This window comes from Mustelus asterias, chromosome 20 (assembly GCF_964213995.1).
Source record: "Mustelus asterias chromosome 20, sMusAst1.hap1.1, whole genome shotgun sequence".
NCBI classification, from domain to species: domain Eukaryota; kingdom Metazoa; phylum Chordata; class Chondrichthyes; order Carcharhiniformes; family Triakidae; genus Mustelus; species Mustelus asterias.
Genome location: NC_135820.1, coordinates 42,597,498 through 42,741,676, shown reverse-complemented (window position 1 = coordinate 42,741,676; position 144,179 = coordinate 42,597,498). Strand labels below are relative to the sequence as shown.

Below are 144,179 nucleotides of genomic sequence, written 5' to 3'. Positions count from 1 at the left end.
CTCTCTCCCACCTTCTTCCGTCGGGAACAAGATACAAAAGTCTGAGGTCACATTCCACCGACTCAAGAACAGCTTCTTCCCTGCTGCCATCAGACATTTGAATGGACCTACCTTGCATTAAGTTGATCTTTCTCTACACCCTAGCTATGACTGTAACACTACATTCTGCACTCTCTTGTTTCCTTCTCTATGAGCGGTATGCTTTGTCTGCATAGCGAGTAAGAAACAATACTTTTCACTGTATACTAATATATATGACAATAATAAATTAAGTAAGAAGTTTAACAACACCAGGTTAAAGTCCAACAGATTTATTTGGTAAACGCTGGCATCTCCACATCAATAATAAATTAAATCAGCTATGTCCACTTGTTCGAGACTGCCCCACTGGTGAAAACATTTCATCATCTACCCTGTTAAGACACGTCAGGATCTTATATGAGATTGAAGAGGGCAGTTCAGGTGTCCTTCTGTGCCATCTTTATTGAGAGGCTGTGGTTTGCAACAACTCCTTGGAATGGGCTTCACAGTCTGGGCTTCCAGGCTGATGGGGAGGCGTAGCAACGCTGGCATTCTAAGAGAGAGACCCAAGGGTTCCTGCTCCTCAATTCTTATGCCACTCTTTAGGATTGATTCAGCCATGTTATTCTCCCATAGCAAATCCATCTATCCATATGTGAATAATGGGCATAAAAACAGAAAATGCTGGATAAGCTCAAGAGGTCTGGCAGCATCTGTGGAGAGAAACAGTTAACAGTTTCGGATCTAAATGAGCCTTTTAACAGACCAATAGGCATTTCAGGCGAAGCACTGAAGAGGGATTCACAGAGAGAGTGACTGACTGCTGTGAAATTTCACCCCAGCAAGGAAAGAATGGAGTGGGTAGAAAATAACTATGGGGAAAAAATGATTAAAGTGATACATGTACAATTAATCAATCCCGTAAACGTTAACACCTCTGGAATACCTTATAGCGGATATGACCAATAAAGTTTCCAGATGTGTCAAAATCAATTCATGCATTGTTGTGTATAGTCGTCAGGAATGTCAGTTGATCTGTAAATTTCTTTGATTAAATTATCTGTAATTGCAGGAAATGAAAGTGAATTAGCTCTGCCTTGCCTCCATCAGGAATCATTTTTCTCTCTGTGGTGTTAATCAAACGATGCATGTTTATCTTTCGGAGATTGTCATCCGTGTCTGTAAGCAGTAATTTGTAGTTTGTCAGCTCCTGGTTTCGCAATCAGTATTTAACATTAGCAGTCGAGATGAAGGAAAGGAAACTCTTGACAAACAACTACATGGGGGCACTTTTAAAGATTCAGAATAAACAAAGCCATCAAAATAGATCATGCAGCTATTTATCTCATTTTTTTCGTACGCAGTTGCAAATTGTGATTACCGAACAGAAATGGCAACATTTCAAACGCTACGAAGTGATTTGGGTCAACCAGGAAATGTGATAGGTGCTGATATAAATGCATGTCCTTTTTCGTTTCACCATCATTAGACAGCTGCTGACAGTCTTCTCCATGGCTACAGCAGGTACAGGTTAATCCAAATAAATTCAGGTCAAGATTCATGACTCCGTTAAACAGGCTTGCTTGATGCATCAAACTGTTCCCGAAAGGTACTATATATTGAAATGTTGGGAAATTCAGATGAGACATTCTGCATTAATAACTCAGATACTATGATGAGAATCTTTTCAGATTTGTAGATCTCTGACAAAGATATCAGCATTTCTATTCATGTCGAGGTGATAAGCTGCTTCAATCCATCTACAGAACTTGTTCAGAGAAACTGCCGAGATAATTACATTGCTGTTGAGTGAAGGTTCAAAAGGTCATTGCACGATAATGTCCCAGAGATGTACGGTAGAGCAAGGCACTTATTAATCAGCACACTGTTGTTTAGCTACTTTTCCACATTTGATGGACCTTTTATATATAAAAGTGAATGTTGAAGAAAACTGCCACTTAACGAGATGGTTGGTGGCCATAGATAAAAGACGGAGATCAGAATAGAAATGTCAATGAATACTTTTATTGTGCTTGGTTATTGGTGCAGGTTCTTTCATTGCTATTGTCTTATTCCGACAATGCACATTGGGTGCTTTTTCTTCTTCTGAAATGTGGATTGCCTCTATGTTATATACAACAGTGACTTATTTGGTTGTAAAACAATTGACATCCTGGTTGTGAAAGATGTTATATAAATGTGACGCTCTTTGTTTCACAAGAACATGGAGCAGTCAGTGTGTGACGTCTACTGGACTGGTAAGGCTATTGTCAGAGAACTTCTTGTTGAACCAACAATGACACACTCCTATATTCCTCACAATGTCATAACATATGGCGGTTTCTGACAACATTCAGGTTAGACAGATCCTAAACTGGCCAATAGACCATAAGGAACGCCATTTAAAATTTCCCAGGCAAAGATACCCAACTGCAAATGCAAAGTGAAACACAGTTTGAACTGGAAATTTCAAAAGGAATTCCATTTTGTACCTGAATATAAATTGCATTGTAATTTAATACTTGTTCGCAAGCATGAACATATGCTCTGTAACTTCATGGCTCCTCAGTGTTGGATTTGGGTGTGACCCCAAAGATGGGCTGGGGAATCTCTCTCAGAAGTTCCTGCATAAGGATTTACCGAGCTGGGCTAGGACTCATCCGACAAAACGATTTAAATCACTGGTTCTGCCAGTTTTACACCGATAGTTACTCTGAAAGAGTGAGATGAAATAGAATCACTTCTAACTTCAGCATAACTATTTTAAACACCCAGACCAAGACCCACATGGGACACCCTCCAGACTCAGGGCCCCCCACTCCCTGACTATTCACCACCCAGGGTATTCACAACCCCCCGTGACCCCCCCTTCCCACCATCCCACCCAGGCCCTACCCCATATCCCTACATATTTACCCACTAATCCCTCTAACCTACGCATCTCAGGACACTAAGGGGCAATTTTAACATGGCCAATCAACCTAACCCGCACATCTTGGACTGTGGGAGGAAACCGGAGCACCCGGAGGAAACCCACGCAGACACGGGGAGAACGTGCAAACTCCACACGGACAGTGACCCAAGCCAGGAATCGAACCCAGGTCCCTGGAGCTGTGAAGTAGCAGTGTTAACCACTGTGCTACTGTGCCACCCAGGTAGTTATAGAGGCGGGTACAATTTTGTCTTTTAAAAAGCATTTAGACAGTCACATGGGTAAGATGGGTATAGAGAGAGATATGGGCCAAATGCGGGCAATTGGGACCAAATAATTAAAAAAAAGGACGACATGGTCATGTTGGGCTGAAGGGCCTGTTTCCATGCTGTAAACCTCTATGACTCTAAATCAACCCACCCACCGATCCCCCAACCCCTGGCCCGACCCTCCCCCCCCCCCCCCAATCTGACATGGTCCCCCCCCCCCCACAATCTGACACAACCACCTACATCCCCGTTCCCCTTAATCCAATCTGACCCCCACCCATCTGTACCATCAAGCCCCTTTCCCCCCACTTGATCAACCCCCCCCAACCTGACCCACACCCACCCCCCCTGCCCACCCCCAACCAGCCAAATCCCATCCAGTAAACTGGATACTTACCATCTCCCTGGCCTGGGCCCTTTAAACCAACCTACTTTGCGGCAGCCAGTGCAGTAACAAAGGGAGCCTTGGCCTCCCTGAGATTGGCCTCCCTGAGACCCTGGCTGTCTTGTCTGGAGACAATACACATCTTTTTAGCCTGTCTTGATGCTCTCTCCACTCACATTGTTTTGTTTCTTAAAGACGTGATTAGTTGTAAGTATTCGCATTCCAACCATTATTCATGTAAATTGAGTCTGTGTCTTTATAAGCTCTGTTTGTGAACAGAATTCCCACTCACCTGAAGAAGGGGCTTGGAGCTCCGAAAGCTTGTGTGGCTTTTGCTACCAAATAAACCTGTTGGACTTTAACCTGGTGTTGTTAAACTTCTCCCTGAGATTGCCAGGCTGTGCTGTGGCCTGAGGGGATTTTTTCACTGCAGGTTCCAAGCACCTCCACTCGACAGAGGTTTGAATGAAGTGTTACACAGCGGGTCAATGCATTCTAAGCTCTTGTAATTCCAGTGGACCATCATTTTATACCACTGGGTGGAGGTTATGGCCAGTATTACCTTTACGCCAATTTCATATTAAATTACCTGAAGTACGTTTCTCTTGGGGGGGGGAATGGGGGGGGGGGATGGGGTGGGGGGGGGGTGATGGGGGGGGGGATGGGGTGGGGGGGGATGGGGTGGGGGGGTGATGGGGAGGGGATGGGGTGGGGGAGGGATGGGGTGGGGGGGATGGGGGGGGATGGGGGGGGGGCGGGCTTGGCTCCATTCACATTCCCCACCCTCCTGAAGTGCTTGATTTTCTTTTTAAAAAAAATTCATTTGTGGGACATGGGCATCATTGGCTGACCAGTATTTATTGCCGATCTCAAGTTGCCCTTGAAACTGAGTGGCTCGCTCGGCCATTTCAGAGGGCAGCTGAGAGTCAACCACATTGCTGTGGCTCTGGAATCACATGTAGGCCAGACAAGGTAAGGATGGCAGATTTCCTTCCCCAAAGGACATCCGTGAACCAGATGGGTTTTTCTGACAATCGACAATGGTTTCACGGTCATCAGTAGATTCTTAATTCCAGATATCTTTTATTGAATTTAAATTTCACCACCTGCTCGTGGCGGGATTTGAACCCAAGTCCCCAGAACATTAGCTGAGTTTCCAATTGATTTCCAACTCATTAAGGGTCCCACAGTTTGGTCACTATCAGCTTAAAAAAAACAATTGAAGAGAAAAAAAAACAAAGGAAAAGTAAGAATCTGTTTTAAAAAAAGAGTTTTGAAAACATTCTTAGAACAAATTACCGCCTGCAGAAATAAGACTTCACAGTTTCAGTTGGGTCAGAGTGGTTGAGTTGCATTGCAGGAACATTAACGTTGTCTTTCTGTGATGAGCTTAGCTGGAAATTTATACATAAATGAAACAATTATTTGAAATTTGCACGAAGCTGGAGGGCAAGTTGCTGTCCTTGCGAGGCTAACCGGGAACGGAGTAAATCATTGAAAAAGTTGTGGCTTAGCACTGCTGCCTCACAGTGCCAGGGACCCGGGTTCAATTCCCGGCTTGGGTCACTGTCTGTGTGGAGTTTGCACATTCTCACCGTGTCTGTGTGGGTTTCTTCCGGGTGCTTGGAAGATAGTGCTGGTTAGGTGCATTGACCATGATAAATTCTCCTTCAATGTATCCGAACAGGTGCTGGAGTGCAGTGACTAGGGGATTTTCACAGTAACTTCAATGCAGTGTTAATGTAAGCCTACTTGTGATACTAATAAATAAACTTTAAAAAGCTATTAATTCCTGACATCACAGCTCTGACTCCTTGCGAATTTCAGGATGATTTATACAATAATGGTGGGCGCCATATATTCAATGTTATTTTGCCAGCAAAGTTTGGTGCATCACTTCTGAACTCTTCACTATTGGCTTGTAATTATCCTCCTGATAATGAGCTATTGGAACAGAACAAGTTGACAAACCAGCAATTTAATCACATTGTGCTGCAAACTTGAGAAATGGACAGATGTTAAGATAAAATGACATCTGGCATTGTGAGTGAAGGAAAGATAACTGCAATCATGTTAGTGACCTAGAGGGAATTTTGGAATTAAGCGTCACATTTCCTCCAAATGTTAATGGTCATGAAAAATGAATGCAGAATTAAACTGGTAATGGAAGTGCTAATAGGCGTTGCTTCAATTCCCACCATCTCAGTTTTGCCCAGTTTAAAATTGATGCAAGGAGGCATGGGAAAAATGCACTTTGTTAAGTTGTCGAAAATGTTACCATTTTACATGAAAGATAACATTAAAAAACGTGTCCTGAAATTTCACTTTCTTTATTGAACCGAGAATCGTCCTTGGCTCCTCATGGCGAACGATCATCCTTCAACCAACCCCGCTGAAAGGGATTATGGGCCTGATTTGAACCCAAAACATTCCACTTGCACAAAACTAAAATTGGGCCTTGGGGGCAGGATTTTCCCCAAGGGCTTCTGAACCCTAAGGTTAGACTCAAACGTGGGTCAGAAGTCCGAATTGGATAGTGGGTGGACTTTTGATGCTGGAGGACCAACCAGAGGCCTTTCAGCTTGAAAGCAGCATTAGAATGTCATGGGGGTGTCACCAAAATCCCTCTGTATTTCTGGAAAAATATTTCTAATAACCTTTCAACTGACTGGAAATTCAGTACTTTTAAAAATGAGGCAGCAAACTGCTTTCAAGTGCTACCGAAATGGCACAAAGATGACAAACATAATTTAGATGTTGCATTGGTTCTAACATTGACTCAGGTTTTCGATTGTGTCTGCACTGAAGGGTTGCCAGTGGCTTATGTTGATTCATTTCAACCTGTACAGGAGCCTTGAGGTCGCAACACATGTGGTAGTTCAGAAGAAATTGTGCTACTTTGTTTTATGGGTGCCTTGCCATTCTAGTGTGCCACAAGCAGCTGGAGCAGAAGGCAATAGCTCTGGACTACCTCCACCCCCCCAAAACCTTGCCCCCCCCCCCACCAAAGGTGCACTCTATCTTTGATCCATTTTGATGGGCTTGTTCTTTATTCTTCAATTTTATTTTTTGACAGGTGTTCAAGGGAGGAGATAACCCACTCAAATCCACTCAGAAAAATTCTAAGTATCGAATTCATGTAAAAACTGGAGTAAATCCCGCTGTTTTTTTTTCAGCAGGATTTTCTGAATGAATCTTCCACACTCTGTGTGTCACAGAGTGCCTTAGTGTGAATCATGCTGAAATTGTGTGGGCAAGGCCTACTCCCGTTGGTTAGGCCAGCAGTATAGCACTGAGCGGGCCACTGCGGGCACCAATCTGTCAGCGCCGAGATCAGCGCATGTGCAGCAGCGCTGCACTACTGGCCTCCCGATGACTGGCCTGTTCGATTGCTGGCGAGCCCCTCAACCCTGCATCGCTACCCTCCGACCCCCCCCACAACCCTGTTTGCTGCCCCACTCGAACCCCCCCAGCAGTCCCGATCTCGTCCTACCGGCAGCCCCGACCACCATCCCTCCCCCCTCCCCGCAGTCCCAACCCTCCCCCACCCCACAGTCCTGAACGCCTGACAGGCTGAGCCCCCCTCTCCCCACCCCGATGTCCAGCCCCAAACACTGGCCTCCCTCCCTCTGTCACTGCTGAGTGCAGAGTGGTAGCGAAACCCCCACCCCCACCAATCTCCCCCCCCCTCAAAGCCCTGCCCCCAGTTGGCCCCACCACCTTAAGACCCATCCCCTGGGCACTGCCCGATACCCGGTGGGCAGTGCCAAGGTGCCTCCTTGGGCATTGCTACTTTGCTCCTTGTGCAGTGCCAGAGGGTCAGGCTGGCACTGCCAAGCAGACAATGCTCAGGGGGAACCCACCTCACCCCCGACCTCCTGGGGGGACCTCGATGGCTTCCCTTCATTCCAACGGGTTTGGGGCGCCAGCTCGCAGTTAGTGGAGAGCTGTTGTAAACCCCACTGGAGTGAAATAACCCTGGCCGGGTTTGGGGGGTGGGGGGGCTGGAGAGAGACGCTAGTGGGCCTGGAGATTTCAGCCCCAGGCCCACTACTAGGATGTAAATCATAATTTAAATAAATTATACAGCTCCACGCCGAATTCTAGAGCAGAGCTGACGATGCCAGAAATCCGGCGCCCTCAGACTCATGGAGGCCGTGGCACCCAGCGGGAAGCCCACTATACGTCCTCCACTTGAGTCTCCCGGCCCATTGCTAAAGCAGCGCAGTGGGCTTGGAGAATCACCCCCTCAAAGGTTTGAGTAACAGCTAGTGAAGTGGAGTATTATGTACAGTTTTGGAAACTTTACCTAAGGAAGGGCATTCTTGACATAGGGGGAGTGCAACCAAAGCGAACCAGACTAATTCCTGGGATGGTGGGATTGTCCTACATGCAGAGCTTGAGGAGACTGGGTTTGTATTTTCTAGAGTTTAGAAGAATGAGCAATGATCCCTTTGAAACCTACAAAATTCTTACATGGCTTGACAGTGGGTGCAGACACAGACATACATCAACATCAAAATAACGGGTTTGCCATTTAGGACTGAGATGAAGAGGAACTTCTTCACTCAGAAGGTGATGAATCTTTGGAATTATCTACTTCAGAGGGCTGTGGAGGTATGGTCATTAAATACTTTCCAGACAGAGATTGTTAGATTTTTAGATATTAAAGACATCAAGTAATATGAGGATGGTGTGGGGAAATAGTATTGAGATAGAAGATCAGTGATGATCTAGTTGAATGGTGGAGCAGGCTCGAAGGGCAGAATGGCTTAATCTTGCTCTATTTCCTAAGAGGCATCTTAGTAGAGCCAATACCTCAGCCACACTGTTAAAATTTATCATAATTACGCAGCTCTTCCTTAAGGTTCTTCCCTGCCTGATCAATAAAAAAATAAATCTTTGTCTGAAGAGCTTCCATCTCACCGAGGAGGCTTCAGGCCAATCCACATCCAACACTGCTCCGAAAACTCTAGTCACATTTTGACAGCTATGCAAAATGCAACCACAGTAGCTGGGACAATCCACAACAATCTAAATAAAACAACCCACAAAAAAATCAATTTGCCCTATCTCCCATTGTTAATAGATTGCCAGGAGCCAGATCTGCATCCTTGCCAACAATGAATCAGTTCTTCCTTGGACCATGCCCTGTGGGCAGCGACTGCATCTGCCCCAAGACTGGAATTTCCTGCCTGAGGTCAGTGGGCCTTTCAATAGTCTGTCACATTTCTGTCCCACCCGTGATGAACCCTGCAACGTGTGGGACCAGAAAATCTACTCCCTCTGCATCTACCAAGTTTTATTAAAATTTGTCCATTAGTTTTTGAGATACATTGTTTATAGATAAGCAGACAAACAATCATTACCGCCATCTACCTTCAGTGGCAGAGTTTATACCATTTTTACTGTTATGCCTCTCTCAGTAATCCCTTAGTTAAAACCCCGGTCACTTTTTTTCAAAGCTCTCCCAGCCATCCTAGTTCTCTCACGTGCCAGGACACTCTCCCACCATAGCTAAGGGAAGAGAGGACTCTCTGCCAATATTCCCATTCTGCAATGATTCTTTGCTCATTTCACATCATGTCTAGCTCCTCCCAAATGTGCCCACTCCCCAAATCGCTCCACAGTTCACGCCCTTAACGATACTCTTTCAATGCCCTCTCAACAACACATGACCTCACCATATACACTTTCATCTTGCTGCGTGTTCTAGGCTTAAAATAAAAACAAGAAATGGAACAGGTACATGAACAATTATATTAAGAAGGACCACTGAAAGTTTAAAGTTTATTTATTACTGTCACAAGTAGTCATACATTAACACAGCAATTAAGTTACTGTGAAAATCCCCTTGTCGCCACACTCTGGCGCCTGTTTGGGTACATTGAGGGAGAATTTAGCATGGCCAATGCACCTAACCAGCCTTTCCTCTCACAGTCTTTCGGACTGTGAGAGGAAAACGGAGCACCTGGAGGAAACCCACACAGACACAGGGAGAACTCGCAGACTCTGCACAGTGACCAAAGCCGGGAAGCGAACCCCGGTCCCTGGCGTTGTGAGGCAGCAGTGCCAATCACTGGAAGAAATTTGTACAGAAGTATAAATATTACCAGAAATATTTGCAAAGATATCGCTCGCATTTGCATAATACATTTCAGTATTAATACAGTTTCATTTATTCAAGCGCCATGAATCGATAGCCCCGTTAATATATTCTATATCAAATGCATAAAGTAGTATATTGTCCGACTCGACATGAATAATGCCACAGATCAGTTAAGCGTGTGTAAAGTTAATCGACGGCAATATTTCAAGGGGGTGAATGTATTACTTCCCCCTTATTAAAAGCTAATTGTTGCTGACAACCAGAACGTGACTCAGCCCAATTTCGGGGGCTGGTCTTGACCTAACACAAATGGTCACCTGCTGGCAGCTTTGAGATTCCATTGCTATTTGTGGAAATGTATTCACTAATTTCTCGGTGAGAGTATTCTTAGAAATGGGTGCCAGATGGTTGCTGGCACCCTAGGAACTGTGTCTCAGAATGGATTGGCACTTCAGGAAGAGCAGGGAACAAAATGGGAGAGAGAAGCAGCTGCACAGCGATGTATGTTTCTAATGCACAAGAGCTACTTCTATTTTATCTTTATGTCAGTCATTAGCATGTCTTACAATCCTTATGAAAAATATTTTATTCAAACTTAAATACTGCTCTTGTTCCACATAAAATACTCATTGAATCGCAGCTAATAGTTTATTGGATTATTGGATAATTGGATTTTCTTTTCATTTTCTGTAAACAAAACATGGCAGTTTTACATGAATGTTTGATCTATAAATCTATATAAACGATTATTGCCAAAATATCTGTTTCAATAGTGAATTTAACAAAAAAGATTAAATGGCAAATTTGACCAGAGGAAAATTCATGTTGGCCATCCTTTTGATGGGAGTTAGTTTATATTTATATTAAAATATTTCAGTTAAAAAAGCTAAATATAGTGACAAGGGGGGAGGAAAAAGAAATGAGGAAGAGGAAAAAATACAGGTAAGAGGATTAAACATGATTTTTGAAATCATGAAAAATTGAAAAATATTAATATTGTTCCTTGCTCTGAACCACAAGATCAGAACTGTTAAATAAAGGAAACTTGAAGCAAATCATAACTTTAAAGAGCTTGCACTAACAACTTATATCTCTATAGAACCTTTAATATAATATGTGCCAAGGCATGTCACAAGAATATTTAAAAACAAAGTATGAGACTGAGCCACATAAGGGCAGCACAGTGGCACACTGGTTAGCATTGCTGCCTCACAGTGTCAGGGACCAGGGTTCGATTCCAACTTCATGTCACTGTCTGTGTCGAGTTTGCACGTTCTCCCCATGTCTGTGTGGGTTTCCTCTGGGTGCTCCAGTTTCCTCCCACGCTCCAAAGATGTGTGGACTTGGATGATTAGCCTTGCTAAATTGCCCCTTAATGTCAGGGGGGCTAGCAGGATAGATACATGGGGTTAAGGGGATAGGGTCTGGGTGGGATTGTTGATGGTGCAGACCTGATGGGCCGAATGGCCTCCTTCTGCACTGTAGGGATTCTATGATTCTATGATAAGGAGACATTAGACCATCTGGCCAAAAGCCTGGTCAAAGAGGTAGGTTATAGGAGTGTATGAAAGAATGAAGGCAAGGTGGAGATGCAGAGTGGAAGTTAATGGTCAGTAGTTTAGTGGGAATAGGGAAGAAGGAGCAGGAGGTAGTTCCTTCATGGCAAGATGAGATTGAAGAGGGCACAAGGGGAGATAACCTGGAGAAAGATATGAGTTCAAGGCTCGGATTAGGGATGGGGGCAGGGGGTTGGTGGGGATAGTGGATTTTGAGAAAGATTGACCCAATGGCGAGTGGAAGGGAGGTATGCGGTTGAAGCAACTGATCAGGTGCCCTTAATCTTAGTGCCTAATACAATGTTTCAAGGAGTTCCCACCCTGTAATGATTTGTGAATTCCAATTCTTTTTTCCAAAAGTTTTTAAATCAAACTGGAGATTGAATTCAAAGTTTTATTTATTTGAGACAACTTCCCCATTTAAAGCAGATGCTCCTTTTCTATTAATGGTGCTTCAATTTTAACCTCACTGTTAGACCTATCATTAACACCATCTGTGGCTGCTTTTGTTCACATTTAGAACAATGATTATTTGTCAAGAACATATCTCTTTTCTCTTGATGTAAAAGATAAGTCGGACTAAATGATTTAAACCTAGTTGGTGGATGATTGTCAATCATAGAATCTCTACAGTGCAGAAGGAGGCCATTCGGCCCATCAAGTCTGCACCGACCACAATCCCGCCCAGGCCCTATTCCCATAACCCCACATATTTACTCTGCTAATCCCTCTGACACAAGAGTCAATTTAGCACGGCCAATCAACCTAACCCATGGGAGGAAACTGGAGCACCCGGAGGAAACCCATGCAGACATGGGGAGAATGTGCAAACTCCACTTAGATAGTCACCCGAAGCTGGAATTGAATCCGGGTCCCTGGCGCTGTGAGGCAGCAGTGCTAACCACTGTGATCCCATGCCACCCATATCATTGGGAACTCCTAATTAGCTGCGTTAACCCGATCAGAGCATTTTTAAAGCATTAATTGTGCTATTGTTTATTGGAATGTGCAAGTCTGAAAACAATAGCGTGTTTAATGCTTTAACAGCAAGAACTGAAAAGGGAAGGAAGCAGTTGGGGAGGAGAGCCGGACAATGGTTGCAGATGGGCTGAATTTGAGGAGACTGACAGACTGGAATGTGATCACGGAGAATACAAACTTCCTGAGGTTGTTAAAATCCTGCACAAATGCAAATACATTCTTTTGTAAAATATTTTCGGACATTAAAAAGTTGGCAGCACTATATTTACAATAGTGGCATATGGTTAATAGTTTGTTCAGTACACTGTGTTTTCCCCTTCAATTATGAAAAATATATGGATAACTAACTGCTGTATGCCACTAATTTTTATCGTCATAAAAATAATTTAAAATTCTGGCTCCCCTAGCTATACCATCTGTGCATGTTTAATAAGGCAGTGTCGTATTTTCACATTCATTTTTTTAAAAAGCACAAAGTGAATCATGCAGAAAGTGGCACCAACAGGTAAGGAAACAAGAGACCATTAAATGGTCAACTGTCTGACTTCTCCGCCCCATGGAGATGTGCCTATCCTCCTTTAGCCACCTTCTCAAAACATTCCTGACATTGGGAAGTCGAGCATGTGCCTTACACTACTAACAGAAGCAGATTTTCCACAGTGTTTGAAATTGCTGCAAACCAATACTCTTTAGGTGGCTTAAAATATATAAATCAGTGCCTTTGTTAATTATACCAGGAATTGTTTTATGAATATAGAAAGTGGTTGTTAACTATATCCCCAGTAATAACTTCTAGTCTTATATGCCCCAAAGTATAGGGGCTGGGCAATCAGACAGAGAACCAGTAGGTAACCCCTGTCAGTTCCATGGGGAGACAGAAGGAATCAACTGTCCATCGGGCACTTAATTGGCCACCATTGGGCCTTCCCCATAATTAAGGCCCCCCGACGGCAGAGGTCCAGTCCGCTGAGAGCAGCCAGCCAGTCACAGGCTGGCGACCTTTCATGCTGCCAGCACAGGTGGGAGCGGTGGCTGCTGGTGGCACTGCACCTGTCCAAGACCCAGGATCGCATAGACAACCCCAGGCCTCAGATGAATGAAGGTGTGATTGGGGTTGTGGGGTGAGGGTCGCAGGAGAAGGAGTCAGAGGCAAGAGGGAAGGCCTAGCTGTCAGCAGCCGTTCCCCTGCCTGAGGCCAGATCCCTCAATCATGCACAGAGTCCATGATAGTGAGTGATTCCCCACCGCCCCTCTCTGGGTGGCCACTGGCAAACCGGACAAGTTTTTTTGCTGGCAGCCTTCTGAGGGTAGGGGAAAGTCATGTGGTGCCTGTTACATCTCTGAACCATCACTAAATTGTGGTGGGCTCAGGGATTATGTGTGGACTGGTTGATTCATGAGCCTAATTGACATGCTGCTTCCGGCAGTTGGGAATCCCATCTCAGTCTCTTCCATTCTCCGACTTCATTATGGGAGGCTTTACCCACTGCTGGGAGACTGACGCGGGGCCTCTGCTGTGATTAAGTGAGCCTGGCCACAATAGTTTCCCCCATGATGAGCTGCAGCAAATCCAGCCCAATGATTTTCTCTTACACTATATCATCATTAATAGTTACTAAATGAGCCAATGCTCTCCACTGTTCACAGAGGAGAACAAAAATCATTATAATTATATCCTTTGTCTTCTAGGAAGTGTTCATTCTGCACAGTTAGAACTGAGAAATTATATTTGCGATTTATGTCATTTCCACTGTTCAGTGAATGTGGGTGTGCAAAATGGTACACAAGTAAATTATGCTGTTCAGTGCGGTATTGGGAATAATGCGCTGTATTGATTGCTTCCTTCTCCTAGCTGATGGATTTCAGGAAGCATATTTATCATGAACTGCAGCAGTTTTTACTGTATTGGAAATTTGTATTTTCACATTTGAGACTGCGAACACTGGGGACCATCCTATTTTCAAAGCTTCTGATTTTCATCAATAGATTGCCCTAAAATAAGATCATCTGAAAACACAATAATTACTACATGTATACTGATGACACCAGGTTTCACTTTACTACCAGCTTGACACTTCCGCTGTCTCTAAATTATCTGACTGCTTGTCTGAGGTCCAGTAGCAAATGAGCAAAAACTTTCTCCAATTAAATAGAGGGAAATCAGAAGCCATTGTATGTGGTCTCCACTATGAACTCCACTGCCCCACCAATAATTCCATTCCTCTCCTTAGCAACTGCCTCAGGCTGAATCAGACTGTTCACAATCTCAGGCTCAAATTTGACCTCAAGTTGAGCTTTCATTTTCACGTACGCCCAGTCAATAATGTCGCCCATTTCCATCTCCATAACACTACTCAGCTCTGCCCTTGTCTCAGCTCTTCTGCCACTGAAACTCTAATCTATTCCTTTGTTACCTCAAGACTTGACTACTCGAATGCACTTCTGACTGTCCTCCAACATTCTACCCTCTATAAACATGTGATCAGTCAAACTGCCACCTGTGTCCTAAATCACACCAAATCCCTTTCCAGGGCTGAACTATGCAGTTAACTGAATTTGAGAAGGTCCACTTAAATTGCTCAGCACTTTGGTCAGTCCACAGTTTAAGTACTGTGCTCTGTACTAGTCACTAATACATAAGCTCTGGATCAAGGCAGTTAAGAGATAACTCACAGTGCTTAGTGCTGGAGGATTACAAACTTGGATTTTCCATGCTTAAAATGGTGACAACAGAACTGTAGTGAGGTACAGTGTACTGTTAGGGCACCAGATTAGAAACCCCAAGGTGGGCGAGTAGAGTTTATAGGGGAGACCCAAGACAATGGCTTCAGAGTTCCCTATATTTAATTGGAGAAAACTTTTGCTCATTCTTTACTGGACATCATGGGCAGCACGGTAGCACAGTGGTTAGCACTGCTGCTTCACAGCTCCAGGGACCTGGGTTCGATTCCTAGCTTGGGTCACTGTCTGTGTGGAGTTTGCACATTCTCCTCGTGTCTGCGTGCGTTTCCTCTGGGTGCTCCGGTTTCCTCCCACAGTCCAAAGATGTGCGGGTTAGGTTGATTGGCCAAGCTAAAAATTGCCCTTAGTGTCTTGGGATGCGTAGGTTAGAGGGATTAGTGGGTAAAATATGTAGGGATATGGGGGTAGGGCCTGGGTGGGATTGTGGTCGGTGCAGACTCGATGGGCCGAATGGCCTCTTTCTGTGCTGTAGGGATTCTAAGATCAGACAAGTAGTCAGACTAGACCCCAACAATTTTCTATTTTGACATTAAAGTGAAGATAGGATATTTCACTCCAGGCATCATACTACTGACAAACAAGGGAGCTTTTTATCAAAACAAACCTTATTTAACAACATAGTTTAACTATAACAAATGAATTAGCTTAACTTTTAACAATTGAACAATACTTAAACAGGGCAAAGTGCAATTCATAACTGCTCATCTATCATGATTAGTTCCAATCAAGCAATGCTTCTCTTATAGACTTAAACCCCTCTTTAAAATTAGTTAGCAAGATGCAGGCGCACTTGCTTGTGACTTAGGTTAACAGTCTTGGAGCTTTCAGAAAATCTCTGGAGAGATCGAAACAGAGAGACACTTCTTTCTTCTACCAGCTCCAGACAGCAACTCCTCTGTACTTTAAAATGAAATTGAAACTGTTCTTTCCTGCAACCTTAGCTCCTCCCATTAACAACATGACTCTACATAACTAATCTGAAATCCCAGGAGAATTTAAATAAACAAAAGGTCCATTAACTCTACAAAGTAACACATTCCTAACTAAAATCAGTTATTATCCTACTTTCTTAACATTTGAGCTGCATGTTTTCCCAACAAATTGACTCTTGTAACAAAACACTGCCTCTTAAAGCAGTCTACAGAAACATAAAATATATCAAAATAGCACAGTATCATCACAGTACAAACTAACAAAGTTTAGAAAAAAACTCTCGGATAGTGTTTCAAACTGAACTTTAGTGACAGGATAGGGGATATGGGCTCAAATTAATAAAGGACAAATATCAAGGAAATCTTTTGCACTCAAGATCAATCAAGGCATGGAACGACGTTTCAGGTAGGATAGAGTAAGCAAAAACCTTAAATGATGTTAAAATGTTGGATACAGTATGGGGAAACTCTAGCATCCTTATGGAAGAATGAAAGAACATGCTTTTTCGATCTGAATCCATCTCCTGAAATAAGGAAATCATTCAGTTTGCAGTAAATTCTACATTCATGCTGCAGAATTGTAGGAAGGCTATAGGCCTAGTTGGTAGAGAGTGTTTTACAGGCTTCTGCTAAAGATTGCAGACAAAATAAATATATCCTCCTTTAAGAAGCTGCATAAGTTTTATTTTGTATCATTTTGTCCACTTGCTGGTGTGATTTTCTAACTGTAAAGGAGAGATTACCCTTTCCTGACTTAACAATCTCAATAAATAAAATAAATCATACAAGCCATTGGCTTGGGAACCATCAATTGGAAGCTACTTCTTGTTGCGCTCCTTGGAGAAGGATAATATTCTTGTTTAAATTCTTCCATACTTTTTGTAGCTGCGCATTCTCAACAGTAAAGAAATCACGGAATCACAGAATTCCTACGGTGCAGAAAGAGGCTATTTGGCCCATCGTGTGTGCACCAACTCCAAATGAGCATTATGACTTAGTTCCATTCCCCTGCCTTTTCCCCATGCCCCTGCATATTGTTTCTATTCAAGCAATCATCTAATGCCCTTTTGAATGCCTTGATTGAACCTGCCTCCACCACATTTCCAGGCAGTTCATTCCAGATCTGAACCCTCATTGTGTGAAGACGTTCATCTTCTCACATCACATTTGCATCTTTTGCAAATCACCTTAAATCAGTACTCTTTCATTCTTGATTCTTTTACAAGAAGGAACAGTTTCTCCTTATCTACTCTGCCCAACCCTCTCATGATTTTGAATATCTTTACCAAATTTTCTCCTAGCCTTCTGTCTAAGGAAAACAATCCTTGCCTTTTCAATCTATCCTTGAAGCTGAAGTTTCTCAACCCTGGAACCATTCTTGTAAACCTCTGCTGCATTTTCTCCAATGTGTCCACACCCTTCCTTTGTGTGTGGTCCAGAACTGTACTCAAATACTCCAGCTGGGTCTAGTGTCTTGTGTATTGTATAAATCTAATGTCTTGTATAAGTTCAGCACAACCACCTTGCTCTTATACTCTATGTCCGTATTAATAAAACCCAGAATACTCTATGCCTTATTAACTGCTCTCTCCACCTGTCCTGCCACCTTCATGGATCTATATACATGTAAACCAAAGTCCCTTTTTAGAATTTTACCACTTATTTTGTATTGTCTCTCCATGTGCTTCCTACCAAAATGTATCGTCCCACACTTCTGCAGATTGAAGTTTATCTTCCATCTATCTGCCCATTCCACCAACTTATCTATGTCCTTTTGAAGTTCTGCACTGTTCTCTTCATGGTTTACAAAACTCCCAAGCTTTATATTATTCACAAACTTTGAAACTGCCCCCTGTACACCAAGATCTAGATCATTAATACAAATCTGGAAAAGCAAGAGTCCCAATACTGACCTCTGGGGAGCACTACGACAAAACTTCTTCCAGCCGGAAAAATATCCATTGACTGTTACTCCCTGCTTCCTATTATTCAGCCAATTTTGTAGCCATGTTGCTCCTGTCCTTTTATTCTATGAACTATAGCTTTGCTCACTAGACCGTTGTGTGGCACTGTATTGAATGCCTTCTGAACATCAATGTACACCATCAACAGCATTACCCTCATCGACGCTTTCTGTTACCTCCTCAAAAAACTCCAGCAAGTTGGTTAAACACGATTTCCCCTTTAGAAATCAACCCACGTTTTTTCATGTGATTACTAATTCTATCCCAAATAATTGTTTCTAGAAGCTTGCCCATTGCTGGTATTAAATTGACCAGCCTGTAATTGCTGGGGCTGTCCTTATAACCATTTTTTTAAACAAGGGCATAACATTTTCAAATCTCCAGCAGTCCCGGGGCACCTCCCCTGAGTCTAGAGCAGACCGGCAGATTATGGCCAGTGCCCTCAATAGTATATTATAATCAGTTAGCAATTAACAAAGGATGGTGGCCTCTTTAAATAAAAGAGGTACATTTAAAATCAAGCTCCAGAATACACAAATGCCACAGCATCAATATTTTTACTTCAGTTATATAGGGTGTTGGTGAAGCCACACCGAGAGTATTGTGTACAGTTTTGGTTCCCTCATTTTAGGAAGGATGCCCTTGCTATAGAGGGAGTGCAGCGAAGGTTTACCAGGTTGATTCCTGGGATGGCAGGACTCATATGAGGAGAGACTAAGGTCAGTTAAGGATTGTATTCATTGGCGTTTACAAGAGTGAGGGGGGATCTCATAGAGTCATAGAGGTTTACAGCATGGAAACAGGCCCTTCAGCCCAACTTGTCCATGCCGCCCTTATTTTTTTTAAAAGCCCCTAAGCTAATCACAATTGCCCGCATTTGGCCCATATCCCTCTATACCCATCGTACCCAAATAACTATCTAAATGCTTTTCAAAAGATAAAATTGTACCCGCCTCTACTACTACCTCTGGCAGCTTGTTCCAGACACTCACCACCCTCTGTGTTAAAAAATTGCCCCTCTGGACACTTTTGTATCTCTCTCCTCTCACCTTAAACCCATGCCCTCTAGTTTTAGACTCCCCTACCTTTGGGAAAAGATATTGACTATCTACCTTGTCTATGCCCCTCATTATTTTATAGACCTCTATAAGGTCACCCCTCAGCCTCCAACGCTCCAGAGAAAACTTATTAAAAAAAACTCATAGAAACTTATCAAATTCTAAAACGTTTTAGACAGGTTAGATTCAGGAAGAATGTTCCTGATGGTGGGGAAATCCAGAACTACGGGTCACACTTTGAGGATAAGGGATAAACCTTTTAGAACTGTGGTGAGGAGGAACTTCTTCATCCAGAGAGTGGTGAAAGCGTGGAATTCACTACCACAGAAAATAGATGAGGTCAAAATGTTGTGCGATTTCAAGAAGAAATTAGATACAGCCCTTTAAAGGGATCAAGGTATATGAGGGGACGAGGGGATCGGGATATTGAATCGGATGATCAACCATGATCAAACTGAATGGTGTAGCAGGCTCGAAAGGCCGGATGGCCTACTCCTGCTTCTAGTTTCTACGTTTCTAAGTTCTCCAAAAAGCACGGATAACGTTGCAGCAAAGAAATAAATATTGTGTGACGGTGCCACATAATGCTGTTATCACATAGCAAATGAACTGGGTTGAGTCCTCGGGGGAGCGAATGATGCCGCCAGCGGATTCCATCAAAATAATTTTTTTAAAAGGAGTAGCGGCAGTTATATTTGAAACACCTCAACAGGGAATTTCCCCAAAGATGGGAAAGCTGCATCCGGGGAAGATTGTAAATCTGAAAAACTGTCCTTCATTCACAGCTGTCATGACACTGAAAGATATAAATCGTTTTGTCCTGGGTTATCAAAAATTGGTTTGAAAATTAATCCAGGAGGAAGTACCTCCAGGGGATTTGAAAAAAATGTTACACCATAGCTATATTTTAGCTGTAACACAAGTCCTGGATATAGAAGGACTGCATGTTGCGGGTAACCAGAAACAGCTAAAAGATGATTTTCTCTTTTTTCTAAATTAACCTGAAAAGAATTTAGTTTGACTTCAATGTCAAAAAATTGCAAGGTGCACTCCCAGCACAGTCTCAAAAAGAGAATTGTTTCTTTATCGATGTCACAAATAGGCTTATATGAAGAATGCCCTTATTTGTTTCTCGTCCATTCTCACCCAGAAAGCTCAAGAGTGTGATTGGCGTGAGATTGACTGCACTTCAATCTCATTGGTGAAATTGCCATCTGACCCTCCTGAATGCACCCACGTCTCTGGCGTGACATCACTACCGCTCCTATAAAGTGTGGTTCTAGCGCAGCATTTGGGAGGATGAACAAGGATGTGAGTATCGTTGTGCACCAACCTCCAGTGTGCAAGAGGGTTGGTCAGCCACTGCCATGGTGCGGAGTGGGATGGGGGGCCCCGATGGGTGCTGGGGCTTATGGGGGCACAGGCTGGGTTGGGGGTCTTCAGGTCAGGGGTCGCTGCTGGGTTGTGGCCGTATGGCAAGCATTCTCCCTACCTGCTAACGGATCCCCGAAGGGTTCCAGAGATCGAGGTCAAATCCTACTAATATTGCACCTTCCACCCTGCCACCTCTCGGTTGGAATGGCTCCAAGGTTTAGAGCGGACATTCCATCCCAGGCCCCACAAGCACCTTGTAGCTGTTGCCCCAATTCAGGAAGCTTGGCAGATGTTAACATAGCTCCTCACTCTGCATGGACTCTGCGGTGCTCGCTACACTGGGCACCCATCGCATAGAAGTTAGGAGGGCTATCCGACTGACCTGGACGCCATGTCTGGAAGCCAGTTTGCATCAAACGTCCGGGTGGGTACATGCATGTTTATTCTGCAAGGGTTCCTTATTGAGGACCATTCCACAGCCATCCTTATACTCTAGCTGAGCACCAGAACGCTGAGCCCAGTCTGTCTCTTATTGCCACCAATGGCCTGTGGTATCAGGGGACCATATCTGGGAGGGAGAACTGGCCATCCGGGGGAACAGCTTTGCGCTGCACACCAGTGAGCACGCAACTGCACTGGGGGTGCAGAAGGCATCATGCCGCATCATGTGAAGCGAGGGCACAGCCATGTGGGACGCCATTGGCGGCCATGAAGGGGCATGGGCAGCATCTGTGGCCGCTGAGGCAATGATGTGTTACTGGTCAGCAGCCAATCGAGGTGGAGCATGGCCCCGGTTGCCAGCGTTCAGACGCATGGGGACATGGGGTGCTGGTAGGGATTGAGGGGCCCAGGATGGATAACCTTATGAAATGCTCTCACTCTGTCCTTCCCCCAGCCCCCAACAGAGCAAGAATGAATCTTGGATGTGAACCAGTCGAGCGATCATTGTTGCTGCCTTGAAAGTCGACTGATATTGCCGCCTGTGGCACAGCCAACCAGGCCAGAGACCACACCAGGACAACAGGGAGCTGCTGGTCTGGGTCAGGACCCAGCCACACATCAGCCCAAGGGGGAGCAAAGGAGGAGGGCAGAAGATGGTGGGAGTGGAGGAGACTCTAGCTGTTCAGGACACGCATGTCCTTACATGAGCTGCTGGACGCCATGTGCTGCCGACGGCTCTGCCTCAGTAAGGAGACAGGTCGGCACTTGTGCCACTTCCTCGCAGACCTGGCACCCCGTGGAGGATGAGGACACCTGCTCCCACTAGCAGTTAACTGCTGTGCCACTGTGTAATTCCAGGGCTTGAATGGGAACTTGCGTATATCTTGCAGTCATTGGCCCACAGGTATATCTGGGAAGTGACGAATGTCCTGCAGGCCCATGCAAGGCTGTACATCCATTTTAACTCAAGCCAGGCCCAACAAGATGCCCAGGCTGAAGGCTTCGCAGATATCACCAGGATGTCACAGGTTCAGGGTGCTATGGATGGCACGCATATTGCCCTGTGGGCCCCATGAACGTGCAGATCGTGTGCCACCATCTCGCCAACATCCTGGAGGCATGTGCACGCTTACCAGGGAACGTGCGCGATAGCGATATCTTGGGGCAATTGGACATCGCTTTGCACTTTGGAACTCTCTGCCTCAGAAGATGGCAGAGACGGGGGTTATTGAATATTTTTAAGATGGGGGTAGATAGATTCTTTTTAGGCAAATGATTCAAAGTTTATCTGGATGGGAATGTGGAATTCAAACCACAAACAGATCAGCCGTGATCTTGTTGATGGTGGAGCAGGCCTGATGAGGCGGGTGGGGTGGGGGGGGGGGGGGGGGGGGGGGGGGGAGAGGGGAGGGTGCAATGGCCGACTTCCACTCCTTTATTATATGTTTGTAAAAACTATTGACAAAGACAAAGAAAGAATCTGCTTTTACATGACCCAATTAAATAGTTGTCACATGGTCACTGTTATAAGTAACACACTGGCCGTTTTGTGCACAGGAAGGTCTGACAAACAATGAAACAAATAACCAGCTAATCTTTTAGGCTATTGCTGAATGTTGACTATTGGCCAAGTCACTGGAAGAACTTCCCTGCTCTTCTTTAAATAGTGCCTATTAAAAGGAGTGGAAGTAGGCTATTCGCCCCCTCCCCTCCGATCCTGCTCCACCAGCTCCACCGTTCAACAAGATCACGGCTGATCTCTTTGTGCTTTGAATTCCACATTCCCATCCACATAAACTTTGAATCCCTTGCCTAAAAAGAATCTATCTACCTCCATCTTAAAAATATTCAGGGACTCCGCCTCCACCACCTTCTGAGGCAAGGAGTTCCAAAGGCCAAAGGGATGTCCAATTGCCTCAGGATGTAGCTGTCGGGCACGCTCCCCAGTAGGCGTGCGCGATGGTGCCATAAGTTATTTTATGTACCCCTGAGTGGGCAGATGGGATCTTGCTTTTTAATGTCCCATCTGAAAGATGGCAGCTCCAGAAGTGCAGCACTGCCCAAGTACCTCACTGATGAAACGGCCTCGATTACATACTCAAGTCTGTGGAGTGTGATTTAATCCTATGATTTTCTCAATGCACATTGTCCATTTGGGAAAGTTGCTGGAGGTCTGTCGGCATCCTTGAACCAGTTTGCAGTCAAGGAGGAGAGAAAACTGGAATTTCAAAAAACTTTCATAGTTCCATTGTTATAAATTAAATTTAATATCAATAACTTTTTTTTAGGTATAAAAACATGAGCGTTACATAATATGCAAAAGTCCAAGTGTTGTTTGTCATCCAAATTGTTTAAAATGTGGGCCAGTTTCCAACTTGGTCCACATTCCTACATTGTGAAATTCTATTCCTCGTGTGTATATGATTGAATGATAGGTACATGGAGGGCAGATTGGAAGTCAGTGCTGTAAATATATAAGATCCACAGTAAACATCTTTCAGGAAACTTCAAAGAAATGTGTGAAAAATATAATTAAAAAAATAAAATTACCAGTGCTCCAACCCCCGACCTGTGAGTGATAAAATGTGAAAGAGATGTTGCTGTAAAATGGAATAGGCATTGCCTGGCAGTGGATTTTGTGAAGGGATGGTGATTTAGTGATGGTCTGGGAGTTGGTGTGGGAGTGGAGGTGGAGGGAAAGTAAGAGGGAATGATAAATAGTTAAAGGAGGAGAAGATTGAAGATTTTGGGAGGAAGATTACTTGAGGTTGAGCACGAATAGTGAAAGGGTAGGGAGGTACAGTGATTATTTCAGAAGATTGGTTTGGGGAATGTGAAGGGGTATGTGGTGGACCATAATAGACAGAATGGGTTGAAGGGGTGGGAAGTAAACATTTGGAGAAGGGGGTACGTAAAGAGCAATAATGTAAATATAGACGAGGAGATTTGGAAGAAGAAATACATAGGATGGGCTGGAGAGACAGGAGGATTTGACTTGGATGCAGAAAGCCTTAGACAAGTACCAAAAATGCAAGGTCAACCAGGCCAATAAAAGGGGGTCTGTCCAACAAGAGAGATTCTAATTACCATTCCCCCACCATCAGCTTTCTGTGGATCGGGGTGTCACTATTGAACAGAACTCACTGGAACAGCTATAGAAATCCTGTGGTTATGGGAGACTGGCTATTGTGTGGTGAATGTCTCACCTTCTATCTCCACAGGCTGAATTTCTGCTTCAGGGATGAGAAGCAAGAGCTGTGACTTTTTCCAGATCCTAAACACACTCCCAGAGGTAAAGGGCTATTCTATGGGATTTTGTTGGAACGTGTCCCTTAATTGGCATAGAGACGGGTTGCCTGTCCAATGAGCGACAGCAGGCTGGCGATTGAAGCCGGTGTGTCAATCAGAAGCTTTCCAGGTTGAGAGGAGTAGCAACTTGCGGTAAAATAACAGAGGGTCCTTCAACATGAAAGCACCCTGACACCAGCTTTTCATAAAAAAACATAAGGAATAAACAGCAAAAAAGCACCATGTTGTGGAAGAGGTTGGCGTTGAGAGCGGGGATATGGGGTGGTGGGGGTTGTGGTGTGGAAAATTCAGCCCCACAAAGGCTCAGCATCATCTACAATGCACAAATCGGGAATGTGATGGAATACTCTCAATTTGCCTGGATTAATGCATCTCCAACATCGCTCGAGGTGCTCAATATCAACCATGACAAAGCAGCCTGCTGGATCATTACACCATAAATATTTAGTCCCTCTACCACCAATGTACAATGGCAGCAGTGTATAGCATACTGTGTACAAGATGCAGTGTATACTATCTATAAGCTGCACTGCAGCACCTTGCCAAAGCTTTGTCAGCAGCCTATTCCAAAACTGTGACCACTACCACCTCGGAGGACAAGGACATCAGGTTGATGGGAATGCCACCACCTGCGAGTTCCCCACCAAGTCACATATCGCTTTCACTTGGAAATATATCATTATCCTTTCATCGTGATTGAGACAAAATCTGGAAGTTTCCTGCCTGTGAGAGTACCGTCACTACACAGAATGAAGCTGTTCAAGAAGATGCCCAGTAAGAAGTCTCACAACACCAGATTAAAGTGCAACAGGTTTATTGGGAATCACGAGCTTTCGGAGCGATGCCCCTTCATCAGGTGAATGGAGGCAGGTTCATAAACACGGCATGTATAGACAGACACAATTGCAAGATAATTACAGATTGGAATGTGAAGAATGGTTGGAATGCGAGTCTTTACAGGTAGTCAAGTCTTTAAAGATATGAACAGTTTGCAATGGAGAGAAGGAAAATCGCAGGTTAAAGAGGTGTGAATTGTCTCAAGCCAGGACAGTCAGTAGGATTTTGCAAACCCAGGCAGTATGGTGGGGGTTACAAGTAGTGTGACATGAACCAAAGATCCTGGTTGAGGCCGTCCTCATGTGTGCGGAACTTGGCTATCAATTTCTGTTCGACGATTCTGCGTTGTCCTGTCTTGAAGGCCGCCTTGGAGGACGCTTCCCCGAAGATCGGAGGCTGAATGCCCTTGACTGCTGAAGTGCTCCCTGACAGAAAGGGAACACTCCTGCCTTCTCGAGGGGCAATTAAGAGTGAATAAAAATGCTGGCCTTGACAGCAATCCCAATAATACATAGAGTTTAAATAAGGCATGGGGTAATCAAAGTGCTTAGGGATATAGTGAGTGAAAATAAACCCAGAAGCACTGGAGCTGAACAGCAATCAATGAGAAAGGGTAAGAGATGCAAAGGAATAGGTTTGGGGGAGTGGACTGATGGGGCTGAAACAGCCAGAAGGGAATGAGGAAGATTAGAGTGTGAGCAACAAGGAAAGGGAGAGCAAACTTTAATCATTGAGAATGGGTTTCATCCAAGCGAATTAAATAACAGGCTCTGGTGGGTAGACAATGAGTAACCAAGGTCTCAGAAAATCTTATCAATTAATTTAATAAAATGAGCCTTTATAGGTTGGGAGGAATGCCCAGAATAAAACAAATTAAAAATGTAATTGGAGCTGAGCAAGCCAGGCTGGCAACAGTCCCCAGAGGATGCTGGGCAAACGGATTTATTTAATGAATTGCCAAGTGGCATTTCTTGAGGTTGCATTTTTTAAAATATTTAAGTTACCAGCTGGTGCAGTGTTTAAATGGACCAAACCAATTGATTCTGATCACATTTATTTATGTAATGAATTGGCAGCTGGCCTACAGCTTGTGAAACCCAATTCCATCCCACCAAAGGTATTTAAATCAGAGAGGGCCAGGAGGTGAGCGAGACTGGGAAAGCCAGAGAAAACGATTAAATTAGTATGTCTGGGAAGGCTGTTGTGAGGCATTAAAATCACAGTGGGGCTTAGAGCATTGAGCAAAGGGGAAGAGTTCTTTTCATTTTCGATGTAAACCTGCTGCTCTTCCACAAGGATTGGTGAAATAATAACGTGGGTTCTTTAGTTAAAGATAAGACTATATACCGGTCGATTCACTGGGAGTCTGGTGATTGTCCCTTTAAAGATTTATCTGCTGAGTAAGAGCCACATGACCTGGGGAACCCAATCGGGGAGCAGGGTGGGGGAATCGCCCCCCGGTGAACTCAGAGCCGTGATTCTCCCATCGCGACCTGCAACTTTTCTGGCGGGTCGGGCTGGGAGATGTGCATGTCGGCCATTTTGCGGGTTCCCTGACAGCTTTTACGACCCACGCGCATCTCCCAGCTGGAGTAAAATGATGCCGCCGGGAACCCGCTGAAAACCGGCAGGCCGCTGATTAGCATGAGTTTACATACCTTTGCATGCCATTATCGGGATCCACACGGCAATCTCCGCCCATGTCTGCGTCTCCCACCTCTTTGGCATGATGTAACTTTGGCGTGAATCAGACTAGGTATTTAAAAGTCGCAACCTGCGGTGCCGGCCTTGAGGAGGTAAGTGCCGCTAGCGGAGCACCGGGGATGTTGCAGGGAGGTCCTGGAGATGCCTGGTGGCCTTCCTCCTGCTGCCTTCAGGTGTTGGCCCATGGACTAGTGATATCTGGGGGGGAGGGGGAGCAGGGGGGTGTCGTGGGGGTGTCGGGGGGCTTCTATTTCCTCACAGCTCTCTGGGTGAAGTTCCGTCAGGAAGTCCCACTCCCCCCCGACCCCCCAGGCAGCGCTGTCACACAGTGTTGGAAGCAGCCTCGAGGGCTCTCGCTCCCCCCCCCCCCCCCCCCCCCCCGCCGCCTCCTGGGCAGCGCTGTAGCACACTGTGGGAAGCAGCCTAGAGGGCTCCCACTCACCCTCTCCTCCACAGCACTTTGCAGTGGCATTGTCTTGCCACGGGGTGTGATTTTATGTAATGAATTGGCAGCTGGCCTACAGCTTGTGAAACCCAATTCCATCCCACCAAAGGTATTTAAATCAGAGAGGGCCAGGAGGTGAGCAAGACTGGGAAAGCCAGAGAAAACGATTAAATTAGTATGTCTGGGAAGGCTGTTGTGAGGCATTAAAATCACAGTGGTGCTGAGAGCATTGAGCAAAGGGGAAGAGTAAAAGGTGTTCTGTTCTTTTCATTTTCGGGGACTTGACTGAGTGCTGGTGCTCCGGGGTGGGGGAGGAGTGCACCATGTGCTGACTGAGGCCTAACCAGACGAAGCAGCTGCTGCTCCAGGCCGGGGTGCAGAGGTTCAGACATGGACTGCATGGAATCTGCTGTCACTGGGCACACATCTGGTGCTGATTTGCAGTCTGTCTCTGCCCTGTGACACGGACCAGCAACACATGCCTGTAACGGATGCTGCAGTTGCACACATCGCAATGGCTCAAGGGTGCGCATTGCCCATGGCTGCACACTGACCTGCATAATCTGTGCCCGCATTTGTCATGATGGAAATCTCACACAACCCTAATTGGGCCACGCATGGCACCATGGATTGTGTGGGGTTGCCAGCTCCCATAAGTGGGGATTCTGGCCCAAGCGAGGGATTGGGGTGGTGCTGGGTTCTCATCCAATGAGAATAATCCATCATTCTACGCTATTTCCAAACCCCACTGTGCAGATGGATCTCAGTTTGCTCGATCTGGAGCTGGCCATGATGGTGGCAGCAGGGGCGGAGGAGGAAGAGGAGGAGGTGACGGCTCAGGAGGTGGCGGGCGTAGGGAGACCACGGCAAGAGCAGCCACCATCAGACCCTCAGGAAGGAGGGCAGGGGGCTACCGCTGAGGGCCAGGAGGTGGGTGAGCAGGCTCCTGAGAGGGTGCACAGAAGGTGGAGGGTGCCGAGGGCAAGGAGGTACAGGCCCCACAATTCCTTTGAGGCCCTCTCGGAGGAGACATGCCATCGCCGGCTGCGCCTGTCCAAGATCATGGTGGGACACATTTGTGAGGTGTTCTCACATCTGGCACCTCAGGAGAGGGGTAGCCACCCGCTCCCTATGGATGTGAAGGTGATGGCAGCCCTCAATTTCTATGCCTCTGGATCATTCCAGGCTCCCAGTGGCGATCTAGTTGAGATCTCCCAGGCCTCCGCGCACAGATGTGTGCAGCAGGTCACAGATGCCCTGTATGCCTGGGCAGGGCAGTTCGTTAATTTTGATGTGGGCCGTGCACAGCAGGAGGCCTGGGCTCTTGGCTTTGCTTCCATCGCTGGGATTCTGAATGTGCAGGGCACAGTGGATGGCACGCACATCGCCTTGCAGGCCCCACATGCAGGACCGCAGCAACTTTTGAACCATAAGGTCCCTGAACGTCCAAATTGTTTGCGACCATCAAATACATAAGAACATAAGAAATAGGAGCAGGAGTAGGCCATCTAGCCCCTCGAGCCTGCCCCGCCATTCAATAAGATCATGGCTGATCTGACGTGGATCAGTACCACTTACCCGCCTGATCCCCATAACCCTTAATTCCCTTACCGCTCAGGAATCCATCCATCCGCGCTTTAAACATATTCAGCGAGGTAGCCTCCACCACCTCAGTGGGCAGAGAATTCCAGAGATTCACCACCCTCTGGGAGAAGAAGTTCCTCCTCAACTCTGTCTTAAACCGACCCCCCTTTATTTTGAGGCTGTGTCCTCTAGTTTTAACTTCCTTACTAAGTGGAAAGAATCTCTCTGCCTCCACCCTATCCAGCCCCCGCATTATCTTATAAGTCTCCATAAGATCCCCCCTCATCCTTCTAAACTCCAACGAGTACAAACCCAATCTCCTCAGCCTCTCCTCATAATCCAAACCCCTCATCTCCGGTATCAACCTGGTGAACCTTCTCTGCACTCCCTCCAATGCCAATATATCCTTCCTCATATAAGGGGACCAATACTGCACACAGTATTCCAGCTGCGGCCTCACCAATGCCCTGTACAGGTGCATCAAGACATCCCTGCTTTTATATTCTATCCCCCTCGCGATATAGGCCAACATCCCATTTGCCTTCTTGATCACCTGTTGTACCTGCAGACTGGGCTTTTGCGTCTCATGCACAAGGACCCCCAGGTCCCTTTGCACGGTAGCATGTTTTAATTTGTTTCCATTGAGATAGTAATCCCATTTGTTATTATTTCCTCCAAAGTGTATAACCTCGCATTTCTCAACGTTATACTCCATTTGCCATATCCTCGCCCACTCACTCAGCCTGTCCAAATCTCTCTGCAGATCTTCTCCGTCCTCCACACGATTCACTTTTCCACTTATCTTTGTGTCGTCTGCAAACTTTGTTACCCTACACTCCGTCCCCTCCTCCAGATCATCTATATAAATGGTAAACAGTTGCGGCCCGAGTACCGATCCCTGCGGCACGCCACTAGTTACCTTCCTCCAACCGGAAAAACACCCATTTATTCCGACTCTTTGCTTCCTGTCGGATAGCCAGTCCCCAATCCACTTTAACACACTACCCCCAACTCCGTGTGCCCTAATCTTCTTCAGCAGCCTTTTATGGGGCACCTTATCAAACGCCTTTTGGAAATCCAAAAACACCACATCCACCGGTTCTCCTCCATCAACCGCCCTAGTCACATCTTCATAAAAATCCAACATGTTCGTCAAGCACGACTTTCCCCTCATGAATCCATGCTGCGTCTGATTGATCGAACCATTTCTATCCAGATGCCCTGCTATCTCCTCCTTAATAATGGATTCCAGCATTTTCCCTACTACAGACGTTAAGCTGACCGGCCTATAGTTACCCGCCTTTTGTCTCCTTCCTTTTTTAAACAGCGGCGTAACATTAGCCGTTTTCCAATCAACCGGCACTACCCCAGAATGCAACGAGTTTTGATAAATAATCACTAACGCATTCACTATTACCTCTGACATTTCTTTCAATACCCTGGGATGCATTCCATCCGGACCCGGGGACTTGTCCACCTTCAGTCCCATTAGTCTACCCAGCACTGCCTCTCTGGTAACATTAATCGTATTAAGTATTTCTCCTGCTGCCAACCCTCTATCGTTAATATTTGGCAAACTATTTGTGTCCTCCACCGTGAAGACCGACACAAAAAACTTATTTAAAGACTCAGCCATATCCTCATTTCCCACTATTAACTCCCCCCTCTCGTCCTCCAAGGGTCCAACATTCACTCTAGCCACTCTATTCCTTTTTATATATTTATAAAAACTTTTACTATCATTTTTTATATTAATTGCTAGCCTAGCTTCATAGTCTATCCTTCCTTTCTTTATCGCTTTCTTAGTCTCTCTTTGTTGTTTCTTAAATTTTTCCCAATCACTTGTTTCTCCACTATTTTTGGCCACTCTGTACGCAGCTGTTTTTATTTTAATACTCTCCTTTATTTCCTTCGTTATCCACGGCTGGTTCTCCCTTTTCTTACAATCCTTGTTTTTTGCTGGAATATATTTTTGCTGAGAACTGAAAAGGATCTCCTTAAAAATCCTCCACTGTTCCTCAGCTATCCTACCTGCCAGCCTGCTCTCCCAGTCTACCTTAGCCAATTCATCCCTCATCCTATCATATTTCCCTCTGTTCAAACAGAGGACACTGGTTTGAGACCAAACTTTCTCCTCTTCCATCTGAATCCAAATGAAGATCATGCAGGTCGATGCACGCCACCCAGAGAGCGTCCATGACAGCTTTGTGATCCGGCAGTCGGACATCCCTGGACTCTTTGAAGACTAGCCCAGGCTCCCGGGATGGCTACTGGCTGACAAGGGCAACCTGCTAAGGTCAAGGCTGATGATGCCTGTACGGAGGCCTGAGACCGAGGCGGAGACCCGCTACAATGAGGCCCATGCAGTCACCCGGTCCGACGTTGAGAAGTGCATCGGCCTGCTGAAAATGCGGTTCCGCTGCTTGGACCGCTCTGGGGGAGCCCTTGGGTATGATCCTGTGCATGCCTCACGCATCATCATCATTTGCTGCACTCTTCACAACATCGCCCAGCAGTAGGGAGACCAGCTGGAGCAGGAGGAGAAGCGGCAAGGGGGCAAGGTGGGCATGCCACCATATGAAGATCCGGAGGAAAGATGGCGGGCGGCGATGTCAGGTGTCCGGCAGGGAAGGGCAGCAAGGGATGCCTTGATTGCAGCCCGCTTCACCAGCTGGTGCTGTGCAGTGAGGGGGGTGCAACCACCACACATCCACCACACCCAGGAGCAAGTGCTGCCACTATTCCCCCTCCAAATTGACCTGGCCCCATCAAACCACCACATCAACCTTCCCCTGCTCCTGTCATCCCACCACCCTATTCCCCAGAAACATCCGACCCTATAAATGTGCCTGGGCTGGCAATGGTTGCAAGTTTTGGTTGAAGGCTGGAGGATGATGACGATTCGCTGTTGTGCTCACTGGGATCCTGCCCCTGGTGCAACTCAAGTCTGACTCCTACCTGTACTCCGAATGCACGCTGCCACCTTGGCCCATGCAGCTGTAAGGGTGGGGGACACATGGTTTTTGCCCAGGAAGGGGGAGGGTTGGTACTTGCACCAAGGGTCTTGTGGATGTTGGGGAAGGTAGGCAGGCACTCTGAAACATGTGGCTGAATCTGAAAGGCTCAACAGACAGCACCTCTATGTTTGGGAATCGGGAACACTGAGCTGTGGCGGGGGGGGGGGTGGGGGGCGGTGCGGCGGGGGGTGCGGGGGTGGGGGAGGAACAGAATCAGAGACACATTAGTTACAGCGTAATGTGCGATTACATAAATGATTACCAAACCCTGACTAATGCTGACCTTCACCGTGCCCTCTAGTGAACTACAACTTTCTAACTTTATGCTGTCCACTGTTTCTTCTCGGGGCTACCCTAGGATACACATCAGAGGTGAAGGTGTCCAGCTGTGATGCACACCCCGTTGCCTGTGATGCCCTTGGCGGAAGTTCCCTGGGTGGCCAGGACCTGAAGGGCCCCAGCTGACTTGCGGATGGCACTGATTCATCTAGCTGGCCCTGAGATGCCCCGGTCTGAGGAAGGGGGGATCAGAAAGTCTCTGGACGTCCGGGATCACCTGGGTGGAAGGCCCCGGCATGGGCTCAAGTCCTTCCTCCTCCCCTGGAGTGCCCAGAGGCCCAGGGGACACCCCATGTGACGCCAGGGTAGCTGGACTGAGCCCCAGAAGCTCCGGCGTCACCTGGCTCTGCCAGTCTTGGAGGCCTAGATGTGTCTGCCCCATGATGTGTGATCCCTCAGACCTGGCCCTCTGAGACTGGGCCAAGCTCTGGAGCCCCTCTGCTACAGCATTCTGTGAGCAAGCCAAGCTCTGGAGTCCCTCAGCAGTAGCCCTCTAAGCCTGGGCTAAGTTGTCGAGGCTCACAGCCACGGCCTGCTGTGTCTCCAGAATGCCAGCGAGAGCCTGAGCCATGGTCAGCAGTGTCTCCCACATGCCCCTGACACCCATGGCCATTGAACACTGTGCCTCCTGGATGCCGGAAACACACTCACCCATGGCCCGTAGTGTCTCCAGGATGGCCTGGATCCTGTCACCTATGAGGACAGACCCCTGAGCCAGACTTTCCACTGCGGTCGCCACCCTTGCAGTGTTGGCCTGGGCCTCACGCTGTATCGGCACCACCTCCTGCAACAGCACTCTGTTTGACTCCCCTAAACAGCCTTGCAGTCGCAGCATGGTTGTTGACAGCCCATCCATAACTCCTCGGGTTTCCTGATGCATCTCCACCAGCCTTGTGAGGAACAAACCCAGAGGCTTAGCAGCTGGCTTGGGGACAGCTGAATCCTGGCCTCCGGCAGACCTCCGTGTGGCCGAGCCCTCGGGTGTGCCCGCCTCCACCCGATGTACATCAGTGTCTGTGATGTGCTCACCAGTTCGTGACCCAGAAGCCTCAACACTAAAGGTACCCACCATGGTGATCGACTCTGCATTGGTGGGTTATGTGGTACGTGCGGGTGACACTTTAGTGGTGCTGTTCCCGGAAGATTCCTCAGTGCCTCCCTCCGAGGTGCCATCCAGGGGGTCGTGGGCAGTTTGCTCCAGAGCAGTGGGGACGGCGGCAACACATGAAGGGCCGGGCTCCTCTGGGTCCAGAGCTGTAAAAAAGAACACACATTAGGGGGAGGGAGGCAAAACATTCCATGCAGTATTGCACTTACTTAGAGGAGGACTTAGGTTGAGGGTGCGCTTCTGCTCACTTGCATGCTGTACACTGACCTGGCTGTCAGTCACCATTCGGGATGGCCCATCACCCCCTGCCAGCTCCACGGCACGCTCCTCCATGCTACTCAGGTCAGGCACACCACCACCAGTCTGTGTCGTTTCCCTGGCGTTGTGGATTTGCTTTCCCTGTGGGAACATAAGGTGGATAGCAAGCATTAAGATATTGCAGTGAATGGTGCGCAATGTGTGCCTGTGTCTCGGGCGTTGTGCTGGCAGTTTCGGGGAAAGCGGTCACCACTGAAGGGTGCTCGTTGAGGGGTGAGGGGAAGGGGTCAGATTCTGTTCCTGGGGGAAGGGTAACTTATTGCATGCCCTTCAGGTGTCTAAGCAGGGTTGGAGATCCGTGCCAAGCATGTGCGGGGTTCCAAGTGGGATGCTCACTCACCCTTGCTGCTCGCAGACGGTTGTACATTTTTTGCGGCACTGCCGGCCAAGAGCGTGGTGTCAGTCTCCTGGCATTCGCCACTCTGCCACCTCCTCCCACAATGCCATGGCGGATGCACCCCTTAGGTTAGCGCCCTGGCCGGGGAACAGACAATCACTCCTCTTCTCCACAGTATCCAGCAGGTGCTCCTGGTCGGCCTCCGAAAATCTGGGAGCAGGTTTCCGTGCAGCCATCTTTGTGGCGTGACTGTCTGTGTGTCCATTCCTGCAGCTTATAAACAGCTCTGGCTTATCAGGGGAGTGCAGGTGCAGTGAGTGCGGCCAGTCAAGGGCCCATTGGCAACAAATACTTGTGAGAGATTTTGAAGGCTGCATTCAGTTGAGTGTTATGTATCCCTCAGGGTGCTGATTGCCTGCCATTCAATAGGCTGCTGTGTCCGGGGTGGGTGCAATACTCAAAGCTCCCATTCAAGAGAGGGAATGATCACAAGCTGGGGTTATGCGTGTCAGCACAATTCTAGTTCTCTGCAGGGCATTAGTGAGGACTGTATGTTCAAGGGATGGAGGGATTGGGTACCCGCATTTATCCAGATCCATGGGGGGCATGAGGTGAGTGGGCAGCCATATCTGTGTGGGGGGAGATGGAGGGGGCCAGCGATGAGGCCAGTGATGTGGGTGGGGGGGTTATGTGGGGGCCAGCGATATTTGTTGGGGGGGGGGTTAGGGGGGCCAGCGATGAGGCCATCGATGTCTGTGGGGGGGTTGTGGGGGCCAGCGATGAGGCCAGCGATGTCTGTGGGGGTTTGAGGGCAGTGATCTGGATGCTGGGAGATCTTTTCAGCGATCTCCCAGTGATGTGCACATGCGCGGGTTCCCACTCATCCCGCCGATTTCAGGCTCTTTGGCGCAAATAGGCTCTGTCCCCTGAGCATTTAATGATATTCATGACTGGGACTTCTGCAGTGCACAGAGTGCGGAGATTCGGGTGAGAAGCTGAACTAAGAAAACAGTTGGGATCTAGAACAGTTTTCCCGCCAATTTAGCACTTTTGGGAGAATCACGGCCCAGGTTTCTGTTCTCAAACCTTCTCAGGAGCTGGCTACAGCCTTGAGGCTAAAAGCCTCTACAATCACCTTTATCTGTAAATAAATGTGTTGTTGTGTTTCCCTGACATGGTGAACAATAATTATTCCATGAATGTTGGAATTTTCCCTTCCAGAGACTGGGCAGGATTTTCAAGCTGTGCTCGTTCCAAGGCTGGACCTTTGCATGGTTCCCCCCCTCCCACCCCGCCCCGCTGCCCCCCTCCCCCCCGCTGCCCCCCTCCCCCCCCGCTGCCCCCCTCCCCCCCGCTCCCCCCCCCGCTGCCCCCCTCCCCCCCCGCTGCCCCCCTCCCCCCCTCCCCCCCCTCCCCCCAACTTCCCTCCTCCCCCCCCGCTCCCCCCTCGCTCTTCCCCCCCCGCTCCGCCTCCCCCCCCCCCCCCCCGCTCCCCTCCCATACCCCGCCCCACCCCCACCCCCCCCAACGTCTGCTACGACCCACAGTCTGCTATGATTCCTGTGGGACAGGAAATTCCACCCAATAAGTACGGTGACAGATAAGTTTCACAATATGTTTTCCATTGGGCAACATGGCTGGAACTGATGCCTGATGTCATGCTCAGAAGCTCATTAATTATGCATCAGCGAGTAGCTCTCCCAGTCATATGGCAGGATGGACAATGATTCGTCTGCCCTACTGTTACCTCATGGGGTCAAAGATCCAGGCGCCATATATGTAATTGCCACCCGATCTCACACGTTACCCTCAGCATGCCATCTGTGTGCAGGAAACCTTCTGAAAAGGTTCCACCAAAGAAGAAAGCTGTTCCCAGTTTCAGCAATGATTCCCTTAAGACCCTCATCCATGGAACCCACCAGCACTGAGATGTCCTTTACCTGAGGGTTGGCTCTCAGGGGCCCACCAGCCTCACCTTACCATCTTGGAGGTGGTTACAAGAGAGCTCAGCTCGTCAGGCACCCGCCCAAGAAATGCCATCCAGAGCAGGAAGAGGACAAATTATCTCATCTGCTCCACTAGGGTAAGTCAATCTTCAGCTTGCTTCAATCTCACATTCCCATAATGGCATCAGGCACTCAAAGGGTTACACTGCTCAGTGGGGACTGTTGGAGATCAGGAAGTGGCTGAGTCCGAGTCTGATGATGATCCTGTGGAAGCAGATATCTCTAACATGCCGGAGGTATAACGACAGGTGACAAAAAATCAGATAGGATTGCGAGAGGCAGTCAACAGTCTAGAGGGAAGAATGGAGGAGTCTGTCCAAGTCCTGACTGATGTCATGCCTGCAACATGCCCAGCTGACCTCAGTCCCCTCTGTCTGTGATCCCCACCATATGGCTGTACAGGCCGAGGAAGGTGCACTTGCCCCAGAGCAGGACAACCAACGTAGGCTGGGACCCTTCAGGTCTCAGCGCTCTAGAGAGACCCACCAATGTCATCACAGATAACTGTTTAAAATGTTAATACTTATTAGTCCCACTCCTTCATTAACAATGAAATGAAGTTGCTGTGAAAATCCCCTCGACACCACACTCCGGTGCCTGTTCAGGTACACTGAGGGAGAATTTAGCATGGCCAATGCACCTAACCAGCACGTCTGTTGGACTGTGGGATGAAACTGGAGTGCCCGGAGGAAACCCACACAGACACGGGGAGAACGTGCAGACTCCGCACAGACAGTGACCCAAGCCGGGAATCGAACCTGGGTTCCTGTGAGGCAGCAGTGTGGGGTCCACTGGACATAGCAGTTAGCAGGCTGCGTCCACCATTGCTGTGGATATCGGGGATGCACCAAGACATAACAGTAAGGTTAGAAAGGTTAAGAAACTTTGACATCAATTCTGGGTCATGAGCATTTAATCACTGTCTATATCATGCACCTTTGCAAATGCATTCGCTGTCCATGAGAATGGTCTTGTCATTTGAAAGCATTGTGTATATACATCTATATGTCCTCTTATTTGCGAGGGTGAGCCTTGCTCCCACTTAGTGCTTACCTCACTCTGCCTTATCCCAATGGGGCACTCAGGACTTGCCCCTCACTGGAATGTGACTCTGAAGTGGGTGCCGTGCATAGTCCTGTAGTATGGCCTGCAAAACTCCAGAAACGTCTTTATCTTTCATCCTGACTAGCCCCAGGACTGCCTTTCATCTCTCATTCCAATGACTTGGCCCAGACCAAGACTATGTCCGTCTTTCAATAAGCTCTCCAGTTCTGTGCTGTGTTTACAAAGGATTTAATGACATAAAATACAAAGAGATAGCAAACTGTACGTCAAGATGTAAGTGTTAACAAAGAAAATGTAAAAATCACTAAAGGGACACAAATGATGATTGCTGACCCAAAAAGTATTGAGATGACGCAGTATTTCTTTTCCAAACATCAACATAGCAAATATATGGGCTAATTTATATTCATGAATAAAGAATTTAACTAATACTATAGAACTTCACTACTGCTACTGAAATATAATGGGATTGGATATACCTAAATAAGATTATTTTGGATCATAGATTCCATAGAATTCCTACAGTGCAAAAAGAGACCATTTGGCCCATCGAGTCAGCACCGATCACAATCCCACCCCGGTCATAACCTCACTTATTTGCCCTGCTAACCCCCTGAGACTAAGTGGGGCGGGGGGGGGGGGGGGGGGAGCAATTTAGCTTGGCCAATCAACCTAACACGCACAATATTGGAATGTGGGAGGAAACCAGGAGGAAAAGTATGAATTCTTTTTTAAAGAACACAACACCAGGTTAAAGTCCAACAGGTTTATTTGGTAGCAAATACCATAAGCTTTTGGAGCGCTGCTCCTTCGTCAGATGGAGTGGAAATGTGCTCTCAAACAGTGCACAGAGAAGTCAAGTTACAGAATACTAATTAGAATGCGAATCCCTACAACCAGCCAGGTCTTAAAGGTACAGACAATGTGGGTGGAGGGAGCATTAAACACAGGTTAAAGAGATGCGTATTGTCTCCAGACAGAACAGTTAGTGAGATTCTGCAAGTCCAGGGGGCAAGCTGTGGGGGTTACTGATAATGTGACATAAATCCAACATCCTGGTTTAGGCCGTCCTCATGTGTGCGGAACTTGGCTATCAGTTTCTGCTCAGCGACTGCGCTGTCGTGTGTCGTGAAGGCCGCTTTGGAGAACGCTTACCTGAAGATCCAAGGCTGAATGCCCGTGACTGCTGAAGTGCTCCCCCACAGGAAGAGAACAGTCTTGCCTGGTGATTGTCGAGCGGTGTTCATTCATCCGTTGTCGTAGCGTCTGCATGGTTTCCCCAATGTACCATGCCTCGTGACATCCTTTCCTGCAGCGTATCAGGTAGACAATGTTGGCCGAGTTGCAAGAGTAGGTACCGTGTACCTGGTAGATGGTGTTCTCACATGCGATGATGGCATCCGTATCAATGATCCGGCACGTCTTGCAGAGGTTGCTGTGGCAGGGTTGTGTGGTGTCGTGGTCACTGTTCTCCTGAAGGCTGGGTAGTTTGCTGTGGACAATGGTCTGTTTGAGGTTGTGTGGTTGTTTGAAGGCAAGAAGTGGGGGTGTGGGGATGTCCTTGGCGAGATATTCGTCTTCATCAGTGACATGTTGAAGGCTCCGGAGGAGATGCCGTAGCTTCTCCGCTCCGGGGAAGTACTGGACGATGAAGGGTACTCTGTCCACCATGTCCCGTGTTTGTCTTCTGAGGAGGTCGGTGCGGTTTTTCGCTGTGGCGCGTCGGAACTGTTGATCGATGAGTCGAGCGCCATATCCTGTTCTTATGAGGGCATCTTTCAGCGTCTGGAGGTGTCTGTTGCGATCCTCCTTATCCGAGCAGATCCTGTGTATTCGGAGGGCTTGTCCGTAGGGGATGGCTTCTTTAACGTGTTTAGGGTGGAAGCTGGAGAAGTGGAGCATCATGAAGTTATCCGTGGGCTTGCGGTACAGTGAGGTGCTGAGGTGACCGTCCTTAATGGAAATGCGTGTGTCCAAGAATGCAACCGATTCTGGAGAGTAGTCTATGGTGAGTCTGATGGTGGGATGGAACTTGTTGATGTCATCATAGAGTTGTTTCAGTGATTGTTCACCATGAGTCCAAGGGAAGAAAATATCATCGATGTATCTAGTGTATAGCATCGGTTGAAGGTCTTGTGCGGTGAAGAAGTCTTGTTCGAACCTGTGCATGAAGATGTTGGCATATTGAGGTTTAAATGCAGCTCAGATTAACAGGATGAACGATTCCTCTATCTGCTACCTCTCAGGCTCCTATCAATTTGGACAGTTTCAATCCAGTTCTGACTGGGCTTGTCTCTACAGTACAAAACTGACCCTAATTCAGTGCTAACTGGTAATCTCATTCGGGGAGGTCAGTGGATAAACACCTCACACTGGTGTGGTAAGAAGCAGTTCTTTGAAACTGGGCAGACTAAAAGAAGCATTACTCGATACCTGCTTGTTCTGTAGCTGACCTAGGAATGCTTGCTGCTGACAAAATCCATCTCCAGGTACTAACACTCTTCATTTTGATAAACACATAGTGAAGTAGATACTTGAAGAAAATGAAATTTTTAAATAAACAGTTGTTAAACAAAAGTCTTTTTGATTGAAGTTGTAGAGTAAAAGTAAGTTTAAGTTTATTTATTAGTGTCACAAGTAGGCTTACATTAAAACTGGAATGAAGTTACTGTGAAAATCCTCCAGTTGCACCTGTTCGGGTACACTGAGGGAGAATTTGGCATGAACAATGCACCTAACAAGCACGTCTTTCGGACTGTGGGAGGAAACCGGAGCACCTGGAGGAAACCCATGCAGACACAGGGAGAACGTGCAGACTTCGCACAGACAGTGACCCAAGCTGGAAATCAAACCCAGGTCCCTGATGCTGTGGGGGTAATAGTAACCACTGTGCCGCAGTGCTGCTCCTATGAAGGGACTGCTGGTTATGTTGCAATTCATTAGGCAAATAAATATTACCAAGAATGTCAGAGTTCATTTTCTTTTGAATGAATGGGAACATGAAATAGCTCCATTTTCCAAAACGTTCAAATATTTCTGATGGAAAAATCATCAGCTTGAAAGTTAGCAAACTATTGCTAGCTGAAAGTAATATAACCCATTTGTAGAACACAAAGATATAAACAGAACACAGCTCATCATCTAGAATAATTGAAATAAAATAAACGAGATTTATTAAGACTGTAATGTTCTTGAAAAATCAAACAAAGAGGCTGAATGTAAATGATCCTTCACTCCAATAGAATGGAATTTTTGTGTCTGAGTCAGAAGGCTGGAAGGTCAAACTGAGGAAGTGCTTTGTTGTCGGAAGAGCTTTCAGATGAAATGTTCTAGTTACCTATTCTGATGAGGGTAAAAGATACAAAAATATGATAATGGCAGGCAGTGAAAAAGCAGTTGGCCCACCTTAAACCTATAGGACATGAATTTCCTTGGGCCTCTGTTGGGTCCATTCATTCGTTTGAAGAGACAAAAGGACAGCACTGGTGTGAGTTTTAAAATGGTTTTCTTTTATTGAAAATAACTTTAAAAATTAAACATGACAGAAGCAAAAACGTGAACTTGGAGACTGGATTCTCAGCCAAGGTCCTTGAACTACACTGAACTGAACTCAAACTGAACTGAACTTGAAAACAAAACTGAACTGAAACTGAACGCTAACACACTAAATTCAAAAATATATTTCAACACTTATCTCGCTATTGGAAGTGTTTTTTGTATGCTGGCTCCAACGCTTATCTCGTTATTGGAGATGTTTTTTGCAGGCTGTCTCTGTCTAGAAAAACAATCCTTGCAGCTGCTGTTATGCTGTTGTTTTCCTGCATTGTGTACCCTTCAGGAATGCAGTCAATTTTTAGCTAACCCATCATGCCTTCTGATTCTATCTGTCGTTAAGCCAGCTACAATTGTTCAGCTTAGCAGAGTTAGTTAGGAAGTTCAGGATCCAGTTGCAGAGGGAGGTGATGGGCCTCGCCACCTCACTCTGCAACTGGATCCTGAACTTCGTAACTCACAGACCACAATCAGTAAGGATAGGCAACAACACCTCCTCCACGATCATCCTCAACACCGGTGCCCCACAAGGCTGTGTTCTCAGTCCCCTACTATACTCCTTATACACCTATGATTGTGTGGCCAAATTCCCCTCCAATTTGATTTTCAAGTTTGCTGATGACACCACCGTAATGGGTCGGATCTCAAACAATGACGAGACGGAGTACAGGAAAGAGATAGAGAATCTGGTGAGCTGGTGCGGTAACAATAATCTATCCCTCAATGTCAACAAAACGAAGGAGATTGTCATTGACTTCAGGAAGCGTAAAGGAGAACATGCCCCTGTCTACATATATGGGGATGAAGTAGAAAGCGTTGAGAGCTTCAAGTTTTTAGGTGCCCAGATCACCAACAACATGTCCTGGTCCCCCCATGCTGACACTATAGTTAAGAAAGCCCACCTACTTTCTCAGAAGACTAAGGAAATTTGGCACATCAGCTATGACTCTCACCAACTTTCACAGTTGCACCATAGAAAGCATTCTTTCTGGTTGTATCATAGCTTGGTATGGCTCCTGCTTTGCCCAAGACTGCAAGGAACTGCAAAAAGCCGTGAGTGTAGCCCAATCCATCACGCAAAACAGCCTCCCATCCATTGACTCTGTCGATACTTGCCATTGCCTCAGCAAAGCAGCCAGCTTAATTAAGGACCCCATGCACCCCGGACATTCTCTCTTCCACCTTCTTCCTTCGGAAAAAAGATACAAAAGTCTGAGGTCACGTACCAACCAATTCAAGAACAGCTTCTTCCCTGCTGCTGTCAGACTTTTGAATGGACTTCCCATGCATTAAGTTGATCTTTCTCTACACCCTAGCTATGACTGTAACACTACATTCTGCACTCACTCGTTTCCTTCTCTATGAACGGTATTTTTGTCTGTATAGTGCGCAAGAAACAATACTTTTCACTGTATGTTAATACATGTGACAATAATAAATCAAATCAAATCAAATCAAGTCAGTTAACCGCTACAATCTTATGCATAGGCAGAAATATCTTAAAATGAAGTCTTTGCATCAACTGAAGCAAACAGGGCTACGCATACACAGGATCCCTCCATCTCTATATCATTTACTGATGCGCTATCAATTAGGCAAAAGACTACTTGTGTGCCAATACAACTGTAGGCTTTTATTCATAACAGAATCAGGAGCACATCCCAACAGGTAACCGACCTGGACTGAACAAGGGGGAGGAGACAGCCACCTTTATACTAGGTGACAAGGGGAGGAGCCGAGCCGGCAGGGGATGTGTCCAGGCATAACAAACACACAACGGTGGTCCATGTAGGACAAAGGCACAACTGAAGTCCACCACATTTACCATGTGAAGAGAGAATGACATTTTTTGAAGAAGAAATTTTTCTATCCAACCCTAAGCCAATGTCACAATTAATAATTTATCATGACCACATATGATGTACATTGCGGAATATTTATCATTTGTTTCATTGGCTGGTTTAATGCTCTGGATTGTTTCTAAGAAGTAAAGAAACTGCTAGAACTGCAAAAGATACTGGGATAAATTTTTCAGTCCCGCTTACTGTGTCAATCGTCACGGGTGAGTCGGTAAATTTGATGGACCGTTTAAAGATACATTGACCTTGAATGGGAATTTCCAATCTTGGGATGGGCAGGACTGGAAATTCCCACCCACTGTGATTAAAAATGGCTGCAGAAGTCACCTGACCTACATACTTGTCCAAGTTTCTAGAAGTCTCTGAATGCGTATTACCAGGGGGCATGGCTAGGCAGTTTCCTGATGGACTTCACATCTGCCATTATTTGAACTCTGCAAAGCAAACGGACAGTAGAATGTTGAAGTCCCATCAATTACGAGGTCTCCAGCGAGTGAGTGAAAATAACAGGCTTTTAATCGCAAAGAACTGGAACACACCCTTGTAGCTAACCTGGCCCAGACTGAGGCAGGGAGGAGGAACTGTCACCTTTATACCTCGTTCAGGTGGAAAGGGAGGAGTCTCATGTGGAAAGGGAGGAGTCTCGGGCCAGGTGCAGCAGGGGTGTGTCCAGGCATACAACATGTAATTACAGTGGGTCACCACATTCACCCCCTCTTTAAAATAAGAGTCCGGCGGGGGTGGGTGGAACAATATATACAGAGGCATGAAGATATATATATACAAGAGTCACGAAGCTGAAGTAAGACGTCAACCCTCACAGGTTCAGCCTGTCGGACGGCTTGATCCGTCGCTGTGACCGCCGTAGTACTGGTTGAGGTGTTGTTTCAGATGGCAGGGTGAAACCACTCGAGTCCGCCGTCGTCCCTTCTGGTCGGGTACTGCGTGGTGACTCCGGGGGCTCAGGCGAGCTGCATACAGGGGACAAAGAAGTAAGCGGCCCTGGTGTTACCTGAACAACAGAGGGGTTTAGGGATGTGGGGTGGGAGGTCATAGTGGGCTCCGGGGCACCCGCAGGCGCCAGGTCCCGGATAGAGACTGTGTCCTCCCGCTCATCGGGGTATGCCACATAGGCATATTGGGGGTTGGCGTGGAGGAGCTAGACCTTTTCGACCAGGGCGTCCGACTTATGGGGCCGCACATGCCTCCGGAGCAGAACGGGGCCTGGGTACATCAGCCACGACGGTAGTGAGATTCCCGAGGAGGACTTCCTAGGGAAAGCAAACATCCGCTCATGGGGGGTGGCATTGGTAGCCGTACACAGGAGTGACCTAATTGAGTGCAGTGCATCAGGGAGGACTTCTTGCCAGTGGGTGACTGGAAGGCCTTTAGACCGTAGTGCTAGTAAAACGGCCTTCCAGACTGTCGCATTCTCCCTCTCTACCTGTCCGTTTCTTCTGGGGTTATAGCTGATAGTCCTACTCGAGGCTATGCCCTTAGAGAGCAGGTACTGATGCAGCTCATCACTCATGAAGGAGGATCCCCGGTCGCTATGGATGTAGCTAGGGAAACCGAACAGGGTGAAGAGGCTGTGCAGGGCCCTGACGACCATGGCTGAAGTCATATCCGAGCAGGGAATGGCAAAAGGGAATCGGGAGTACTCATCTATAACATTGAAGAAATAGATGTTGCGGTCAGAAGAAGGAAGGGGCCCTTTGAAATCAATGCTGAGGCGTTCAAAGGGGCGGGTGGCTTTTATGAGGTGTGCCCTGTCCGGCCGATAGAAGTGCGGCTTACACTCCGCGCAGACCGGGCATTGTCTGGTTATAGACCGGACGTCCTCAACAGAATAGGGCAGGTTACGGGCCTTAATAAAATGGTAGAGCCTGGTGACTCCCGGGTGACAGAGGTCATTGTGGAGAGTCTGTAGTTGGTTCACTTGTGCGCTGGCACATGTTCCGCGAGACAGAGCATCCAGAGGCTCATTGAGCTTCCCGGGCCGATATAAGATACCATAATTGTAGGTGGAGAGCTCAATCCTACACCTCAGTATCTTATCATTCTTAATCTTGCCCCTCTGCGCGTTGTTGAACATAAAAGCCACCGAACGTTGGTCCGTGAGCAAAGTCAACCGTCGGCCAGCTAAGTAGTGGCACCAGTGTCGCACCGCTTCGACGATGGCCTGAGCCTTCTTCTCGACAGAGGAGTGTCGAATTTCCGAGCCTTGGAGGATTCGTGAGAAGAAGGCCACGGGTATGCCCGCCTGGTTAAGGGTGGCGGCCAGGGCGAAGTCAGACGCATCACTCTCCACCTGGAAGGGGATTGACTCATCCACAGCGTGCATCGTGGCCTTTGCGATGTCCGCTTTGATGCAGTCAAAGGCCAAGCGGGCCTCTCCCGACAGGGGAAAAAGGGTGGATTTGATAAGCGGACGGGCCTTATCCGCGTAATTAGGGACCCACTGGGCGTAGTATGAGAAGAAGCCCAGGCATCTCCTCAGTGCTTTAAGATTGGTGGGAAGAGGAAGTTCCATGAGGGGGCGCATGCGGTCAGGATCGGGGCCAATGACCCCGTTCTCCACTACATACCCCAGGATGGCGAGTCGGTGAGTGTGGAAGACACACTTCTCCTTATTGTAGGTCAGGTTTAGGAGAGCGGCCGTGTGAAGGAATTTATTGAGGTTTGCATCATGGTCCTGCTGATCATGGCCGCAGATGGTGACGTTATCCAGGTACGGGAAGGTGGCCCACAGCCCGTTCTGGTCCACCATTCGGTCCATCTCACGCTGGAAGACCGAGACCCCATTGGTGACGCCGAAGGGAACCCTAAGGAAGTGGTAGAGGCGGCCATCCGCCTTGAAAGCAGTATATTTGCGGTCCTCCGGGCGGATGGGGAGCTGGTGGTAAGCCAATTTGAGGTCAATAGTGTAGAACACCCGGTATTGCGCAATCTGATTGACCATGTCAGATATGCGCGGAAGGGGATACGCGTCCAGCTGCGTGTACTGATTGATGGTCTGACTGTAATCAATGACCATATGGTGTTTCTCCCCAGTTTTGACCACCACCACTTGTGCTTTCCAGGGGCTAGTACGAGCCTCAATGATCCCTTCCTTCAGGAGCCGCTGAACCTTGGACCTAATGAAGGTCCTGTCCCCCGCACTGTACCGTCTGCTCTTGGTGGCAATAGGCTTACACTTGGGGGTGAGGGGTTCGAATAGTGAGGGAGGGGTGACTTGAAGGGTCGAAAGGCTGCAAGTGGTGCGCGATGGGCAGTCTAGGAACTGTGGGTTGCAGACGGAGATCGGGGGAAGAGGCCCGTTGTACTGCAACGTGACACTCCTAAGATGGATCAGGAAATCGAGCCCTAGGAGTATGGGAGCGCAGAGGTGTGGCAGCAACAGGAGCTTGAAATTTTCATACTCGGTCCCCCGAACCGTAAGGGTCACCACACAGTACCCGAGGACATCCACCGAGCGGGACTTTGAGGCCAAGGAAATGGTTTGTTTGACTGGCCGCACAGAAAGGGCGTAGCGGCGCACTGTATCGGGGTGGATGAAACTCTCTGTACTCCCGCAGTCAAACAAATAATTTCCCATGTGGCCATTTACCTGGATGTCCATCATGGACCTGGCGAGTTGATGCGGACGGGATTGGTCTAGCTGGACCGCTGCCACTGTGGATCCTGGAGGATGATTGACCGGCGTCCAAAATGGCGGCTCCCTTGTCTCACACGCAGCTGATGGCGTCCAAAATGGCGGCTCCCTTGACTCACACGCGGCCGATGGCGTCCAAAATGGCGGCTCCCTTGACTCACACGCGGCCGATGGCGTCCGAAATGGCGGTTCCCTCGGGTCGCACGCTGCACTGTTTGGCTTTGAGGACGACTATGCCCTGCAGACTTTAGCATAGTGGCCTTTCTTTCCGCACCCAGAGCAGAACACCTCCCTTGCCGGGCAGCATTGTCGGGGGTGCTTCCCCAGGCCGCAAAAATAGCACTTCGGACCTGCAACAACCGCAGCAGTCGAGTCGTTGGTGGGGCGCGGTGTGGCATAAGTCTGTGGCCCTCCTAGATACTGGGGTGGTAGCGGCCGTGGTGCCCACGATGTAACCACGTGGTCAGGTGCGTACGCCTCGAGGTTACGGGAGGCCACCTCTAAAGATTCAGCGAGCGACACTGTTTTTGGTAGGTCCAGCCCACCTTGCTCCAGCAGGCACTGCTGAATGTAGTTGGGGCGATGCCCGTAACGTAGGCATCGCGGATTAAGTCCTCCGTGTACTGCGCGGCGGATACAGCCTTGCAATTACGGGCCCTGCCGAATACCCGCAGTTCGCGGAGAAACTGCGCTCGATTCTCCTGGCCACTGTCTTCGAGTAGCCAGAAGGTGCCTGGCGTAGACTTCATTCGTCCGTTTACTGTACTGGCTCTTTAGGAGCTCTAGCGCGTCCCTGTACGTCTCAGCGTCACGGATGGTGGCATAAACCACGTCGCTTACCTGGGCGTGGAGCACGTGCAGCTTGTCTGATTCGGACTGGACGACAGCGGAGGCTTCGAGGAAGGCTTCAAAGCACTTCAGCCAGTGATCGAAGCTGTTGGCAGCTCCCACAGCTTGTTGGTCCAGGTTTAATTTATCGGGCTTTAAAATTTGCTCCATTCTGTTTTTTTTTCTCTTTGCGATTAAAATTGATGCACCATCAATTACGATACGAGGACTCCAGCGAGTGAGTGAAAAGAACAGGCTTTTAATCGCAAAGAACTGGAACACACCCTTGTGGCTAACCTGGCCCAGACTGAGGCAGGGAGGAGGAACCATCACCTTTATACCTCGTTCAGGTGGAAAGGGAGGAGTCTCAGGTGGAAAGGGAAGAGTCTCAGGCCAAATACAGCAGGGGTGTGTCCAGGCATACAACATGTAATTACAGTGGGTCACCACATGCGACAGTCTGGAAGGCCGTTTTACTAGCGCTACGCTCTAAAGGCCTTCCAGGCCTTCCAGATTTCTTTACTCCGGAAACTGCCAGGAACAAAGAAGGGCTAATGAAATTCATTATGTATAGATGATGCTAAGCACTCCCTTTATGTTTCAATGGCATTTTGATAGCTTTGACCATGGGAAATTGAAGCTCCTTCATTAATATGGATTGCCTTCCATTGTGTGCCAATAGCCAGCTGTCACATCATTAGAACCCCATTTGTGAAAAGCTATCATTATCAGAGTGTCTGTTGTTACAGCAGGTGGAGTCTGCAGAAAGCAATGGTAACATCTAGAAGCAGTCTGCAGGATGAAACATTGGCCGGAATTTTCTGGCCGCTTACGCCCCACCGCCGCTGGAGAATTTAGCGCTCAGCCAAATCTCCGTTCACTGCAGCAGGACTGGAAAACCTCGCCAGGTGAATGGCCGGATGATTCTGCCCATCATCTCTTTCTCAAGTTCAGAACTATCTCTTGTTACATTTAGAATATATCACAGAGATAGAGAATTTTAATCAAAATGAACCTCAAGAATCATAGCATCCACTTTGGAAAAACGTAGATTACAGTTTAAAAGAGGCTATCTCCAGAAAAACAACCAGTTTATATTGGTCACAACACCCCTGGAATTAAACTCTATCAAAGGAATGTCGGAACGTATATTTCTTTGATTTTACAGACTTTAACTCTTACCAATGCCATTTCTTCCAGCCTATAACTTATTCTGTTCTGCGTTCTAGTGTATGAATGGATGTCATGGAATTCAGGTCACGTTTTTACCTTTTTAATAAGGCTTATACTTTTACCTGAGTCAGTTTTTAACGTTAAAAGTCCCTTCTTACTTGTTAGCACAAGATATCTGGCTGGCTTTATCTCACACAGCTTTACATATGGTCAAGTGCATACAGGATTGAAAAATCACAATATTTTAACAAATCTAACTCTGTCATAACCACCCTCAAGAAAAGAGGGAGAACTAATTCACCTCCCTGGACTTGGCCGTAAGCTCATTGTTGTTTGTGGGGTGCTACTATTTGGCTGTTGCATTTGTCCACAAAACATCAATGATGACGCTTTAGAAGTAATTAATTGGTTGTTAAGTACTTCAGGACATTGTAATTACTTGAGGGGCACTCTAACAATGGCAGTTCTTTTTTTATTTTATTGAAACTTAAATTTCTGGGTAAATATTAAAATTCCAATCAAACTGTAGACTTTAATAGGGCTTTTAATAATACGGTACAGGGATAAATAAGCCATCCAAGTGAAGGTAGAGAACATTGCGGGTTAGGTTGATTGGCTATGCTAAAAAAGTTGCCCTTAGTGTCCTGAGATGCGTAGGTTAGAGGGATTAGTGGGTAAATATGTAGGGATATGGGGGTAGGGCCTGGGTGGGATTGTGGTCGGTGCAGACTCGATGGGCCGAATGGCCTCTTTCTGTACTGTAGGGTTTCTATGATTTCTATGATTAGAAATTTTATAGAACTTAGTTAATTAAACCGATATTTTTGATGCAAGTAATTAAGCTCAGGTATCATTAAGTTGGAATTTACATTCAGGGAAGACAATTTTCCATCTTGCAAGAGTCTCCATTCAGGCTGCTGCCACTGTTACAGCACTGTAATGGCCAAAGATGTGACTGAGACCATGCTGCGGTATTCTTTTCATCCTTCTCGACTTGCCTGCTGTCTTTGATGTGGTTTACTATCGTCCTCCAAATCCTCTTCCTCATCATCCAGCTGGATTGGACTGTCTGTGACTGATTCCACACTAATTTAATCAGCCATGTCAGAGAATCTCCTCTTCCCATGTGATACCTCTGGATTTCCCCAAGTATCTTCTATTCCTCCTAATTAATATCAACCTACTGCTCCTCAGATGTCTAGATCTACCTAACCACCACCTCTCATGATCACTCCATTGTCTCTGCATTGGTAGGCTGCTGCTCGAACATCCTGTCTTGGATGAAATGAAATTGCCTCCAATTAAGAGGAAGACTGACGATATGACTTCTCCCTTCCCTCCTCCCCACTTCCCTACTTCCCCACAACCTCTCTTCCCTAATTGCTAATTCCTTTCTCCTCTATGGCGTGCTGTTTTCAATCTTAGCATCCCTTTTCACTCAGAGCTGAACTTCCTACCCTATGTATCCTTTACCAAACAGATGGGCTACAAGTGTCTCCAGGATAATGCCCATCTCTGCCCCTGTCTCAATCTACCAGCTGGAGCCCTCATTCATGCTTTTGTTATCTCCGAGTTTGACTATTTCAAAGTTCTTGTGGCCAGCTTTCCATCTTATACCCTGTATGAATGTGAGCTTCCCTTATCCGAACTCGTACCAAGTTCAGTTCATTCATCATCAATGTTACTTCTGAGATGCTGCAAGCACAGAGGCACAACAACCCACAACTCAGCAATCTGCTCATGAGTTCAAAAGCAAAATACTGCAGAATCTAGGGCTGGAAATCTACCCCACCCCCACAACCGCGAAGACACCTATGGCAGGGACGGCAAGCCATTGAAATCTCCATTCACATCAGGAATGACTTTAACCAGGCATTTGAGGTTAGCCTGTTAGAATATGAACGCCATGATTAAGGGCCAAATTGATGGGCCAGTCAGGGAGCCTCTCACTTTGTATTTAACCAGGAGTGTCAGTTCCTCTGGGACCCCTAGTGTAAGCTGCTAACTGAAAGTACGCTGTATGCTGTTGTCAGACTGGTAAATAAAGGGATTTTGGTGAAGGGACTTCTGCCTTTGAGGACTTATTACAACATCGGTGGTTCCAGAAGATTCTACTGGCGAGAAGAGCTGGAAAACTCTGGTCCAGGAAACTGAAATAAAAGCAGGAAATGCTGGAAATACTTAGCAGGTCTGGTAACATCTGTGGAGAGAGAGATAGCATTTCACTTCATAGATGTTTACAGCATGGAAACAGGTCCTTTGGCCCAACTTGTCCATGCCGCCCTTTTTTTTTGAAACCCCTAAGCTAATCCCAATTGCCAGCATTTGGCCCATATCCCTCTATACCCATCGTACCCACGTAACTATCTAAATGCTTTTTAAAAGACAAAATTGTACCCGCCTCTACTACTACCTCTGGCAGCTTGTTCCAGACACTCACCACCCTCTGTGTGAAAAAATTGTCCCTCTGGACCCTTTTGTCTCTCTCCCCTCTCACCTTAAACCTCTGCCCTCTAGTTTTAGACTCCCCTACCTTTGGGAAAAGATATTGACTATCTACCTTGTCTATGCCCCTCATTATTTTATAGACCTCTATAAGATCACCCCTCAGCCTCCTACGCTTCAGAGAAAAAAGTCCCAGTCTATCCAGCCTCTCCTTATAACTCAAACTATCAAGTCCCAGTAGCATCCGAGTAAATCTTTTCTGCACTCTTTCTAGTTTAATAATATCCTTTCTATAATAGGGTGACCAGAATTGCACACAGTATTCCAAGTGTGGCCTTACCAATGTCTTGTACAACTTCAACAAGACTTTCCAACTTCTGTATTCAACCTTCTGACCGATGAAACCAAGCATGCCAAATGCATTCTTCACCACTCTGTCCACCTGTGACTCCACTTTCAAGGAGCTATGAACATGTACCCCTAGATCGCTTTGTTCTGTAACTCTCACCAAAGCCCTACCATTAACTGAGTAAGTCCTGCCCTGGTTCAATCTAACAAAGTACATCACCTTGCATTTGTCTAAATTAAACTCCATCTGCCATTCGTCAGCCCACTGGCCCAACTGATCTAGCTCCCGTTGCAATTGGAGATAACTTTCTTCACTGTCCACTATACCACCAATCTTAGTGTCATCTGCAAACTTACTAACCATGTCTCCTATATTCTCATCCAAATCATTAATATAAATGACAAATAACAGTGGACCCAGCACTAATCCCTGAGGCACACCGCTGGTCACAGTTTGAAAAACAACTCTCTACAACTCTCTGTCAAGAAGCCAATTTTGTATCCATTTAGATACCTCACCCTGGATCCCGTGAGATTTAACCTGATGCAACTACCTACCTTGCGGTCTCTTGTCAAAGGACTTGCTAAAGTCCATGTAGACAACATCAACTACACTTCTGTGGTCTTTCATCAGGATAGATCAAAGATCAGGCCATTTGTCTGAAACTCTGTTGCCAGACCTGCTGGGCATTTTCAGCTCACATGTTGCCATGTATTAAAGATACTGGCCGAGATTCTCCGGCATCCCAGCCGCGTATTACCCACCAGCAGGGGGTGCATCATTGTTTGCTAGCGGCGGGATTCTCTGTCGCACTGCTGTCAATGGGAATTCCCATTGACGTCACCTCTCCACTGGCAGGAAACCCCGGGCTGGGGATGCGCTGCTGGCCAGACCGGAGAATCCTGCCGGCTTGAACGGCCAGAAAATTCCAGCCATTATGAGGGCATAACCATGCAGTGGTTGTACAAAAAGTAATTAAAAGTACTGCGCATTGAAACAAACAAGCTGCACACAACATAAATTAGGGGGAGCTTTGTGCGCTGCCTTTGCTTGCTGACCTGTATTGGTTGATTGTTTACTAACACATTTGCCAAAATCTTGCTCCTGTTCATGCTGGTGGGATCTTACGGTCCCGCCACCAATGCACCCCCGCCACGGGCTTCCTGGCAGTGAGGCACGCGTTCAACTTGACAATGGCAGGACCATAAGGTCTTGCCGCCAGCGAGCACACATTGCCTCCCACTGCCACGAAACATGCCGCGAAGCGAGAAAAGAATTCCACCCATAGATTTCAAAATTTACAATGTTCAAAACCCTCCTGTGATGTTCCCGTACATTCTAAACTTCAATCTAATTTTTCTATTTAAAAACTGAACACGACAGGTTGCAAGAGATGTCCACCTGGAGTGTTATCACCGGTCTCTCTCTCTCTCTCCCTGAACTTTGGCAAACTCTGATCTGTGGAGCTGGTAAATGTGAATGATAGAAATTACCTGCAGATCATTCATAACATTATTGAGTCATGGCATCAGTAATGAATGGTGTTGCGTTGCCAAAGGCACCCCAGGCATCCTTCAGCATGTTGTATTCTGGCGCAGTCAGGGGGTGCTCTGAAAATCCCCATTGATCATACAGCTGGCAGAGTTGGCCTATTAGCAGGCACTAAGATTCAGAACAGGTCATCCCCAATTACATGCGATAATTTTATGTTCACTTTGCAGGAGTCCTGGGATATGCGACGGGTGACCAAATTTCACTATGGGTGTGGCTAGGTGTCAGTGTTAACCTGTCAACTGCTGCTGTCCATAATCAGACTGAGGATTGTTACCTGTTTCTACACCATCTGAAATGAAAGAAAGGAATAATGTAAGTTTACAAAACTGTTACTATCCTGGTGTAGTTTGTGGGATTTCTTCAGCTCCAGTTAAAAGTATTTGTTTAGTTAGCATGAAAATCATTAAGCTTCAAGAAGACTGAATATTAAAAGCACTAAGTGGCAGGGAATGAAATGTTTATGAATAAATCTACCCTTAAAAATATTGCATGCTGTTAATAATGTGCCAAACAGCTTGAAGGTTTTATTTTTCCCCTTGAGAACCTGTTTGCCTAAGAAACAAGTAATGCGCTTCAAAATAATTGATTGTAAATGAAGTGTGATCAGATCTCTGAGGCATGTGACCAGGTGTTTTATGAATTCTAATCTTTCTTTTTACACATTTATAAGTCTCTGCCTAAGAAAGCAGCTTTATCATGTTGCTTTCAGTTGGCCAGGAGTACAGGCCTTGTTGCGGACTTTAATGTTCAGCTTTTTAATTGATCACAACTTTTGTTCCCTTTAACTAACCAGACCAATTCATGGAGTTCACTTAAACAACTGTTATAATTCAAGCTACAGCGAGAAGCTGGAAAGTCACAGGGCACAGTCTGTAAGTAGCCAAAGTAAAGAATTCAGGAATACACAAGCAGTTATAGTTTCAAATTTGATTACAAGTAATGAGCATATACCAATCAAGGTATAGTAGTTAGCTTTATCCATTCATAGCTAACTGATTATGGTTACATCATGCATAAGATGCAGATATCAAAACTAATCACATTCGTTGCACGCCTGCTTAATTATAACATCCAATCAGCGTGAAAACTTAACCATGTTGGCTGACCTAATTCATTGTTGTTACAAGTTATCATTGATGTATCTGTGTCTGTGAATATCACACTCTCCTTCTATGTCCAGATGTATAATTTAATGAACTCTTTCAGATTAAGGGCATTGGCGCTTATCTGTGCAGACTTTTATAAAGAGCTCTGGCTTTTCTCTTAGCAGCTTATGTGATTTTTAAACTTGTGTGATTATTAACCCTTTCCGGCCTAGAACTGTACACCCATCAATGCCCTCATGGCATCGGTGGCATGGTGACATTGCTGCCTCACAGCTGCAGGGATCCAGGTTCAATTCCAACCTCGGGTGACTGTCTGTGTGGAGTTTGCACATTCTCCCCGTGTCTAGATGGGTTTCCTCCGGGTGGTCCGGTTTCCTCCTCCACTCCAAAGATGTGTGGGTCGGGTTGATTGGCCATGCTAAATTGCTCCTTAAGGTCAGTGTAATTAGCACGGTAAATATGTAGGGTTACGGGGATAGGGCCTGGGTGGGATTGTTATCGGTGCAGGCTTGATGGGCTGAATGGCCTCCTTCTGCACTGAAGGGCTTCTATGGAATCTGTGATCCTCACTTTGTAGGAGAAAAATGCCTCTCCTCCATGGAACAACACAATGTGGAACCTACTTATAAGATACATTGCAGGCAGAAATACACTTTCTAACAATGCACAGTGTCAAAACAATATTGACACCCCAGGGTGTCCCCTACCTGCCTGCTCCTGGAACTTACCTTCCCAGGCAGAGTGCTGCAGTGCCACTTCTGGCCTATGATTTTAACCTGATGCAATATTTTTTAAAAGGATGGCTAGTGAGGAAAAGACTCAGTAACTTCAACAGAGGCAAGGTTCTGCAAATCTGAACCTGATGTTTCCATTCGATTACACTACCTTTTTTTCAGTGCAATTCCCATGTAACCAGCGAAAAATGTTGAGCAATTTTAAGTTCAAGTTGTCGCCAGAAAAATCTCTGTTGCTAATTTTAAAAACATCATACTAGAAGCAGGGGCCATTCCCCAAAACTGGTTAAACTCCCAATATGAATGAATGAATCACCATTGGCAGTTTCTACTAGGGACCAGACCAGAAACTCCAAGGTATTTTATGCAGTTAGCCGAGAGTCCAACTTTTGCACTTGATTTTGGCATTAAGGTGAGTACAAGGTGTTTCACTACAGGTAAAATGCAATTGATCCACTAGGAAGCTTTTATCAAAACAAACTTTATTAAGAACACAGTTAGAACATAACAAAAAGAATTTGCATAACTTTTACCAATCAAAATACTTAAATATGACAAAATATAAATCTTAACAACTAGCTATCTCTATTGTTCCAATTTAAAGGAATATCCCCACAGGTATACAGCTTTAGTTAGCACAAAAACATATGCTCACATGTCCTAGATTTCCAGCCTTTTAACATTTCTGGACAGTGGTCCAGAGAGCAGTTTCCAGAGAAGATTATATCATCAAAACAGCAAAACCTCAGAGGTGTAAACCTAGTTTCTAGCAGCTCCCAGGCTCCAGACTTCAGAGAAGGGAAAAGAGAGGCACTGCTCCCTCTTTAATCAAAAGCTGCATCTAAACAGCAACTAACCACGAATTTCCTGCGTAAGCCTAGCTTCACCTAGTCATGTGACCTTAACTGTCAATCAACCTAATCAAGTCCTACTTTGCAAAATCCCAGAGAAAAACACTCAAAACAGCAGAACAGTATTGGTTTAGATTAAAACAAACATTCTCGCAATTAGATCAATTATGCTGCTGCAGTAACATTACAGAAGATGCTGCTTATAGACAGGACAGGTCCAATAATAAAAAAAACCCCTGCTAAAACAGATCCTGCACAATGAAGGTGACTAACATACATTTCTTAAAGGCACAGTATCATCACACTAGTCAAACTTGATTTCAGGCCTTCAAGTATGTTCCAAACATCAAACTAGGGCTTTTGGAAGCAAATACAATAATAGATATGTTTCAAAAAGTTTTGAATAATTTTTAAAATAAATATGTACTAAAGAATTCACTATTGCACCACAATCTAACCTCCATATCAAATTCATCAAACTCTCTCTCTCCTCAATGTTCATTGTCCTAATCTTGCTTAATCTCTCCCTCTATATTCACTTACAAATTTCCAACTGCCTAACTTTCTACCCTCCACTTAAAACATTTCTGCAGTTATTGTCCTGCTGAGCCATACCCTCACCTCCCCATTTCTAATTTCCTTTAAAACCATTATTCTTTCTCACTCTGGTTGATCCCTCCAGCATGGTCCCCATCTTCCCTCCCTTAAGTCCAATAATGCAAGCTTTAATGAATAAGAGTGGTTTAGCCATTCACTGGTTGGACGTCAGAGGGTTCTGCTTTAATCTGTCAAAACTGCTCACTATTCCTAGATCATCTCGGAATGCAAAGATAATGTCAACTTATTTTTGTACTGCAAACCACCACCCTCACCTCCAACAAGTGCAAGGAGTTCACGAACTTCTTTGGCACTAAGGTTGAGCCATGATATGGAGATGCCGGCGTTGGACTGGGGTAAGCACAGTAAGAAGTCTCACACCACCAGGTGTTTGTGTTTGTGAATACAACTCCTCACTCACCTGAAGAAGGAGCCTGAGACTCTGAAAGCTTGTGCTGCCAAATAAACCTGTTGGACTTTAACCTGGTGTTGAGAGACTTCTTACTGTACTAAGATTGAGACCAACCAATCAAATCCCTGAGCCACATCCCTCTCTTTCATAGCCCATGGACCAAACTACCACTAAAGTTCTCTTCTTTCCTAGCCCTGACCTTGCAATTTTCTTTCCTATCTCCCCTCATGCCATCTCCAAACTCAATAGCATCCCTTCAACCTTGCAAACTACTGCTCACCCTTAACGTCCCTTTTCCTCTCTAAAGTCCTCCCACATGCTGTCACCTCCCAAATCCATACTCACCTTTCCCAAATTCCTTTGCTCAAAGCACTCCAATCATGTTTTTGCTCCTGCCACCATACCAAAACTGCCCGTATAAAAATCAAAAATATTCAACGTGGTTGTGATAAAGGTGAACATTTCCCCTTCATTTTTCTCGATCTGTGCACAGCCTCTGAAATTGTTGGCCATACCATCCTTCTCCAACACACCTTCCTTGTCATCCAACTCAGAGGGACTCCATTTGCCTGATTCCATTCTTATTCTATATAATAGGAGCCAGCAAAATACTTGCATTGGCTTTTCTTCTCACTGTTGCACCAAGGATCACCCTTGTGCCAAGGTACTTCCCCTAAGATCTATCTTTGGCCTGCTTTTGTTTCATATTTACATGCTGTACCTTTGGGGCATTAACACAGCCTCACTTTCGACATGTGAACCAATGACACCCAGCTCTACATTACTTCTCTCAAGCCCACTCTACTCCACCTCCCCATACTCACCACTATGTCCTCACTGCCAGAGTGCTTGTCTGACATTCATTACAGGATAAGCAACAATATCCTCCAGCTAATGAGAAAGACCAAATTCATTGTCTTGTTTCTTACCATAACTTCATTCCCCAGCCACCAACTCCATCACTCTCCTCACAAATGAGGCTGAATCAGATTGTCTGTAACTTTTGTTTCATATTGGACCCTGAGTTGAGTTCCTGAACACATTTCCACACCATCACTCAGACCCTCTTCTGCCACCTGTGTAACATTGCCCAACTCTGACTTGCTTCAGCTCATCTGCTGCTGAAAACCTTATTCATGCTTTTGTTACTTCAAGACTTGATTATTCCAGTAAACTCCTGTCTGGCCTTCCACATCCTATGCTCTGTGTTCATCCAAAACTTAGCTGCCATGTCCTAATTTGTACCATGTCTCATTCACTTATCATCCTTGTGTTCGCTGACCTTGGTTCAACAATGCCTCAACTTTAAAATCCTCATCTTTATTTCAAATTCCACAGTGATGTTGCCCCTCCCTCCCCCATCCTTACAACTCTCAGCAATAACAATGCTCCTCCAATTCTGGCTTCTTGACAACTGATTTTAATCAATCCCTTGCCCAGCATTTGCAGCCGTGCTCCAGCTGCCAAGGCCCCAAAGTCTGGAACTCCTTTTCCTTTTCGACACCTCTCTGCCGCTCCTTTCTTCCTTTAAGATGCTTCTACCTCTTTGACCAAGTATTTTGTCATTGCTCTTAATATCGTATTCTGTGGCACTCTGTCAATTTTTATTGGATGATGCTTCTGTGAAGCACTTTGGGATATTTTATTACATTCTCTAGCCTATACGAGTGCAAGTTATTGTGGAAAATGAGTTTGTATATTTTTTATAGGCCCTTCATCAGTCATTTAAAATTGAGTTACTCACAGGTGGTGGTGGATTGACACAGTGGTTCAAAATACTTAGTTTTGTGATAACCAATATCCAACTGTATTAATTCAATTCTCAAAATTGCTTCCTGAGCAATTTTTTTTAAAGCAATTTTTAAAAGGTTCCTTTTAAAACGCTCAGGGATGGCAAACAAGTTTGAGGGAACAGCAAACACTTCTCAAAACGGCAGCAATTTTGGATGCGATATTTGGTGGTCCTAAGTGGTGAATGCCTGAGCCCTGATCTCTGTATCAGGGATGTTCCCAGCTTTAATCCATGGTTTGGGTCAAATCATCGGATCTCAGATGGGACAATGATAAGGGCCTGCGTGCCTGTTAGTTTGGGACAGAGAAAAAAATTGCCATTGTCCCTGCTCCTGATCACAATATGGTGAGTGGGCGTTGAATGAGAACAGATACACTCAGCTGGGTTGCCTTTGGGGTCAAATAACCTGGCCAGATTCACTATCTAGGTTCGTACATTTGCTCAATTAAGCAAGGTAACAAAGGGTGCATGGATGCATCAACCAGCAAGATGTCAATACTTTTACAAGAAGTAGGGGCGGCATGGTAGCACAGTGGTTAGCACTGCTGCTTCACAGCTCCAGGGACCTGGGTTCGATTCCCGGCTTGGGTCACTGTCTCTGAGAGGTTGCACATTCTCCTCATGTCTGCGTGGGTTTCCTCCGGGTGCTCCGGTTTCCTCCCACAGTCCAAAGATGTGCGGGTTAGGTTGATTGGCCATGCTAAAATTGCCCTTAGTGTCCTGGGATGCGTAGATTAGAGGGATTAGTGGGTAAATATGTAAGGATATGGGGATAGGGCCTGGATGGGATTGTGGTCAGTGCAGACCCGATGGGCCGAATGGCCTCTTTCTGTGCTGTAGGGTTTCTAAGAAGAAGGGGAAAAACAGAAATAGAGAAGGGGAAACAAGCTAGATCACTGACCACCTCAAAATCAAATCTCTTACTTGTTTGGGATGACTGGATTTTTTAATTCATTCGTGGGACATGGGCATTGCTGGCTGGCCAGTATTTATTGCCCATCCTTAGTTGCCCTTGAGAAGGTGGCGGCGGGCTGACTTCTTGAAGCGCTGCAGTCCACGTGCTTTGGGTTGATCCACAGTGCTGTTAGGGAGGGAATTCCAGGATTATGGCCCAGCAACAGCGAAGGAACGGTGAAATATTTCCAAGTCAGGATGGTGAGTGGCTTGGAGGAGAACTTGCAGGTGATGGTGTTCCCAGGTATCTGCTACCCTTGTCCTTCTAGGTGGAAGTGTCATTGGTTTGGAAGATTTCTTTTTTGAAACAGCATTTCCTAATATGTTAGAGGTCCAGTACTAAAACCACACAGAGAGGAGGGGAGAAGCAAATTGAGAACATCTATGATGTGCTATGTAATTTATGGTTTATCTTTTACCACTCTGCTTCCCGTTGAGCATGCAAAAACTCCTGTGTGGGCAAGATTAGCATTAGTAGAATAAATCTAACCTTTGGAGTTTGTTCTTTGTTAACGATGCTCCTCCATTAGCCAGATACCTTCAAATACGACTCAAATTTACACTTTAATGACTTTGCAATTTAAAAAAAGCACCATAAATCACATTCAACGCAGAAGTCACTTGTGCTTGAGGTCTAGTGTATATCTCTCCAACAGGCTAAATTCCTCAACAATTTTTGAAATCAAATATTTAGCCAAAGAACAGAACACCAAAAGGTAGAAATCCTGATGTGTAACACTACATTCTGCACTCTCTCATTTCCTTCTCTATGAATGGCATGCTCTGTCTGTATAGCATGCAAGAAGCAATACTTTTCACTGTATGCTAATACATGGGATAATAATAAATTAAATCAAATCAAATCCTCAGTAATGGGACTAAACAGATCTTTTGGCGTCTGAAAAGGTAGTCAAGCAATTTAAAGAGTCTTTATCAGAATTGAAGGCGGAATGTTTGCAAATATTTTAGAATTATTAAAATAAAATGGTGAGGTCACGAATCAAAGATACCTAATGCCAGTTTAAACAGCCAACTGGTGGACACTTTTTACTTATTTCTTGTTTTTAAACTGAGTTACTCACTTATTTTATATATCGCTATTAATAACCAGCAGTGTATTTCCTAAATAGCAAAGTTTAGGAATAATCATTATCTCTTGTACAAACAGGATAAGAGAATATCATATGTTGGTACTTATTCTATTTATGGATACGGAGGGTATATCTTGTTCACTGAAATTTAACTGGACAGATTGTAAATAGTCCCTTTTTAAGTTTCGATCCTCTACATTATTGCAATTTACAAAAGAAATCCAATTTTTGTCTCTTAACTTCAGTGATGCCCCAAAACAAACAACGCAGTGCTTGATTTGAATAATAATTTACACGCATAGAAAAGCATGAGAACCGATAGAGCTTCTAAAAAAGCTGAAAACTCAAATGATACCCAACGACGCAAAAAGGGTGCCCTCAATTTAGACCTTTGACAGGGCCACTGCTCTTCAGGCACAAACTATATTAAGTTCTGTTTTACTACATGGCGTTCTAGGATTCTCACATCACATCAGTGTTCTGGGATTATATTAGATTATTGAAGCCGATTTTCTATGTATACAAGCAGTGGAATAAACTAATTGTTATAAGTTATTATTACCTCTTAATCTTATTCCTTTCTGAGGTAACATAGTGAGAATGCCTCCATGTACATTTACCATAACTGAATGAGGTAATCAAACTCATAATGGACTGTAAAATTGAATTATACTATAAAATTATTAAAATAGATACAAATGATATTACTTTTTAAGAAGTAAAGAACACAACATGTTAGTGCTCAAACACAAGAATATATCTTAATGTAATATACATTGAGGAGGAAAAATTTATGAATAAACCCAATTTCGTACTCTGCAAGAAAGGAACGTAAGATAATTGATCCTCTCTCTGACTGCCGTAACACACACGCTTGCACTGAATATCTTTTCCAGGACTAAAGGAACATTACTTAATTGATATTCATATGTCTTTAAATTCGGAATTATTTCACCCAACAAAAGGAGCTCCATTTTCTTGCTTGCTGTCTAACTTTGGGGTGAGCATGTTCTCACAGCTACCATACCTGTGTGTATAACAGTTGGAACTCCCCCCATCGTGCGCATAGGCACTCAAACTCTGAATGCTCACGATTCTGCACAAACAAATTTTTTAAAAGTTTATTTATTAGTCACAAGTAAGGCTTACGTTTACGCTGCAATGAAGTTACTGTGAAATTGTTCAGCATTTTAGAATAAGGTTTACTGAAAACTACCAGAGGTGGCAAAACGGCTGAATTCTACCAGCAAAAGTGAATGCAGTTCCAGCCTTTTATAACTGTGCAGCAATGAAAGCCTTTTCAATTTGGTGTTGCAGTCTGCATGGATGCAACAGCACCGGTTCTGCTTATTAACCTATGCTAAGGTGTCTCAGTGTACTCACTGCGCAACGCTGAACTTATAAGAATCACAGACATGGAAGAGTGAACTCATTTATTTCTCTCAGGATCTGATCAAAAAGCAACTCGCAACTAGCAAGAGAGAAGAGTGTACAATCCTGATCTAATCATCTGGTGTCACAACAATAATTCCTACTTCATTGCTCAGGAGATGGTGCAGAACATGTTTATCACTGTAACAGGCTGCTACAGAGCTCGCCTTGTCTAATAAAGTCAGAAATCTTGTCCCTTGTATAGACTGCCAAGTTCATGAGAGAATCAGGCTGCAGATCCTCAGGGCCCCTTTCGCCACAGGAGCAAATCCCGTTATGGCTGCAAACTCTAGCGACAGGCCGAAAGCGGGATTTGCGCCACTGAGAATTCCGATCGCTATGTTCCCGGGCTCTCCCCGCCGATGCAGTCACGTCACGCTGAATGAATTTGAATCTACTTTAATATCATTAGTGAGGTTAAGGACAGATGTTCAGACCTCAATGAATCTGCCCATTCACTCAGCGCTGGGTGCGATCTTCCCAGCCATTCACGTCCCGCTGCTGCTACAAGCGAGGATGGAGAATTTGGCGCTCACCAAATCTCCGTTCACTGCAGTGGGACCAGAAAATCCCACCGGCGTGAATGGTGATAAGATTCTGCCCGTGATGTTAGACGGGTGCAAATTAATACTCCTTTTTAAAAACGGGAACCTGGTGCCATGGCCTCTGAGAGTGAGGAAGGAGGTGATGAGTATCTCTCTCCATCTTGTTCCAGGGTATTCAAGGGGACATTATCCACTGGCCAACTGCAGAGGGAAGGTGGCTCAAGGGTGTTGGGGGCGGGGAAGATGGTTTGGGGGTGAGGGGAGCAGTTTGAGAGTCTCCCCTGGGATGTGGGTGACTGTTGGTGCGAGTTGCTATGAAACCTTCTGTTTTAAAAGTCCTTCAGGGCCCATAATGAACGTAAAGGTTTTCTGTTATCAGAGCTGCTGACTGCCCTGAGTGATTTTAGAGGGAGGCTCTCTGTTTTAAAACATTTTCACTGTCATGAATGATTCTTCTGTCTGTGTGGCAAAGAAGTAGCGGCACGGTAGCACAGTGGTTAGCACTGCTGCTTCACAGCTCCAGGGACCTGGGTTCGATTCCCGGCTTGGGTCACTGTCTGTGTGGAGTTTGCACATTCTCCTCGTGTCTGCGTGGGTTTTCTCCGGGTGCTCCGGTTTCCTCCCACAGTCCAAAGATGTGCGGGTTAGGTTGATTGGCCATGCTAAAATTGCCCTTAGTGTCCTGAGATGCGTAAGTTAGAGGGATTAGTGGGTAAATGTGTCGGGATGTGGGGGTAGGGCCTGGGTGGGATTGTGGTCGGTGCAGACTCGATGGGCCGAATGGCCTCTTTCTGTGCTGTGGGGTTTCTATGATTCTATGAAGTGAGAATGAGTTTTAAAGCTGTTAGTGGCCTGTGGCTATGGAACTGTCTGGGGAAGTGGGGCTCATGAGGTGGGGAGAAGGGAGTGATGAGACTGAAGGAGGCTACCCTAAGGGTCTGGCTGGATGAGACCCTGAGAGAAGGCAGGATGAAGGCTGGGTGGGGGGTAGGTGTTGAGCAGTCATTTAGAAATTATGCAATGGCTGCCCAGGAGTCTGAACGAAGTGTAAAGGTGCCCACCAGAAAGTGACCCAGAAGCCTGTCTGCTAAATTCAACCACCAATGTGATAGTCTCTGTGATGGTGGACAGTGTGGGTGATAGCCATGATGCATCCTCAGTGTCTTCTTCTGAGATCTCCTCGAGGGGTTGAATAGGGGGCATTGCTGGCCTGGGCTCCTCGGTTAATGTTCCTGCAAGGCAAGGGATGTGGTTTTTAGTAAATGGCAAGGTCAAGGGTTTGGGCACTTAAAGACTCATTTGAGAGAGGTCATCTGGATGAAGGTGCCAGGTCTCCTCACTTATCTGCCACAGGCCAACCTCAACGTCGGTGCAGACCCATTCCTGCTCCTCCCTGTGAGATCCATCACACTTTCTTCAAATGGAATCAAACTCGGGGACACCTGTGTCTCTCTTCTCCCGCTCGTGCATGTTTTGCGTTACCTTCTTCTACAAGGGATATTGTGAACATGGCGGGTCAGGGGTTGAGGATAACTGCCATGTGTGAGCACCACACTTAAGCAAGGAGGAGTGCCGGGGGGTGTGGGTTTGAGGATGATGCTGGGAGGTTGGGTGCTGAAAAGTTGAGAGGTGGTGGCAAGTGGGCTTCAACGTGACAGCCCGATAGTGATGGAAGGATGAAATGCCAACGGGAGACAGGGGACACTTAACCTTGCAGATCGTAGGAGGCTATTCATCTTTTTACAACATTGAGCCTGTGCCCTCTTGGTCACACTGCTCACACTAACCATGGCTGCCACCACCTCCCAGGCAGGATTTGTCACGTTGCTGGAGGAAGTGGGGGGGCCTCCTGCCAACCCATGGGTAGATTATTGCCCGCCCCTCACCTCCACGGCATCCAACAGTCTTGTTGGGACCCTCCGAAAATCTTGGAGCTGTTCTTCGAGTGGCTTTCCTCCTGGTTTGAATGAGAGTGAGGGCTGTGGAGCTGTTTATATGCAGTGATCCCCTTGACTGAAGTGTTCAGATGACCCCCGCGGTGGGTGAATCAGATACTTTGAGCCTCAGGAGTGGTGTATTTCATGTGGCAAAAAATAAATTCATTTCAAGTCCCTCAAGATTGCCTTCTGGATTGCCTCACTGGTGGATTCGATCAATTTTTAAGTCGGAAATGACACTTTCCATTACTTAGGAAATTTCCACCCTCAATCTGGAATCTAAAGCATGAATTTAGCTGTGTGATCCCAGCCAAGTTACATAACCTGACCTCATGCTGCCATAAACTAAAAAACAAAACACCACTTCAAGCAAACGTTTCACACCACCATGAGTTTATAACTGATGCAATACAACTTCAAAGGAATGCAGACTGGTGTTGTTGCTAAGTAACCAATGCTTTTGAATGGAAACCAGCACCACAGTGATGCAGTGGGTTGCAATTTCTAGTCTTGTGTATAAAGCTGAGAGTTTTAGCGCGAGCTATCAAATGTCATACAGACAGACATGTCTGCCCAGATGATACTTAAAATAACGTCGACACCAACCTGGAAAGCTAGCAAAACCTGACAAAGAGCCTCAAAAAACAAGCGGCCATCACACCACCACGTCCCACCTCTCCCCACCCTCACCCCCCCTCCACCCCCACTGCCACCAGCCCCCAAATAAGCTTGACAATTTAAAAATGGGTCCTGACTAATAGCCATTGAAAACCTAGTAATTACTTTGAAAGAGGAATGGGTAATGGGTTGTAGCTCGGTTGTGTGCATATTCAATATGCAATGAAGGTGCAGTTGGAGAGGAAGTGGCAGAGTGGTATTGTCGCTGTACTGGTAATCCAGAGACTCAGAGTAATGCTCTTGTGAACCCTGCATTTGAATCCCACCATGGCAGGTGGTGAAGTTTGATGAGTCAGGAGCCATTTTGTCTTCTTACACAGGAGAGATATTGAAGACTGTAGGATCAACAGTAGCTACTGTATCCTACAGAAATCAAACAGCTCATCTACCTGTTCTAGTAATTGAGGATTATAGACCCTGTCTAATGGGTCAGGGTTGGTTGTAGTAGATAAAATTAGATTGGTTGGGTGTGCGGGATGGAGGCTTTCAAGACTTACTGTATAAAAACTCGGAGGTCTTTCAAAAGGAACTGGGACATATCAAAGGAGTCAAAGCCAAAATTTATCTGAATCCCGAGACAGCGCCAAAATGTTTTCGGGCTCGCCCAGTGCCATATGCACTGCATCACAAGGTTGAAGGATAGCTTGGGAGACTGGAAGATTTAAGTGTTTTAAATCCTGTACTGTTCTCTGAAGGGGCTGCACCACATTTCCTATCCTTAAATTGGATGGTAGTGTAAGAATATGTGGGGATTACAAACAAACTGTTATTTGAGGAGCTCAGATAGATAGATACCCTATTCCTAAAATTGAGGACTACTACGCCAAATCAGCAGGGGGCCTGAAGTACATCAAGTTAGACCTCAGTCAGGCCTACTAGCAGCTGGAATTGGATGAAGATTCTCAGAAGATTGTTCCTATCAACACGCGTAAAGGACATACGTTACTTTTGGGAGTCTCATTGGCTTGTGCCATTTTCCAATGTGTGATGGAAAGTTTTTTACAGGGTATCCCTAAAGTCATGGTGTATCTAGATGTGTGGAGTTTGCACATTCTCCCTGTGTCTGCGTGGGTTTCCTCTGGGTGCTCCAGTTTCCTCCCATACTCCAAAGATGTGCAAGTTAGGTTGATTGGCCGTGCTAAATTGCCCCTTAGTGTCAGGGGGACTAGCAGGGTAAATACATGGGGTTACAGGGATGGGGCCTCGGTAGAATTGTTGTCGCTGCAGGCTCGATGGGCTGAATGGCCTCCTTCTGCGCTGTAGGGATTCTATGGTGTCCTGATTACAGGTGCCGTATCTAAGGAACACAAGTCAAACTTAGAGGAAGTTTTGAAAAGTTTTAAAGAGGTGGGAGTCTGTTTGAAATGAGACAAATGCACTTTCCAGGTGCCTGAAGTTGCATACTTGGGTTTCAGGGTAGTTGCTAAAGATTTACATCCTTTAGAGGATAAAGTTAAAACCATAAATTAAGTAGCACAGCCTAAAAGTGTGTCTGAATCAAAATCACTCTTGGGAATGGCAAATTATTACAGACAATTCCTGAAAAATGTATCTACAGTCTTAGCTCCACTGCACCAGCTTCTGACGAAGCATCAGCATTGGAAATCGGGGGGGGGGGGGGCGGAGGAGGAGGGGGGGGGAGGAGGAGGGGGGGGGGAGCCCAGATTGAAGTGTTTACAAACTTAATTCAGGCTTTACACTTCTCAGCACTGCTTGTTCACTACCAACCAAACCATTGGTAGTTACATGTGATACCTCACAAGAAGAAATTAGCTACAGCTCTACAGGGATCAAGTATATGTGGGGGTGGGGGGCGGGGGGGGCGAAGAGGGAATCAGGATATTGAATTTGATGATTACTCTCAGATAGACAAGGAAAGTCTGGCAGTAATTTATCTGGTGAAGAAGTTTCGTCAATACATAGATGGTAGACATTTCACCATAGTATCTGATCACAAGTCTTTGTTGGGATTATTCCAAGAGGATAAACCAGTGCCACCTATTGCCTCTGTGAATGTACAGAGATGGGTTCTATTGCTAGCTACATGCAACCACTCTTTCCAGCATTGTCCTGGAATATAAATATCAAATGCGGATGCACTGAGCCATTTACATCTTCCTCAAACAATCCCCACACCACCGGTACCACAAGAAAATCATGTAGCACTACACTTGATAGAGACTTTGCCGGTTTCAGCAAATCATATAAAAACTTGGACAAAAAGAGACCCAGTATTATCAACGGTTAAGAGGATGGAAAAGGATGCAAAATGATAAGTCAGAGCAACTTAAACCATATCTGCAGCATAGAATGGAGATGTGAGACCGGCATGTTATTGTGGAGGGCTCACGTTATTGTGCCACCCCAAGGGCAATGGTTTTTATTACAGGAATTACACGCTGCTCATCCAGGACAAAGTAGGATGAAAGCACTTACCAAAAATTATGTTTGGTGGCCGGGCATCGATAAAGAAATCGAAAGAATGGTCAGCCAGTGCCTGAATTCTTAAGCCCAACAGGCATTGCTGCCACTAGCAAATATGGAGTGACCAGGTAGGCTGTGGGCAAGACTACACATAGACTTTGTGGGTCCGTTCATGGGACATTGTCGTATGTGCATGTTGATGAAGCAAATTGTGTTCTGGCTTGTGAATGCACTTTGTAAACGGGCGGCACGGTGGCACAGCGGTTAGCACTGCTGCCTCACAGTGCCAGGGACCCAGGTTCGATTCCCGGCTCGGGTGGCTGTATGGAGTTTGCAAGTTCTCCCCGTGTCTTCTTGGAGGCTAGACAAACCTCCCAAATGCAAAAGAAGGATAGAGTTTTCCAAGTTGATGATCTAATCGTGGCCAAGAATCTTGCAGCAGGACCGACATTGGGGTGCCTGGAAAAATTGTGGAAAGAACGGGACTGGTCGCCTACAGGGTATAAGTACAAAGTCGCTGTGAAAAAAAGTGGACCATTTGAGAAAGAGAGTTAGGGTTGATACCAAAGATCAACAGGCATTTCCTGTGGTAGGCTCATGTTCATCAGTTGCTGATACAAGAATGCCCATTATATGTATGAAGCTGGGGCACTCAGCGTTTTCTGAAACTGAGGAGACAGCAGTTACTGAAGTGGGTCTCACCCCAGACTGATGAGTTTACCAGTTGCAACAGTTTGCTCAGATGCCTTATTCACTGATCATCGATTTCCAAATTTGGTACAATGAACAGGTGACGGAGAAGCATGATCTGCGCTAATTTTGATTTGCCTCACAGACAAGGACAATTGATGTGTATGGAATTGAGGTTCAGTTTTGGTCACCACACTACATCAAAAAGAGAACAAAAAATAAATGTGATTAAACCCAAAGGAAATGAATCCTGAAGAAAGATTCAAGAAGCTAAAGCTCAGCCTAGAAAGAAGGCAGTTCAGGGAAGCCTTTCTGAAATTTAACAGATGGCCTGTGGTATTACTCAGGGTGAGTTGGAGAATTCGCTGTTTGATAACACTTGGCGTGCCATGCCACATAATGCACGATGTATTAGTAGAGCTGCTGATTTAAAACAATGACTAGGTCAAATGTTGTTTTGATTGTAATAGGACACCATCCATTCTTCCATGAAACTTGCAAATTAGTCCAATTATTGTTTCAGCTACATATATTCCATTTTTCTTAACTTTTTAAACACTAAGCTACACATGGAGATATTAAGCAAAATTGAATAAACTGGCAATGTAGATTGCAGGCTAGGCAATAGTGGTGGGGGTGGGGATGTTCAAGGAGTTGTAAAGCTTAGCAGCTCCTGTGGAGAATGTTGGGATTCTGGAACCGTGGGAATGTAGAATATTGCAGAGGGGATCCTATGGTTTGTTAGCATGAGGAGGGTCGATAAGGTGACGAATAAATGTTAGGTTTAACTTACTGAATGATTCCTGAGGTCCAGGAGCAATGAAGAGGAGTAGAGTAGGAGAGTCCTGGACTATAACAGAATGCTGCAGAGAGGGTGGTTCTGAAATAGAGTCATAGAGGTTTACAGCATGGAAGCAAGCCCTTTGGCCCAACTTGTCCATGCCGCCCCATGGCAGATCCAATGGGATGAAGCAGCAGTATAATATGAAGGGTACCATTCTTAGCAGTGTAGAGGATCAGAAGGACCTTGGGGTCCGGGTCCATAGGACTCTTAAATCGGCCTCGCAGGTGGAGGATGCGGTCAAGAAGGCGTACGGCGTACTGGCCTTCATTAATCGAGGGATTGAGTTTAGGAGTCGGGAGATAATGCTGCAGCTTTATAGGACCCTGGTTAGACCCCACTTGGAGTACTGCGCGCAGTTCTGGTCACCTCATTACAGGAAAGATGTTGAAGCCATTGAAAGGGTGCAGAGGAGATTTACAAGGATGTTGCCTGGATTGGGGGGCATGCCTTATGAGGATAGGTTGAGGGAGCTTGGTCTCTTCTCCCTGGAGAGACGAAGGATGAGAGGTGACCTGATAGAGGTTTACAAGATGTTGAGAGGTCTGGATAGGGTAGACTCTCAGAGGCTATTTCCAAGGGCTGAAATGGTTGCTACGAGAGGACACAGGTTTAAGGTGCTGGGGGGTAGGTACAGAGGAGATGTCAGGGGTAGGTTTTTCACTCAGAGGGTGGTGGGTGAGTGGAATCGGCTGACGTCGGTGGTGGTGGAGGCAAACTCGTTGGGGTCTTTTAAGAGACTTCTGGATGAGTACATGGGATTTAATGGGATTGAGGGCTATAGATAGGCCTAGAGGTGGGGATGTGATCGGCGCAACTTGTGGGCCGAAGGGCCTGTTTGTGCTGTGGCTTTCTATGTTCTATGTTCTATGTTCTATTTTTTAACCTCTGAACTAGTCCCAATTGCCCATGTTTGGCCCACATCCCTCTAAACCCATCTTATCCATGTAACTGTCTAAATGCTTTTTAAAAGACAAAGTTGTACCTGCCTCTACTACTACCTCTGGCAGCTTGTTCCAAACACTCACCACCCTCTATGTGAAAAAATTGCCCCTCAAAATCCTTTTGTATCTCTCCTCTCTCACCTTAAACCTATGCCCTCTAGTTTTAGACTCCCCTACATTTGCGAAAAGATATTGACTATCTAGCTGATCTATGCCCCTCATTATTTTATGGACCTCTATAAGATCACCCCTAAGCCTCCTATGCTCCAGAGAAAAAAGTCCCAGTCTATCCAGCCTCTCCTTATAACTCAAACCATCAAGTCTCGGTAGCATCCTAGTGAATCTTTCCTGCACTCTTTCTAGTTTAATAATATCCTTTCCATAATTGGGTGACCAGAATTGTACACAGTATTCCAAATGTGGCCTTACCAATGTCTTGTACAACTTCAACAAGATGTCGTAACTCCTGTATTCAATAAATCTTCGAGCATTAGGGTCAAATACAAGAATGCATCAGCATTCATCATGGGGACTTCCAGAATGGAAGGACCTGCAAGAGTAGCATCATCTGGAGCACCAAGTCGGGTGTGAGGATTCATTATCACAGGAATGAGGATTTGGAGTTTGGGAAAGGTGTTAGAGCTCAAGCAGAGGTAGGGAAAAAAGGTCTCTTACATTTCCAGGAGTATTCAGTGAGGAAATCTGAGCCTATAACAGCACCGCAGGATAACATCATTCGTGCTGGGGTCTGAGAGCCTACGGTGAAGTATTCAGGAGTTGGATTCAGGAACATAGGGGTTTTGGGGATTGAAGAGACGATGACAACACTGTGAGAGAGACAAGTCCGGAGTATAAATGGCCTGTTTTTCTCATTCTTCTCCATCTAAAGCTGCAAGTTGCTGGGGTTGACGGTGTGTGGCTGAACCTGGCACCAGTTTTTACCTTTAGATTGTTTTAATATGATAACTTATGATGACTCATGTCAACTAGCCATGAGTAATTTGATCAGTTGGATTGTTACAATTTCATCTGTCTGCATTGTCATGTGCAAGTTTAGATAGTTACAAAGTTCCATTTTAAAAAAAGAATCATTCTTTTATTACAATTATTTAAGATTACAGAAGATAAGTCATTTTCGGGTGTAACTGTGAGAATATTTTTTACATAAATTGCCTGGCAATTACATTTGCCCTTTGCTCGATGAGCCGATTGACTTTACTTGCCATTCGAATCTATGAATAAATTAATGTCCTGGTCAACTACATTAACTACAACACGTGAGCATAAATAGACTATTACAGGTATATTCTTATTGCAAGGAATTTTACACAAACGAGGTGCAAACAAAACAGGACTAGCTAGATATAAATAGCAGGTCAATCAACACCTTTAAAGACATCTTTGAGTAGAAACAAAAACAGAAAATGCTGGAAGATCTCAGCAGGTCTGACAGCATCTGTGGAGAGAGAATAGAGCCAACGTTTCGAGTCTGGATGACCCTTCGTCAGAACGTTGGCTCTATTCTCTCTCCAAGGATGCTGTCAGACCTGCTGAGATTTTCCAACATTTTCTGTCTCTGCTTCAGATTCCAGCTTCTGCAGTATTTTGCTTTTATCGTAAATGTTTTGAGTAGAATCATTGGCCCATAAATTTGTAGCATTTTCTATTTTCTGTATTTTCTATTACAGATGCACTATAGAAAGCATTCTTTCTGGTTGTAACACAGCTTGGTATGGCTCCTGCTCTACCCAAGACCGCAAGGAACTACAACAGGTCGTGAATGTAGTCCAATCCATCATGCAAGCTAGCCTCCCATCCATTGACTCTGTCAATATTTCCCGCTGCCTCGGCAAAGCAGCCAGCATAATTAAGGACCCCACGCACTCCGGACATTCTCTCTTTCACCTTCTTCCTTCGGGAAAAAGATACAAAAGTCTGAGGTCACGTACCAACCAATTCAAGAACAGCTTCTTCCCTGTTGCTGTCAGACTTTTGAATGGACTTACCTTGCATAAAGTTGATCTTTCTCTACACCCTACCTATGACTGTAACACTACATTCTGCACTCTCTCGTTTCCTTCTCTATGAACGGTATGTTTTGTCTATATAGCGCACAAGAAACAATACTTTTCACTGCATGTTAATATATGTGACAATAATAAATCAAATCAAAATTATGTTTCAGATTTTCTGTATTCGTATATTTTCCCCTCTTTATCAAACCAAAAACACAGCTGGATGCAACAGCCCCAACCGTGTCATTATTCAAAATGATGACTAAATGGGCAATATCATTTCAAGGCACATTATAATCAAACATGCTTTTAGTGAAATTATTTGATGGTCCATAAATTTCAATTTGCAATCGGGTCTATTTATGATGTCAGGTTATAGGACTGTATGCTAATGTGACTTTTCCATGGATTATGCAGCAAATTGTCTTGGGTCAACCAATTTAATGACTTGACATATACAGTCATTAAAAATATTCAGTGCGAGAAGATCAGCCTGTAGAAATGAGGGTGCTGTTGTGCATTAAGTCAAACTTCAAATCTGTGGGATAAAATCGTATGGTCAGGATTTTCCATCCCTGCCATGGTAGGGGGATACAACGAACTAGTCAAAAGTCAATGGACTAGCAGTGGGTCTGGAAGATCTGGTAGTGGGCGGGGCTGGAAAATCTCAGCCTATGTATTGGATTGGCTTTCCAAGAATGATGATCAAAGCAGTTTTGTTCAAGAGAGAAATCTTACCCCCCTCCTCATCCATTAATGTCTTTCCTTCAATTTTTACCCAGAAGCCATCATTTCCTTTTTGGGGGTATATTCGTCACCTTTCAGTTACTTGCCCAAATGATCATTATTCAGATATATCACTGAGCTATTAACAACTGTGCATTTCTATCATGCTCTTTTAGGATAGCAGTCAAGATGGACAACCTAGGGCTCAATTAATAGGGGGGAGGGGGGGCGGAGGGGGCGGGGGGTTGATGGGTGGGAATGTACTTCCTGTCCCAGCTCCCATTAGAAATGTTGGCCGCTTTATTTAAAAAAGGATACCCCAGAGTGATATTGCGCTGCTGGTCACCTTCACAAACAGAGACTTCCGCCCCTCAGTGGATGAAAGTGACTAAAAGACTATGTCTCAGTTGGTACGAACAAGATTGGTACAGTCAGGTATAAAGGACCCACGGAATTTGCTGATGGAATTTGGATTAGAATTGAACTGAATGTATCAGCAGGAGAGAATGATGATTCAGTTGATGGAAAGCAATATTTCCGATGTAACCCAGGTTATGGAATGTTAATCAGGCCAAACCAAATCGCAAAAGCCACCAGCTCAGCAAAACGGCACAGCACTGGCCTCTGGATACAGTCAGCTGCGACTTCAGAGAATCGGAGGAGTGGAAACTTCTCCAGGTCCAACCCAAACTTATCAGCTCTCACTGCACTCGCTAAATCTGAAAGTGGAAGGGGTTTACGATCTGGTGACAAGACTCCAAGAAAGAGTGAGCATAGGAAATCCTGGTCTGCTGAACAAAAACCGTTGTGAGAAATGAACCAGTGGACAGTGACATTTGGATCTTACTGGACATCCGAAGGAAACGTCTTTAAGTTGGGCCTGTTGGTACCTTTGAATATCTTCCCTCAAGTGGGTTTGACCGGGAGCTCTTGCAGTCCCAGCAGTGCCAGAACCTAGTAGTGGGCTGCTGCTGGGACTTCAAGGAGTCTCACAAAAAAGACAGCACAAGTTCCAAAAAGAGGCAAGTTGGGCCTTTTTAAATGGGGAGTGATTGGCACCATCGGGAGAGGGGTGGGCTTTTGAAAGCCAGGTGGGGAAGCACAAAGGGGGATCTAGTCTTAGGGTGGGGTCTCCCATTGCACATAGGACACCTCCACTGGATGAGGGTTTACAACCCCAAAGGTTATATACGAACTAATGAATTAGGAGCAGGAGCAGGCCACTGGGTCCCTTGAACCTGCTCCGCCATTTAATAAGATCATGATTGATCTGATTGTAGCTTCAACCCCACATTCCTACCTAATCTGATAACCTTTTACCCCCTTATTTATCAAGAATGGTTCAGGTGGCTTCACTTTTTCAACTGCATCTCTCCCCCGCTGACCCCCACCCCCACTCCACCATTCCTCTGATCTCCTCCCACCTTTGTGAAAATTGGCAGGGTCAGGGAAGGGGTGTGAATGATCTTGTTTTAGGTACTATGAAGTAGGTTTCGTAGTCCAGAGCATGTTAACAGCAAGTCTCTGTTAACAACTCATAAGTATATACATATTGACAGGTAAGTGTACAGATATGGAACTGTCTCCAGCCCAGGTCTTTACCAATCTCCATTCACCTTTTGACTGAACCTGGCTATGGACCATGTGCCTTCTTACATCACTGTGTTGGTGGTACTGTACTCAGTCCCACATTAACCCTTTGTTACGTTATGTTACAGAGTGAGGGATGGAGGAACATCACAACATGCAACAATCAGCACTAATTTTCAGGTCACCTGCCTGCAGACCAACTATGCTGAATAGAGTTTACTGTTCCACATCCATCACTTGCATTTCAAAATCACACGACAGAAAATGATAAACTTCACAGTGGCATCAAATCAATGTTTATGTGTGAATGAAGAAATCTTTTAACAAGGTGAGACTTACTGGTTGTAGTATCTGACAGAATCTGACAGGGAATACACACAAGTATTGGTGGACTCTTGCTTCTAGCATTTATTTCAGTGTTGTCAGGAGAATTATTCCATGGGAACCATCAAGCCCAATTGCAGCTCTACTTTTGTTACAAACACTTTAGTTTACATTCAGTTTCTTCTGTCAGACAGAGAAACCTTGTCATGGGAACCACTTTGAGGCCACCTTTAAGGGTGCACTAAGTATCATTTTCATTATTCTCATTCCACGGTATTTCTTCTTTCTGATTTTTCTTAAGGATGATTTGCAACATGCAGCTTATAACCAGGTAAGAAGTATGACATTTGGTTATATAACACATGTAAGAAATTTCATATGTCTCCATGAGATTAAGTTTGTATTTTTTAAAATTCTCCTCCCAGTAAGGATGAATAGTGTAAAATATTAACATCAGGAGAATTTGATACTGATGTAACTACTGATGTAGCTATGACTAAATGACTCATGACTAAGAGACTGTGATCTCATACGGTTATAGAGTTATACAGTGGAGAAAAGGCCCTTCAGCCCATTGAGTCTGCACTGACAATAACTGCCACTAAAGGCACGCTCATCCCAATTTCCTGCATTTATAGAGATCTGGTGGGAAGCATAGAAACATAGAAAACATAGAAACATAGAAAACATAGAAACATAGAAGATAGGAGCAGGAGGAGGCCATTTGGCCCTGCGGGCCTGCTCCACCATTCATTACGATCATGGCTGATCGTCCAACTCAGTAGCTTAATCCTGCTTTCGCCCCATAACCTTTGACCCCATTTGCCCCAAGTGCTATATCCAGCCACCTCTTGAATACATTCAATGTTTTGGCATCAACTACTTCCTGTGGCAATGAATTCCACAGGCTCACCACTCCTTGGGTGAAGAAATGTCTTCTCACCTCCGTCCTAAATGGTCTACTCTGAATCCTCAGACTGCGACCCCTGGTTCTGGACTCCCCACCATCGGGAACAGAAGTTCAACCTCATGTATAGTAGTCACATGTATATAGATCTATAAATAAACAATGGTTTTTATGAATAACAGTCTTTAGTAGCATTCTTAGGGTAACAGACAAACTCTAAAAAACCTCATCTAGACCCCAAAGTCAGGGTGGGGAACATGGTGGCAGACCCAGAAAAACTCCAAGAGAAGAGTGCAGACCTGAAAGACTTACAAATCCTTGGAAAAGGAACAAAAAGAAAACAGATCAGCAACTCACCTGAGAACAGCACATCATGGGTGCTGCAGATAAAAGCAGACACACAGACTGGGAGACTAGGCAGGAGTGGTAAATGAACCAACAAACAATTGCAAGTAGCTGATAGGAAAAGTAATTATGTTAGAGAAAAAAAATATTCAAAGTGAATTTGACTGAAATTCAGTTTTTATGCATGTGTGATTTGTCATTTACATTCGATAACATGGATGAAGGCTTGAATGAAGGAGCGTCGTGTAGTTGTAAGCAAAAAGTTAATCAGGTATCTAACTATGAATAATTTGCTTTATCACAAATGTCAATCATGTTGAGGGAAGCCAAGCAGACAATTATCCATTGAATCAATCAAACTTGTTGGACATAGGTTGGGACCTTACAGCACAATAATTCAAAAATTGATAACTGTGTTGCAGTACCAGTTCTCATAAGGCTTCCTATCTCAGCATCAGTTATTTTCCAGAATTTCTGAATACATCTTGTTGCCATGTTAGCTGCTGGGAGGGAGAAGCTAGAATGCCAATAGTTACATGAAAATTGGCAAGGAAAGGAGTTTGTTCTCATGTAACCAAGATCACTGGAGTGTTTGTTTTTTTATGGTAATCCTATTTTTAACCTTACTGCGGATTGACATCTCCGTACTGAAGAATGGTTAAAAGCATTAAACCAATTATTGGAGGAATTGACCTGACTAAACTAAGTCAAATTACAATTTCTCATATTAAATTTCAGCAAGCTTCAGGTTCTAAGTGAATTCATTTTAAATATTAATATACTCTTATCGAACCTAGTAATGTCTCACATGAAAGGAGTTTTCATTTGATCATTGACACTTTATGCTTGAGAATGTGAACATAGAAAACAGAAGACGTTACACCTGCTGTTTTTGCCTTGGAAGGGATAAGGTCAGTGACATAAGCTACCAGTTTTGTGTCAGCCTGACCTCAGTCTTTTGATAGATGTGAATGTGAAATCATTTGCAAAAAGAAGGATGTTAGCTTTTTACATAAGTAGAGCCAAAAATAGTCGACACAAAGAGGTTCAGTACTTTTATCTCCTTCTTCAATAAATAAAGCGATTTACAGGAAAAGAAGATTCAAATGCTGTGTTTTAACTCCATCATTTATTTATTCCTCATGGGATATGAACATTGCTGGCAAGGCCAGCATTTAATATCCATTCCTAATTGCCTTTGAGGAGCTGATGAAAAGTTCTTGAACTGCTACAGTCCTTGTTTGTGGAAGTATATCTGTAGTTAGGAAGAAACTTTCAGAATTTTCCCTCAGTGACAGTGAAGAAATAAGAATATATTTCTAAGTTGGGATGGTGGTCAAGTTCCCATGCAATTATTGCCTTTGTTCTTCTAGGTGGTAGAGGTGCGGTGGGACAGTGGTTAGCATTGTTGCCTCACAGCGCTAGGGACCTGGGTTTGATTCTGGCCTTGAGTAACTGTCTGTGTGGAGTATGTATGATCTCCCTGTGACTGCGTTGCTTTCTTCCGGGTACTCTCGTTTCCTCGTACAGTCCAAAGATGTGTAAATTTGGTGAATTAGCCATGGTAAATGTGCAGGCAATGGGGGCGGGGGGGTGATGGGCCTGGGTAAGATGCTCTTTTGCAGAATCGATGGGCTAAATGGCCTTCTGCACTGTAGGGATTCTATAGTTCCATGGCTCCATGGTTTGGAATGTGCTGTTGAAAGAGCTTTGGCGAGTTGCTGCAGATGATGTAGATGATATATGCTGCTACCACTGTGCACTGGAGATGGAAGGAATGAATGTTGAAGGTGATGGATGGGGTGTGTGCAAGCTAGCTGCTTTTTCTTGGATGGTGCAGAGTGTCTTGAGTGCTGCACTCATCCAAGAAAGTGGAGATTATTCCACAATAATCCTGATTTATGCTTTGTGAATAGCCGTAGAATCATAGAGTTTTATAGTACAGTACAGATGGCCCTTCAGCCCATCATGTCTGCACCAGCCATCAAGCACCTATCTATTCTAATCCTATTTTCCAGCACTGTTATAACTTATAACTATCAATAAAGATTTTACAGTAAGGAATTAAATTATCCTCCAGAAGGTGGATGTATAGTCGCTGCGTGTTCAAATTAGAATAGCCTTGTATGCTATGGTGTTTCAAGTGCTCATCCAAATGCTTCTTAAACATTGTGAAGGTTCCGCCTCTATCACCCTTTCAGGCAGTGAGTTCCAGATTCCCACCACCCCCCTGAGTAAAAAAGATTTTCCTCAAATCCCCTCTAAATCTCCTGCCCCTTACCTTATGTCCTCTGGAAAATCAGGAGTGAACTACTTGCCATAGATTTCCCAACCTCTGACTTGTTCTTGTAGCCATAATGTTTAGATGGCTGGTCCAGTTAAACTCCTGGTCAGTGCTAACCTTGAGGATGTGACTGATGGTAATCTGATTGAATGACAAGGGGAGGTGATTAGATTAGATTCAGCTATATGTAGCAGTCTTCAATCTGCTACCTTTCACTTGATTGGCTTCCTTCTGCTACCTGATCTCACAAAATAATACTTCCTCTTCATTAATTTTCCTGCTCCCAGATTGACCCCCAGTGCCCATGTTATATTGTAGGTAGCTTTATTCCTTATCTGTCTGTTCCAAACACCTTCCTGTGTGGTTTTTATGTAAAAATTTCAAAGGGGCAGCTGCATCTTTCACAACTCCTTTGTCTTTCAAACATCCTCAGCCAAAGGCTTTGTTTCTGACAGACTTTGCAAGGTCCAGTCAGAATTCCACATTTACAGTTTAATGAAACAAGTGCCTGACCTTGCAGTTTAAATATTATTGTATTTGCTGAGATGCCTTTTCAACTTTCCAGCTACCCTTTTGCTAGGCTAACTTTTTATCATCCCAGGTGCCTCTCTCCACAGGGGGAATCTTACCTAAAAGTGGCAGAGTATTGATTCCAGAGAGAAATAGACTGGCTTTCACTTCAGATCTTACCACACTCTGTCGCTTCTCAGCCTTTTGGCTAAGATCAAGTGTAGTTATGTGGATGCCGCACTTGGTTGAGGTCATTGGGTTGCATTTAAGCTTCATTTTCATATGAAGCAATTTTTAAAAGCGGCATCTTGGCCTTTTGGCTAAGATGCAAATGAGATCAAGCCTTGGAGGAGAAAACCTCCGCCTACTCCAATCAGCTTGGCTCATGTAGATCAGGCCCAAGACAGGGTAAAGGTAAAGAGTTGCATACCCTGTCTTGTCAGCTTGGATCGGAAATGTCTCAACTTGTTGAGACTCTGAATTGGACTTGATTTGATTGAATTGGAAAAGTATATATAAAAAAAACAACTGGGCGAATCTCACCCCATCATGTAGGGGGCCGTGTCTCAACACGCCGGTAAAGCTAGGCTGCACTGAGGTCGGGGCACCATATTTAAAGGACGGCCTAATCAGAGCAAAGAGTAACGTCCCCCGCATCCCATCACGAAAGTCTTAGGGGCACCCCCTTCAGGCAATCACAGACATCACTGCCCCCATTGCCAAGGACCTCGCACTTTGCAGCACTGGTGGCCATGTTGTGCCAGTGACTGTCAAAGGCACTGTGGCCTTGAACATTTTTGCTTCTGCAGACCTCAGTGACATCTCAAAAAAGGCTGTACAACACTGCATCTGGCTGGTCGCTGAGGCCCTCTTTGCCAATGTTGGACAGCACATTCCTTTCACAACAGTCATAGCTTCGAAGGGACAGAGGAAATTAGGTTTCAGCTCCATCGTTGGATTCCCTCAAGTTTAGGGCATCATTGATTCCACTCACATGCCCATCAAGACCTCCAGTGACTAACAAGTGTGATCCATCAAAAAGAAGGGCTACCTCTCCCTCAGCATCATCTGGTCTTCCAGCACAAGACCTTCCTCAATGTATGTATTTCCTTTCAGCTACCATGACTCCTTCATCCTCTATCAGCCCATGCTGCCTCAAATCTTCACTGCCAAAGTGCTTGAATGGATCCTAGGGGACAAGAGAGATCCTTTGAAGAGATGGTGCTGACTACTCGACAGAAGCCTCAGAAAGGCACAGAGGTGATATAACCAGTGTCAGCTGCTCCAGCAGGACAACAACTCAGCAGGCCAATGGGCCTCTGAAGATGTGATTCTGGTGCCTTGGCCGGTTGAGTGATGCCTTCCAATAACCTCCTGGAAGGATCTTGGTCACTGTGATAGTTTGCTTTGCTCATCATAACATAATCCTCCAGAGCGGTGTGGACCTTGAGGATCCTGAGGCCCTGGAGAGAGAGACAGCACATCGGGGAAGGAGCAGGAGCAGGAGAAAAGATAGGGGGAGCAACTGGAGGGAGAGGGAAATTACGCTGAACAAAATTCCATTGTAACATCTCGCTTCCCTCTGATATGGAAAGCTTTGGTACGATCAGGATAATGAGAAATCTCAGAGTTAGTCGACATGGGGAGTCTAAGTCAGCATCACAAATCTGACCCACCTTCAATCCCATCTCCAATGGATTGAGGTCTCCTTAAGGGCTCACTCTCACGAAAATCTCAACTTTGGTCCATTTTTCACAGGAGGCAGGTTTTTGACCCCACAAAGTCCTAAAGTGGCCAATTAATGGCCACTTCAGGGCTTCATCACACAGGTATTCTACTGTTAGAGGGGGCTTTCAAATCTGTATTTTTTTTGAAACATGAAGAACAGAAAATAGCTGCAGGAAGATTATCTTTTTCCAGGTTCTCCACAGTTCTCTGGGCTCATGAAAACATATACCCAAATGGAAGTATATGTAACCTCACTGTGCCATTGTATACTTGAATTAGAAATTCTGCTATTCAGTAAGGAAGCTTGAAGAAAGGAACAGGCTAATTAAGAGCCCATGCTTTTGCCAACTTCCTAGGGTCAAGGCATATTTTTTGTCAGTCAGATTGGTCTCCGTTATTTAAGAGATTACAGATTCTACGGCCAGGATTTTTCCAAAAAAATACTAAGTTACCAACAGGTGGGAAAACACCAGATTTTCCTGCCTGTTTTTTGAGCATACTTAGTAAAATGACAGTGGGTGCATGCGCATTGGCCCCCCTCTCTGGCCTCCCGATCGCTGGCTTCTACTCCCACCACCACCAGTAAGCCACCCAGTAGGTCTTGCCCCCAGTAGACCCTGCCCCCTCTGGCCCCGCCCTCTTGGCACTGTCCAGTGCCCGCGTGGTCAGTGCCAGGGTGCCCGCTGGACACTGCCAGACTGGCACTGCCCAAGGGCTTTCCCTCCCCAAGTTCCCAACCTCCCGGGAAGGCCTCAGTGGCCTCTGTCCCCACCAGCGGGGTGATCATGCCTGGTCCCAGTTGTAATCCCCACTGGTGGGAAGCTCTCCCATTATAGGAGGGGGGGGGGGGGGGGGGGAGAGACACTAGCCAGCCCAGAGACTACCTTCACTGGGCATGACACCCAGGCTCTCGCCCCTCTCCATCTGCAGGACTGTACTCAAAACCTGGGCCATCCCCCTCTGCCTTCCAGGCTGCCAACCTTTGCCTAACAGAGTCTGTTGAGCCTCTATTTTTTGGCCATTCAGATGGCTGGTAGGATTTTAATAAGATGTGACTGTTAAAATCAGCTGGATTCCTCACAGGGACCGCCAAGTGAGAAGTTCAATAGTTGCAGCTCCCCCCAAATAAACCAAATCCAACCCACAGCCCACAGCATTCTGCTGGGGAGTTCAAATCCTTCTCTTTTACGTTTAGATATAAAATTATGCTGGTGACTGTATTTTGTTAGCTCTTTCATCAAGAGTGATGTCTTATATTTACGTCAAAAGCAATCATGATCATCTCCCACACATATGAACAACAATCCACAATAATGGATCAAAACAGTTCAGTGTGTTGACTAATGTGTTTTAAATGCATGCCCTAATTGCATTACATTATGCAGGCTCTTAAACTAATCTCATTTTGAAATGAACTGGGTTACTTCCTTGTAATCAACTGTCAATTATCACTTGATAATTTATAGTCACTGCATCATCCATTTTGATTCTAGCAAGATGAGAATTTTCCAGATGGCCTCGAGGTTGAGAGGCATCGGTGAACAGGCCAGCTAACTGGGGATGGCTTCTTGATTGCCGAGCAGTGTGGGTGGGATAGGGCCAGTGCTTTGAGGATTCTTCCTGTTTGCCTGGTTGGAGTGGTTCTTTTTCTTTCAGGATTAAAAAGTTGGAGAGAGGCACATCTTGAGGTATCCTGTATTATGAAAGGGCGGCCTCCAATAGCCCTCTGGCTTGGCCTACCTACCATCACTAAGTGAATGGTGAGCCCATCCTCTGACCAATTCGGAGAAAATCGCACCTGGGCAATTGTCCCCTACACAGCCCGGGACTTCTGAGCCTGATGTCTCGGTCTGTAAGCTCCTGGGATAAATTCTACCCATGGTTTCTGATGTTAAAACTTTTAATTGTATTGCTCCATTGTAATTCACTTACGATGTTATGCTTATATAAATTATGATTATTTTGACTGCAGTGAATATTTTATTCGACACTGAAACAACAACTTGTATTTATATGGCATGTTTCACCTAATAAAACATCCCAATGTGCTTCACGGGGGCTAATACATTTTACATAAGAACAGATAGACATAAGAAGGAGCAGAAATAGACAATTTGATCTTTAAAGCCTGCAGACCAACTTTTCATCATGTAAAATGGCTGCCTGGTGCGATAGACTGAGTCTATACACAAAAACGTCAGTCAGTCATTGCAGTGTTTTAACAGTCTAACAGTGTGCGGAGAACTCAATAAAATTTGGCACATCAAAAAGCAAAATAATCTGCAGTAACAGATTTTAAATGAGTGCTTTAACCCAATTCCTGTCCTATTAGACTCTTGATTACCCCAACTGTTAACATTGCTTAAAATGCAAATCTTTTGTGCTGCAGCACTCTTTATTACAATGATGGTGCACTCAGGCAAAGTAAAATAGATCCCATTAGCTGTGTTTTGACTATTATTAAAGCACTTAGCTATGCGGGGATTGTTGGGTGAAAATTAGGTACATTGTTTGTATAGTAACTGCACTAATTGTGAACATCAATAAAAACTTACATTTACAAAAGTGATAAGAGAAAATCTGCTGTATTCAGGCTTTTGACTCTCACTCTTCCTTTAAGGTCATAGATCTAAAATATGCGATTCTTTATCTTGGTTTAATTTCTTCCCCCCAGCACTGCACTGCACAGCAACGACCTCAAAAAGATTTTATACATCCTCAGCAAATTCACAAAAATTGTGGTTGCAAAATTCAAACAGGAACAACTGTTGCAAAGGTTGTTTGGTGTCTCACTAAGAGGTCTGGAAGCTTGTATGGTTGAACGTAAACCGTTTATTGGTACACTATAACTATGTACATATCCAAGATTCTGCCTAGATGGGTGCTGTCTTCATGCTGGCTCCTTACAGACTCTACCACACAGTCTACAGTCATGTGACTCCCTACATTACACCGTGTGTGGCACTGTTCTCCATTCTCATGTTAATCTTTGTTCCGACGAACACCCTTATACTACAATGGCATGCTGCTACCACTTAAAGGCATATTACAATCTCTCCCTTTCTTTTTAAAATACTTCCCCCCTTCCACCGAAGTATAACTATTTACAATACAATCTATACTTCCTACCCTTTCTCACCCCTCTGGCTTTATGAATTCAGACAATCTGGAGACTTGATAATCCTTCCAGGTCTTGGTCTGTCATGTTTGGAGGAAGGGTAGTCTCAGTTGCTTTGGGTTAACTTTGTTGGCTTGGCATTAAAAATGTCATAGTCTGTGTTCCCGGTACTTGGCTATTCTTCGTTCTTTATGGCACACTCATGCAGTTTGTTCAGGTATTATCTCCCTCAGCCTGGGATCTCCTCATCCCTTTGGTGCTTAATGGGGGTGTTCAAGACCTTTTAATGTCTGCGCTCCACAACTGAAGAGTTTTAAATATTTGTCAAGGGCTTTTAATATCTCACCAAATGTGGCTAAGGATCCATCATACCTGGTTTTAGGATTACTTCATCCACAAATAGACCAATCAAGTATAAAAATGTGTTAACCGGCACTTGCTCTGATTTCTTACCTAATCGGGTGTACTCCTGTTAGTTAAAAATGTTGCACTCTAAGACTCCTAGTCTTAGGTTTGGTTTAGCCCTTGTCTTTGCGAAAATTGGTCTGGTAGGTTTTATTTTCTATCTGCGGCTGTTTTTTTTAAAACAGGTGAGGAGTACCTGTTTAATTTTTCCCCCCCTTCAGGTTGACTCCCCAGCTGCCTTTGTTTTTCCTCTTTCTCTATTCTTCCTGCACATGTCACTTTTCACAGGCTCCAAACTGCGATGGTGGATCATTTTTTAAAAATTTACCCTGCCTGAGATTTCATTCCTTTGAAGTGATTAGAAAGGAATATTAGGCGATTTAGACACAGATCATTCACCGCCACCTGGTCATCCCATTGTGTCTATCAGGTTTATGGTGTGAAATGTTATTGTGGAGTAGGGAAATGGATCAGGTGTGAATACATTTCTTTGTTAAAAAGCTGTGGATTATTTAGGATTTGGCAATAGTGAGTTTTACTTGGTCGCACTTTTCTCATTTCATATTGTCAGGAACTGAAGTTTTATCATTGAAAAGATGCTGCCATGATGTACCATATTGATGCGCTACTCAAACACGAGGCCTGAAGCTCAGTAAATGAAAGGCTTTTATTTACTGTAATGAAGCTGCCAGAACTTATATACACTATCCCAGACTGAAGGGGTCCCGGCCAGAGCAGGGACTCTTATACCTCTCCCAGGAGGCGGAGCCTGACTGGGATGTGCCACAACACTACAGTACAAAGGTGTAACAACCCCATCCTAACCCCAACAGCAACAATAGCACAACCCAACAGTAACATATGTACACCTTGTAGTACTGGCCAGCCCCTGGCTCAGTACTATCCAGTGGGAACCAACGATGGTTCACCACATTCACCCCTCCTTTGAGAACAAAGGCCGGCGGGGTACAAAAAAACAGAATCAAGTGTCAGCAGACTATAAGTTCAGACGGTCAGGGGGACCGCACCGTCGTTGTGACCTCCTCAATACCGGCGGTGACACCGGAGTAGGCACTTGCGGTGGCGTTCTCCCCAAGGCGGCGTCCAGCTGCTCTTCCACGGACTCACAGGCCGGTTGACCCTGAGGTGATGGTAGTCCATGGGATCCTGACACGCCCTGCGGTGGCGACCATCTTCTGGGCTCAGGCAAGCTGTACATGGGAGTAAAATGGTTAAGCAATGGTCCCGATGCTGCCCGCGCCGTGTCCGGGGAAGAAACAAGAGATAAAGAGTTTGTTACAGGGGGTATGGGAGCAACAGGGGTTGCTATGTCCCCTGCTGGCGCCAGGTCTCGGATCGAGACCGTGTCCTCTCGCCCGTCAGGGTATGCCACATAGGCATACTGAGGGTTGGCGTGGAGGAGATGGACCTGTTTGACCAACGGGTCGGACTTGCGGGCCCTTACATGTCGCCGCAGGAGGACGGGTCCTGAGTACGTCAACCAAGACGGTAATGAGGTCCCCGAGGAAGACTTCCGAGGGAATGAGAACATCCTCTTGTGGGGAGTAGCATTGGTTGCCGTACACAGGAGGGAGCGAATAGAATGGAGCGCATCAGGGAGCACCTCTTGCCAACGGGAGACTGGAAGACCTTTTGACTTCAACGCCAGTAAGACAGCCTTCCAGACTGTAGCATTCTCACGTTCCACCTGTCCATTACCCCTAGGGTTGTAGCTCGTGGTCCTACTAGAGGCAATCCCGTAGGAGAGCAGGAATTGCCTCAAGTCATCGCTCATGAACGACGAGCCCCTGTCGCTATGGATGTAGCCGGGGTACCCGAACAGGGTAAAGAGATCACGGAATGCCTTGATAACCGTGGCAGCGGATGTATCAGAGCAGGGAACAACAAAAGGGAACCGAGAGTACTCGTCAATGATATTGAGGAAGTACACATCCCGATCTGTTGAGGGAAGGGGGCCCTTAAAATCGACACTCAGTCTCTCGAAGGGACGAGTGGCCTTGACTAAATGTGCCCGGTCAGGTCGGTAAAAGTGCGGTTTGCATTCCGCGCAAACCTGACAGCTCCTTGTTACTGACCTGACGTCCTCCACCGAGTAAGGCAGGTTGCGGGCTTTTATAAAGTGGTAGAGCCGAGTGACCCCAGGATGGCACAGGTCATTATGGAGGGCGTGCAAACGGTCCTCCTGTATACTAGCGCATTTTCCATGCGAGAGGGCATCCGAGGGCTCATTGAGTTTCCCTGGACGGTACATGATGTCGTAGTTATAGGTGGAGAGTTTAATTCTCCACCGCAAGATCTTGTCATTCTTGATTTTGCCCCTCTGCGTGTTGTTAAACATGAACGCCACGGACCGCTGGTCCGTGATCAGGGTGAACCGTTTCCCCGCCAAGTAATGGCGCCAGTGCCTGACGGCCTCCACAATGGCCTGGGCCTCCTTTTCCACCGCTGAATGCCGAATTTCGGGGCCTTGGAGGGTGCGGGAACAAAATGCGACGGGCCTGCCCGCCTGGTTAAGTGTGGCGGCCAGGGCGAAATCAGATGCATCGCTCTCCACCTGAAAGGGGATGGACTCGTCTACAGCGTGCATCGTAGCTTTCGCGATGTCAGCTTTCAATTTATCGAAGGCCAATCGGGTCTCTGGCGTTAAGGGAAAAGTTGTGGACTTAATGAGCGGACGGGCATTATCCGCGTAGTTGGGAACCCACTGCGCATAATAAGAGAAGAAGCCTAAGCATCTTCTCAGTGCTTTTGCACTAGCAGGTAAGGGAAGTTCAGAAAGGGGGCGCATACGGTCTGGATCAGGGCCAATGACCCCGTTTTCCACCACGTATCCTAGGATGGCTAAACGGCGCGTACGAAACACACACTTCTCCCTGTTGTAGGTCAAGTTCAGGCGAGGTGCAGTGCGTAGGAAGCTCATGAGATTCGTGTCGTGGTCCTGCTGGTCATGGCCGCAGATGGTGACATTATCCAGGTACGGGAAGGTAGCCCGCAGCCCGTTCTGTTCCACCATTCGGTCCATAGCATGCTGGAAGACCGAGACCCCAATGGTGACACCAAAGGGAACCCTGAGAAAGTGATACAAGCGACCATCCGCCTCAAAAGCCGTGTATTGTTGGTCCTCTGGGCTAATGGGGAGTTGGTGGTAGGCAGACTTGAGGTCTACGGTGGAGAACACCCGGTACTGCGCAATCTGATTGACCATATCAGATATGCGCGGGAGGGGATACGCATCCAGCTGCGTATATCGGTTAATGGTCTGATGTAGTCAGTGACCATCCGGGGTTTGTTCCCACTCTTGACCACCACGACCTGCGCTCTCCACGGACTAGCACTGGGTTGTATGATCCTTTCTTTGAGGAGCCGCTGAACCTCAGATCGAATGAAGATATGTAGCAGGAAATAATGATCAAAACTGTGAAACCCGTGGAAAGTTTCTCAGCTTCGTATGTTAGGATCAGGGCAACCCACTACTCAAAAGGAGGGAGTGAACAAACAGAGAATGATAGACCTGTTAGCCTGGCATCAATGGTAAAGAAACCACTGGAATCTTTTTATTAAGGACGTGATGACAGGGCGCCTAGAAAATCATGGTATGATTTAGCAGAGCCAACACAGTTTCATGGAAGGCAAATTGTTTCAACAGGGTAGATGAAAAGGGAACAATTCAATGTGGGATATTTTGATCTTCAAAGGGCATTCAACAAAAAAGTTGCTACACAAGGTTAGGACTCATGGGATTGGGGTGATATATTAGCTTGGATATAAGATTGATTCGTCAGAACAAACTGTAGGATCTAACGACTGGAGTGCTGCCAGAACCAGTACTTTGGCCTAAACTAATTAAAGCCCAAGTACTTACGGCTTATTATCAAAGTCTTAGATGATGGACGGATGTGCTGATGATGCGGAACTATGTGGGACAGTAAGCTGCATAGAGAAAGCAAGGAGGCTGCAACAGAATATCGATAAGTCAAGTGAATAGTCGAGAAGGTGACAGATAGAGTGTATTGTGGGAAAATATGGAATTCTCCATGTTGGCAGCAAGGATAGAAAAGGTAAGTACTTAAAAATGTTTTTCATTCTTTCTTGGGAGGTGAGGATTTATGATGAGGCCAGCATTTGTTGTCCATCCCTAATTGTGCTTGAGAAGATTGTGGTGAGCCACCTTCTTGAATCACTGCAGTCCATCTGGTGTTGGTGCATCCATGATGCTGTTAGGGAGCAAGGTATTTGACTCAATGAAGGAACAGCAATGTAGTTCCAATTCAAAATGATGTGGGACTTGGAGGGGAACCTGCTGTTCTTGTTCTTCCATCTGGTAGAGTTCACAAGTTTGGAAGTTACGATCGAATGTGGCTTGGTGAATTACTGCGGTGCATCTTGTAGCTGGTACTCCGGCTGCCACCTTGCACCGATAGTGGAGGGAATGAATATTTCAGGTAGTGGATAAGGTGCCAATCAAATGTGCTGCTTCATCCTGGATGGTGTTGAACTTCCGCAGTGTTCTTGGAGCTGCACTCATCTCGGCAAGTAGAGGGTATTCCATCACATTCTTGACTTGTACCTTGTGGTAAGGAAACTGTGGCAGTGGACAAGCTTTGCAGCAGGTTTGTTCAATGCACAGCCCGCAGGCCAGTTGTGACCCACAAAGCCTCACAAAGTGATCTCAGAGATAGTTTTCAAAATGCCACTGAGCGCAGAAACTACTCTTCCAATCAGAGAGAAGTGAACCAATCAGCAGCTAATGTGGAAGAGAGGCAACCTGTGATTGGAGGAACAGCAACATTGGCAGCAGTGAGTGTGTTCCAGAAAAAGAGGTATTGGCAGCGGGGAGAGAAAAACCTGCCAGGCCAGGCTGTGCTGGAACAGGGGGGGAGGAGGCTGTGCCGGAATGGGATGGGTGGGAGAGGAGGTTGTGCCGGAATGGGATGGGTGGGGGAGGAGACTGCCAGGCTGGGATGGGTGGTGGAGGAGGCTGGCTGTGAGGGTGCAGGCTGGTGTGGATGCATGGTGGGGTTGAAGAGACTCACTGCCCGGGGAATATGGGAGAGGAAGATTGAATGTGGGAGAGAGAGCGAGTGAGTGTGGGAAAGAGAGTGAGTGTGGGAGAGAGAGCGAGATAGGGTGTGAGAATATTGTTTTATTCATTGATAGGATATGAGCATCGGCGGCTAGGCTAACTTTTACTGCCCATCCCTAATTGCCCTTGAGAAAGTGGTCATGAGCTGCCTTCTGGAACCATTGCAGTCCATGTGATGTAGGTACACCCACAGTGTTGTTAGGAAGGGAGCTCGGGGATTTACCTGGCACTTGTGTGGTGAAAATGTTATTTGCCACTTGCCAGCCCAAGCCTGAATGTTGTCCAGGTTTTGCTCCAAATGGACAGGATCTGAGGTGTCACTGTGCAATCATCAGCAGAAATCTCCACTTCCAGCAATATGATGAAGAGAAGGTCATTGATGAAGCAGCTGCAACTGGGCTTTGTACACCATCCTGAGGAACTCCTGCAGTGATGTCCTGGGCCTGAGTTTATTGGCTTGCAACATCCACATCCTTCTTCCATTGTGTTATGTATGATTTCAACTGGCGGCAAGTTTTGCCTCTGATTTCCATTGACTGCAATTTTGCCAAGGCTCCAGTTGCCACACTGGGTCAAATGCTGACTTGATGTCAAGGTGTGGAGATGCCGGCGTTGGACTGGGGTGAAAACAGTAAGAGTTTTAACAACACCAGGTTAAAGTCCAACAGGTTTATTTGGTAGCAAATACCATTAGCTTTCGGAGCGCTGCTCCTTCGTCAGATGGAATGGAAATGTGCTCTCAAACAGGGCACAGAGACACAAAATCAAGTTACAGAATACTGATTAGAATGTGAATCCCTACAGCCAACCAGATCTTAAAGATACAGACAATGTGGGTGGAGGGAGCATTAAGCACAGGTTAAAGAGATGTGTATTGTCTCCAGACAGGATAGCCCGCAAGTCCAGGAGGCAAGCTGTTGGGGTTACTGATAATGTGACATAAATCCAACATCCCGGTTTAGGCCATCCTCATGTGTGCGGAACTTGGCTATCAGTTTCTGCTCAGCGACTCTGCGCTGTCATGTGTCGTGAAGGCCGCCTTGGAGAACGCTTACCCGAAGATCAGAGGCTGAATGCCCGTGACCGCTGAAGTGCTCCCCCACAGGAAGAGAACAGTCTTGCCTGGTGATTGTCGAGCGGTGTTCATTCATCCGTTGTCGTAGGGTCTGCATGGTTTCCCCAAATGCTGACTTGATGTCAAGGTGCAGAAACAGTAAAAGACTAGTAAGATTGTGCCATGATGCTCAAAGTTCAAACACTGAAATCTGAAATAAGAATGGAGGAACTTGTCCAAGTAAAATCTCAATGTTGCCAAATTCAAGATAAATAAATTACAGTATTTGAAAATAATGATGTACACAACATTGGTGCCTGTTAGAAGAGTGTGATTAAACCAGAACAGAAGTTACTTCATGCCCCAGGGACAAAATACACAAAATTACTCTTGTCTTCCTAGTTTTGAAAATATACCATTGAGTCAGGCCACTGGCAGATCTCATTCCCGACTCCTGTAGAAATTGTTTCTTTTTTCATTGATAATTTATAATACTTTTTTTTTGCAAGAGTTAGGCACAGGAGATACAAATACTAACATATTTATTTCCTCATATATATGCAAAAAGTTCGTAATAAAACATCATGCCAAGAATAATAAAATTTCCGATTAAAATTTAATGTTGTACTTCCATCATTGGGTGCACGCTGAAATTATAGCCTCAATGAGCTGACAGGAAGGCTAATGGTAGAATTTATTTTTTAAGAGCATGAGTAAGTTGAAAAGTTTATTTAGAAAACTTAGGGCCTGAATTTACCATTTTGATTCTAAGTTCTGAATCTGGGCGTAATTCAGATCCGACTTGGAAAACTGCTCTCAGGCGCCCCCATACGCACTTAGCCTGAAAACAAATCATGAGTCTGAATTGCGCTGTGGGCGGGGCTTATCGTGCCCGAATCGCTGCAGCTCCGATCAGAGCTTTGAACTGCGCAAGCGCGGTGAAAAATAATTTGTAAAACGCACCGCTGTCACATCACTCCCGGGCCGCAAAAAGCAGATTAAGCGGCCCGGGAGCGAAAAGCGGGAGCGATGGCCCCCACAGATATTGCCCCACCCCCACAACATAACTGTCCCCCTTATCCACCCACCCTCCCCGACCCAGACCGATCGCGACCCTCTGCCCTCCTTTCCCCCCATCGATCGCCCACAGAGTGGCAGCGGTACCCCCTGCCCCCCCCCACATGCCCCCCACCAGAGATCCATCTGTCCCCCCCACACCCACACCCCTCCTGCCAGAGATCCACCTGGCCTCCCTCCCCTCCACCAGAGAGCAATCCGGCCTCCCTCCTCTCCCCCACCAGAGATACATCTGACCCGCCTCCCTTCTCCCACTCCCCTCCACCAGAGAGCGATCGGGCCTCCTTCCCCCCTCCCCACCCACCAGAGAATGATCTGACCCACCTCCCTCCACCACCCCCAATCACGGATCTGAGTCAGAAAGCTCTGAAGGTACCTCTTCAGAAGCTGGAGCGCCTGAAACAGACCTTTGCCGAGCAGGTCTGTTTCGCGCCAAATCTGGACGGGCGAACGCGATGGTAAAGGGGGAAATGCTGGTAAAGGTGGGTGGGCGGTCCATTAATTCAATTTAAATGCATGCTGTTCAATTTAAATCGCCATTGCGCCCATTTCGGGTGCGGTTCGGATCGCGACCATTTTCAGGCCTTGATAAAGTGGGCATCTGGGCGGACGCGGGCACGGATTGCGCTAATCGCCTCACGCCCGACTTTACCAAGTTTTCACGCTGGGAAATGGGCGTGATGCAATGGTAAAATCGGGCCCTTAGTCCCATATTCAAATCTTGACTATTCTATGCCTGATGATGTACCTGAACAATAGCTATTCATTAACCTCACGTAATTTGCACAGATATTCCCAACAAACACAGTTTAATTTGTGTCACAGCGACGTGTCATGTGCAATATGGAGTACTAATCTTTAGTTTTTATCAGCTGGTGTCATACCCTGGGTTGTTTTTAAAAAGCAAAGAAACAGAACTGCAAAGACACAATGGCTACAGAAGTCACCTAAGCTGCAAATTGGCCAAGTTTTCAATAGCCTCTGAATGTGGATTACTAGGGGACATGTTGAGGCAGTTCCCTGAGGGACTTCACACCTGCCATTGCCTGAGTTCCCTGCAGAACATAAGGCCACCTGACGTTTTGGCCCTCCAAAAACTCCCAGGTACAAGAAGGGCTAAAAAAGGTAACTGTGCAAGGTGGGTGCCAAGGACCATATATTTGTTTCAATGGCATCTTGATAGCTTTGACATCTTGAAGCTCCTTCGTTAATATGGGTTTCCTTTCATTGTATGCCTATAGGCAGCTGTCGCCTGATTGGAACACCGTGTGAAAATGCACGATTGGAAATTTGTCTGTTTCTAGCAGCAAAAGAAGTGTCTGCAGAATATACTAGTAAAATCCAGAAAACTGCAGAATGTACCACCATCTCTTTCTCCCTGCTATTCTCAAGTCCAGGACCCTATCTCTGTGACATTTTGGAATACATCACAGTGATAGAGGATTTCAATCAAAAGGAGCCTCAATTGTCATGACAGCCAATTTGGAAAAACACAGATTACAGTTCAAAAGAGACAGGACGGAATTTTCCAACAGTTCACGGCCCCATTGCTGTTGCAAGTGAAGACGAAGAATTTGACACTCAGCCAAGTCTCCGTTCACTGCAGCGGGACCAGAGAATCCCGCTGGTCGTGAATAGCCAGAAAATTCCGACCACCGTCTCCAGAAAAAACAATCCGTTTATATAGGCCACAGCACTCCTGGAGTTTCAAAACCATCACAGGAATGTTGGAACATATACTTCTGTATTTTCTCAAGGACTTTAACTCTTATCAATCCCATCTCCTCCCCATTGTAATTTGTTCCATTCTGCATGCTATTGTCTATGGGTATGTCGCAGAGGAAAGAGTCAAATTGGACTCCTCCAGAAGGCCGTTGCCCTATACTCAACATGTATGCCCAAGCAGGAGGTGCGTCAATGCCAGATTCATCAGCCGCACTCACAAGACAGCTCTGAACGTCACCCAAGCACAACGCAACGCCATCCGCGCTCTCAAGACTAACCGCAACATTGTCACCAAACCAGCAGACAAAGGAGGGGCCACTGTCATACTGAACAGAACGGATTACTGCAAAGAAGTGTACCGACAACTGAACAACGAGGAGCACTACAGACAGTTACCCGCAGATCTGACCAAAGAACACACCCGTCAACTCAACAGACTGATCAAGACCTTTGATCCGGACCTTCAGAGCACCCTCCGTGCTCTCATCCCACGTACTCCCCGCGTTGGAGATCTTTACTGCCTCCCAAAGATACACAAGGCCAATGCACCCGGCCATCCCATCGTATCAGACAATGGGACTCTGTGTGAGAATCTCTCCAGCTACGCCGAGGGCATCTTGAAACCCATTGTACAAAGAACCCCCAGCTTTTGTCGCAACACTACGGACTTCCGACAGAAATTCAGCACTCATGGAGCAGTTGAACCAGGAGCACTCCTCATCACAATGGATGTCTCGGCACTCTACACCAGCACCCCCACGACGATGGCATTGCTGCAACTGCCTCTGTAATCAAAGCCGACAACTGCCAATCTCCAGATGCAATTCTACAACTCATCCACTTCATCCTGGACCACAACGTATTCACCTTCAACAACCAGTTCTTCATCCAGACACACGGAACAGCCACGGGGACCAAATTCACACCTCAATATGCCAACATCTTTATGCACAGGTTCGAACAAGACCTCTTCACCGCACAGGACCTGCAACCGATGCTATACACTAGATACATCAATGACATTTTCTTCCTTTGGACTCATGGTGAACAATCATTGAAACAACTATATGATGACATCAGCAAGTTCCATCCCACCATCAGACTCACCATGGACTACTCTCCGGAATCGGTTGCATTCTTGGACACATGCATCTCCATCAAGGACGGTCACCTCAGTACTTCACTGTATCGCAAGTCCATGGATAACCTCACGATGCTCCACTTCTCCAGCTTCCACCCAAGACATATTAAAGAAGCCATCCCCCACAGACAAGCCCTCCGTATACACAGGATCTGCTCGGATGAGGAGGATCGCAACAGACACCTCCAGACTCTGAAAGATGCCATCATAAGAACAGGATATGGCGCTCGATTCATTGATTGACAGTTCCAACGCGCCACAGCGAAAAACCGCACCGACCTCCTAGAAGGCAAACACGGGACAGGGCGGACAGAATACCCTTTGTCGTCCAGTACTTCCCCAGAGCTGAGAAGCTACGATATTTTCTCCAGAGCCTTCAACATGAAATTGATGAAGACGAACATCTCGCCAAGGCCATCCCCACACCCCCACTTCTTGCCTTCAAATAACCGCACAACCTCAAACAGACCATTGTCCACAGCAAACTACCCAGCCTTCAGGAGAACAGTGACCACGACACCACAACCCTGCCACAGCAACCTCTGCAAGACGTGCCGGATCATCGACACAGATGCCATCAACTCACGTGAGAACACCATCCACCAGGGACACGGTACACACACTTGCAACTTTGCCAACATTGCCTATCTGATATGCTGAAGGAAAGGATGTCCCGAGGCATGGTACATTGGGGAGACCATGCAGATGCTATGACAACGGATGAATGAACACTGCTCGACAATCACTGGGCAAGAGTGTTCTCTTCCTGTGGGGGAGCACTTCAGCGGTCACGGGCATTCGGTCTCTGATCTTCGGGTAAGCGTCCTCCAAGGCGGCCTTCATGACACACGACAACGCAGAGTTGCTGAGCAGAGATGGATAGCCAAGTTCCACACACATGAGGACGGCCTCCACCAGGATCTTGGGTTCATGTCACACTATCTGTAACCCCCACAACTTGCCTGGGCTTGCAAAATCTCACTAACTGTCCTGGCTGGAGACAATACACATCTCTTTAACCTGTGCTTGGCCCTCTCTCCACTCACATTGTCTGTATCTTTATGACTTGATTACCTGTAAAGACTCGCATTCCAACCATTATCTTGTAAATTGAGTTTGTGTCTATATATGCCCTGTTTGTGAACACAACTCCCTACTCACCTGAAGAAAGAGCGAGACTACGAAAGCTTGTGCTGCCAAATAAAGCTGTTGGACTGTTGTGAGACTTCTTACTTGCAGAATTCAGGATCTGTTTTTACCTTTTTAATAAGTCTTATACTTTTGCCTGAATGATTTTTTAACAATAAACAAACTTCTTACTTATTAACTCAAGAGATCTGTCTGGTTTATTTCTTCATATAACACATAGAGTCAAGCACACACTGAATTGAAAAAATACCAATATTAAAAAAATTCGAACTTTGTCATAAGCAAAGTAAGGAGTGGTAAAGAGCGAGAGTTTCTTTACCCCTCTGGACTTGGTTGTAACAATTGTGAGAAGCAATTCTGAATACTGCAATGCCATGAACAGGATTTTAACTTTAATTTGGGCGGCACGATGGCACAGCGGTTAGCACTGCTGCCCCACAAAGCCAGGGACCTGGATCCAATTCCAGCCTTGGGAATCTAACCTGGGTCCCTGACGCTGTGAGGCAGCAGTGCTAACCACTGTGCCAGTGTGCCTGACTACAAAAGAAATCACATGGCGGGAGTGCAGGAGTGATCCCCAGGAACCCAAGCAGAGCACAAGTGTTTTAATTAGCTGCAGAGCTAGTGAATAAAGTACCTTGTTGAAAGTCCTTGTTGTCAGTTATTGAGGAAACTCATGACATTTACAGATCAACAGTAGAATTCCGCAGTGGGCACAATCCTATTGGGTTTATGCACTCACAGGATCTCTGAGCCAGTATACACCTTTTCCAATAAGATCTGTGTTTTCACCATATGTGTACATGTCAGCACATTGAAAGAAAAGAGGACACAAACAGTGCAATGGTTTCCATTTTGTTGTGTTGTTCTGTTTCTCTTCACTCCTTTTCATTTACAATCCTACCTGAACTGTCCGTGATTATACTGGGGCTTTTTTGGTGATTGCTTCATCTATTTATGCAAACGTTTTTGGGAACTCATCTCAAAATTTAACTGTTATATATCATACAAAACGGAAAAAAAGATACACTTCCTTCTCTGACTTGTAGGCAGAAACTTTCATTGATTCCTAATTGACCTCAAAACCAATTCAAACTATTTCCTAAAGCAAGCATTTTTGCAGCAGCTTCATAGAATCCCTGCAGTGCAGAAAGAGGCCATTTGACCCATCGAGTCTGCACCGATCACAATCCTACCCAGACCCTATCCCCATAACCCCACTTATTTACCCTGCTAACCCCCTGACTGTGGGGCACTTCAGCATTGCCAATCAACCTAACCCACACATCTTTGGACTGTGGGAGGAAACTGGAGCACCCGGAGGAAACCCACGCAGACACGGGGAGAACGTGCAAACTCCACACGGACAGTCCCCCAAGCTGGGAATCGAACCCAGGCCCCTGATGCTGTGAGGCAACAGTGCTAACCACTGTGCCACCCTTTGTATCAAAGCCTTCCACAGCTTAGAAATGAAGGGTTAGCAGCTAAACATTAGTCCCACGCCCTAGGCTACATACCAGTTATAAGCAGCACCAAAGAATATCAAGTAATAAATAATATTTTCAATTATATCCTGCATGACCTTGCCCAAACAATTCAAATTAGTTTTTGAGAGCAGGGGATTTTATGGAAGCAGTGGCAGCCACTTTACGCAGCCAGTGGTGTGATGAATGATAGGTTAACTTTATTAAAATGGTACTGTTAAAAGATTATATTGGTCAAGGAATTAGGAAACTACCTCATGTTCTTGGAAGCTTCAATTTTCACTCGAGCAGGGCCGCAGTTTCATATCTCTTTGAAAATGAAATGCTGGATTTTCGGGCCTCGCTGAGGTCGGGAGTGGAGGCTGCTGGAACCCAAAGATATGGGCACCAGCTCGTGTGCTGGTTTGTTGACTCTATTCCTGTCATGGCCATTTTTACTGATGCGAGTCCAGGGCTGGTAGGCTTCCTGCCCACAGGAGATGCACAGCTAATTAAGCTCTTTAAGAGCCTTGTTAACCAGAGTTAAAGGAGGCCAACTGGGATCATCCAGTTTCCTGATACTTCAGACTCCACTCTAACTATCTGCTGAACAGCAGCAGACCAATTGGATGGGTTTGGTGGGGGAGGGAGGGGAGGGAGGGGAGGGGGAGATGTGGTGAAGTTGACATTGGGTGCCACAGTTCCAGGCCACCCCAAATGAAAGTTTTTGCGCCCCTCTGCCATTCACTGTCCCCCTTCCCCCAACAATGGTCAATGATGGCCTGACTGCATTTTATGATTTTTATTTAAACTTCTAAAACAGTTGGTGAGAGGATATTGTAATGTCCTGACTATGTTAGGGGTTGTGGGTTTTTGCACAAAAATAAAAAGATGTGGTTTGCACGTGTTGATTCAAAATAACGATAAAAGGGTCTCAAAGAGGGATCGTTGCCTGTACAGAGAAGAAACTGAAACTAAACTGGAGCCTGTGGGACACCCCAATGACAGCAACAACAAATCATTTAATCAGCTCTTAAAACAATCACAGAACCATTTAAATATATAACATATTCATCCATCTTGAAATACCCCTTGGTTATTTATTTGGTGGGCAGCACGGTGGCACAGTGGTTAGCACTGCTGCCTCACAGCTCCAGGGACCTGGGTTCGATTCCCGGTTTGGGTCACTGTCTGTGCGGAGTCAGCACATTCTCCCCGTGTCTGCATGGTTTCCTCCGAGTGCTCCAGTTTCCTCCCACAGTCCGAAAGACGTGCTGGTTAGATGCATTGGCCATGCTAAATTCTCCCTCAGTCTACCTGAACAGGCGCCGGAGTGTGGTGACTAGGGGATTTTCACAGTAACTTCATTGCAATGTTAATGTAAACCTACTTGTGACTAATAAATAAATTAAAAATAAATTTACCTTCTATTATAGGGTACTGCACCCCACAAACGGGAAGTCCTCTGAACTTGCGAGCCCAGCCAGCGTTCTTAATTGGACAGGGAATCTGTGTACCTGCCAACTAAGACGACATCCTGATCCAAATCCCAGAGGGTGACTGTTTCCTCCTCAGGCTGAGCAGTCCTGATTCCTAACTTTTGTCTCCTAAACCTCGAAAGAGGGTCAGCCTAACAACTCTGGTGATGCAGCTTTGCTTTCATACTGCACCAGAGAGTCAGACTGGTTATGCACTCCAGGTCGAGGATGGGGCTTGAAAGACAAACCTTCTGAACTAAGGCTATCAATAGAACTAAGCTGATACAAAATATGTTACAGCGAGGAAGTTGTGAGAGACCTGCCATGTGTATCACTTGACTGAAAATAGGAATCCTTAAAGATGATGCAATAACTGCCAGCCTGGCAAAAGATTCCGAGCAATCCCACCTCTGAAATGCTGGCACTGTGCATAGAAAGAGCTGAACTGAAGAGAGACAGTAAGTTAACAGATGAAGCAAGGATCTGACGGAGACCACAGCATAATGCCCTACATAATGCATTGAGCCTCATAGAGCCATCTGATATATGAGCTGACTGATTTAATTTAAATAAGGAATTATTTTTACCGACTTGTTTTTCACCATTAGAAATGACAGATTGAAAACAATACAACATTCCTTTTAGCTTCTCAACATAAAAAGGTAACGTGATAATGCGCCGCGAGTGAGGAAAAAACACAGGTCAGAAACTTGAGGCTAAAATGGCCTCTGAGGACAGCACGGTGGCACAGTAATTAGCACTGCTGCCTCAAAGCGCCAGGGACCTGGGGTCGATTCCCGGCTTGGGTCACTGACTGTGCGAAGTCTGCACGTTCTCCCCATGTCTGCTCGGGTTTCCTCCAGGTGCTCCGGTTTCCTCCCACAGTCTCAGAGATGTGTTGGTTAGGTTAATTGGCCATGCTAAATTCTCCTTCAGTGTACCCGAACAGGCGCCGGAGTGTGGCGACTCGGGGATTTTCACAGTAACTTCATTGCAGTGTTAATGTAAGCCCACTTGTAACACTAATAAACAAACATCCCGGTTTAGACCGTCCTCATGTGTGCGGAACTTGGCTATCAGTTTCTGCTCAGTGACTCTGCGCTGTCGTGTGTCGTGAAGGCCGCCTTGGAGAACGCTTACCTGAAGATCCAAGGCTGAATGCCCGTGACTGCTGAAGTGCTCCCCCACAGGAAGAGAACAGTCTTGCCTGGTGATTGTCGAGCGGTGTTCATTCATCCGTTGTCGTAGCGTCTGCATGGTTTCCCCAATGTACCATGCCTCGGGACATCCTTTCTTGCAGCGTATCAGGTGGACAACGTTGGCCGAGTTGCAAGAGTAGGTACCATGTACCTGGTAGATGGTGTTCTCACGTGAGATGATGGCATCTGTGTTGATGATCCGGCACGTCTTGCAGAGGTTTCTGTGGCAGGGTTGTGTGGTGTCGTGGCCACTGTTCTCCTGAAGGCTGGGTAGTTTGCTGCGGACAATGGTCTGTTTGAGGTTGCGTGGTTGTTTGAAGGCAAGAAGTGGGGGTGTGGGGATGGCCTTGGCAAGATGTTCGTCTTCATCAATGACATGTTGAAGGCTCCGGAGGAGATGCCGTAGCTTCTCCGCTCCGGGGAAGTACTGGACGACGAAGGGTACTCTGTCCACCGTGTCCCGTGTTTGTCTTCTGAGGAGGTCGGTGCGGTTTTTCGCTGTGGCACGTCGGAACTGTTGATCGATGAGTCGAGCGCCATATCCTGTTCTTATGAGGGCATCTTTCAGCGTCTGGAGGTGTCTGTTGCGATCCTCCTCATCCGAGCAGATCCTGTGTATTCGGAGGGCTTGTCCGTAGGGGATGGCTTCTTTTACGTGTTTAGGGTGGAAGCTGGAGAAGTGGAGCATCATGAGGTTATCCGTGGGCTTGCGGTACAGTGAGGTGCTGAGGTGACCGTACTTAATGGAGATCCGTGTGTCCAAGAATGCAACCGATTCTGGAGAGTAGTCCATGGTGAGTCTGATGGTGGGATGGAACTTGTTGATGTCATCATATAGTTGTTTCAGTGATTGCTCACCATGACTCCAATCCACATCAATCTTATAGTAGCCCTTTTCTTTTCTATCTTTCTACAAAGTGCCTTGAGATGTTTTGTTACTTTAAATATGCTATATAAATACAAGTTGTTGTTGTGTGGCTCAGATAATGAACATCTAATCAAATTTATTGAATAGTAAGGAGATAAGTTGACTGTATCTGTAACTAACAGTAGATGTTTTGCAATTGCATATTTAACTGTATGATTTCTACATATGAAAACCACAAATTTGTCTTTTCTGCATAAGGCAAAGTTGAACTTCAAAGCACAATTTCTAATTATTCTCGCACAGAAGTTTGCCACCATCTCCGATGAGTTCAAAGCGATTGCTGACTGAGAGGAAATCAACTTGATGTATCCTTCTAGGTACTTGTGAAGATATATCAGAACAAAGGTAATTAAAAAATGAATCTCTCGTAACCACGTTAGGTGATCATCCATTCATAAACAGACAATGCCTGTGGACTGAGTCTGGCCAATCCCGTGGGTCAGTAGAATGGATTAAATTTGCCTTTGAAATCCATGTACATAAACTAACCCCCTTGGAACAGCGTTGTCCAATATGATTTCAACGTTTGTCAAACTTATGATAGTCAGGTCCCCCTGTTCGCTATATGATACACAAGGGCAACTAGGGATGGGCAATAAATGCTGGCCAGCCAGCAATGCCCATGTCCCACAAATGAATTTTTTAAAAACATGCAAAATTAATAAAAACAAATGCACTATCTATAGAAAATGGATTGGAGGTTTTAAACAATCAGCAATCAAGACCGATACACTCACTGCCAAAGCCAGGAGAACAGCTTCAAAAGGGTTTCGCAATCCAACTGTTCTGTAAGGCAAACCTTCTGGATACACTCTCAAAGGGTAATGATAATCTGTTGACTGAAGTGTTCTGTCTCTGACAGTGTTCTCCAGTTTAATTAAAAAAACACATTTCTTCAAGAGTAAACTGTCTCTATTTAATCAGAATTGATAAATTAGAAGACTTGGGAGGGAAAAGAATTGACAAATCGGCTCTCATGCTCTGACTCTTCTTGCTTATGCTCTGTCACTTTTCTGGACACAACATCCAGACATTTCAGAAACCTCTGACCTTCTGTAATCTCTCCGTTTATGCTTATAGTGTCCTGTTCCTTTTAATCACTCATCTCAACAGATCCATTAAGATGAAGGTGCAACAATTTGTATGTTGCTGCACTGCCTCAGCTTGTCAAAATTGCACATTTCAAGCCTCATTGACAGGCAAGCAGTACTGTCCATCGTTCATGCATCTCTGCTGTTTTGCTAAAACCGCCAACTAGCAACGAAACAAAACCACGTTTTTCAGACAGCATCCTCTCTCAAAGAACATTTCGAGAGCAATCGGACCATTGTCCTTGCAAAGACTGGCCTGCTTCCACAGCGCTTCACAGAATAGTCCCACAGATCTAAATATATCACTGAGAGGTAGCCAGGGACACAAGGTGCAGTGAAGGTAAAATAGTAGACTGTTTTTCATTTTCATTTGGCAAGTGGCCCTTGAACTCCCATTCCTTAGAAACCCGACAAATATTCCATTTGACATTGCTGCGGTCTGACTAATCTGTGACTCCTGTCTAAAAGCAATGTAGTTGATTCATCCTCGGGTGACAAACCACGGCTGGCACCCACACTTACACCCATTGCTGCATATTTAACATAATTCAGTATTGTGTGGCTCTAAAAATGAACAGCATCAATTCACCACATGTGGCAAACATTTTAGACAACACAGTCCAGGACTTTGTGGGCTTAGGTCCTCACTTATTTCCAGGCAATAGGATTTCTGGGTTTCCCACCTGGAAATGCTCCCTGCTGCTTTTGCTACAGCTCCCAGTAAATATCAGGGCCAATATGCATGGACAAAGTCAACAACCCCCCAGCCTCTAAACACAGGAAATTGCTTCAATTTTTTGACATTTTTTATGTCTTTACATCGAACATCTTTCGCTCAGTTGCTGATTAGATTTTTTGGCTTGAAGGAACACTCCTATTCATCTTGGCCCAGCAACAAAATTCCAGATCTCTCATGTTCATGCTCGCCCCATCATCATCCCCACTGACCCCCCCCCCCCCCTGCCCCCCCCACCCCACCCCACCAACCCAACTCCGCACCATCCCACCACTTCCCAGGCTTATCTTGCTGCTGGCAGCTCACTTCTGATGTGGGCAGACATCGTTCAGACCAGCCTATTTTCACCCTTCCTCACCAGTCAGTTGCCGTTTACTGCCAGAAATAGTTACGCAGCCAAACAGCACCATCTAATTGATGCCTGACAGCTAAAATCTGCCAAGACTGCAAGTAACACCCCCCTCCCTTGGAATTACCATCTGCTCCTGCCGGATTTATGCCAGGAGTTAAACTTGGCCTCATAGTGGCAAAGTCAAAAGGTGCTGCGCCCTAATGGGAGAAACGGAGCTCATCTTAAAGATGAAGCAACAACAGATTCTATTAAATTCCAAAACTAACAGTTAGCAAAACTTAAATGTTCTCCCATACATTCAGAACTTGTTATCAGACCAGGGTGGGAAGAGTGCGCAGATAAATCTAGCCCCATTGCCCCACAGGTTGTACAATAGTGTAAATGTTTAATTCAGTTTCCAAAATGGCCAATTGTTTACCTTTGCTATTGCTACACACAACAGAAAAAATACTTCAACAAAGTTGAGACTCAACGTATTTTAAAACAAGTTGCAAACTGGTTAACATACAATTGTAATCCGGAAGTGTAACAATTTACCACTTTATAAAAATCCCAATACACATATACCCACACACAAACACAAAATAAAGGACACGACAAGTAAGGTCTCTGCAGAGGTAGGAGTAAAGGAATTTTATTAAAAGGATAAAGTTCAAAAAGGTCTTGACACTGTTGATCGGACAGAGTTCCCATCACAGTAGATCAGGAAGTCTTTCCAGATGGATCTTTGGTGATACATTGGGAGGGAATTTCTGTGCAACCTGCTATGTTGCGTAGTGGCAGAGAAGGCATGCTATTGGCTGGAGGTGAGATCTTCTGGACCCACTGTTGTCAGTGGGGTTTCTCATCGAATGCTCCCCTCACCACTGAAAACCTGCGATGGGGGTGCGCCATTGGTGTGACCAGATGATTCCACCAACGTGAACAGCCAGAAAATTCCGGCCACTACCTTTGTTAACTCTGACTTGTCAAAATACACATGCTCTATTCTGAGATGAGAATTTTTTAGCTGAAGACTAACTCACCCTGTATTGCAGGTAATACAGGAGGAGCGAGGGAGAGAGAGACAGAAACCAGTGTTCCTTCACAGTCTGCTTCCAGGACATAAACGCACACACACAGCTTGTGGACTTCCTTGCTGCACCGAGATATCAGTGACTCCCAGGGTTTCCTTTAGCCCTAAACCTTTCCACAGTATGGAGACACCAAACTGCCCCTGGGCTTTGTCCTGAGTCCTACTGCACAGCTAGTTCATAGCACTTTCTTTAATTTAACTAGAGTTTCTGCCTGTGCCACTGCCTTTGTCACCTGCTGGCTGGTTCCCTAAAGCTGATTGTCTCAAACTGCCTTGCTGACTGACCCGTTCACCAATCTGGGGTATCATTGGCAATCAGCACTCTTACAGTAGTTCCCAACCTTTTTACCAGGCAGGAACCTCTGTAACAACATTGGAACATGTTGTCCCTATGTTATAATGTCCACAGGCACACATATCAATGCCTTTCCTAACTCCCAGAATCAAATAAGCATGGTCATTTGCTTTTATTCATTTCCTGTTGAAGCAACATTTTTTTGCTGTGTTACTTCACCAATAGATTTCTTCTGAATTTCTCGAAAGGCATAACTCTCACTTATACCTCAAAAACATTCACTCTCTCTATGGGTGCAGTAAATCAGCATTATTATACTCCTCAGACTGTGACACTATCATTTGTTCATGACAGAACTGATATGACCAAAGATCAGATTTATACCACTAGCTGTTCTCAATTTTTTACCTGTCAGTCGTTTATTGATGTAAGGTTTCCACTACAAGATAAAATGCTTCGTTCCTCAACCAGTAATAATTATGGCCAGAATTCTTTGATCTCTTACGACCTGCCACTGCTGCCAGTGAGAATGGAGAATTTGGCATTCAGCCGGAACTGTATTCAGTGCAGCGGGACTGGAGAATCTCAGCCGCTGGTGAGGTTGGGGAATTCCAGCCTACATGTTTAGAAGTTGTGATTTCAAGTGAACATCACCTACATTTTTTTGCCCAATGTCCGCTAGACTATCTTTTTTGTGGCATAAAGGTATAAAATTCATATTACAAAAACAGCTCATGAATGAAGCATGACCAGAATATTTTTGTATCAGTTTTGACCAAATGGTCTCTTATATCTGTGTAATATATGTTGTCAGGTAGATGCAATATTTAACTATCAATTAACTAGAATATTGGAATTGAGGTCACTTTGGGAAGATACCATAATCATCAGGATTTCAAGCGCTTTATCATGCTTTTAGAATATTTCGTGTACGATTGCATTCCTGATCACCCATAATCACTCCCCCCCTCCTTACTGTCCTGCCAATTCAGCCCAGGATTTGAGGCCACTACCATCGAGGCAAATAGTTCAAAAGTCAATCCTCCTGAAAGATGGGTGGCCAGTGAGTGTGGGCCCTGTATGAATCTTCATGCTAATATATCAGTTGTGGCTATTCGTAAGATTCATCTAAATTGTTTTCATGGTAATGAAGAATGCTGTAATCAGCTGCTTTATGCAGTAGGTTTGGGAAATGAAAATGTTACATTGATGCAGTTGGAGGTTTTCAGGCACAGAGATCAGTTATTGGGACAAAATAAGGGATTTGTGCATTGGAAGTAACTGATGGTACACCTGGGGGTAAAACTTTGACATGCCATTGAAAGGCCTGCTGAACTTGGGTGGGAATTTCCAGTCATGGGGCAGGCGTGACCTGAAAATCCCATCCCTGATCTAAGCAGTGCTGACTGATTTCTCACCTCCCTTATGAGATTCATAGTTCCTGGACCACTGTGAAGATGTCGGGCCGAATTTTTCCGTCCCGCCTGCCACAGGAATCATAGCAGACGGGACAGGACCATGCAAAGGTCCATTGACCTCGGGTGGGATTTTCCAGTCTTGGGGTGAGCGCGGCTAGAAAATCCTGCCCGTAAAGTTTTAATAGGAGCTTGGGAGAGAAAATAGCTAAGGAACAGTTATAGGGTTAATTTCATTCGAGACTGAGCTCAAAATGAGAAGAAAAGCTTTTGCACAGTGGTTAGCACTGCTGCCTCACAGCGCCAGGGACCCGGGTCAATTCCCGGCTTGGGTCACTGTCTGTGTGGAGTTTGCACGTTCTCCCCGTGTCTGCGTGGGTTTCCTCTGGATGCTCCGGTTTCCTCCCATGGTCTGAAAGATGTGCTGGTTAGGTGCATTGACCTGAACAAGCGCTGGAATGTGACAACTAGGGGAATTTCACAGTAACTTCGTTGCAGTGTTAATGTAAGACTTACTTGTGACTTATAAATAAACTTAACTTACAAATTTACTTTTAATAGTTATCTTTCTGCTATAGCTAAGTGTACACACATTTGTACAGAAATAATTTAGAAGGAGCCAATATGCAAACCTTTGCTGCAGATATTTCATGCAACTTGGTCTTAACAGCAGTTGCAGTTATGTACTCCCATTGGTTTCCAATTGCAATTCATCCTCTGGATATTCCTCTCCTAATGGCTACAATATAAATGTGGAGCAAGTGATGAGCTAAACTGCAACCTCTCAGTTTATGCTTTGAATTTATTCAGGCAGAACTAACAATGGGCAGTTCTGCCAGATCCATATGTTTTTCAAAATGTGATATGTAGCATCTTACACACAGGATTACAAATCGAATTATTTACCTTATAATCGCCTATCTAGCATTCCATTGTATCCTGCATTCTTATGTGCTCACAACTGTGTAAATTGAGATTGGTTATGTAATCTGGATGTGTGCCATATTAAATATGAAGATGCACTGACTAATAGCATACACTGAAAAATGGCTTTCACTGTAATTCATTGTAAGGTTTCCTTTGGATAAGTCCAAAGTGTAAAGTGAAAATATTGTGTATAAAATGTTTAATAAGTTTTAATATCTTATTTAAGATAAATTTAAGTATGCATAAATGGGCCTTGTTCTGATTGGTACATGGTGATGAGTGGAGATAGCTGGGTCAGTGCTGGGGCCTCAACATCTTACAATTTATATCAATGACTTAGATGAGGAGAGTGAAGGCATGGTAACAAAATTTTCAGATGACACAAAAATAGGGTGTTGTGAAGAAGACATAAGAAGTTAGACATAATAGTGTGTTGTGAAGAAGACATAAGGAGTTAACCACGGTGGCACACACTGGTTAGCACTACTGCCTCACAGCGTCGGGGACCCGGGTTCGATTCCTGGCTTGGGTCACTGTCTGTGTGAAGTGTGCATGTTCTCCCCGTGTCTGCGTGTGTTTCCGCTGAGTGCTCTGGTTTCCTTCCACAGTCTGAAAGATGCATTGACCCAAATAGGCACCGAAGTGTGGTGACTAGGGGAATTTCACAGTAACTTGTGACTAATAAATAAACTTTACTTTAAATCTAGCAGATGGAATATATTGCGGGAAAATGTGAAGTTGCTCACTTTGGCAGGAAGAATAAAAGAGCAGAGTATACTTAAATGGACAGTCCAGAGGGATCTAGGTATTCTCGTGCATGAGTCACAAAAGGTTTCAAGCAAGCACAGCACATAATCAAGAAGGCTAATGGAATGCTATCCTTTATTATGAAAAGAATTGAACATAAACTAAGATGTTATGTTTCAATTATACAGGGTATTAGTGAGACCACGGGGGCAACTTTCCGACCTCCCCACGCCTAGCGCAGATCATGCTGATCCGAGAAAATAGTTTGTGGACCTGAAAGTGGGTTTTGTATCAGCGCCAAACAGTTTGCAATCGTCCCAGTCCCTTTCCAATGGCACAAACTGGATCACACTGAGTAAGGGTGTGACACCAATTATCATATTTAAAGTAGCATTTAAATATGCACAGCCCGTTCGATTCCCAGCACATGGAATCTTCTGGCCTTTGGACACAGCACAAGAACAACAAGAATTAGTACTGGTCTCCACTACTGGAGACCTGGTGTAATGGCCACGCCGGGTAGCACAGAGGCATTGAAATCCCGGGTGGTCGGGGGCACCAGACACTTGGGCAGTGGCAGTTGGGCACTGCCAGTGTGCCAGGGGCAATGCCAAGGGTGTGGGGCCTGAGTGGGGGCTATGACCAGGGGGCTATGCAGGGGGGCTATGATGGGTGGGTCCTGCAGAGGTAATGTTGGGAGTCATGATGGGGGGACATGTTGGGGGTCAGGTTGGGGGACGCATTGGGAAGGCTCCAATGCTGCTGACCCATGTCGGGACTGCGTGAGGGAATATGCTGCCAATGAAGGAGGGGGTGGTCCCAATGACCATGGCAGCAGGGATGGGGTCTCCCAGTGCACTGTGAGGTCGGGACGCCCTTGAGGAATGGCGGCCGAGTGGTCTGAAACCAGGCTCACCAGCGTGTTTAGGCCCAGCCCCTTCCCCCAGTACCAGCATGCAACTCACCACTCTGCAAAAAGTAACTGAGTGTGGGACGATTGCAGTGCGGTGTGGAGCCCACTTGAGAGACCGGTGCAGATCGCTACATTATTCCCGCCGTTGTGACGCGTGGGCTGGAATTCTCCAGCCGCTCACACATCGCCACCGCTGCCAACAAGGATGGGGAATTTTGGCTCTCATCCAAATCTCCATTCGTTGCAGTGCCGTAGAGAAACCTGCTGGCATGAACGGCTGGAGAATCCCACCCTTAGTTTTTTTTGGGAACATTTGCCCCTCATCTCGAATACCGTGTGCAGTTTTGATCTCGTTATTTAAGGAAGGATGTGAATGCATGTAAGGCAATTCAGAGGAGATTTACAAGATTGATACCCGGAATGAAGGATCTGTATTATGAGGAAAGGTTGGACAGGCTGGGCTTGTTCACACTCGTGTTTGGAAGAGTGAGGGGGTGACGTGATTGAAGTACACAAAATCCGGAATATCTTGACAAGGTGGACGTGGAAAGGATGTTTCTTCTTGTGCTGAGTCCAGAACTAGGGGACTGTGTTTTAAAATTAGAGGTCACCTTTATAGGACAGAGATAAAGAGAATTTTTCTTTCTCTCAGAGGCTTGTGTGACTTTAGAACTCTCTGCCTCAAAAGGCAGTGGAAGCGAAGTCACTGAATGTTTTTAAGGTTGAGGTAGATAGATTCTTGTTCGGCAAGAGATCCAAGAGTTATCAGGGGCATATGGGAATGTGGAATTCGAAACACAAACTGATCAGCCATCCTCTTATTGAATGGCGGAGCAGGCTGGAGGGGCCAAATGGAAACCCTACCCCTACTTCCATTCCTTTTTCATATGTTCGTATGCAATTTCCTTATAGACCAGTTAATTAATGACTTGTCCCAACAATAGAACAATAAATTACATTTGTGAGAGCCTTAGAAATGAACCCATTTAAAGAAATCAGCATTGTTTAGACAGCGCTTGACAATTTTAATTGCTCAGAATGTCTCTCATGCACATTCCTATAATTACAATGAAATTATCTGTGTCAAGAAAAAGATTTCAAAGTACTTTAGTTTATATTGGTATCCATCACTACTGTTATTTCAGTCCCAACCACTGACTTTGCACAACGCTGAAATAAAAGCTTTACTCATGTGTGAAAATATGAGCAACAGTCCTGCTGTGCCCTGCAATCTCCTTGTGCCAAAGCATTAGCCTGGCAAGCACCAATTTCTAATACAAAGGCAGAATAACGTGGATTCTGGAAGTGTGAAATAAATAGCAAGAAATACTCAGCAGGGTCAGGCACCATCTTTATAATTTTGGGTCAAAGACCTTGCACCAAAACAGGAAAAAGATAGAGCTGTAACAGGTTTGTGTTGCGCAGGGAAAGGGAGGAGGTTGTCATAAATCTGGGATTTTTTATAATTCACTCATGGGACATGGCCGTTGCTGGCTGGCCAGCATTTATTCCCCATCCCTGGTTGCCCTTGAGAAGGTGATGGTGAGCTGCCTCCTTGAATCGCTGCAGTCCACGTGCTGTGGGTTGACCCGCAATGCCGTTAGGGAGGGAGTTCCAGGATTTTGACCCAGTGACTATGAAGGAACGGCGATATATTTCCAAGTCAGGATGGTGAGTGGTTTGGAAGACAAGAGTCTTTTACAAGACAATTACATTTTAAAATATCTCTTTAACTTCAAGTAAAAAAAAGTTTTCGATTGGGGGTGGGGGTAATGATCGTTCTGATTCTGCCCAGAGACAGACCCACTTGATGTAAACTAAAACCTATTGAAAATCATCTTGGCACAGGAAGATGGACAGCTGCTTTTTGGATACAGAGACGTAGGGGTAAATAAAACAAAGAACAAAGAACAATACAGCACAGGAACAGGCCCTTTGGCCCTCCAAGCCTGCACCGATCATGTGTTCCTAACTAGACCATCCGTTTGCATCCCTCTATTCCCAGTCTGTTCATGTGGCTATCTAGATAAGTCTTAAATGATTCTAGCGTGTCTGCCTCAACCACCTTGCTTGGTAGTGCATTCCAGGCCCCCACCACCCTCTGTGTAAAATACGTCCCCCGCATATCTGTATTGAACCTTGCCCCCCCCTTACCTTGAACTTGTGACCCCTTGTGTTTGTCATTTTTGATCTGGGAAAAAGATTCCAACTGTTCACCCTATCTATGCCCTTCATAATTTTATAAACTTCTATTGGGTCGCCCCTCAACCTCCATCTTTCCAGGGAGAACAACCCTAGTTTACTCAATCTCTCCTCATAGCTATACCCTCCATACCAGGCAACATCCTGGTAAACCTTTTCTGCACTTTCTCCAAAGCCGCCACGTCCTTCTGGTAGTGTGGTGACCAGAACTGGACACAGTATTCCAAATGTGGCCAAACCAACGTTCTATATAACTGCAACATCATATGCCAACTTTTATACTCTATGCCCCGTCCAATAAAGGTAAGAATGCCATATGCCTTCTTCACCACCTTTTCCACCTGTGCTGCCACCTTTAAGGATCTGTGGACTTGCACACCCAGATCCCTCTGTGTGTCTATATTCCTGATGGTTCTGTCATTTATTGTATAGCTCTCCACTGCATTAGATCTACTAAAATGCATCACTTCGCATTTATCTGGATTAAATTCCATCTGCCATTTCTCCACCCAATTTTCCAGCCTATCTATATCCTGCTGTATTCTCTGACAATGTTCATCACTATCGGCAACTCCAGCAATCTTTGTGTCGCCCACAAACTTACTAATCAGACCAGCTACATCTTCTTCCAAATCATTTATATATACCACCAACAGCAGAGGTCCCAGTACAGAGCCCTGCAGAACACCACTAGTCACAGACCTCCAATCAGAAAAATGACCCCTCCACTGCTACCCTCTGTCTTCTATGGCCAAGCCATGTGACAATTTCTCTGCCAGGCAGGATGGACAATTCGATGGACCAATTAAAGGTCCGTTGACTTTGAGCGAAAATGTCCAGTCTTGGGGTGGGCACAACAGGAAAATCCTGCCCTTTGAGACAGACAGAGGGAGAGAGAAAGAGAGAGGCAGAGGCAAAAAGTTTTACAGCTGTTGGGAAGAAGTCTCACAACACCAGGTTAAAGTCCAACAGGTTTATTTGGTAGCACAAGCTTTCGGAGCGCTGCTCCTTCATCAGGTGCGTGAGGACTTGTGTTCACAAACAGGGCATATACAGACACTAACTCAATTTACAAGATAATGGTTGGAATGCGAGTATTTACAGGTAATCAAGTCTTTACAGGTACAGACAATGTGAGTGGAGAAACGGTTAAGCACAGGTTAAAGAGATGTGAACTGTCTCCAGCCAGGACAGTTAGTGAGATTTTGCAAACCCAGGGGATTACAGATAGTGTGACATGAACCCAAGATCCCGATTGAGGCCGTCCTCATGTGTGCAGAACTTGGGCTATCAGTTTTTGCTCGGCGATTCTGCATTGTCGTGTGTTGTGAAGGCCGCCTTGGAGAACGCTTACCCGAAGATCAGAGGCTGAATGCCCATGACTGCTGAAGTGTTCCCCGACAGGAAGGGAACACTCCTGCCTGGTGATTGTCGAGCGGTGTTCATTCATCCATTGTCGCAGCGTCTGCATGGTCTCGCCAATGTACTATGCCTTGGGACATCTTTGCTGCAGCGTATCAGGTAGACAACGTTGGCCGAGTTGCAAGAGTATGCACCGTGTACCTGATGGATGGTGTTCTCACGTTAGATGATGGCATCCGTGTCGATGATCCGGTACGCCTTGCAGAGGTTGCTGTGGCAGGGTAGTGTGGTGTCGTGGTCACTGTTCTCCTGAAGGCTGGGTAGTTTGCTGCGGACAATGGTCTGTTTGAGGTTGTGCGGTTGTTTGAAGGCAAGAAGTAGGGGTGTGGGGATGGCCTTGGCAAGATGTTCCCTTCGTCGTCCAGTTCTTCCCCAGAGTGGAGAAGCTATGACATCTTCTCCAGAGCCTTCAACATGTCATCGATGGGACAGGACTGATGGAACTTTGAGATTTAAGGAACAATGAATTGCTGAGGTGGGTCTTGCTGGTGGAAATCAGTTCTGGAATACAGTACTCAGTTTGAGTGGAATGATTTTTGAGGGACATTATAATATTCAACTTGATGTGGCTGGGAGAAGTGAGCATGCTAGAAGGTGGGAGTGCTTGAGATTTAATTTTCTATTGCTATCCATCTGTTAGAAACATGGCTTAAAATAAAAATAAGTTATACTGCATTCTGCAATTGAACTAATTAGTTAATGTGAAAGTACCTTTTATTTCATTTTGGTGCATTGGTTGTTGGTTAAGTAGTGTTTGACCCAACTTTATTTTAGTTTGTTTGTTACAGTAAAAGTCTTAAAACGTGAAATCTTGTCCTTTTGGTAATTTCCATTGGCTGCTGGGAATTCATTTTTTTGAAAAAGGACTATTTGTTTCTATGGGGATCATAACTAGAGGACAAAAAAACAAAATAGAAGCTCTCTGAAAGGGAGGAAAGCATGAGAAATTACATGGCACGAGTAATGACAATGCCAGTTAAAAAGGGGCCAAATAAAGAAATAAAAGGTGGGATTAGAGGAGGTTTAAATGGGAATAACAGGAGCAGCACCAAAAGCTGCTGTCCAACAAAATGGGGGCAAAGGCTATGATATGAAATCATTGAGCTCAACGTTGAGTCCAGGAGGCTGTGAACTGCCAAAATGAAAGATGAGGTGCTGTTGTTCAGGTTTACATTGAAAGTCATTGGAACAGTGCAGGAGGCTGGGGACAGAGGCCAGAGGGGTGGGATGGAGAATTAAAATGGCAGGTGATTAGAAGATCAGAGTCACACTTGCAAATTGAAGTGTTCAGGAAAGCAGCCATCCAATCCACATTTGTCACCCCAGCGTAGAGGAGATGACATTGTGAGTAGTCATTACAGTATGACAAATTGAAGGTAGAGCAAATAAATCACTGTTTTAACATCAATTTTGTATAAGTTGTGAAGTGACATTAATCAAGAGTGATCACAGTTCACAGGTATACTTAGAGCCTGATTTTACCATTTTGAGTCTAAGTGCCGAATCTGGGCGTCAAATAGATCCATGCCTGGAATCCTCTTTCCAGCGCGCCCATATGTGTTTTGCCGGCTCTGGTCCGATTCGCGATGTGGGTGGGGCTTAGCGCTGACGGACCGATCGGAGCTCTGAACTGCACATGCGCAGTTCGAAAAAAATCTGACAGAGCGCGCCCAGGCGCGAAAGAAAAAAAAAAGCAGAAAGTGGAGAGAGCGGCTCTCTGACGGTCATCCTCTGGTCAGGGGGGCGGGGGGTGGGAGGAGGAGGTGGGACGGGACCCAGATCATCCTCTGGTCGGGGGGGGGGGGGAGGGGGGAGGAGGTCCGCTGCCAGTCTGCGGCCGATCCCTCCTCCCCACCAGAGGAACGAATCCCTCCTGCTGGAGTGGACGTGCGGCCATGCCATCTCACAAAACCTTCAGGATGAAGCGATTCCTCGCTAAGAAGATGAAGCAGAACCGGCCGATTCCACAGTGGATCCGCATGAAAACTGGCTACAAGATCAGTACAAGTCCAAGAGGAGACACTGGAGAAGGACCAAGCTGGGCCTGTAAAGGGATACACCGTCACTGGTACACTACCAGCCACAGATTACTCTTCCCTGCAGGGGCAAGAGAGCGGGAGAGATGGCTGTAGCTGGTAGTGTACCAGTGATGGTGTATCCCTTTACAGGCCCAGCTTGGTCCTTCTCCAGTGTCTCCTCTTAGACTTGTACTGATCTTGTAGCCAGTTTTCATGCGGATCCACTGTGGAATCGGCCGGTTCTGCTTCATCTTCTTAGCGAGGAATCACTTCATCCTGAAGGTTTTGTGGGATGGCATGGCCGCACGTCCACTCCGGCAGGAGGGATTCGTTCCTCTGGTGGGGAGGAGGGATCACCCGCAGACTGGCAGCGGACCCCCCCCCGCCCTGACCAGAGGATGATCTGGGTCCCACCTCCCCTTCCTCCCACCATGACCCCGACCAGAGGATGATCTGGGTCCCGCCCCCCCCTCCTCCTCCCACCCCCCCTCCTCCCACCACCCCACCCCCTGACCAGAGGATGATCTGGGTCCCGCCCCCCTCCTCCTCCCACCCCCGCCCCCCCAACCAGAGGATGACCTGGGTCAGAGAGCCGTTGGAGGCTCTGACCCCGCTCTTCGGAAGCTGCAGCGACGACTTCAGACTTTTATTTTGCAGGTCGCTTACAGCGCGGATGCGGAACGGACCAGAAGATGGTAAAGTGGGATTTGGCGGTAGAGTTGGGCGCGCGGTTCATTAAGTCGATTTAAATGCATGCAAATGCATTTAAATCGTCGGGCTGCCCGATTCGGGCACGGGCCGGACCTACGCCCGAATCGGGTGGCGGTAAAGCCGCGATCTGCTCGGAATCGGGTGCAGATCACGGTATAGGCCCGACGCCCAACTGTACCGCGATTACGCGCCCGGAAGTTTTGGTAAAATCGTGCCCTTAGAATTAAAACAATATAGACATGAGATGTAATATGGTCATATTCAATGCTTGACATCGTTTTATACCTAGAAAATCAAAATACTTCAGCATGCTGATTTTATTGCCTGTTAAACGAGAGAGAAAGAGAGAGGTAGGAGATTGTGAAATTAAAAACAAGAAGTGCTGGAAGTGCTCAGCCCCTCATACAACATATGTGGAAAGATACAGAGTTCACATTTCCGATAAATGACCCTTGATCGGTTCTGTACAATTGTAGAAAGAAGTCTCAGTTACGTTTGTAAATAAACACAAACTCCAAGCTTAGAAGACAACATAGCACCTTCATGCTGCCAGCTCATTATCATAAAATCTACATGGAGCAGTGCTAACCACGTTGTTGAATGGGCTGCCTGCATTGGCAAGGGCCCAAAATTGTGACTTGTTGGCACCAACCTTAGCCTCTACTGTTTGAAGGGCGGTGCACTGTGGCTGGTTTGGGTCTGTGAGCCCTTTGCAAACTGAATTTGACCTAGGAAAGAAAAAGTAATAACTGAAAATGCGAGAGCAGGGGCATCATGGATTTCAGATGCAGCATCAGAGGCCTTGGTGGAAGAGGTTGAAGGTTGGGGGGATATCCTGTACTCTCCAAAGATGTGTGGGTTAGGTTGATTGGCCATGCTAAATTGCCCCTTAGTGTCAGGGTGACTAACAGGGTAAATACTTAGAGTTATGGGGAAAGGGCCAGTGTGGGATTGTTGATTGTGCAGGCTCGATGGGCCAAATGGCCTCCTTCTGAACTGTAGGGATTCTATTGTTCTATTATGGTGGGATGGGGACAGGAGGCCCTCCAGACATGGAGATACTGGCTCATCAACCATGGGTTTGAAAGGAGGTATCTGTAAAATCCAGTGGTCAGCTTAGACACCACCTATCTGCCATCATTGCCCCCATTGTAATTCAGTGGCAGGGGTGCTTGGCCCTTAAAGTGGGCAATTAATGTCTACTTAAAAACCTCAACCCACCATTGCCGGGATTTAATTGGTGGCAGGAGAGACCCATGCCAAGTGGCTAGCCTGCTGGCTTCACTGCATGGGATGGTAGTAGGTGCCATGCTTCCCTCCGTAATGGGCCTTCTGATTCCACTGTTCCCATCCCCACTCCCAAGCTATCATCCTCTCTGAAACCTTAACCCCAGTTCTCTCACCATGGCCTAGTGAGACACCCGAATACATACCAAGTCCCAATCCACTGCTGAACACCTCCTCAAGCCCCACTTTGGGTGGCTGGAGAGCTGCCAGCTCCTGAATGCTGACATCTCTTTGAGGTGAGTCTTCACATCCCTGAGGGGCACATGACCCGCCTCACATCTATTAACAGCCAATCAGCCATTAAATAGTCATGGGGTGGCCTTTCTTCTGCTGGATGTGTTCCCCATGACCTTTTAGCTGGGAGGAAGGGGACCACAGCACCCCATAAAATGTAGCCCAAGGTGAAAAGACAGTTGGAGCAGAGAGCCATGGTGATCAATACCGAGAATTTAGCCCGGGTTTTTCCTTGGCTTTCGTTATTATAGTCCTACAAGAAGTTTAATAACCTCATTTGAGTGCTAAGGTCAGTCAAATAACATATCCTACTAACTACAGGGCTGGCATCAGGCTATTAAATACACCACTCCCCATCATTCACCTAACAACAAACTCTATCAACAGCTACTCATACCTGACATTCATGTGTTTCACCTCACCCTCACATAGTTTGCACTGTTGGGAGCCTCACCCCCACACCTCACACCTCACAACTTGCACATGCTGCCTGCTATTCAACCATGACAGTGACATCAGCCAGGCAGGTTGCACTACATTCACTGACACACCTCCCTCACTCTCGCTCTGCGGGATGAGGTGCCTGTCCTACACTGAAAAGGCAGCAGGAGCTAACCAGAATGGGACATGTACACCCACATATTCTAACCCCTCTGCAGGGGACGGTGCTGGCCAACATCAGAACAACCATTGTTGAGGCACTCGGCAATTGTGGGTCTAAATCCATTGAAGGTGACACAATCTTTATATTTAATTGTCCTCCTCAAATCTCACGTCCTCCTCATTCCACAACCTCTTCTGATTTGCAAGCTTCAGATGGTGGATGCAGGCACTTCTTATTTTTCTGTCTCCCTTCACTGCCCTACCCTTGTCCTTTTCCTTTCAAATACCAAAGAACAATAACCTAGCTAGGCAGTGGAAGAATGAAGAAGGCGGTCATGATAAAGACACAGCCCTGTGACCGGATTTCACTCTCACAGGCACGATCTCAAGATACCAACAACGCACATCTCTTAATGGATGATATAGGGGTGGAACCTGGTGGAAGAGACACTGGGCACACGTGTCCTGCAGCCAGAGCTATGGGCAAGGATAAAGTTCCAGCTTGTTGAAGGGTGAGATTACATGAGTTCTGCATGTGAATAAAACTTTGACAAAGGAAAAAGGCTGATAAGTCTACAGACCAAAATGCTTGGTGCTTGGAGAAGCATCCTGGAAAGCTTGCGTTCAATGTTTCAGACCATGAAGGAGTTTGGCACCAACTTGATATAAGACTTTGTGAAGAGCACACAATCCATACTTTCCAGCACGAAAATGGTGGGCAAGGGCTTTTGCACTCCTGCGGACCCAACCATGATGCAGCATGTGATAGCTGATGTCAGCTCCCATTGCAGCACAAGAGCTTTCCATCAGAAAAGGCTGAGTGTGAGAGTGGAAGCTCGGACTGAAGTCCCGCAAGGTTAACTTGCTGCCATCCAAGCTCAGCCATAATGGCTCTGGATCCTACTGTTCAAAGGATCTTGCAGAGTCTCTGTGTAGTCTAGCAATCTGTTTTTAACACATTACTAAGATTTCTGAAGCACCATTCTGAGGGTGTGGCTATGGCTGCATGGAGCTCAAACTGACAGTTCTTTCACAATGACACTTGTGCTATCACTGCTCCCACTCTCGATATGGTCTTTGCTGTTGCCTGTCAGCCAGCCAACCCAGCTCAATGCTGAGATGGTGCATTCTGACACCAGGCCTCCCAGATTGAGAGTTGCATGTGGTAGACACACAGGCAGAACGACATAGGAGCACTAGGACAGACAAAGGCAAATAGCGTACAGGAAAAAGAGAAAGCACAAAGATGATTTCTTAACTTTTGCATGCAATATGGTGTGGTTTTATTTATAAAATGCCACTTTCTCTTGACTTTCCGGCTGCATGGTGGCACAGTGGTTAGCACTGCTGCCGCACAGCACCAGGGATCCAGGTTCGATTCTGGCCTTGAGTGACTGTGTAGAGTTTGCATATTTTTCTTGTATATGTATGGGTTTCCTCAGGGTGCTCTAGTTTCCTCCCACAGTCTGATTGGCCATGCTAAATTGTCCCTTAGTGTCCAAAGATATGTAGGTTAGGCAGATTAGCCCTAGTGAAAGCATGGGGTTACAGAGATTGGAGAGGATGGGATGGCGGGGTGGGCGGGGTTGGGGCGGGGGAGGTGGTCTGCTTAAGAAACTCTTTCAGAGAATCGGAGCTGAATGGCTCCTTCTGCATTGTAAGGATTCTATGGATTAATTATTTATTGTAGCTAACAGGCTGATGTGATGGTAAAGAGTGGGACTGTTGTTGAATGGGAAATTGAGATTGAGGTTTTTGGTAATGCCTTTGAATTAGTTCTTCACATGCAGCCTAGACAGGAAAGATCTGTCTTAATTCAGCACCCTCCTACCTCATTCCTCCTCTTCCACCTTCTCCAGCTTCTTGTTTTCTGCTTCCTTAATGTCTCACTGCATAGCTGATGGCAAGGTCAGGATCCCCGTAATGGTGAGTAGATGCAGCATACAGCATGTAGCAGATCTTCAGACTCATTCAGCCAGCTACTACAGGGCTTCTTCAGTGCAGTCCAAGCAGTGGAACCATTGGTGCAGCACACTGAGGGTCTGCTCCATTGCAGTTCCTATGGCAGTATGGCTCTGCTCTCATTGTATACCTGCTGCTTACACAGGCATAGGTGATGAACCAGTGTCACCAATAGCCATCATGCGGTTTGCTGTGACACAGCCGAGCATGGCAGAGTGCCACAGAATGAAGGCATTATGACTGCTGCCAGGATACTGAGCATTGATTTGCACAATGTGCTGCTATGGTCACACACCAGCTGGGCTTTAAGGGAGTGGAAACCCTTTTAGTTCCAGTGCAGGGTAAAGTTGATGCAAAAGGATCTACAGTGTATATTTTCTGTTGAAAAACAACTTGAGTGAGAGCTTGGGCTCGGTAGTACCACACACGCTTTTAAGGATCCAAAATGGCATCCACAGGTCAAATGGGTAGCCTGGCAGGTTTTAATCCACAAAGCAATGTGTGTGCAGTCAATGACACCCAGCATTATGGAGACTCCTGCAGTTTGAAAAACCCTTGTATTTGTTTGACCTGCTTCTCTCTGAGAAGAGAGAATGAAATGAAATTATTTTTCTTTTAATAGAGAGACTTAGTGACCTCCTTCAGTCACAGTGGAGAGCAAACTGTGAGGTGTTGCTACTATCTTTAGTACCAGTCTGGAAAGAGTCAGATACCTAAAGTTTGTTGCCATGGTCACCTTCATAGCCACTAGCATGAGGTCCTTCCTTTCCCTGCTCTGAGATTGCAGCTGTGGCTGCACCAGTCGGTAAATTTAAGTGTGGAAATGCAGACATCCTAAGCATTGGATTCCTGTGGGGTTCAGGTAGAAGAATTGTTCCACGAACACCTTATTTACAGGGCACTGTGTTTCCCACGCTCTCCCTCCGAATAAGTTACTCAGCAGCACGCCCATGAAAAAGTTGGCTGTCTCGCAGCCATTTTACCCTCAGTGGGATGCTAATTGACTCAGAGTGAAACTTCCACCCTATCTAATGGAAGTCCCATCTTAGAATGTTGCTCTGTACTCCTAGCAGCACCAGCTTCGAGCGGTGACCACTACTGGGATGACGGCATGTCCCTGAAGTAAAGGTTCTGGAAACTGGACTGAAGGCAAGTCCAGGGTAACGGTGGGGCCTGGCTGCTAGATCCCTGAGATGGAGGTAAAGGAGGTGGGAGGGCCATGTTAGACAGGCCACGGGGAGCGTTAAAGAGGAGGAGGCAATACCTCTGGCTGGCACAGGAGATCCCATCAAAGGAGCTTCACCTTGCTCCTTGCCCGACAGCTGCTCACCTATTAAATCCTGCCAGGCTACTCATTTGACCTGTGGATGCCATTTTGGATCCTTAACAGCATGTGTGGTACTACAAAGCCTAAGTTCTTACTCAAGTTATTTTTCAACAGAAAATATACACTGTGAATCCACTTCAGAAAGGAAAAGATGAACTCCTTCTCTTTAATCTCCATTATCCAATGGTATTTAATGCACAGTCTGTATAATGCCACACTTTCCTTGCATGTCAGTCAAGATTAGGAGCTTTCATTGATCTTTACTCATGTTGGTTAGCAAGAGATGCTTCTTCTTGCAAGAATAGAAGAGATGCATGATACTTATTCCAATTTCTTTGATCTGGTCTGTGCCCATTTTAATGATTAAACAATAATTACATTCTTGATCTTTTAGATGAGTAGTGGTTTCTGTATCAGTTGAGATTAATCATTGCCCTGAAGAGGCAGGAAATCAAATGGAATGGAGGAATCAGAAGAAACTTGAAACAATTTCATCTTTCTGGTTGGGAATATTGATTTTCTTCCCCTGCTGTCTTTTCATAGAGAGGATCAGCACAGAGATTAATGTCAGCGCTCCTGCTGCAGCATTTTCTGGAAATGTTGAATATTTTCTACAAGGCAGAATATATTGATAACCTTCTCATCTATTCCAGTTCATAGGAGAAGTAAGTACACACATTCTTCTAACCTTTACCATGACATTTCTGTAAATTTGGCTTAGTCAAGAAGAGACAACATGGAAATTAAAACCAGATTATTGTGCAGTATCTTTCATCTCATGTTCAGGATTTGATTTGATGCTCTGAGTGATCCCAGCATTTTGGATATCGAGAAGAGTGGGTTACAAAAGGAAAATGGTGAATGGTGATTTCGCAATTTATAAATTCTCACTTCAGCAGTTTCCAGTTGACCATGCAGAAAGTTGAGACTCTCATTCTCTTGACAGAACAAATCATCAGCCTTGTGTTGCCTTACATTGTTCAATAATATGTCATGGGCGGCACGGTGGCACAGTGGTTAGCACTGCTGCCTCATAGCGCCAGGGACCCGGGTTCGATTCCTGGCTTGGGTTACTGTCCGTGTGGAGTTTGCACATCCTCCCCGTGTCTGCGTGGGTTTACTCCAGGTGCTCTGGTTTCCTCCCACTGTCCGAAGGATGCGCTGGTTCGGTGCATTGGCCATGCTAAATTCTCCCTCAGTGCACCCGAACAGGCACCAGAGTGTGGCAACTAGGGGATTTTCACAGTAACTTCATTACAGTGTTAATGTAAGTTTACTTGTGACACTAATAAATAAAGTTATAAACTTATTTGCTGCTACGCCATTGTGCTGTAGGACAAAAAAGGACACCACCAATCTTCACATTCACAACAATTGAAAAACCTATCGATAAAGTGCTGAGCATTGTGCCAGCCAGCCAGCCTTGGAAACAGCAGCTCATATCAGTGCGACTGGTATCAACCCTACTATCCAGAGGGATAGAATTATGGAGCACATGCAGCCTAAATAGAAAGCCCAACAGCACTCACCCTGGCTTCAACCTCCATGGAAGGCAGTGGACAGCACTGGTAGTGTAGTGTTTAGCACTGCAGCCTCACAGCGCCAGGGACCCAGGTTCAATTCTGGCCTTGAGTAACTGTGTGGAGTTTGCACATTCTCCCCATGTCTATGTGTGTTTCCTCTGGGTGTTTCAGTTTCCTCCCACAGTCTAAAGATATGCAGGTTAGGTGGATTGGCCACGTTAAATTGCCCCTTATTGTCAGCGGGAATAGCAGGGTAAATAGATGGGGTGATGTGGGGTTATGGGGATAGGGCCTGATTGGGATTGCTGTTGATGCAGGCTCAATGGGTTGATTGGCCTCCTTCTGCACTGTAGGGATTCTATGACCAGAAACTGCAAAGTGAATGGATGTTAATGACTACCTGTGTAGAAGATGAGAGATGACTCGGTGTAGAATGGTGGACACGAACCCCAGACTGTGGAAATACATCACATAAACCAACTCACTAAGATCCTTTCTCCACTCAGAATCACAGGAGGCCATCAGATGGATAGCCAAACTAGGCAGGCAATTTTTAAAATCTTTCTCTGTCATACAAAAGTAGTTGGTTGGTATTTGCTACCAAATAAACCTGTTGGACTTTAACCTGGTGTTGTGAGACTTCTTACTGTACAAAAGTAGTAGCAGTTTGACATTAGAATGCATTTTATGGTATTTGCTACCAAATAAACCTGTTGGACTTTAACCTGGTGTTGTGAGACTTCTTACTGTACAAAAGTAGTAGCAGTTTGACATTAGAATGCATAACAAGTTACAATCGTATGCAGAAAGAAGCATTTTCCAGGTCTTTGCAGAATCTCCACCAATCAATAGAGAAACATAAACTTCACAAAGAATAACCCTAGTAAAACTCTAATCAGGATCCACATGATTTGGTTGGAATTTCATTGCGAGATTTTATGTCAACACGGTATACTTAAGCTGGTTATTACAGATAATTAACTAATAAAAGCCCACACTAAGCTAAACAAATCAAAAGCAGCATTATCTGAATTCTAATGTCATTGTCACTTCTGGCCTTTGCTTTTGCTTCTGTTCCCTTTTTCCATTAAAGTCATCGTAAAGGCCTTTGTTTGGTGGACCAGGGTGGGTCGGGGATTTAGTTGGGAGGATTTCCTCTCCGTGCAATGAAATCAAACATGTTTTGCATGAAGAGTGTTACAGTTTTGCTACACAGAAGAAATAGTCCCTCAAATTCATTATACCCCAGTGGCAGCTAAAAGAATTTGAATGCTCACCAACCCGAGGAAAGCAGGTAATCATATTCACTACAGGATACAAAATATACGCAAGGAGGGGGATGAATCTTGTATTAATTCCCCAGAGATTAACGGACAGGACTAAGGGGTGAGCAATCATGCACTGCCCCGTGATAGCAACTCTGTCAAAGCACATTGCTCAGAGCACCAACTAATCACTACACAGCGTTCAGTTGTGATGTAGCAACTAAAATATTTCAACAGGCTTTCACTTCATTCCGTGGAGGCCTCTTTATCCCTACCTTAATGCAGCTAGGCTGCAATTTGTTAATGTTAAGGATTGCTTTCGCTGCAGGATTTACTCCTCACTTCTGATGTGGCCAGGGATTAGTCTGAAAGGCAGGCAAATGGCCTGCCTCAGGGTTCTAATGTCCATTCACTCAACGAACCTCAATTCGCCTATTAGACAGACAGGAATTGTGGAAAACCAATGATAATCAATATTCATTAAATGTCTTGCAAAATTGGGATATTGGGAATAAAACCCAACAAATTTCCTGGGGGAAAAAGGTAGTGAACTTGTTGGACAACACTGCATTGCAGAGGGTTGGAATTCATTGCCACAGAGGGCTGTGGAGGCCAGGTCATTCAGTATCTTTAAGACAGAGATAGGTTCTTGATCAATAAGGGGATCAAGGCTTACGGAGGGAAGGCAGGAGGATGGGGATGAGAATCATATCAGCCATGATTGAATGGCGGAGCAGTCTCGATGGGCTGAATGGCCTAATTCTGCTCCTATATCTTATGGTCTTATGGCTTCAATGTGATGGGATAACTTTTATGATGCAGTGATATGATTTAAACTATGCTGTTTCATCTGAAAAATAAAAATGGATCATACAGAATTTCCAATAAAAAGAGGTAACTCTTTAACTCTGCTTCTCATAGAGTCATAGAGGTTTACAGCACGGAAACAGGCTCTTCGGCCCAACTTGTCCATGCCGCCTTTTTTTAAAACCCCTAAGCTAATCCCAATTGCCCACATTTGGCCCATATCCCTCTATACCCATCGTACCCATGTAACTATCTAAATGCTTTTTAAAAGATAAAATTGTACCCGCTTCTGGCAGCTTGTTCCAGACACTCACCACCCTCTGTGTGAAAAAATTGCCCCTCTGGACACTTTTGTATCTCTCCCCTCTTACTTTAAACCTATGCCCTCTAGTTTCAGACTCCCCTACCTTTGGGAAAAGATATTGACTATCTACCTTGTCTATGCCCCTCATTATTTTATAGACTTCTATAAGGTCACCCCTCAGCCTCATACGGTCCAGAGTGAAAAGTCCCAGTCTATTCAGCCTCTCCTTATAATTCAATCCATCAAGTCCCGGTAGCATCCTAGTAAATCTTTTCTGCACTCTTTCTAGTTTAATAATATCCTTTCTATAATAGGGTGACCAGAATTGCACACAGTATTCCAAGTGTGGCCTTACCAATGTCTTGTACAACTTCTACAAGACGTACCAACTCCTGTATTCAATGTTCCGACCGATGAAACCAAGCACGCCGAATGCCTTCTTCACCACTCTGTCCACCTGTGACTCCACTTTCAAGGAGCTATGAACATGTACCCCTAGATCTCTTTGTTCTTTAACTCTCCCCGACGCCCTACCATTAACTGAGTAAGCCTTGCCCTGGTTCAATCTACCAAAACGCATCACCTAGCCTTTGTCTAAATTAAACTCCATCTGCCATTCGTCAGCCCACTGGCCCAATTGATCAAGATCCTGTTGCAATTGGAGATAACTTTTTTCACTGTCCATTATGCTACCGATCTTGGTGTCATCTGCAAACTTACTAACCATGCCCCCTATATTCTCATGCAAATCATTAATATAAATGACAAATAACAGTGGGCCCAGCACTGATCCCTGAGGCACACCGCTGGTCACAGGCCTTCAGTTTGAAAAACAACTCTCTACAAGCACCCTCTAGCTTCTGTCAAGAAGCCAATTTTGTATCCATTTAGATACCTCACCCTGGATCCCGTGAGATTTAACTTTATGCAACAGCCTACCATGCGGTACCTTGTCAAAGGCCTTGCTAAAGTCCATGTAGACAACATCAACTGCACTGCACTCATCTACCTTCTTAGTTACCCCTTCAAAAAACTCAATCAAATTTGTGAGACATGATTTTCCACTCACAAAGCCATGCTAACTGTCCCAAATCAGTCCTTGCACCTCTAAATGCCTATAGATCCTGTCTCTCAAAATACCTTCCAACAATTTACCCACCACAGATGTGAGGCTCGTTGGCCTGTAGTTCCCAGGCTTTTCCCTGCAGTCCTTTTTAAACAAAGGCACAACATTTGCCACCCTCCAATCTTCAGGCACCTCACCCGTGACTATCGATTATTCAAATATCTCGGCTAGAGGACCCGCAATTTCCTCCCTAGCCTCCCACAACGTCCTGGGATATACTTCATTCCACCTCACATCTACAGCAAGGGAATGTAATGCTGAAATTTTCCAGTTTAATTGCCATAATTTCTTATGTTGAAGGAAGAAAAAAATGATGAGTGCACCTCAAAATGCATTTTGCCTATCTGACTTATCTCCGGAAAGGACCTGGACTATCTGTGCCAACTCCTGGTGTTACAGGAAAATCTTTAGATTTTGTTGTACCAAGTAGGGTAATGGCATAAATATTCTCGGGTCTTTTATGGAAAAAGATGGGAATCTGAAGGTGTTAAATTGATTGGAAAGAAATAAAGAAAGCACAATGACTATAAAAAATCCTTCCCTGTGTGTTGTTCTGGGACTTGAGACTTCACAGTCATAAACAATACTCAGCAGCTCCTTGTGTATTAATCAGCTCCTACTTTCACAGTCCAAATTTAAATACCAAGGAATGTTCATTATTACCATATTTAACAAGAGCACAATTGTAATACTGGAAGCTATCTATTAGTATGTTAAACCATACAATGAATGACAACCATGTAACATTTAACAGTTATAACAGTTTTTGTCTGAGGCAGCTAACAAAAAGTATTTAAGATATAATTACAGTGGAGCTAATGATATACTAATATGCAAAAGAGAGTGATGACTGAGTAATATTTAATAAGCAGATAACAGCATTGTTAATAACAACAATTGCAAGTTCCCATCTGGTCATCTTTAAGATTTCTGTATATATCGCAAAATAAACGTTTGAATGGTGGGATGAATGTTTCTTCTGGGTGTTCTGGTTTCCTCCCACAGTCCAAAGATGTGCAATTTATGTGGATTAGTCATGCTAACTTGCCCCTTTGTGTCCCAAGATGTGTAGGTTAGCTGGATTTAACCATGATAAATGCGTGAGGTTACGGGAATAGGGCAGGGCGGGTGGTTGGGTAAAATGCTCTGTCGGAGAGTGGGTACAGACTCGATAGGCTGAATGGCCTCCTTTTGCACTGTAGGGATTCTATTCTATTCCATGATTGTCGGCTTTACAAACTGTAGAATGAATCTAATAGCTTCAATTTAGTTCCGAGTGAGCACAAACTCACAGCATAAAACTTCTGCTGATTTCAGTAAATTCAGTAAAATGGACAGAATGGATGTTTTGACAAATGGAAAGTGGCACAGTGACATCCTAAAAGATTCATTTGAAGGTGTGACAGAGCGGAGGGAGAGCAATCTTGTTTCAGAATTGTTAAAGTGAGTATTTTGATCTTTTTGTGTATACCTTTCTCTGTTCCCATGTGGTTTGGCATCACTACAATAGCATAGAATTATAAGTAAATTGACCTTCTGCCCAGTAATGTCCCTCACTTCCTTTGGTGTGGAAGCAAACGTCTTTGGTAAAGGTCTATTTCAACAGTCCAGTGTCTAGAACATAGGAATCAAGGATCACAGATGAAAGGCCATTCAGCCCTTCAAGCCTGTTCTTTCAGTTAACTAAGTCTTTCTGTATTGCGTAGTTGTGGGGCAAATAACAGATAACAATTATTCTTTATGCCCTTGCAGGCTTGCATTACAGTCTGTCAGGCTTTAATATTGAATGGTCAAAGACAAATTGAAATTGCCTCATTGTGCTTGCTGTAAGTTATTCAGAGAGCTAAATGTACTGGCATGCCTCATGGTTGACACCCATTGATGGCTATAGGGGAGATATGTCCTTTACTGTTAAAGAAACAATGTTGTGTTTCTTTGTTCACTCTTCTGGGTCGTGTTGGTTTCCAGTGTTGTACTCATCTCACTTTGGGACATGGCTGAACTTGCAGACGTAGCTGAACTTCCCTTCTATGCATTGTAAAGGACATGGTCCAAGATCACTCTCAGCAGGGAAAATTGAAGTGTTGTAGGTGAACCCAAAACCCTATAAGGATTCTGTCAGCCAACACCCTGAGATGGAAACACATCTGGACAGTACTGACATCGCTCTTTGGGTCCCTCATGTTCTTGCCTTCACTCACTGTCCCCAGCCACCCTTCACCCACTCCGTACCACACACCGGGCCCTTCCCACTTCATCCTCCTATCCCCTGACCCCACCCTATGTCCTGGTTTTCTCTTCCATTGCTTCACGCTGCTGACCTTATTCCACACCTAACAACACATCCCCGCCACCACCTCCCGGCTTCTCCCTTCACCCTTGGTACTTCGGAGTTTCTGTGCAAGCTGCCATTCTCCTACTCCCTTCCCTTGCACCATCGTGTTAAACAAAGGCAACTGCTGATTCTACGCACAACTACACAATGCTGACTGGTGCACACCACCTTTAATCAAACATGAACTGGGTGCCATGAGATTCTCATGTGATAATGACTTTACTTGAAGGTAGCATGTAATTTTTTGAAAGGTTTTACGCTAATGAGTATTTATGGCATGTATTATAAGTATGAACCTGCCTCTGGCCAATGTGAAGTTTGATCTGCTGCAAATGAGGTGGCACAGTGGTTAGCACTGCTGCCTTACAACGCCAGGGACCCGTGTTCGATTCCCGGCTTGGGTCACTGTCTGTTTGGAGACTGCACATTCTTCCTGTGTCTGCGTGGGTTTCTTCTGGATGCTCCGGTTTCCTCTCGCAGTCCAAGATTAGGTTAGGCGTATTGGCCATGCCAGATTCTCCCTTAGTGTACCCGAACAGGCGCTGGAGTGTGGGATTTTCACAGTAACTTCATTGCAGTGTTAATGTAAGCCCGCTTGTGACAAATAAATAAACTTTAACTTTTAAATGTGCTGCAGACTTTATTGCTGTATCTCAACCCACTTTCTGCAAAGTTAGATTTTGCATCCAACCTAATTAGATCACACTACATTTCCTGCTCTTGTGGGCTCTCTTTCGGTTTTACAAATAGGGGCACAAACGACAACAGTAAAAGATGATTAATGTCTACAAAATGTAGGTTAGGCCACATTCAGATACTGGTCAGAATTTTCCCGCTGTTCATGCCAGCGGGATCCCCCGATCCCGCCAGCAGCGCGCCCCCACCGGTCGGTTTCGCAGCAGTGTGGGGTGACATTAATGGGAAATCCCATCGACAGTGGTGAGACCAGAGAATCCCGCTGCTAGCAACCAGCACACCCCCTTCCATTGCCGGAAACAAGCGGCTGGGAGGCTGGAGAATCTCACCCACTGTCTTTTTAATTCCTTCTCGTGATGTGGATACTGCCAATATTTATTGCCCTCCCTAATTGCCCCTGAACTGAATGGTTTGCTAGGTCCTTTCAGGGGGCAGCTACGAGTCAACCACATTGTCTGCCGTTTTTGGCACCCTATTACAAGAAGGACACTAAAAGCATAGAGAATGTACAGCATGGTTTTGCTTGGACACTGTCAGAGATGGCAGCACAGTGGCACAGTGGTTAGCACTGCTGCCTCACAGCACCAAGGACCTGGGTTCAATTCCAGCCTTGGGTGATTATCCATGTGGAGTTTGCCCATTCTCCCCCTGTCTGTGTGGGTTTCCCCCAGGTGCTCCAGTTTCCTCCCGCAGTTTAAAGATGTGTGGATTAGGTCGATTGGCCATGCTAAATTGCCCCTTAGTGTCAGGGGGATTAGCAGGAGAAATATGTGGAGTCACAAGGACAGGGCCTGGGTAGGATTATTGTCGGTGCAGACTTGATGGGCCAAATGGCCTCCTTCTGCACTGCAGGGATTCTATGATTCTATTTCTACTGCAGCAAAGATGTTTAAGAGATTTTTTTAAATACTGAAAACTTTGACAGAGTAAAATGGGAAAGATTATTTTCTTTGGTTTGATTGTCAGCAATGAAAGGATCATCAATTTAAATTATCATCTGGAGAGACAGGAAAGTTTGGAAAAACTTGCTTCCAGAGTTTTGATGTAGAGTGTGTTGTTGCCAGCTGCTGTTCAGTCAGAGATCATTGCAAACTTTAAAGGAAAATTAAACAAAAATGTAAGTACATTGCGTCTTGGAAGTGCAGCAGAGAGGGAGAGATTCGCGAGAGGAGTGCTGCGGGTAAGCGCTGTTATTTTTAACTTACTTTTTCGCGGGTTTTTTCTTTAAAAATATCTAAACCCGGAAGTGGTCGCGCAGGGAGGTCTGGGAGAGAGAGATTTTTTTTTTCCCCAATAAATTGGAACAGAGAGGAATCCCGATACTCTACACTTGTAGAGTATCCCACCCTCCCTCCTCCTCTAACCTAAAAAAAAGACCCAGTGAGAGCAGGGCTTTGGAGAAAACAGGAGGAGGAAAGGTAAGTTTAAAATTTTCATTCACTTTTTTTTCCCTGTGTGTTTAAAGGGGCAATTATGAGTGTGAGGCCAGTATGTTGTTCCCAATGTAGGATGTGGGAGGTCCTGGAGGCTCCTAGCCTCCCGGACGACCATATCTGTGCTGGGTGTGTTGAGCTGCGGTTCCTAAGGGACCATGTTAGGGAACTGGAATTGCAGCTCGAGGACCTTCGCCGGGTTAGGGATAGTGAGGAGGTCATTGACAGGAGCTATCGGCAGGTGGTCACACCGGGACCACGGGAGGAGGGTAACTGGGTAACAGTGAGGAAGGAGAAAGCTCAGTTGATGGTGAGCACCCCGGTGGATGTGCCCCTTAATAATAAGTACTCCTGTCTGAGTACTACTGGGGTGGACAACCCACCTGGGGGAAGCAGCGGTGGCAGTGTCTCTGGAGCTGAGCCTGGCCCAGTAGTGCAAAAGGGTAAGGAAAGGAGGGTAGTGCTAATTGGGGACTCTACGGTGAGGGGGTCAGATAGGCGTTTTTGCGGACACAGACGGGACTCTCGGATGGTGGTTTGCCTCCCTGGTGCAGGGGTCCGGGATGTCTCTGGTCGAGTCCCAGAAATCCTGAAGGGGGAGGGAGAGGAGCCGAAGGTCGTGATGCATATAGGTACTGCTGACATAGGTAGGAAGAGGGAAGGGGTCATGAAAAGAGAATATAGGGAGTTAGGTAGACAGCTGAGAAAGAGGAATGCAAAGGTAGTAATCTCGGGATTGCTGCCTGTGCCGCGGGAGAGTGAGAACAGGAATCGGTGGAGAATGAATGCGTGGCTGAGGGACTGGAGCAAGGGACAAGGATTTGGGTACTTGGATCATTGGGACCTCTTTAGGGGCAGGTGTGACCTGTTTAAAAAAGACGGGTGGCACTTGAATCCCAGGGGGACCAATATCCTGGCGGGAAGGTTGGCTAAGGCTACTGGAGAGACTTTAAACTAGAAAGGTTGGGGGGAGGGAATCGGAATGAGGGGACTGAGAGCGAGGAGGTTAGCTCGCAAATAGATAAGGAATGTAAACAGGGTAAGAGGGAGGTTAGACGAGTGATGGAGAAGGGAAGTGCTCAGGCTGAAGGTCTGAGATGTGTCTATTTTAATGCCAGGAGTGTAGTGAATAAAGTGGATGAGCTTAGAGCGTGGATTGCTGCTTCGAATTGTGATGTGGTGGCCATTACGGAGACTTGGATGTCTCAGGGACAGGACTGGGTGCTTCAGGTGCCGGGTTTTAGATGTTTCAGGAAGGACAGGGAGGGAGGCAAGAGAGGGGGGGGAGTGGCACTGTTGATCAGGGATAGTGTCACGGCTGTAGAGAAGGTGGACGCCGTGGAGGGATTGACTACGGAGTCTCTGTGGGTGGAGGTTAGGAACAGGAAGGGGTCGGTAACGTTGCTGGGTGTTTTCTATAGGCCGCCCAATAGTAACAGAGATGTTGAGGAGCAGATGGGGAAACAGATCCTGGAGAGATGTAGGAATAACAGAGTTGTCGTGATGGGAGATTTTAATTTCCCAAACATAGATTGGAATATCCCTAGGGCTAGGGGTTTGGATGGAGAGGAGTTTGTTAGGTGTGTTCAGGAGAGTTTCCTGACACAGTATGTGGATAAGCCTACTAGAGGAGAGGCTGTACTTGATCTGGTGCTGGCTAATGAACCTGGACAGGTGGAGGATCTCTCGGTGGGTGAGCATCTTGGGGATAGCGATCATAATTCTATCTCCTTCACGATAGCATTGGAAAGAGATAGGATCAGGCAGGCTAGGAAAGTGTTTCTCTGGAGTAAAGGGAAATACAGTGTCATCAGGGAGGAAATTAGACGGGTAAATTGGAAGGAGGCATTCTTGGGGAAAAGTACCGAAGGAAAGTGGAGGATTTTCAAGGAATGTTTGTCTGGAGCTCTGCATGACAACGTTCCGATGAGACAGGGGGGTGTTGGTAGGGTACGGGAACCGTGGTGCACGAAGGTTGTGATGAACCTGGTGAATAAGAAAAGAGAGGCGTACAGAAGGTTCAGAGAGCTAGGAGGTGTTAAGGATTTAGAGGAGTATACGGGATGTAGGAAGGAGCTTAAGAAGGAAATTAGGAGAGCGAGAAGGGGTCATGAGAAGGCCTTGGCGGGTAAGATTAAGGAGAATCCCAAGGCTTTCTACAAATATGTCAAGAGTAAAAGGATGAGATGTGAAGGCATAGGACCCTTAAAAGGTGAAGGGGGAAAAGTTTGTGTGGAACCATTAGAAATGGCGGAGCTGCTTAATGAATACTTTACCTCGGTATTCACGGTGGAAAGGGATCTGGGTGGTTGTACTGCTGGTTTGCGGTGGACAGAAAGGATCGAGCATGTGGACATAAAGAAAGAGGATGTGTTGGAACTATTGAATGGCATCAAGGTTGGTAAGTCGCCGGGACCGGATGGGATGTACCCCAGGTTACTGTGGGAGACGAGGGAGGAGATTGCGGAGCCTTTGGCGATGATCTTTGCATCGTCGATGGAGACGGGAGAGGTTCCGGAGGATTGGAGGATTGCAGATGTGGTCCCTATATTCAAGAAAGGGAACAGGGACAGCCCGGGAAATTACCGACCGGTGAGTCTAACCTCAGTGGTTGGTAAGTTGATGGAGAGGATCCTGAGAGACAGGATTTATGATCATCTAGAGAAGTTTAGTATGATCAAAAGTAGTCAGCACGGCTTTGTCAAGGGCAGGTCGTGCCTTACGAGCCTGGTTGAGTTCTTTGAAAATGTGACGAAACACATTGACGAAGGAAGAGCGGTGGATGTGGTCTATATGGACTTCAGCAAGGCGTTCGATAAGGTCCCCCATGCAAGACTTCTTGAGAAAGTGAGAGGGCATGGGATCCAAGGGGCTGTTGCCTTGTGGATCCAGAACTGGCTTGCCTGCAGAAGGCAGAGAGTGGCTGTGGAGGGGTCTTTCTCTGCATGGAGGTCAGTGACCAGTGGAGTGCCCCAGGGATCTGTTCTGGGACCCTTGCTGTTTGTCATTTTCATAAATGACCTGGATGAGGAAGTGGAGGGATGGGTTGGTAAGTTTGCTGACGACACCAAGGTAGGTGGTGTTGTGGATAGTTTGGAGGGATGTCAGAAGTTGCAGCGAGACATAGATAGAATGCAAGACTGGGCGGAGAAGTGGCAGATGGACTTCAACCCGGATAAGTGTGTGGTGATCCATTTTGGCAGATCCAATGGGATGAAGCAGCAGTATAATATGAAGGGTACCATTCTTAGCAGTGTAGAGGATCAGAAGGACCTTGGGGTCCGGGTCCATAGGACTCTTAAATCGGCCTCGCAGGTGGAGGATGCGGTCAAGAAGGCGTACGGCGTACTGGCCTTCATTAATCGAGGGATTGAGTTTAGGAGTCGGGAGATAATGCTGCAGCTTTATAGGACCCTGGTTAGACCCCACTTGGAGTACTGCGCGCAGTTCTGGTCACCTCATTACAGGAAAGATGTTGAAGCCATTGAAAGGGTGCAGAGGAGATTTACAAGGATGTTGCCTGGATTGGGGGGCATGCCTTATGAGGATAGGTTGAGGGAGCTTGGTCTCTTCTCCCTGGAGAGACGAAGGATGTGAGGTGACCTGATAGAGGTTTACAAGATGTTGAGAGGTCTGGATAGGGTAGACTCTCAGAGGCTATTTCCAAGGGCTGAAATGGTTGCTACGAGAGGACACAGGTTTAAGGTGCTGGGGGGTAGGTACAGAGGAGATGTCAGGGGTAAGTTTTTCACTCAGAGGGTGGTGGGTGAGTGGAATCGGCTGACGTCGGTGGTGGTGGAGGCAAACTCGTTGGGGTCTTTTAAGAGACTTCTGGATGAGTACATGGGATTTAATGGGATTGAGGGCTATAGATAGGCCTAGAGGTGGGGATGTGATCGGCGCAACTTGTGGGCCGAAGGGCCTGTTTGTGCTGTGGCTTTCTATGTTCTATGTTCTATGTACAGGTTACAAGGCTATGGGGAGAGCGGAAACATCAGAGGGACATTAAAAAATACTTTTTGTCATTTCTCTTCATCAGGTATAAATATATTGAAAATGGGAAAAAGGCTGCTCTGCTGACAGTTGACGTCATCCAATTGGGAAATGTGTCCTAATTCTTTCCGATTGGGATGGGAAGGCAGTGCGTCACATGAAACCACCATTTAATCATAGCAGGCATCGCAGGGAGAATGCTGGACATTTGAATTAGTCTTAAATTGCTGACATGAAGAGCCAGCATGAAGATATAGGGCTGGATAGCCTCTCTTTCTTCTGTGTTATACGGTTTCATTGATAATAGAGGTATAGAAGTGACTGATTGCTGTATCTGTGGTTATTGGAAGATATAGAAGGATCCAGCTCCTCACAAATTCAGCATTCTGGTTGCTTTTGTAGTGACTGATCAGACTGGGTTTTATGTTGACATGGGTTGGAAGTTTTCAGCCAACAGTTGGCATGACTTGGCAATACCTTTTGAAATGCGGTACTCCAGTACATTTTCAATGTGAAAAGCTAGGGTTGAGTGGGCACCTATGGGTTGGCTGAAAATGTCTGAAATGATGTTTCACTGTAGCCGTTGTCTTTGCCCCCTCCATATCCTCATTCTTTTTTAGAATATAGGTGTAAGGCTATTCTCACAAAGTAATTGAGAATCCATTAATTTACTGTGATCGTTTTACTTATTTTTTGGTGCCGAGAAAGTAAAAGTGTTCCAATTGTTCACAATGCATTTGCAGCCTGTGAAAGACCTGCAGGAGAGACCATATTTTGAAGGCTATGGTTTTCATTCTGCTCCATTACTTCTGGTATAGTACACTGGCCTTTTAATTACATTTAAACAAAGTTTATTCTAAGTAAATTATAGATGCAGAAACATGTGGGCAGGATGCAGAAACAAAGGGTGGAATTCTCCGTTTGTGAGTCTAAGTGCGGTGGCAGGTGCCGTTTGAGCTGGCCAGAAATGCGGGATCCCACAGCAGATTCTGCATTTGGAACATAATTATGCACTGGCCAGTTCCCTCTGAATCCCCTGGCAAGCCAGCAGCTGATTCATCCACCCACTCCTGGCCTCACCTCACACTCCACCCCTGATCAAACTTCAGACCTTTGTTACGGTGGCAGAATGAGTCCCACAGCACAATCCTGTCCAGATAGACACTGGTGTGTGACACCAAGGGGAAGGAGACCCCTGCACCCCCCAGCCCTGGGCACTGTACTGATCCGACATAGTGACACAGGATGGTCCAGCAGCATGGTCCTGCCCATGAAGACCAGTTTGGCATCGAGATGGAGAGCAGGAACTGGTCTGCCCCGGCAGGGTGGTGGACAGTATATCAGGAGCAGTGCAGCACAATGGCAGAAATGCTTTGTTGTACTCACCCCAAAGTCTCTTGTGAACTGAAGACAGCCTTGTGCACGCCACTCTTTAGGTTTTAGACTGACGTAATTTCACGCCGCTGTAACAGGACACAGCCGGGTAGCTGTTTTAATGAGCATTCATGAGATGCAACTGAATGTAAATAACATTCACGCAACCAGCCAACGGGAATACCGTCCCTCCATTAGTACGCTATTGGCAGAATTACCACGTGATTTTATGCCAGAGGTTTCCGACTTTTTGGCTCCTGCTAGATTCTCCACTCCCACCCACCACTAAACCCATTGCAGGCGTGATGAGAGAATTCCATCCAGAGCGAGAAGATGGTGCTTTAAACTGTGCCCACCTGCCAATAAATCTATATAATTGGGGATGAGATATGGCCCAATGCCTGACAGAGAGCAAGAGCAATATATTAACAGCCCCTTTGTCAGTGGAATTGTACTGGAACATTTAATTGCCTAATTTTCCTTACTTTATGCTAACCGGGGCAGTCAAAGAGTTATAATTTTAATAAGAAAATTCCAAGCCAATTTGTTCCAATTGCTAAGTTACTATTGTGAGTCGCTAGGTTTTTCCACTTTCTAAGCGTCTATGCAGATCATCGTTTGTAGCTAGAATTGCCAGGTTAAATCGACATAATTGCTGTGAATCATGTATTAGTATTAATGGTAGTAATCTATCCAAATTTATCAATGCTTAGGACTCAAATTGAAGATTTTGTTGCAAGATACACATTATTGATTCACTACAATGCCATTTACGAGATAAGAAAGCTTAAAATCTTCTCAAAGGCAGACAAGCCAGCAGACAATTACAGGAATAACTATAGTATGAGATTTAAAACCTATTGTAATTCAGATATGAGCTAGAAATTGGGCAGTTCCTTTGAGGCTATGTTTGCTGCCACCACAACTGCAAGGTGGGCCCTCACCAGACATGCAGTCAAAGTGCCTGTGACGTTACTGCCTGCCATGCCACAAATAGCTGTCTGAATAGGACCATCTGTAATGTTGAGTGAAAAAAGTTTAAAAATCACATAGGCTGCTATGAATAAAAAGGTCTTCACAGATAAGCACCAAGGCCATTAGTCTGAGATAATTCATTCAATCAGACATCTGGAACTGGAAAAAAGGAGTGATGTACACTGACACAGGCACAAGCTGGGACAATGATAAATTGTAACAATGATGGATTAGGTCAGCTAACATGATTAAGTATTCACGCCGATTGGATATTATAATTAAGCAAGCGTAAGGTGGTTGCGATTGGTTTTAATATCTGAATGATGTAACAATCAATAACTCTGAGTGGATAGGGATAACTCCTATACCGTGATTGGTAAATGCTAATCACTTGCAATTGAAACTATAATTGCTTCTGTATTTTTGGATTCGGCACTCTGGCTAGTTACAGACTGTGACCAGTGACTTTCCAGAGGCTGAGCTATATAGTTAGATTAAAACAGCTGTTTAAGAAAATTCCATGGGCAGAATTTTCTGGCCTCGCTCATTCCGAAGCCGGAAAATCCCACCCAAGGTCAACGGACCTTCCCGTTGTCTGCCCCTCATCCGCTCCAATTCCCGTGGCAGGCGGGACAGCAAAATTCTGGCCCATGACTTGGTCTGGTTACTTGAAGGGTAAAGTTGTGATTAATTAAAAGGCTGACTTCAAAGCCCGTAGCATTGAGCAATGTAAAGATATTTTCAAAAGTGCAGCATCAACGCGTGCCATTTTCAATATAATTGCATTTTTCCTGTTGAAGAAAATTGAATCCCAAAAAAAGTTAAAATTCTGGAATCACAATTGCGATGCGCCCACCGCCCTGTTCACTGCCTCACTGACTGTCCTGCTTCCAACACCTCATTGCCTCCCTCCCTTTCTTTGCTCTGCTCCCTTGCTGTCTACAGGCAGTGAGCAGAATGACAAATGAAGAAGCCAAGGATTGGGAATGGGGCGACGAGTGAAAGGACAAGTGGGGCAACATGCGGGGTGAACAAGTGGGCAGTGAGCATTCAACAATGAAGTCAACAGAACCACGTGTGCCAATGGGTGGAATGGGTGGTGACTTCTTGTTCCAGGTGCACAATAGTAATGTCAGGGCACCAACTTCCTGATCCTGTGCACTGGCAGGAAATGCAATATTCCTTGAATGGCAACAGATCCACAGCAACAGATTACTACTTGGGTGGCCAACTGAAATTCTACATCAATGTATCAATTTCCCTCACATCCGTGGCAGTGTGGCTCCTTTAAGGGGCAAGCCATTGTGGGCCATGTGGTGAAGCTGGAGCCAATGGAGCGCGAGTGCACAAACTTGGGCCAATTGGGAGTGAGGACGAGCATTCCCATGGCTGATGCCAGGGAAGTAGGCCTGTATTAATTGTGCTGTTGAACCCTTTCCGTATATAGTTCTTCTTATTAATAAACCCTTCAGTTAACTGTTTGCCACATGGAGTCACCTCAAGTTATTACAATCTCCTTCTGTGGTTTCTTATGAAATTCATGTGAAGCTTCTTCCATCTCTAAAGAAAGCCTGTGAAAACCATTTGGAATCAGGATGGTTACATGAATAGGAAGGGAATAGAGGGATACAGACTGAGTAAGGGCAGAAGGTTCACTTTAGTTTTGTTAGGGCATCATGATCGGCACGGGCTTGGAGGACCGAAGGGCCTGTTCCTGTGCTGTATTTTCCTTTGTTCTTCTTTGTACGATCGAATTCCCTGGTCTTTACACAATTTTTGTAGCCATTAATGAGAAGATTAGGCAGAGTAGCTCTCATAGATCTCGACTGAATTGCTTACAATTTTTCTCACAGTTCTATCATGAACGTATGGATCATAATTGGACTGCAAGTTCCACAGATGGATGAACTATTACTGGCTAAAATCTAACAAATAATTTGCAGGAAACCTCTTACCCTACAGCATTGCTACAAAGTACTTTAATCAGCATGTTTGATTTACAAACACAGGTCACATTGAGTTTCTAGAAATCATTATTCCCACTAATGATTTGTCAACTTAATTTATACTCTGTTTGCAATGGCAATTAATAATTTAGTATCCTATTTAGTATCCTATTTTTATAAAGATAAAAATAATTCCCTGTGGTTTGATGTGTTTGATTGTCATGTAATCCATGCAGTTTCTCAGTATTCTGATCCAATGTTGATATTTTTATCACCTCCTTTGTAACAATGGCATATAATGACATGCCCATGATCACAACTAAAAAAACTTATTGAGATAAGATGAAACCTTGAGCAGCGGAAACCCATTGTAAAATAAGGGAGAGTTAAATTGCACTGATGACTTGCCAGGTCAGGGAGAAGTATCAACAGAAACTTTATTTTACTAACGGTGGCACAGAGCACAGTGGCCAGTACCGCAGTCTCACAGCACCAGGAACCTGGGTTTGATTCCCAGCTTGGGTCACTGCGAAGTCTACACGTTCTCCCCATGTCTTTTGAGGGTTTCCCCCGGTGTAATGACTTCAATCAGGCCATTGAGGTTGGACTATTGGAATATGAACTCCATGATTAAGGAAGCAATTGATGAGCCAATCAGGGAGTATTTTTCTTGTGTTTAACCAGGAGTGTCAGTTCCTCTGGGACTCCTGAAGTTGGACTGCTGATTGACAGCACTCTGTGTACTGCTGTTGGAATTGTAAATAAAGGGATTTTGGTGAAGGTTTCTTCTGTCTCTGAAGCCTTATTACACTGGGTGCTCTGGTTTCCTCCCACAGTCCAAAAGACATGCTGGTTAGGTGCATTGGCCATGCTAAATTCTCCCTCAGTGGACCCGAACAGGTGCCGGAGTGTGGCGACTGGGGGATTTTCACAGTAACTTCATTGCACTGTTAATGTAAGCCTACTTGTGACACTAATAAATAAACTTTAAACAAAAAAGTTTACATTGCAAGAATTATTTTGAATAAATTACTTTTTAAAATGAAGAAAAAATTATACAGCTAGTTGATGACCTTATGATAACTATGTCAAACTTCAATATGGCTCGGCCTTCTCTCTGCTAAATAATTGGAAAATGTCAGATCTAGTTTATTTGCTCAATGGTTCAACCCTTTACCACCCAGGAGAACTGTTTCATTATTACATAAAATGTAGGTATTTGATTCAGGATTGAATACTATAGTTTGTCAATATGCCCTCCTGGGAATAGTTTACCTGATTATAGAGATTTGGCACCAGTCCTCGAGTCTTTACTAACCTACATATTACAGGATGTGAGGTAATCTACCCAACTTTACTTCAACTGTTGTGTACTACACGCTGTTTTCAACACACAATAACATTGGGCTGGATTGAGTGCAGCCCCCTCGTGCAGGCAGATCTGCATAATCACGATGGAGGGCACATATCCCATTCCTGCCGCTGGGAAAACTGACCCTCGTTAAATCCGCGGAAGAAATGTGCTGATCCGAGGAACCTGTCCACTTTAACCGTCTGCTTGCTTGACACTTTTATAGGGCTGCAGTAAAAGCAGCTCATTTTTTAAAAAATTATGAATGCTTGACCATTTTTTGAAGTGTTTTTACATGTCATTGATCGTTTGTTTTGTACAGCATGCATCCTGGGTAAATGGGAATGAAAGTGCCAGAGGTTGTATGAGGGCCATGGGAGTGGATCAAGGGGCATAGGCTTTCATGGAGGGCATGTGGAACTGGGGTGTGGAGGTGTGGGGGAGGTTAGGTGGAAGGGCATAAGTTTGCATGGAGTATATGAGGGGTCATGGAGAGTGAGTGGAGGGGCACAGGTTGGCATGGAGAGTGTGAAAGGCCATGGGAGTGGGTAGAGGAATGTGAACTGGCACACATGCGGTGTGTGTGGGGAGTTTGTGGGAGGGTGAAGGGATGTGAAGGGTACGGGCCTCATTATTTTTATTATAACTGAGACAAATTCCTAGAGCACTGCGGTAGATGTTTAAACCAATCCACCTTGGCACTTGGCAGCCTCTGTAGTTTCTAAAAATAACAAGTGCACAGTGACAAAAAATAGCATTTGGGGACACAGTATGTGAATACTTTGAGTCTGATAAGTGGGTTTTCCTGGGCAGAAAAAGGTGACATTTGGACTAAGGTCAGCAGGCACAACTCAGGGTATCCCTGTTTACAACCCTCTCCCCCACCCCCAATGACTACTCTCCCCCCGACCCTCTGCGTTCCCCCCCCATCCCAGTTCCCCACCCCAGTCCTTCCCTCCCCCCACTTCCATCCCCCCAACCCCGGAGACAGGCAGGCTGAGCCGGCAAAATTCCCAACTCCCACTACCTGCCTCGGAGATGAAGATCCAACCCTCCATGTTGGAGACAAAATCTCATGCCATGAATTTAATGCAACTGCCATTGATGAATTTGGAATTAGGAAGAAAATTAACAAAATGCTGGCGGAAAAATAAATTCTATCCAGAGTGGGTGCGAGGTCAAAGAATGGCTCCATCACTGAGATAACTAGTAGATTTGGTCCAGTGAAATGGGTTGAGGAGATCTTGGTGAGGGGGGGCTTAAAATGATCTGGAGTATTTTTCATCCCGTTTCTCCAGCTTCAGGGACATAGGTATTCCGAGGAATGAAGATAGATGGGTGACGGTGAGAGGGGCTGGGAGGAAGCAGTCAGTACAGGGATCCCCTGTGGTCATTCCCCTCGGCAACAAGTATTTCACTTTGGATACAGTTGGGGGGGGAAGACCTACCAGTGGTAAGCCACAATGACCGGATTTCCAGCACTGAGTCCGTCCCTGTAGCTCAGAAGGGAAAGGGGGAGAGCAGGAGAGCAATAGTTATTGGGGACTCGTTAGTTAGAGGGATAGATAGGAGGTTCTGTGGCAACAAAAGAGATTCACTGATGATATGTTGCCTCCCGAATGCCAGGGTCCGTGATGTCTCTGACCGTGTTTTCAGGATTCTTAAGGGGGAGAGGGAACAGTCACAAGTCGTGGTACACATCGGTACCAACGACATAGGTATGAGAAGGGACGGGGATTTAAAACAGGAATTTAAGGAGCTAGGGTGGAAGCTGAGAGCCAAGACAAATCATGTTGTCACCTCTGGTTTGTTGCCGGTGCCACGTGATAGCGAGTTGAGGAACAGGGAGAGAGTGCAGATAAACACGTGGCTGCAGGGATGGTGCAGGAGAGAGGGTTTCAGCTACATGGATAATTGGAACACATTCTGGGGAAGGAGGGACCTGTACAAACAGGACGGGTTGCACCTGAACCAGAGGGGCACCAATATCCTGGGAGGGAAATTTGCTACGGCTCTTGGGGGGGGTTTAAGCTAATTTGTCAGGAAAGTGGATGAAGGGAAGGCGGTGGACGTTGTCTACCTGGATTTCAGCAAGGCCTTTGACAAGGTCCCTCATGGGAGGTTAGTTAGGAAGGTTCAGTCGCTAGGTATACATCGGGAGGTAGTAAATTGGATTAGACACTGGCTCAGTGGAAGAAGCCAGAGAGTGGTTGTGGAGGATTGCTTCTCTGAGTGGAGGCCTGTGACTAGTGGTGTGCCGCAGGGATCGGTGTTGGGTCCATTGTTGTTTGTCATCTATATCAATGATCTGGATGATAATGTGGTAAATTGGATCAGCAAGTTTGCTGATGATACAAAGATTGGAGGGTAGTGGACAGTGAGGAAGGTTTTCAAAGCTTGCAGAGGGATTTGGACCAACTAGAAAAATGGGCTGAAAAATGGCAAATGAAATTTAACGCAGACAAGTGTGAGATATTGCACATTGGAAGGACAAACCAAAGTAGAACGTACAGGGTAAATGGTAGGACTCTGAAGAGTGCAGTTGAACAGAGGGATCTGGGAATACAGGTACAGAATTCCCTAAAAGTGACGTCACAGGTGGATAGGGTCGTAAAGAGTGCCTTTGGTACATTGGCCTTTATAAATCGGAGTATCGAGTATAAAAGTTGGAGTGTTATGATAAGGTTATATAAGGCATTGGTGAGGCCGAATCTGGAGTATTGTGTACAGTTTTGGTCACCTAGTTACAGGAAGGATGTAAATAAGGTTGAAAAAGTGCAGAGAAGGTTCACAAGGATGTTGCCGGGACTTGAGAAGCTGAGTTACAGAGAGAGATTGAATAGGTTGGGACTTTATTCCCTGGAGCGTAGAAGATTGAGGGGAGATTTGATAGAGGTGTATAAGATTTTGATGGGTATAGATAGAGTGAATGCAAGCAGGCTTTTTTCCGCTGAGGCTAGGGGAGAAAAAAACCAGAGGGCATGGATTAAAGGTGAAAGGAGAAAATTTTAAGGGAATATTAGGGGGGGCTTCTTCACGCAGAGAGTGGTGGGAGTGTGGAATGAGCTGCCGGATAAAGTGGTAAATGCCACTTTTAACATTTAAGAGAAACTTGGACGGGTTCATGGATGAGAGGGGTGTGGAGGGATATGGTCCAAGTGCAGGTCAGTGGGACTAGGCAAAAAATGGTTCGGCAGAGACAAGAAGGGCCAAAAGACCTGTTTCTGAGCTGTAATGTTCTATGGTTCTATGGTTCTATGGTCAGGGGGATGGGAAAAGGAGCTGTAGTCCAGAAGTCAGTGTTGAGTGTAGTGAGATACTGAGGAAGATATCAAGGTCGCAGGAGTGTACCGGCAGACAGGAAGGTGGGTTGAAGTGTGTCTACTTCAATGCAAGGAGCATCCAAAATAAGATAGGTGAACTTGGAGCATGGATTGGTACTTGGGACTATGATGTTGTGGCCATTATGGAGACATGGTTAGAACAGGGACAGGAATGGTTGTTGGAAGTTCCGGGGTATAGATGTTTCAGTAAAAGTAGGGAAGGTGGTAAAAGAGGTGGTGGAGTAGCATTGTTAATCAAGGATAGTTTAACGGCTGCAGAAAGGCAGTTTGAGGGGGATCTACCTACTGAGATAATATGGGCTGAAGTTAGAAATAGGAAAGGAGCGGTCACATTGTTAGGAGTTGTCTCTAGGCCCCCAAATAGTAATAGAGATGTGGAGGAAGAAATTGCAAAGCAGATTATGGATAGGTGTGGAGGTCACAGGGTAGTTGTCATGGGTGACTTTAACTTTCCAAATATTGATTGGAACCTTTATAGGTCGAATAGTTCGGATGGGGCAGTTTTTGTACAGTGTGTGCAGGAGGGTTTCCTGACACAATATGTGGATAGGCCGACAAGAGGTGGGGTCACATTGGATTTGGTACTGGGAAATGAACCGGGCTAGGTGTTACATTTGGTTGTGGGAGAGCACTTTGGAGATAGCGACCACAATTTGGTGTCTTTCGTTATTGCCATGGAGAGGGATAGGGCCGTATGGCAGGGCAAGGTTTATAATTGGGGGAGGGGTAATTATGATGCGATTAGGCAAGAATTAGGGAGCATAAGATGGGAACAGAAACTGTCAGGGAAAGGCACAAATGAAAAGTGAAGCTTGTTCAAGGAACAAACACTGCGTGTCCTTGATAGGTATGTCTCTGTCAGACAGGGAGGAAATGGCCGAGTGAGGGAACCATAGTTCACAAAAGAGGTTGAATGTCTTGTCAAGAGGAAGAAGGAAGCGTATGTAAGGATGAGAAAACAAAGTTCAGTTGGGTCCATTGAGGGTTACACGTTAGCAAGGAATGAGCTGAAAAAGGGCTTAGAAGAGCTAGGAGGGGGCATGAGAAGTCCTTGGCGGGTCGGATCAAGGAAAACCCCAAGGCTTTTTACCATTATGTGAGGAATAAAAGAATGACCAGGGTGAGGTTAGGGCCGGTCAAGGACAGTAGTGGGAACTTGTGCATGGAGTCAGAAGAGATAGGAGAGGCGATGAATGAATACTTTTCTTCAGTGTTCACCAAGGAGAGAGGCCATGTTTTTGAGGATGAGTGTGTGATACAGGCTGATAGGCTGGAGGAGGCAGATGTTTTGAGGGAAGATGTATTAGCAATTTTGAAAAACCTGAAAGTCGATAAGTCCCCTGGGCCAGATGAGATATATCCTAGGATTCTTTGGGAGGCAAGGGATGAGATTGCAGAGCCTTTGGCTTTGATCTTTGGGTCCTCACTGTCCACGGGGATAGTGCCAGAGGACTGGAGAGTGGCGAATGTTGTTCCTCTGTTCAAGGAAGGAAAAGGAAATAGGAATGACCCTGGTAGTTATAGGCCGGTTCGTCTTACTTCGGTGGTCAGTAAGTTCATGGAAAAGGTCCTGAGGGATAGGATTTACGACCATTTAGAAAGATGCAGCTTAATCCGGGATAGTCAACACGCATTCGTGAAGGGTAAGTCTTGCCTCACAAATTTGATTGAATTTTTTGAGGAGGTAACTAAGTGTGTCGATGAAGGTAGAGCAGTTGATGTCATATACATGGATTTTAGTAAGGCGTTTGATAAGGTCCCCCATGGTCGGCTCATGAAGAAAGTAAGGAAGTGTGGGATAGAGGGAAATTTGGCCGATTGGATAAGTAACTGGCTATCTCATAGAAGACAGAGGGTGGTGGTGGATGGAAAATTTTCAGACTGGAGACCAGTTACCAGTGGTGTACCACAAGGATCAGTGCTGGGTCCTCTGCTATTTGTGATTTTTATAATTTGGAGGAGGGGGCTGAAGGGTGGATCAGTAAATTTGCGGATGACACCAAGATTGGTGGAATAGTGGATGAGGTGTAGGGCTGTTGTAGGCTGCAAAGTGACATTGATAGGATGCAGAGCTGGGCTGAAAAATGGCAGATGGAGTTTAACCCTGATAAGTGCGAGGTGATTCATTTTGGGAGGACAAATTTGAATGCGGATTACAGGGTCAAAGGTAGGGTTCTGAGGAATGTGGAGGAACAGAGAGATCTTGGGTTTCATATCCACAGATCTCTGAAGGTTGCCACTCAAGTGGATAGAGCCGTGAAGAAGGCCTATAGTGTGTTAGCGTTTATTAACAGGGGGTTTGAGTTTAAGAGCCGTGGGGTTATGCTGCAACTGTACAGGACCTTGGTGAGACCACATTTGGAATATTGTGTGCAGTTCTGATCACCTCACTATAAGAAGGATGTGGAAGCACTGGAAGGAGTGCAAAGGAGATTTACCAGGATGCTGCCTGGTTTGGAGGGTAGGTCTTATGAGGAAAGGTTGAGGGAGCTAGGGCTTTTCTCTTTAGAGCGGAGGAGGTTGAGAGGCGACTTAATAGAGGTTTATAAGATGATGAGGGGGATAGATAGAGTGAACGTTCAGAGACTATTTCCTCGGGTGGATGTAGCTGTTACTCGGGGGCATAACTATAAGGTTCATGGTGGAAGATATAGGAGGGATGTACGAGGTAGGTTCTTTACTCAGAGAGTGTTTGGGGTGTGGAATGGACTGCCTGCTGTGATAGTGGAGTCGAACACTTTAGGAACTTTCAAGCGGTTATTGGATAGGCACATGGAGCACACTAGAATGATAGGGAGTGGGATAGCTTGATCTTGGTTTCGGAAAAGGTTTGGCACAACATCAT

General features: G+C 45.7%; 1 protein-coding gene across 1 annotated transcript; it reads right to left on the bottom strand.

Moving 5' to 3' along the window:
* Positions 1-37,586: 37,586 nt before the first annotated feature.
* On the bottom strand, positions 37,587-97,611 carry LOC144508488 (uncharacterized). Its single transcript, XM_078236456.1, has 2 exons — positions 97,365-97,611; positions 37,587-38,994 (listed from the first exon to the last, which is right to left on the bottom strand). The coding sequence occupies exon 2, from the start codon at positions 38,952-38,954 to the stop codon at positions 37,938-37,940; it is 1,017 nt and encodes a 338-aa protein (XP_078092582.1). The 5' UTR covers positions 38,955-38,994; positions 97,365-97,611; the 3' UTR covers positions 37,587-37,937.
* Positions 97,612-144,179: the final 46,568 nt, after the last annotated feature.

What these genes read in the sequence shown, in the direction of transcription:
- LOC144508488 (XM_078236456.1), bottom strand. Translation starts at nt 38,954, where the DNA reads ATGCTATACACTAGATACATCGATGATATTTTCTTCCCTTGGACTCAT.